The sequence below is a fragment of the Tenrec ecaudatus genome, chromosome 8, assembly GCF_050624435.1.
Source record: "Tenrec ecaudatus isolate mTenEca1 chromosome 8, mTenEca1.hap1, whole genome shotgun sequence".
Taxonomy (NCBI): domain Eukaryota; kingdom Metazoa; phylum Chordata; class Mammalia; order Afrosoricida; family Tenrecidae; genus Tenrec; species Tenrec ecaudatus.
In genome coordinates this window covers 37,492,355-37,636,533 of record NC_134537.1, presented here as the reverse complement: position 1 = coordinate 37,636,533, position 144,179 = coordinate 37,492,355, and the positions used below count along the sequence as shown (strand labels likewise).

Below are 144,179 nucleotides of genomic sequence, written 5' to 3'. Positions count from 1 at the left end.
GGAGAAAGACTTGGCTTTCCACTCCCATAAGCAGTTACAGCCTCGGAATCTCACAGGGTCAGTTCTACCCTCCTATAGGGTTGCTTTAAGTCATCAGTGACTTAATGGCAGTGAATTTGGGTTTGTTTGTTTGTTTTTTGGTATTTACTTGTTTCAAGTATATTAAGATTTTCTGTTTTTCTTGAATCTGTTTTTGTAACTTTGGTTTTTGCTTGTTTTTGTCTAGTTACATAATTTGTTATAAAATTATTCATACTAGTCCTTTATAACCCTCTTTATTTCTCTAATGTTGGTGATGTCCCTTCTCTCACTCCTGATTTTAATAATTTGAGTATTATTTCTTTTTATCTTGATCAATCTAGCAAAGTTATGTCAATTTTGTTGATATTTTCAAAGAACCGTCTTTTGGTTTAGTTGATTTTTCTCTAAAAACAAAACAAAAACTCTCAAACTCGCTGCTATAGACTTGATTATGACCCATAGTGATCATACAAGACGGAAGAATTGTGAGTTTTCAAGACTATGAAGCTTTGCAGGAGCAGGGAACCACATCTTTCTCTCTCAGGGTAGCTGGTGGACTCAAACCACTGACCTTCCAGTTAGCAGCACACTGTGTGAACCATGCTGCCAGCAGCACTCCTTCCCGCTAATGAGTTTTTCTTCTCCATTTCAGCAGTTTCTATTTGAATCTTTAATCTCTCTTGTATATATATTATTAAATATTTATATAATATTCCTTCATATGGATATGCTATACAGTAGACTCTAATATTTCTGCATCTCTACAGAGCTTTAGGTTTTATCCCCTTCCATTTTTTCTGCATTAAAAATGGCATTGCTGTGTAGGCAGCATTTTCTGTGTTTGAGACCATTGTATAATGTAGTCATTAGGAGAGATGACTTTGGAGGGCCACTTCAGCTCTCTGTTATACCAAAATATGCAATTTGGGACAAGTTCCTCACAGTTAGGCTTTATTATCTGCAAAGTAGACATAATAATCCCATCCCTTAATTTCCCAGTACTCCCTGCAGACCTAGGAGCCATTCTTGAAACCAGGAGTTTGACGGAAGCAATATTTAATTATTTTTCTGCCCTCGGCATCTGCTGGGCGTAGGCTAGTACTGACCTGTCTGGCCACCGTTGGCTGCCCGGGATCTACAATAATTTCACGGAGATTGCTTTGATCCCAGAGACACGAAGCAAAACCAAACCAAAATGTTATGTTTTGAAAGCAGCAGTCATTTTCTATGCACTTCAGGAAACAAACAAACAAAATAACTCAATCAGAATACGTACAGCTGTGGACCTGGAGGAGGTCTTGGATGAGGAGAAGGCTTTGGATCCTTCCAGGAGGGAGTTTAGGGTGATGATCTCCAGCTACTTTAAGCAATTGGAGGGGTGCTGGAAACAATGGATATCCACATGTAGAAAGTTGAAACAAGACGTCTACCTCACCCCATGCACAAGAATACACTCAAGGTGGATCACAGATCTAGAAGTCAAACCCCAAACCATCAGGACCATTAAGGAGGGAATCGGGACTAATCTCAGAGCACTGGCCCAGGGAGCACATAGGCTCACTGCAACAGGGAAGGGGACACACACAGGTGATCTGGAAATCGACAAATGGGATCTAATAAGAATAAAACACCTGTGCACCTCGAAGGACTTTGCCAAGAGGGTGACAAGGCAACCCACAGACTGGGAGAAGATTTTTAGTAATGACACGTCAGACAAAGGGCTCATTACTAAAATCTACAACACCATCATGACCTGCAAAAAGAGGAAAACAGTTAACCCCCTAAGGAAGTGGGCAAAAGAAATGAGAAGAACTTTCACTAGAGAGGAGATCAATATGGCCAATAAATATATGAGAAAGTGCTCGAAGTCCCTTGCCATAAGAGAAATGCAAATCAAAACAACCATGAGATACCACCTAACACCCCTCAGGCTAGCTCAGATCAGTAAATCAGAGAGCAACAAGTGTTGGAGGGGCTGTGGTGAAATAGGAACCCTCCTCCACTGCTGGTGGTCGTGCAGATTTGTACAGACACTGTGGAAAGCAATCTGGCGATACCTAAAGAAAATGGAAATTGATCTACCTTACGACCCAGCCATCCCTCTACTGGGCATATACCCGGTTGAAGCAGCAAATAAAACACGACCAGTCATATGCGCTCCAATGTTTATTGCGGCACAATTCACAATAGCAAAGACTTGGAAACAGCCTAAGTTTCCATCGATAGACGAGTGGATTAGCAAACTTTGGCACATACACACAATGGAGTATTATGCAGCACTAAAAAGCACCGATGAGCACATGAAACACGTTATTTCATGGGAAGAGCTGGAAGGAATTATGTTAAGCGAGGTAAGCCAGACCCAAAGGGACAGGTACAACATGAGTCCCCTGAGGTAAGTACAATCAGCATGACAGAAATGGGGCATTAATCCACCCAAGGGGAGGGTATGGTTTATATCTCCACAGGGAAAGTGGGACCAGACTTCAACCCAGTGTCGCAAGGTGTGAATGCAATATCCCGGCGTGGAGGACGGAACCGGTGGAGAGGTCTGGGAGGCTGGCCCCAGCACCATAAATTAAGTGGATTCCTGCCCCTCCCCCGAAAAGAACTTGTTCCAAAGGACGACATTGACCCTGCAGCTATGGGAGATGGACATATTTGATCAGAGCACACGGGAGCAGATGAAGGGGCAGGAGGAGAGAGTGGAGCACAGCCTGGCCCACCAGGCCGTGATGATGATGTTCCTGAGTAGAGCAGCCAGTCCACAGAGAGAACAACATGGCTGGCCCCACTATGAGACATGATGCCCCTCAGTGACTAAGGGCGATACAGGGGACAGCACCGGAGACACAGTGTGGGAATTGCACCTGACCTGATCCCACCACACCGAGGCAAATCACTGGGGGAGTGCAGCGGAACAGCAAGGGAATGGAGTGGCAAGGTCCCCAGGAAATGCTGAAAGTGGACTTTGGGGCCAGGGCGTGGTGCCCCAACAGACTGGACTGGAAAACGCTCCTAAGGGCCAGCAAAGATCCCTGAACTAACTACAAGCTTTTCTCTTGTGAACTGTTTTGTTCTGTTCTTTTTCAGTGGTTTGTTTTGGTTGTTTTGTTGTCTGGTTGTATACTGTTGCTTTGTGTTCCTCTGTCTAGTTTTCGTGCATGTTAGTGACTCCACAGGTCTGTCTGAATAGGACAGGCTGGATGAACTATCTGGATGAAAAACAACGGGACCGACAGTTCTGGGGGGACTTGGGGTGGGGGGTAGGGGGGGTAAGGAAGTGGTGTTAACAAACCCAGGGACAAGGGAAAAACATGGGACCCCAAAGGGTAGAGAAGGGGGAGTGGCAGGCCTGATGGGAAATGATCAAGGGTAAGGTTGCTTAGAGAAGAGGTATACTCTAGCCCAGGTGGCGATGAAGCATGGTAGTAGGGCAGGAGGAAGGTCAAGGGAGATGGAGGAAAGAGCTAGGAGTCAAAGGGCATTCATGGAGGTCTAGACAAAGACATGTACATGCAAATATATATAGGAGGTTGGGGAAATAGATCTTTGTGTCGATATTTATAGGTCAAGTATTAAGGTGGCGGAAGGACCTTGGACCTCTACTCAAACACTCCCTCTATGCATGAATACCTTCTTTTATTAAATTGGAACTCTATGATGCTCACTCTCCCGACACAACGGCTGGAGCCAAAGTGGGTGAACAAGTAAATGTGGTGAAGAAAGCTGATGGTGCCCGGCTATCAAAAGAGATAGTGACTGGGGTCTTAAAGGCTTGAAGATAAACAAGCGGCCATCTAGCTCAGAAGCAACAAAGTCCACATGGAAGAACACACCAGCCTGAGTGATCGAGTGGTCCCAAAGGGATCAGTTACCAGGCATCAAAGAACAAAAAATCATATCATAGACTACACACCTCCATGATAGGATCGCTGAAGACAAATGGGTGCACAAGCAAATGTGGTGAAGAAAGCTGATGGTGCCCGGCTATCAAAAGAGATAGTGTCTGGGGTCTTAAAGGCTTGAAGGTGAACAAGCGGCCATCTCGCTCAGAAACAAATAAGCCCACATGGAAGAAGCACACCGGCCAGTGCGATCACGAGGTGCCCAAGGGACCAGATATAAGGCATCATGCAAAAAAAAAAAAAGATATAAGTGTGTGTATGTATGTGTATATATGTGTATATGTATATATGTATGTGTATATATATATTATATTAAATGAAGGGGGAAGTGCAGAGTGGAGACCCAAGGCCCAAGTGTCGGCCAATGGAGATCCCCTCATAGAGGGGCTTAGGAGAGGAGATGGGTTAACTAGGGTGTGAGGTAGTATCGATGAAGAACACAGCTTTCCCCCAGATCCTGGATGCTTCCTCCCCCCAACTACCATGATCCGAATTCTACCTTGCAGGGCTGGATAGGACAGAGGCTGTACACTGGTACACATGAGGGTTGGAGGTACAGGGAATCCAGGGTGGAGGATACCTTCAGGACCAAGGGCGTGAGGGACGATGCTGGGAGAGTGGAGGGTGAGTGGGTTGGAAAGGGGGAACTGATTACAAGGAGCCACATGTGACCTCTTCCCTGGGAGAGGGACAGCAGAGAAGGGGGGAAGGGAGACCCCGAATAGGGCAAGATATGACAAAATAACGATGTATAAATTACCAAGGGCATATGAGGGAGGGGGGAAAGGGGAGGGAGGGGGGAAAAAAAAGAGGACCTGATGCAAGGGGCTTAAGTGGAGAGCAAATGCCTTGAGAATGATTGGGGCAGGGAATGTATGGATGTGCTTTATACAATTGATGTATGTATATGTATGGATTGTGGTAAGAGTTGTTGGAGTCCCTAATAAAATGTAAAAGAAGAAAAGAGAAAAAAATGATTAGGGCAAAGACTGTACAGATGTGCTTTATACAATTGATGTATGTATATGTATGAACTGTGAAAAGAATTGTATCAGCCCCAATAAATTGTTAAAAAAAAAAAAGCAATTGGAGGAATGTGGTAGTTGCATAATCTCCTGTCAACTTGTGAAGGGGTGGAGTCTAGCCTGTCAATCAGGTCACAGCTTGATAACCTCATTTGAAGGCTCCCAGGAGATAAATAGCTCACTGGAGGCTAGACACACTGACTCTGTTTGTCTTCCTGCTGACAAGCCACCTGGAGACCCCTGATAGAAACAGAGCCCTGGGGCGGAGGAGCCACATGGAGACCCACACCAGTGCTCAGATGCTTCCACCACGACTGCATCCACAAGGTTTTCCTGGGATCTTCCTGCATTCGACATCATTGCATGTGTTGCTTGAGTCCAAAGAGGAAATTATAGACTGCTATCGGACATATGGCTAATATCAGACTTATGGACTCAATCTGGACTGGGCTGAGATGTTTTCTTAGTATACACTTACTCTTTGATATAAAGTTCTCTCTTACATATATGTGAGTCTCCCAGGAGTTGCTTCTCTAGTCAACTCAGAATAACACCAGGAAGAATTTGATAGAAATACAGAAAAAACACAACACAGGGCCTCAGGAAAGCACTACAAGACCAATCCAGTAAAATAACCTAAAAATTATAAATAATTCAACTCCAAATAGAAACCCAAAAGGTAAACACTAAAAGATTAGAGCTGGCTAACAGTGACTTCCCAGACAACCCCCTCGAGACTCAAACACAAGATGATCAAGCTATAAAAAAGACCAAAATGATAAGGGCAATGAATGTACAAATGTGCTTTACCCAGTTGATGTATGTATAGATTGTGATAAGAGTTGGAGGAGCCCTAATAAAATGATTTTTAAAATTAAAACTAAATAAATAAAAGACCAAAAAGCTGAAGAAAACCTAAGAATTCTATGAAACATTAACAAATGGAACAACTCACCTTTGATAAACATCCCAGAATAGAAAGAAGAAATATTAACTACAGAGAAAATAGTTGAAGAAGTATTAAAGGAAAATTTCCCCGATATTATGACAGCACATAAAGTAGCCATTTAAGAAGCCCAAAGAAATCCAAATAGAATTGATTCCAAAAGAAATCCACCACAATACATTATAATCAAACTTTCTAATGTCAAAGAAAATGTAACAAACCTGAGAGCCACATGGGAGCGTGGGGATGAGGGAAAATCACACATAAAAGACAGCCAAGCAGGATAAATTCTTATTTTTCTATTAAAACCACTCAGGGAAGAAGATAATGAATTGATATATTTTTAAAAATTGAAAGGAAAAAAAACCCTGCCCACCATAAATACTATATCTAGCAAAATTACTCTTCAAATAAGAGGGCGAAATAAAATCATTTTCAGATAAGGGAAAATTCAAGGAATTTTTAAAAACAAGAAAGCCTTTACAAAAAATGTTAAAGGAGTTCTTTGGACAGAGAATCAATAGCAACAACCGACTTAGCTTACAAGCCATTATTATTGAGAAAATATCCTTCTCAGTTACACACAGAGTGAAACAGAGCTACAGGAAACAAAACGAGGAATCCCAGAGAACATCTCCACAATGAAGATAATAACAGCAACAACCAGTAACAGAGAGTACAGAGCAGGTAATTAATAACTGAACAACCATAATATTGAGTCATTCTCAAAAAACAAAACTGTTTTGAATTTCAAAAGAAAACTACAAAAATAATGATCCTGGAAAAAAAGTTAAAACCTCAACAACAAAAAGGAAAATCATATAATCATGTTAAACAGAAAGACAAAAGGAGGAAAGAAATTATTGATGAGAAAACTATAAACAGAAGGAATACAGCACACACAACAATTCACGAACATTGAAACCAATATCCCCTTTAAAAATATAACAAAATGATAGCAATAAAACCATACTCATCAATAACAACACTGAAAGTAAATGAACACCAATAAATATGATGACACATTGCAGAGGGCAGATAGGTTGGGAAAGACATCTTTAAAGTGTTAAGAAGAAGCAGAGGCATCGCTTTGAGGGAGGGGGTGTGCCTGGCACACACCATGGCAGCTTCAATGGCCTCAGTTGCATTGCAGGCCAGGTGATGAATAAGGACGACTGAGGCCTCCTTCAGGACTTCAAATTGTGATGCTGGGAAATAATACCAAATAGACCGGGAACTGTCAGCAGAACAAGCAACTCTATTTAAAAAAAAAAAAATAAAGCAAGAATACCACTTAGAAGACTCCATCTCATGTGCTTTGTGTATGTGATCAGGCAGGGCCAATCCTGGAAATGACGGGTAAAATAAGGGCTCATTATAAAAGAGGAAGTCTCTCAAAAACATGGATTGACCAGGTGATTGCAGCAGTGAGCTCAAACATAGCAAAACTTGTGACAATGGTGTGAAATAAAATTTTTGTTGCAAACAGTGAAAAAAAAAGAGAAAGTAAATGAAGTCGTCATTTGAGAGACAAAGACTAACAGAATGAATGAGACAACAGGAGCCTTTAATATGCTGCTTAGAAGAAACACACCTGAGATACAAAGACAAACATAGACTAGAAATCAAAAGATTAAAAATATATATAAAGTTAATAGCAGTCAAAAGAAAGCAGGAGTAGTAAGATTAACCTCTGACAAAGTAGACATCAAAGTAAAAGTCATAATGAGATGCAAAAGGTCATTATATATTTTAAAAAGCTCCAATGGAACAAGAAATTATAATCATAATTAATATCTATGCACTAAATGAAGGACCTTCAAGATGCATTAGTTAAGCTATTATAGAAGTGAAGAAACAAACAGACCATAAACCAACACTGCTAGGAGACTTCAACACATCACTTTCAAGCAAAGATTATCATGAAAGAAAGTCAATAAAAATAGAGATGAACTGAATAACACAATTAATCAACTTGCTTTCTTAGGCATAAACAGAACACATCACCCAACAAAAACACATTATACAATTTTTTTCTAGTGCATGTGAGACCTAATCTAGAGTAGATGGCATTTAGGCCATAAAGAAAACATCAATAAATTTTAAAACATCAAAATATTACAAACCATTGTTTTCAGATCACAATGCTAAAATTACAAATCAACTATAGTGCGATCATCCCCCAAATAAAATACATGAAAATTTAACAACAGTCTACTTTAAAAACATTGGATTAATTGAAAAATAAAGGACACACACACACACACAAAATCCTTGAGACAAATGAGCATGAAAATAGAACATGCCAAAATATCTGGGACATGGCAAAAGCAGTAATCAGCAGTTAATCGAAAATAGTGCACATCATCAAATAAGGAGACACAATGACAATCAGCTGCTTAACACATCAACTACAACTGGAACAAAGCAAGCAAACAAGCCCTCAGACACTAGAAGAAAAGAAATACCAAAGATTAGAGCAGAAATAAATGTATGAAAATCACTGAAATATAGAAAAAATCCACAAGATAAGAAACTGGTTTGGTCAAACACCTTAAGACACAAACACAATTAGAGAGCATGGTGCTCAGCAAAGTCAGTCAGTCTCATTAGGATTAATATTTTATGACACCATTGTTATAAAGGAAGACAAAAAGAGGAAAAAATGATTTTACACCAAAGGATAAGATTTTAAAGACTACAGGGAGGCCAGGACTGAGCTGGGGTGAGGGGAAGAGAGGAGGGCCCAGAAAGTATGGAGGAAGAGAGGGTGCAGGGAGGGAAAGAAGAAGAAAACGAACCACACACGCTGAGGGCTCAGTGGGGACTGTTACTGGTTGGGTGTGAAGAGAGGGGGTGTACAACCTCGGAGAGTATGTTTCTATTATCAGTGTTCTATTCCATGAGCAAAAGGGACACACACACGTTACAATTTATTAAAGAGAGAGAGGGGTCACAGTCTTAGAAACCCTCTCGATTCCTCACTCATCTATCTGATCTTGACTTTGGTCTGAGCGGCTATTAAAGGAGAAGTAAAACTGAAACTGACTTGTTCCCTTTTGGTGACCTACAGGTTGGTTGCAAACAAGCAAATATAGACCAATCATGACCCCTCCTCGACACCTCAGTGACATTATCATTAGAACACCCCACTGCCACCAAGTTCATTTCCACTCACGGAACCCCTAGAGGACAGAGGAGAAAGACCCCTGTGGGTTTCCCAGATTATAAATCTCCATAGGAGCAGAAAGCCTCATCTTTCTCCCATGGGTCAACTGGTGGATTTGAACTGCTGACCTTGATAACCCACTACACCACCGGGACTTCTCACTATCTGAGTAATTTTTTTATAATTGAAATATTTAGGGAAAAGGAAGAGACTGTTTTAAAAAAAAACCTTAATACTTAAAGGAGTACTTTCTATTTGTCCTTCTTGTACAAAATGGAAGAAAGAAATAAGTATATATATCGAAGGAGTTACGTCCAAAGTTTCAAGACAGCTACTTGAGGGATGTAAAGGTCTGTTTATACATCAATAGGACTAGGTTCCAGCCCTCAGTTATTCAATTACATACTACACTAGATGCTGTGGTGAAGGCATTTTGTAACTCGGATCAAATCACATAATCAGTTGCCTTTAAATGCATGAGGTTTTCTAGGCGATTGCTTCATGAAGTTGAAAGGCCTCAGAGGAATGGCCTGTGGTGCAGTGGAGAAGCACTCATGGGCTAACCGGAAGGCTGGTGATTAGAAGCCACCAGCAGTTCCATAGGAACGGATGTGGTAGTCTGCTTTAAGAAAGATTTTCATTCTTAGACCATAAAGACAATGTTCTGTATCCTACTTTTATCAGCTGCAACTGCAGTCTTAAAAAAGCTTGTGACTATTCACCTACGATGGAACTATTGGGTCTTTCCCCATCTGGAGCAAAGAAGAGTGAAGAAAATTCAAAAAACAAAACACTCAAGTAAATAATCAGTCCAAAGGATTAATAACTATGTGAACCACAACCTCCACTACCCTGAGACCAGAAGTCCTGATGCTGCCCTAATACTGCTACTGACCACTCTGAGCAAGATCACAGTAGAAGGTCCTGAACAGAATTGGAGAGAGAGAAAAAAGATAGGGCCAAATTCAAGATCCTAAAAAATGACCGGATTGACTCATCTCATGGAGACAATAGTCCTTTGTCACTCTTCAAGTCTGGAATTGAATCCATTCCAGGAACCAGCTTTCAGTCCAACCATAGACAGACTATGAAGTGAACGATGACCCCAGGTGAAATGGACTCCTGAGAACAATCAGCTCACTATATGAACCCAAAGGACCGTGCTTGCCCAACAGCACCTCTCAGAAGGCCGCAAGCAGCAGGACAGAGGGGCCAAAGGAAATGGGCAACTTGGGGGAGAAGTATGAAGGGTTTTCTTACGTTGAAGAGATTACAGCCAATGTCACAAAACAAAATGTGTATAAATTGCTGAGTGGAAAACTAATGCTCTGTAAATTTTCACCTAAACCCTAAGACAAGACTTTTAAAAAAAGATAGATAGATAAAAGATAGATAGATAGATAGATAGAGAGAGAGAGAGAGAGAGAGAGAGAGAGAGAGGGAGGGAGGGAGGGAGGGAGGGAGGGAGGGAGGGAGGGAGAGAGAGAGAGAGAGAGAGAGAGAGAGAGAGAGAGAGAGAGAGAGAGAGAGAGAGAGAGAGAGAGAGAGAACAAAGATTTATAGCCTTGGAAACCCTATGGGACAGTTCAACTCTGGCAGTGGATTTAATTTTTTTAAAAAATAGAGTTGAAATTCCTTGAAGACCTGCCCTAAGACTTGCCTAGCCAGTCCCACAATTGTCTCAGCCAACTCCTCACAACAAATCTCTTACTGGTTCTGCTGTACTGGATGAGCCTTCAGAGATACAAGGACTCAATTGTCTGAGAAAAAAATGTAAAGTATGCTAAACTGCCTTCTCCTACATTTATTGAAGCAATAGATTCATCTATTTAATATTCATTGAGTGACTCTAGCTATAGGACCACGGCCCCAGTTGTTGGGTTGTAGGATGGAGCAAAATGAAGCTGCTAATTTTATGCAGCTGTGTAGTGACAATAGCATGTACCCACTGTGTGTACCCAGTACTGACCACCCACTGTGTGCAAGGCTCTGCAGCTCCACACTGTGGCAGAGTAAAAGTCCAATTCCCCCTTCTTTCTGAGAGCCAGTCTATGAATATCTGCATTGGGATGGAGGAGAGTGGTAGTGAGCATGAGGTTGATTTGCACAAACACTTAAATTCTAAAGAGAGAAAAATCTTATTCCAGGGGCTGAATAAAGGGATCAGGTACCACAGGAAGAGGTGGTTCCTAACCCACTGACATCAAGACAGTTCCGCGTTTCAGTGACCCTACAGAGGATTTCTGAGGCTGAAGTCTTTAAAGAAACAAACTGCCACCAAGTTGATTCCAACTCACAGAGACCCTATAGGGCAGAGCAGAACTGCCCGTGTTGGGTTTCCGAGACAGTCACTCTTAATTTTTTCTATAAGAAAGAGCTTTATCCCCACCAAAAAAGAAAAAGAAAAAGAGCTTTATATAGTCATTTTACATTAAGAAAACATCCCAGTCCAGTCCAAATCAAGCCCTTATGTCTGATACCAATCTATAAAGTCTTCTTCAAACTCACACAAAACATTCAATGACACTGAATGCAGGAAGATCACAGACCTGTGGGTGGAAAGTCTTGTGGATCCAGTGGCAGTGTAAGCATCTCAGCGCTGGCAGAGTCTCCACATGGCTCCTCCAGCTCCAGGGCTCTAGTGTAGCTCCATATGTCTTGTCAGGTGCAATGTCCCCCAGGGAGTGAGCCTGAATCCTGCCTCCAGCGAGCTATTTATATCCTTCATGCCTCCAAATCAAGCTACTACCTGACTGACAAGCTAAAATCCACCCCTTCACTCTTTAAAAAAAAAATCATTTTATTGGGGGCTCGTACAATTCTTATCAGACAGTAACTCTTTATAGAAGTAGAAAGTCTCATTTTTCGCCCATAGAGCAGCCAGTAGATTTGAACTGTTTACCTTGTGGTTAATATCCTGTAGCCTCATCTTTCTCCTGCAGAGGGGCTCATTGGGTCTGAACTGCCAGTTAGCAGATCAACGCTTACCTGATAGCATCACGGGACTCCTTTTAAGGTTCCTCTCTAGCCCCTGCCATCGAGTCAGTGTCAAACTGCCCCTGTGGTTTCCTAGCCCCCTCCCCTCCTTCCCCACCCCCCATCTTCGTGGGAGCACAGTCTGGTGTCTCCCTCGGGGCAGCTGAGGGCTTCCAGCTGCAGCCCATCCCAGATCTCCCTACGCCACTAGGGTTCCTCTTCGTCTTTCAATGGATGTGTGTTTGCAAAATGAAAGTGTCATACACTTATTGAAAGGTATCCTGAAGAAACCAAGCTGGCTTTCAAAAGAAAAAAGGAACTTTCAGTAAAGCCTCAGCGGCTTGTCTTTGCTGGTACAGTTAGGCCCTTAAGGAGGACTGTGACGCAGCTTAGCCGGGGACGGTGGAGGGGTTCTGTTATTCCTGCCTCGCAGCCTCCTCCTTCTCTTCCCTCGCTGCAGCTGCGGTGCCGTTCTTTCGCAGGACCTGGACCTGGGGCTGTTCGGACTCTGATTCTTGGACGGGATAAGGTTATGGGCAACCTCATGGTGGAGGCGTGTTTTGGATCAGCTTCCTTTTGAAATGTTGATGGAAGAACTTCTTTGACCAGGGACTTCCACCTAGGTGACAACAGCATTTTCTTAACTTAGCAATTCTGTTGAGACATCTTTGCTCTGAGAAAGCAAAGCCCCAAAAGCACAAATTCCTTTTTTTTTTTTTTTTTTTAATAAAACCCACAAGGAATCAAATATCCTGAGCACAAAGGAGACAGTGAACGGCTGCTGCGGACACGGAGCTGGGTCTCCTGGTTTGCATGCAATGACAGTGCAGGGACGGTCAGGTTGTAGGCTGCTGTACATTTTCTCACCGAGGAGTCCAGAGGGAATCCAGTCAACAACCTGTAGTGTAGCCTGTATGCTCGGGGAGCCAGAACGGCCAGCTCTGAAAATAGGTCACAAGTGACTGGCAGTCTCCGAGAGACGGCAGGAAGTAGCTGCAAAGGGCAGGGGAAGTTTTCAACGGCTCTCTATAGGCTGGTGAATGACAGGCTTTGAGGAGCTTCGCTGCTTAGCATCCGAGTCAGGCATTTGAAGCACTGCCTTGGAGACAAGATGACAGGTGCAGAGATGAGAATCCAGTGCCCGAGTCCCAGGAAAGTGTTGACTTTCCTCTGCTGCCCAAGATGCTCACCTCACTGTAGGGCAAGCATTTTCCAGTGGACATGGAAGAATCACTTAGAATTGCTGTTGTTCTTTTTCTCAGATGCCCTTGGATGGGTTTTGACTCTGAGCGACCCTGTGTCTAACAGAAGGAAACACCGCCTGGTCCTGTGTCATCCTCACAATTGTTCTTATGCCTGAGCATCTTTGTCCATGCACTGCTGCAACCATTGTTGGATGATCTTCAGGAAAATTTTACTTGCGTGTGATGTAAATGATATTGTTCTATATAATTTGTGAATTCTGTTGGATCTCCTTTCTTTGAAATATGTACACATATGGTTCTCTTTCAGTCAGTTGGTCAAGTAGCTGTCTTCTAAATTTCTTGGCATAGAACATTTCAATTGATATTCCATCAATTCCTAGAGCCTTGTTTTTGCTAATGCCTTAAGTATATCTTGGACTTCTTCCTTCAGTACCATTGGTTCTTGCTTATATGTTACCTCTTGAAATGGTTGAACGTTGACTAGCTCTGTTTGATATGGTGACTCTGTATTCTTTCCATTTTCTTTTAGTGTTTCCTGCACCATTCAATATTTTGCCCATCTCACACTCACTTTTTGCTATTGAGTCGATTCCAACTCATACTGACCTTGTAGGACAAGGTAGAACTGCCCTTGTGAATTTCTGAGACTGTCACTGCTGACACAAGTAGAAAGCCTCATCTTTCTCCCAGGGAGCAGCAGGTGGCTTCAAACTGCTGACTTGCAGACAGCAGCCCAACTCCTAACCACTGTGCCACCAGGGGGTCTCTTAAAATCTTTCAGTGTTGTAACTCGAGGCTTGAACTTTTTCTTTAGTTCTTTATCTGTCCACTGACAATAGTACTTTACCCTTTGTTGTTCTAAAGATTGAGTTGATGTTTGGAATGTTACAAATGATATTTGTTACTCGACAGCTCCTGGCAGATAAGTGCTACATATGTATTTCTTAATCAACCTTTCTTGTGAAGTGAGTATTATTTTTCTCATTAAAATTGAGATCCAAAAAAATAAAAATAAATAAATAGATAAATAAAATTGAGATCCGAAGATATATAAGAGGGCAAGTCAAAAGACATTGCTACAAAATCATAGATGCCTTTGTTAAATGAAGATATCTAAATGTGAAGGCATTATGTCTCTGTATAGCCTCTATGTAGGCCTGAGAGTAACTGAAAAAGGACTGCAGCAGGGAGCCGCCAGAGGCTCAGGTCAGATTCAGAAGAGGACCTGGGACAAGAGATGTCATTGCTGCTGTCAGATGCATCTTGGCTGGAAGCAGAGAATAGAAGAAAAATATTTACAAAAAAAGAAGAAGAAGAAGAAAAATATTTACTTGTATTTTATTGTCTGCGCAAAGGCATGCGAGTGTGTGGTTTATAATAAACTATGAGTAAGGTTGAGAAGAATGGGAATTGCAAAATACTTCTCCTTACTTCCTCCAAACATGGAACCTGAACATTGACCAAGAGGCAGTCATTGAAACAGAACTACAAGGGAATATGGAAAGGTCTAACGTCAGGAAAGGTGTGCATCAGGATGACATCTTCTCACTATGCCTCATATTCTGAATGCTGTGCATGGAACCCGAGAAGCCGGACCACACGAAGAAGCATGTAGCATCAAGGTTAGAGGAAGGCTTATTAACAACCTGCACTATACAGGTGACACATCCTTGTTTGTTGAAGTACTTTCTGATGAAGACCAAGAAGATTGGTACAAAGAAAACAAAAATCCTCACTACTGGACCAATAGACCACATCATGATAAATGGAGAAAAGATTAAAGTTGTCAAGGATTTCATCTCGCTTGTATCCACAATCAGTGCTGGAAGCACCAGTCAAGAAATCAGATGACATGTTAAATTGGACAAATATAACGACACCATGGCTGCTCCAGCAGACTCTAACATAACCGTGGTAAGGATAGCGCAGGACTGGGCATGGTCTGCTGTAAACTTCTGGTATCACCAAGGGACCCAAATTGTGCACCTTCTAAATGTTGCTTGAGTTTGGGGAACAAAAAGAACCTGGAGGGGCAAGATCAGGGCTATGAGGTGGACGGCGTACGGTTTCTCTAAGACATTCTGGTCGGCTAGCCCTTGCTACCCTTGCAGATCGAAGGGTGTAGGGTCCTGATGGCAAACAATTTCTTGGCACACTGTCCCGGCTTTTTCCTCACTAACACAGCTTTCTAATTTCTTAAAACTTCTTCCTGATGAGCCCCAAGACCACCCTGTGTCCTTCAAGAAAACCTGCTGCACAACAACACCTCTCTAAAGTGTTGAAGAGCAGGGGGGTCACTTTGAGGTCTATGGTGCACTTGACCCAAGCCGTGGTCTTTTCAGTAGCCGCACATGCATGTGAAAGCTGGACAATGAATCAAGATTAGAGATGAACAGATGCATTTTAAACTGTGTCATTGGCAAAGAATATTAAAAGTTTCATACATTGCCAGAATGAACAAATCTGTCTCAGAGGAAGTAGAGCCAGAATGCTCCTTAGAATCTAGGATGGAGAGACTTCATCTCATGACCTTTGGATATGTTTTCAGCAGGGACTAATCCCTGAAGAAAGGCATCATGTGTGCTAGAGAGTCAGTGAAAAAGAGAAAGACCCATTCGGAGATGAACCGACATCATGGCTACAATGGGTTCAACCTGGGTGCCCTCACACGTGACTTACAGGGAAAAGGCCAAGATTTGCACTCCATCCCCCTATGTGTAATACAATTGATCTTTTCTCAGTGGTCAAACCATTTTGTCAAAGTACTAAGTGGTTTCCTTACAAGGCCTATGGAGCAGGCCTTCCCCACAAGGAGTTGCTACAAGCAACTGCTCAAGCCAGTATGTGTCAGCTTGCTGAAGCAGATTGCTAATTTCCAGGAATTTTGTGAGCCAGTTGCTAAACTGTCAGGAGCTTGAAGTTGGCAGTGGTGGGGGCGTATTTACACCACAAAACGGTCACAAGGTAGCGTCAGGGCTGTTTCTCTCAGCGGGTCAGTTAGCCAGCACATGACTGGTTAGACCCAGCAGTGAGCTGGCCTCCAGCAGGGGCCTCACACCCTAAATGGCCATTTGGTAAACACTGCTCAGTGTCATGTGACCCACCACACCCCAGGGCATCATGCCCTAAAAGCAGGATAGGTCTATGGCTTTGTTTTGTGGCAAAGGCAATAAAGATTACATGCTTCCTGTAGTAACAGAAAGGAGTCAGGGGTGGACCCTGGACTCTATGATATCTGACATTGCTTTAGTCCCTGTCCTAACACCACAGACACACACACACACACACACACACACACACACACACACACACAGAGAGAGAGAGAGAGAGAGAGAGAGAGAGAGAGAGAGAGAGAGAGAGAGAGAGAGAGAGAGAGGTGGTCCAAGCCAAATAGGGGCAGAATGACTTAAGAGAAGCGAATGAAAGAAAATCTAGCTTCAGATGCCAATATCATTATCAAAGAAATTTTACTGAACAGCCTTGTTTTCAGAAAAGGTAGTGACTCCTGCCTTTGTTTCCTAGTGCTTCTGAAACAGAAATGGGAACCTGCTTTCTCACCATCTGCATTCAGGGAAGGCTCTCTGTGCGGTGATCCTTTTCTCTCCCAGCATGCTTTGTTTCCCTGGCCATCTTCACAGGGTCTCTGTCTCCCCCCACTTCTTGTTTCCTGGTCTCTGGGTCTCTACTGCTCTTTATAGCTCAGAAGTGGCTTTATTGACACCACAAAGAAAACCCTATTCACACATAGGATGACCCTCCCAGGTTTAGGAGTTCAGATTTTGGGGACAAGGAACACAGAATAAGTACTAGGATACTGTGTAGGCAATTCCTTCCGCATAGGCTTCCTAAGACAAGCTGTGTCTTCTTCCCTGACATGACGGCAGCAGAGAGCTGGACTTGGGCATATGGACTCTAAGCCACGTCCCTTGCTCTTGTGGAATGTGAATGTCATTTTTCTCGGGCATGATTCGACCATGGGAACTGGAGGCAGTCCTGTGCCAGTCTGATGTGTTGTGGCTGCTGTTTGCTGTTGAGCGACTGCTCGTGCAACTTTCTGGACAACAGCATCAAACAATGCCTGGTTCTGTGTTATCTTCACAAGCTCAGGTGTGTTAAGTCCATTGTTGCAGCTTTTGTGCCCAACCATCTCTCCGAGGGGTTTCCTCCCCCGGTGAACTCCCTATTGTACCCACACAATATCACCCACCAGAGGTTGCTCTTCCCTGATGCTGTGTCCAAAGTAACCAATTCAGACCATGCTTGTGACCTGTCCTGTTTTCATTGACAAATTTTCAGAAGTAAATCACCAGGCCTTTCTTCCTAGTCAGTCTTAGTCTGTATGCTCCATGGAGAGCCTTCTAATATATGAAATAGCAGCGGCATAACTCTCAGCATTGTAGCAGCATGCAAATAACCACAACACACCAAGCTGATAGATGGGAAGCAGAGTCTGGCACAGTGAAAATCAATTGTAATTTTTTATTCACTTAGTACCCTTCCTACCAAGTGCCATTCGTTATTTGACAGATCCTCTGCTGGGTGAAGAAAGCCGTTGCTCATGAGGAAGACAGAGCCTGGGTGCTTCAGCAGACAAGTCTATTTAAGAGTTGAACTTGTGCAAGAGGTAGTCAGGTGAAGCCAAAGGGAAGCGAGAGAGCACATTGTGCAAATGTCCTGCAGCATGGTGGCATTCGAAGAACAGCTGCCAAAGGCTGGCTGTGGTAGAATGAGGTCAGCAAAGAGCAGGGGAAGTGGGGGAGATAGAGGGAGAAGAGGAGTAACGGGCAGGCAGCACCCTGCCTTGGATCTTGTAGCTAGCTTGTCATGGATTGAACTTTGTCGTCTCCCCCACGCCCCCCCAAATATGTCAACTTGACTGGGCTATGCTTCTCAGTGGTTTAGCTGTTATGATAATGATATAATCTTGTATTTATGCAATGTTGAGATTATCCCCCCCATGGGGTGATCTGATAGGATCAGCCACTCAGTTGTAGGGGGATTTGGGTGGGATGCAATTCATTCTCTTCCTCAGCTGAGTCCTGATTCAATGTAAGGCGGATTTCCCTTTCAAAAGGTAAAAGGAGAGAGAGGGGAGCAGAGGAGGGAGCTCCAATCAGAAGGAAGAGCTGGGACAGAAGTGAGGGACATCCAGTCTCAGGGGAAATTTGATGTCAAAGAACCCCCCCCACCCCCGGAGCTGCAAGCTTCCTCCAATAGCTGGCTCCCCGAATCTACACTTGTTGCCTCCTAACCTGTGAAAGAATAAGTTTCTCCTTGCTACAGCCATCCTCTTGTGGTATTTCTTTCACAGTAGCACTAGATAATTAAGACAAAACCCAAAGCCAAACTCACTGCCATTGATTCTGACTCATAGTGACCCTATAGGACAGGGTAGAAATTCTCCTGTGGATTTACTCTTAACCAAAGTAGAAAGCCTCATCGTTCTTTTTTAGAGAGGCTGGGAGTTTCGAGCTACTAACCTCGTGGTTAGTAGCCCAATGTGTAACCACAGCTCCTCAAGCAAGACAAAGAAGAAGAAATTCATTGTAAGCTAGTCAAATGAAGGTCAGAGAAGAAACTCGCATTTTGTTCTTGGTGAAAGAAGAAACCCTTGAACTCCCCGGGAGCTATGCTCCATGTCACAGACCTTGGACATGACTTTGGCCGCTGTGGGAGCATGGATTGGGCTAATGGAGTCATCACACGCGAGGCGTGGAGGTGGCTGTGGAGATGGAGAGATGCGCATGGACTTGAAAGAGACTTCGTGTTAGATTGTACATGGATGGAGAAGGAGAGGGAGCGGTCATGAACAACTCCAGATTTCTGGCTTGAGCAGCTTCATGGGGTAATCGTGTCTTTTGCTAAGGCTGGGAGAAGAGCAGGTTTGCGGATGAAGGGCAAGAGTTGGATTTTAGATACATGAAATGATGAGATGCCAGCAGGACATGGCATGAAGGTGTTGGGGAGGTGTGGCTCAGGGCCTCGGAAGAGAGCCCTGGGCTGCAAGCGTGAGGTTGAGGGTCACCGATGACAGTTACAGCCTTGCTGCATGAGCTCACCAGGTGAGAGCACGTGGGTCAGTGTGCTCATCCTCTTGCTTCTCAGTCCCAGGCGTCTTTGGGAAGTGAGGAGAGCTAGCCTTTTTTCTTGTAAAATATTTGCATTCAAGCTTTAGGGGTTTACGGACTCCCTGAAGAAGAAATGCTGACTCTTTTAAGACCCATAGAACTCTCTCTCTGTCTCTCCCACACACACATGGAGAAAGCGAAGTGGCCTTGGGCAACAGCACCATATGGGGTTCAATCGAGGAAGCCCCCACAAGGACTAGAGAAAGAGTAGACAAAGAAGGAGGAACAATTCTCAAGGAAAGTCTGTTATCACACGAAGGGGAACCCGTTCTAAGAAAGCGAGTGAAGCGTTGCTCAGAGGGCTAGAGAAGATAAGAGCTAGAAAGAAAAGTGTCGGTTGGTGTTGGCAACAGTGGCGGTTTTGGGGAGGCCTACGGGGTTCTGGTGGCTCCCTGGTTATGTAATGGGCTGCTAACCGCAAGGTCAGCAGTTTGAAATCAGCAGCTGCTCAGAGGGAGAAACATTGGGCCTTCTACTCCAGCAACGAGTTTGTCTCAGAAACTCACAGGGGCAGTTCTACTCTGTCCTATACGGCTGTTATGAGTTGGCATTGACTTGATGGCAGTGAGTTGTTGAAGAAGGAGCCCTGGTGGTGTTGCAGGTTCCTTGTTGGGCTGCTAACTGCAAGGTCAGCAGTTCAAACCCACCAGTAGATCCATGGGGAAAAGATGAAGCTTTCTGCTCCCACGCAGACACTCTCAGAAACCTTAAGAAGCACAGGGGACACTATCCATTGGAATTGACTGTTGACAGTGAGTTTGGGGTTTTAGTACTGCACCTGTGAAGACCTACCTCTGCAATGAAGGAGCATCGCGGAGGGTGGGGCAGGGGTATGCACGGAGACATTGGGTGGAGATGGGGGAGATCCCTCCTGATGGTCTGCATTTCCTCAGGGAAATAGGAAGTCAGAGGAGGAAGGCAAGGCTGGGTGTTTTGAGGCTAGTGAAGAGAAATATTTGTGGACAGTGACATTAAAGCTTTCTAGTGGGAGCCCGGGGAGCCCTGGCGGTGTAACGGTTGGTTATGCATTGGGCTGCGATCTGCAAGGTTTGCAGTTCGAAAACACCAGCTGCTCCTTAGGAAACAGATGCCAAAAAGGCTTTCTACTCCCAGGAACAGTAATAGTTTCAGTGCTGTCCTGCCCACAGGGGCCGCTATGAGTCGGCATTGATTCAATGTAGCAAGTTTGGTTTGAGTGGGGCTGTTGTCTATTTGGGGTGGAGTACAATCATTGGTTGGGTCTTAAAGACTGAGCAGGGGGAGGGGAAGTGAAAATAAGGAAAACTGAGTCCAGGAACCCAAGTGGAAGGCGAATTTTGAGAATGACGAGGGCAACGAATGTATAAGGGTGCTTTACTCAATTGATGTATGTATGGATTGTGATAAGAGTTGTATGAGCCCCAATAAAAAGATTTTTTAAATTAAAAAAAAAAAAAGACTGAGCGGAAGCAGGAAAGGAGGCTGGATCAGTTTCCACGAAGGCCAGCCTCTGAAGCATCATAAGCCGAGAAAAGGTCCTTCATGAGGGGCTAAAAAGAAGTCTCAAGCTTCGATTCCAATCCCCGTCTTTTCCCTGTCTTGTGCATCTCCTCTTTTTCTGGTTCCTTCCTTCCTCAGCCTGTATAACACACTCAAGCTTTCCCAGTGACCCAACATCCCTCCCAAGTCCGTGTTCAAATGCTTTTCTCACCAGGTCCCCAAATGCCTCTGGCAAGAAGATTTCGGAGATAGTGAACAGCTCTTTCTCATCCTAGTTTCCCCAGCCAGGCTGGGTGTCGCTATTTGGAGCACTTGGGCTGCATCCTGAAATGTGAGATTTGGTGGTCTCTAAAGAGCCCGAATGCAGTGACGGGTTTGTGCGGGGTGTCTTGTAGGTATACACTGTAGCCAGAGCCAAAGGGGGAAATCCTGGCAACATTCAAAACCAAGGTGCATTTTAAATAGTTCCCTCTGGAGTCGGGGTTTACTGGCAGGAGACAGTGAGGAAGTTTCTGCGACTCTGTAGAGCGGGAAGGAAGGGCTTGGGGGTGTACAGGGGATGAAACAGATAGGGCTTGGTGATTGGGTAAAACGGAAGGCGGGGTTGGCTAAATCAAGAATGACTCATTCTCAACTTTCACATGTGGATGTCAGTGCCAGTAGCTGAGGCAGGGAACGTGTGAAGGCTGAGGATACGCTCCATTTGGGGAGGGGTGTATGATACAAGTGTTAGTCTGGGTACATTTGAGAAACAAATCTACAGAAACTCATGTATAAGGGAGAGTTTTATATAAAGGTTAAGTGCACATCAAGAAAACATCCCAACCCAGTGCTGCCCAAGCCCACAAGTCCAACATTAACCCATATGTGCAACACTAATCCACAAAGTCCTCCCCCATCTCACAAAACAGATGCCGTGATGCCAAGTGCAGGAGGAAAGCTGAATCAGTGAATGTGTAAACATCTCAGCACTGGCAGGGGTCTCCACATGGCTGTTCCAACACCCAGGGTTGCATCGGGGTAGGTCCATGTGGCTTCTCCTCAGGGATGTCTTGCAGGAAGTGAGCCTTGCCAGCTAGAGCAGGGAACTGGCTAAAGCAGTGGCACCCTCGTCCGACCATCACAAAGCAAGAGACCTGAGAACTAGAAAGGCAAGGTTCACTGAGCCACGTATCCCTCCGCCCTTCAATTAACTCCACATGTGTTTATTGGCCAGGTTGGCACAATAAACTTTAACTACCTCAATACCTCAACAGGGTTGTCTGGCAGGCAGCTAGATATTGAGGTCTAGAATTTGTGGAAGAGGTCTGAGCATAGATACTCTGGGAGTTGAAACCAGGAGGAGGGTGGACAAGACCTCTTCCTCCCCTCGCCCCCACTCCTCATTCCTGCCCTCAAGGAAGAGCTATGGGATCCAAAAGAGCTGTGGGCTTAGATTTTTTAAAAAAAGTATTCTTATTTGGGAGTTAATACATCAGAATTGTACAATTGCTACCATTGTCGGTTTCCAAACATTCTTTTTCTTCCTGGACTCAATGGAACTCACTGTCATTGAGTCTAGTCTTGACTCATAGAAACTCTGTAACAAAGCCCACCTGGAAGAAGCCTACCAGCATATGCGATCATGAGGTGTTGAAGGGATCAGGTATCAGGCATCATCAGAACAAAAATCTTACTATAGTGAATGGGGGGGGGGAAAGTGCGGATTGGGGGACCCAAAGACCATTTGCAGGTCACTGGAGATCCCCTTGCAGAGGGGTCTCAGGGAGGAGATAAGCCAGACAGGGTGTGATGTAGCAACGATGGAAAATACAACGTTCCTCTAGTTCCTAAATGTTTCATCCCCCTATTATGATTCCAATTCTACCTGACGCCAGGGGCTTAAGTGGAGAGCAAATGTTTTGAAAATGATGAGGACAATGAATGTACACATGTGCTTTACACAACTGATGTATGTATGGACTGTGAAAAGAGTTGTATGAGCCCCTAATGAAACTACCTAAATAAATACAAAGAAACCCTGCATAGGGTTTATAGTTAGAACAGCTCCTGGGCTTGAACCCCAGACCATGTGGTTAGGAGCTCAGTGCCTACACCACAGCACTACCAAGGCTCCTTAGCACTTAGATTGTAATCTGGCCTTTAAGGTCCAAACTCAATTGGTGGGATTTAAGGATGCCACCAAAGGAAGCAGAAGCCTTTGTTTTTTAAGGAACAAGATGAATTGAGCGAGTGTACGCTTCTGTCAGTGCCTGGCATGAAACAGGAGGCCAGTAAACACTGGCGTGTCTGCGCCTGACGCTAGAGTGGCTAGATTCCAGAAGGTGGGAACTAAAACTGAAGTCACTGCCATCATCAAGTAGATTTTGCCTCATAGCCTCCCTAAAAGACAGAGTAGAACTACCCCTGTGGGTTTGTTTCCAAGGCTGTACACCTTTACAGGAGCAGAAAGCCCCCCTTTCTCCTGAGGCGTGGCACCCCCGGGGCTCCTTGATGTCAGTGTCAAGTATAGTACCACAATCCCCAAAGATTTATCCTGGTTAGCTGCCAACGAGTGGATTCCCACTCACGCCTATCGGATCTGGCAAAATGAAGGTCATGGGAACTTTGGACTGAGGCAGGCTGGGAGGTAGGGGGAGGAGAAGCCAGACTTTGTGGAGCTGAGAAATGAGGAAGTGGGAACAGCCTTTAGAGTCTGTGAGAGGAGAGAAGCACTGGGAAGCTAACTGGACAGGGACTTGAATGGAGGCTTGGCTTTGTCTTTGGCAGGACTGGAAAGACCTGAGACCGCTTAAAGGCCGAGGGAAAGCAGCCAGGAGCCAGCGGCTTTAAGAGCTCAATGGAACCTGACCACGTCCCAGTGCCCACACCTGCACCCTGTTATCTCGTTTAATAGTTTCAAAGGGCGGTGAGGTTTGAAACAAATGACTAAAGAGAGGGAGGGGCAGTTGGGCAGGGACCGCAGAGGACCCCTTGCAATAGTGTTGTCCAGAGACCACTGTGCAGAAATGGGGAGCAACTGCTCAGTCCTATCATAACCCAGGTCACAGACTCAGGCCGTGTCCTGTCCCAGATTAAGTGTTACCAGAGCTGGAATGCACCCAGGGGGTTGATAAGGTGTTCCCATGTCCCTTGTACCTAGGATGGCACACTGCCCTTGGTGTGGTTCTACTCACAGTGGTCCTACATGTACACACCACCTGGTCCTGCGCCATCCTCTCAATTGCTCTCATGTTTGAGCCCATTGTCGTGGCCACCAGGTCAATCCATCTTGCTGAAGGCCTTTCACCTTTTTGCTGGCACTGTACTTTACCAAGCATGCTGTCTCTCCCAACAACATGTCTGAAATAATTAAGCAGAAAGTCTTGCCATCCTTGCCTCGAAGGAGCAAATCTGTACTTCTCCCAAGCGTTTGTTTCAGCCCATAGCTGTCGATATCCTTTGCCAGCACCAGCACCTTCATTCCAATGTGTGCCCACAGTAGATCTCCGGCCACGTGTCGCTTCTATTCTCAGAGGATCAAGGCGTTTGCAGCATGGCAGAATCGGGATACTACTGATGGCGGAGCCCCATGAGCTCTGGCGGTCAAGAGATGGCCGGAGTCCGGCCACAGCAGGTGGCTGAGCGCACACCCTGTGCGCGCGTTGCTGAGCCGGGCGCAGTGCAAACACGGGCCGGGGATTTAGATATCCGGCCGGATCTGGGCCCTGAGATAAATCTTCGGAGGAGGGAAGTATTTAATTTGCCTCCAGCACTGACGGAAGAAGCTCCTTGACGCCTGAGATTTAGTGTACGTGTGGGAGCTTTCTCTAGACTTCCACCTCCCAGCAATCCTCCTGAAGCCAGGCGCGGAGCCGCTAGCGGACGGCATTTCTGTTTGCAGGCGTAGGAGACTTGGGCCGGGAGCGAGGCTCTGGCGCCCCTTCTTTCTAGCACACACTGCCTCTGTGACCGGGCAAACGGAGAAGTCGACTTGAGGCCCTTCACTACTTTAGTACTCTGGTCATAAAATGGGGTTTGGGACTGTAATCTCGGGCACTGAAGAGCAAGACAAATTCTACCTTTTCTCGCCCCAAACAGCCAGCGGCCCACCCTGGGCACCGACACCTCGACCTTTCACAGGACCTTGCTTTGCAGTTCTCGCGCTCCTCGGGGGTGCGGGGAGCGCTAACCCCCAGAGGTGGGCGGGGCCTGCGTAACAGCAGCCCCGCCTACCCTCGGCCCCCAGCTCCTCCTGGCGTCCGCCACGCCCCCGGCGCGGAGATGAGGCAATCACGTGATCTCACATCCGGCGCGGGATTCCCGAGTTCTGGGCGCGCGCGCGCGCGCGCGTTCCCCCGCCCGCCTGCCGGCTCTCCCCGCAGCGTGATTCGGACGGCGCCGCCGCGGGGAGGGGGGTTCCCTACGTCGCCGGCGACGAGAGGCCGTTTCGAAGTGCAGACCGCCCCCCTCCCAGCCCTCCTCACGCTGCCGCCCTCCCTTGTTCTCGCCGTGCCCGGCTTGCACGCCGCCGCCGCGGGCGCCGGGGCGGAGAGCGCGGTCGCCCCTGCGCCTGGCCCGGCCCGGGCCTCGCCGCGGCGCCTCCCTCCCCTCACCCCGAGCCGCAGCGCGCGGCGGCGGCGGCGGTGCCTCGAGCCCGAGCGACCCGCGGCCGCCGGCGCCGGCCGAGGGCGATGGGGCTGGGCTGAGGCGCGGCGAGGCGAGGCGGCGGCGACCACAGCGGCGGCCCGGGCCCCCCGCGGCCTTTGGGCTGCTTCGGCCGGGAGGCCGCCGAGGAGACCGCGGGCGGCGGCGGTAGCGGCTGGTGAGTGTGGCCCTGCTTTCCGGGGCTCCGGAGGGTCGGGGTTGTGGGACGTGGAGCGGGGGTGGTGGTGATGGGGAAGGCTGGAGAGGGCAAACGGTATTTCTTGCCCCAGGTTCTGTGTACCGGGGGAGTTTGTGCTCTTCTTGGGGTGGACGTCACATCTCGTGGAAGGTGGGGTGTGTGCGCGCGTGTGTGTGTGTGAGAGTGAGTGATGCGGCCTCGGGGACACCGAGACCTCGAGTGGCCAGGACAGGTGAGGCGAGAAAGCGGCTCCACGTTGTGAGTGGGAGACCTGACTGATTGGGGCACAGCGCCCACAGGATTGGAGCTGGTGCCGTGGAGCGGGATGGGCGTCCCGAGATCAGGTTCATGTTTAAAGTCGGGGAGGTGGTGCAGTCGCAAGGCAGGAGTATTAGAGTCCTTGATGGACCGTGGGGTGCCCAGTGACTGGAATCTGGAGCACATTCTTAGTCACAGCGGAGGAGCTTTTCCGCAGTCACCGAGATTTACAGTTAATGTGGCCTGGAGGGGCGCAGGGTGTGTGTGGTGACTCTGCCTTAGCCGCCTGAGGCACCTTCTGTGAGTTGGCTGCTGTCAGGAAGGAGGAAAACCCATCCCACCAGGGGCGCATTCCTCCAGTACTTTCTGGTCGCCTTCTGCACGGCCTTCCCTCCTGCATGTTCCTTTCACAAAGTTAGGCCCTGGGATGTGTGACCCCCGGTTTTGTGTTCAGATGGGTAGTGGGTTGAGGATGGGGACAGTTAGTTGGGGCTTCCCTATGTGGACAGTTCTTGTGACAGGTGGCTACCGTGTCATTGTATAGATTTGCAAGAAACATTCTTGGGTCTTGGTGTCTGGACATAGGTATGAATCACTCACATAATTCACTCCTTCTAATCACCAGTGTCTGAGAGCTATATTTAGTGGTTATATTAGTACAAAATGAACGGGTGAACCCACTCGTAAACCTTGAAAGAGAAACCTGTGTTCCTCTCGACACGTGCTCATGAACAGAGTCAGTAAAATGTTATTTGTGTAATGGCTGCTATGGATCTACATGACGGGAAGTTAGAATTGTAAAAATCGAAGAGGTGCTGGGACGTTCACAGTAAAGACTCCCCCAGTGAAAAGAGCTCTGCTGTGAGGTAGAGGCTATTTATCACGGCATGTGCTGTATCCACACACCCCCACCCCTCACCCCGACTCTAAAGAGTGTACAAAAAGTTGATGGAAAATTCCCTTGTCTTTTAATTCCATCAATTTTTGAAATACTCTTGGTTTCAGGATTGTTGCTTTGCTGAGTGGGCTACGGTTGCTAAACCAAATGTGTGTGAGTACCCCCTCCTAGTTTAGGACCCCTCTCTTAAGGCACATTGGTTCCTGAAAGTTGTTCGAAACTGTAAGTCCAATATTAATGATTGTGGAAGTTTATTTGTGCTAGTTTCCTTTTTTGTGTTTTATTCACCATGTAGTTCAGGCTTAGGGTGATACTGTTAAAAAAGATGTTTGAATTGTCAGGGTAACAAAGCCTTTTTTGGTCAGGAGATTGGGGAGCCAAAGTGATGACATGGTTTGGTTGCTTCACTTTATAAATAGCACCAACCAAACCAAAACTACTGCCTTGGAGCCCATTCTGACTCATAGTGACCCTATGGGATAGAGGAGAACCTGCCCCATTGGGTTTCCAAGTCTGTAAACCTTTGTGGCAGAAAGTTACTATGTCTTTCTCCTAGTGGGCTCAAACTGCTGACCAAAAGATTAGCAGATGCATGCTTTAACCACTGTGTCACCAGAGCTCTTTATATATAGCACAATTATTAAGTAAAAACAATGGGTAATGATTAATTTTGAAAATAAGGTTGGCAAGCTTCAATATGATTCACTGTTCAAATTATGCAGTCATTTGCTATTCAAGTCTGCTCCGGAAACGTCTGACCACATATATGCCTTTGGTCCCAGAAAGTTCTGATAGAGCTCAGAAATCTTCAATGGCTGTAGAGTCATGTCTGAATTATACAATGTGCTTGCACTGCAGGATGTGTAATGGAACTGTGTATGAAAGGGCTGGAAATTTCATTAGCTTTTGGTTTTATTGTTCCATGAACTTTGTGAAGCCTTGCGTATAGCTTGTAATAAATACTCCTTGGTAGTCATAATAAACACCCATGTTACTGGCTTATGCAGGGACTATACTTTGTATCAGTATTTCAATGAGAACGTTCCTTCTCACACATCAGAAGTTTACTGTGTAGCAGTGTATACTTCAGCTTATAGCCGACAGCATCCAACCTTGTATATCCTGTCTCATGAATGTTGCAGAGCTCTCGATTTTCTCCTGAAAATAGTACTGTGGAGTGCATCCTAGTTTCCAGACTCAGCAAAACCAGGGTTAGTGATGGCAGCTGCAGGAGGCAAAGGGGTTCGAACAGCATCGAAGGTGAAGCCACAGGTTTTCAAACAACAGAGATGGAAAAGCAGTGAATATGATTGTTCATGATTTAGGCCTCTTTGCTCAGTATACGGTAGGATGTTGACACAATGTCCAAATCACATTATCATCCCGTTTCATAGGACATGCAGCCACTTTCATTGACACATCCCTGCACTGCAGTAAGAGGGCATAGTTCTTTGTTTGGGGGACTTTTGGTGATTTATAACTGATTTGAGATAAACAGGATAAATTCCTACAGAGATAGGAAACTACTTTCATAGTAATTAGAACCAGCTCTGTAAGTCTGCAGGCCTGCACAGTATCTTCTGGTGAGTTTCCTACTTCGTGCTTTCTGTTGATGAGATCCAAACCAACCAGCTACTGCTCTCACGTCGATTGTGGCCTGCTGAGCTGGCCTTGCCATTGAGCCCATTGACTGAGGAACCCTGTGTGTCAGAGTAGAGAACTGTGTCATAAGAGTGTGCAGTAGTGACTTAGTGGCAGTAGATAGCAGATTTGTCTTTTAGGTGTCTCTAGGTGGACTTAAAATTCCAGCCTTTCACTTGTTAGTTTCCAAGTGTGTTAATGTTTGTCCCCATGTCTGTTAGTTTAGTTAGTCTTTAATGGATACTTCATTTGGGTAATAAAAATCCATACTTAGTGGATGTAATAAGTGTGGATTGTCAGCGAAAAGACACTGTAGTGGAAAGAGCTTGAATTTGAGAATCCAACCTGAGTTCAAATTCTGACATTTTAAAACTAGTTGTTGATTTTTGAACGAAATGAATAGTTACTGAGCATGCTTATTGTATACTTAGCCTTGGGTTAAACACCTGACCTGAGTGATCTTCAACCCCTTTTTACTGATGAAACTTAGGTTGAGAGATGTTAAGTTGCCTAGAATCACAGACAGCTGACATTGTCAACCTAGAAATTGAAGTCTGTGTCACATGGAGTCATCTAGAGCTAAGATTCCGACAGACTTGGAAGCCTTTAGTACTGTTACTTTATTTCTCTGCCCCATCTCCCTGTCTTTTAAAAAAAATTAGTGAATGAGAGTAGTGATACTTCAAAAAGTTGCAAGGATTAGCTGAGAACATATGTAACAAAAGGAGCATTCTTCCTGTACATACTAGTTCCTTTACCCCTTCCGTTTTGTATACTGGTGGTTTATGAATAGAATGTTTTAAAATATGAATATACTTTACTTCTGAGAGTAGTAACCCTAGGAAGTAGGTAGGCTTTGGATCCTGTGTAGGAGGGAGTAACCCACCCCCCCAAAAAAACAGAATTTTTTTGAAAGTTATGTATTTAAATTTTTTTACAAAACCATCTTATCACCTTCAAAATACTTGACATTACACTTAATATATTGTCAAATCTGTGATTCCATTCTTCGAAACATTTTCAAACTCATCTGTTTGGGTGGCAAGACAGTGCCTCCCTCATTTCTTTCTTTTTCTTTTAAAAATCATTTTATTGGGGGCTCATACAACCCTTAATCATAATTCATACATATATCAATTGTATAAAACACATTGTACATTCATTATCCTTATCATTCTCAAAACATTTGCTTTCTACTTGAGCCCTTGGTATCAGTGCCTCATTTTTAACCCCTCCCTCCCCGCTCCTGCCTCCCTCATGAACCCTTGATAATTTATAAATTATTATTTTGCCATATCTTACACTGTCTGGCGTCTCCCTTCACCCACTGTCGGGTGGTGTGTGTAGGAAAGAGGTTGTATGTAGATTGGTTCTCCCTCTCTACCCCACCTTCCCTCTACCTTCCTGGTATCGCCATTCTCTCACCACTGCTCCTGAACGGATCATCCATCCTGGGATTCCCTGGGTTCCCAGTTCATATCTGTATCCAGTGTACATCATCTGGTCTAGCCAGATTTGTAAGGTAGAATTGGGATCATGATAGTGGGAGGGGAGGGAACATTTAGGAACTAGAGGAAAGTTGTATGTTTCGTCGTTGCTATACTGCACCCTGACTGGCTTGTCTCTTCCCCTCGACCCTTCCGTAAGGGGATGTCTAGTTGTCTACAGATGGGCTTTGGGTCCCCCCTCCGCACTTCCCCTCATTTACAATGATATGATTTTTTTATCTTTGATGCCTGATACCTGATCCCATTGACACCTCGTGATCACGCAGGCTGGTGTGCTTCTTTCATATGGGCTTTGTTGTTTCTGAGCTAGATGGCCACTTGTTTACCTGCAAGCCTTTAAGATTCCAGATGCTGTATCTTTTGATAGCCAGGAACCATCAGCTTTCTTTGCCACATTTGTTTATGCACCCATTTGTCTTCAGCGATCATATTGGGGAGGTGAGCACACAATGATAAGATTTTTTTGTTCTTTGATTCCTGATAACTGATCCTTTCGGCACCTCGTAATCACATAGGCTGGTGTGCTTCTTCTATGTGGTCTTTGCTGCTTCTGAGCTAGATGGCTGCTTGTTTACCTTCAAGTCTTTTAAGAAAAATATTGTTTTATTAGGGGCTCATACAACTCTTATCGCAATCCATACATACATCAGTTGTGTAAAGCACATTTGTGCATTCATTGCCCTCATCATTCTCAAAACATTTGCTCTTCACTTAAGCCCCTGACATCGGCTCCTCATTTTTTTCCCTGCCCTCTTTGCTCCCCCCTCCCTCATGAACCTTTGATAATTTATAAATTATTATTTGGTCATATCTTGCCTTGTCTGACATCTCTCCTCACCCACCTCTCTGCTGTCAGTCCCCCCAGGAAGGAGGTCACATGTAAATCCCCGTAATCGGTTCCCCCTTCCAACCCACCCTTCTTCTACCCTCCCAGTATCGCCACTCACACCACTGGTCCTGAAAGGATCATCCGCCCTGGATTTCTTGTTTCCAGTTCCTATCTGTACCAGTGTACATCCTCTGGTCTAGCCAGACTTGCAAGGTAGAATTGGGATCATGATAGTTGGGTGTGTGTGTAGGGGGGGAGGGGAGGGAAGCATTTAGGAACAAGAGGAAAGTTGTATGTTTCATTGTTGCTACATCGCACCCTGATTGGCTTGTCTCCTCCGGAAACCCTTCTGTAAGGCGATGTCCAGTGGCCTACAAGTGGGCGTTGAGTCTCCGCTCCGCACCCCCCCCCCATTCACTATGTAAGATTTTTTGTTCTGATGATGCCTGATACCTGATCCCTTCGACACCTCGTGTTCACACCGGCTGGTGTGCTTCCATGTGTCTCCCTCATTTTCTTTCTTCACCTCTTCTACATCTTCAATTCACTTTCATATCCGTCTGCGTTCATGGGAACAAAAAGAAGTTACATGGCGTGTGGTCAGGTAAGTAAGGTACATGGGGCAAGAGAGGCATGCAGTTTTTTTGTTTTTTGTTTGCTAAAACTGGCGCACCGAGATGGCTATGTGAGCAGGTGTATTGTCGTCGTGACAGCAAAACCAGTCCCGTCTGCCACAAATCAGGCCTTTTTTTGTTGTGCACAGTTAAGTAATCTTTATAGAACCTCTAAATAGAAAGCCTGATTAACAGTCTGGCGTGGTGGAACAAACTCCAAATGCATTACGTAGGTAGGAGTGGACATTTTCATATCTTTGGAAGTTGATGGATGTACAGGATGAAGTTTGTCACCAATTGACATTTTTACATTTTTTGAAACGCGAAAAGCACTCATACACTTAAGTTTTCCCCATATTCCTTATAATATATGTTCAACATCACAGTTTCTGTGGCATTTCCCCCCTGAGCAGGACAAAATTTCACAGCTGGATGCTGTTCTCTTAAATCGGCCATCACAGAAAACGAGATTTGAGCGAAACTGCTTTTCTGAAAAAAAAAAAAAAATTCCTTGTGACTAGACAGAACCTTCCCAGGCAACGTCGCTGGGTGCACTAACTGGGAGTGAGCTTCTCTGAGTTGCTTGAGCTTGCCTAGGGAAAAACATGTATTCAAGGGAAAGCTCTGGTGCCCAGTGAAATTCTGGGTTTTTTGGGTACCCCCTTCATATGCTTTAGAGTTAAAACTTGTCAATTTGATCTCAAAGGTAATTTTTCAAAATAATGTACTGTTTAAGGCTGACTTTTTAAAAAAAATCTTTTAAAATGGTTTATTTCCTCAAACTCACTGTAGGGAAAACTCAGTATTATCCCCAAAGGACCAGCCCCTTTCCTATCACTGTATTTTGCTTTATGCTGTATTAGTCTGGGTTTTTTAAAAAAGCAAAATGAGTGACACATATGTATAAGAAAGAAATTTAATAAAATGATCTTAAAAATTTTATATCAAGAGAGAGCGGCCTACACAGCCACAGAAGCAGGCCATGGGTCAGTTGTGAAGTTGGAGGCCCTTCCCCGGCTGGGTCCAACAGACTAGGAAGAAGGAAGATGAACCAGGAAGCACTGGTGGAGACAGAGTTGAATGAGTTCAAGGTCAGCAGGTAACATGGCAGGTTGCTTACAGTTCCCAGAGTTGGCAGGCAACATGTAAACTGCTGGCCCAAGAGGCCGACATTCTTTATTTACTGAACTAAACTGTTAGTTTGCTAACGTCCAGATCAGCAGTTCAAAGCACCCAGCAAAAAGATAGGCTTTTGGCTCCCATAATGATTTACAGTCTCAGATCCACAGTGGCAGCTCTACTCTGCCCTATAAGCTCCTTATGAATCAGAATCAACTCCATGTAGTGAGTTTGGTTACAGGGGACAGTATACTCTACCCTACATAGTCAGTTATCAAGAGTCAGAATTGGTGACTGCAGTGAGTGCATTTTCATAGGATAATTTCAGTTCCAAATATAAAGACTTATTTAAAAGATAGATTTGAGATTCTGCCAGTCTCACTTGATCCGTCTAGTAAGTCTGGTTTCCACAAGAACAAGAACTTAACATTTTGTCCAACATCTTTTCTCCTTTATTCATGATCTAACCTGTTGATTCTTTGATCAAAAAACTTAGTAATGGTTGCTGGGCCCCAACTACTTATTCTGGTCTCATGGTGAAGGAGGAAGCAGTAGCTCATAGATGCAATTAGACCTTCAGCCATTTCCTTCTCTAGTTCCTGCATTCATTCCTTATGCTCAAGGTGTAGTGCGACCAATTGTATTTTGGGTGACTGCTTGCACAGTTTAAAGACCCCAAGCATTACTCACTGAAGTTGGAGGCTTAACAGAAATTCAGAAAACAGCCGTAGGCTAATTGACTAGATAATTGATGAAACCATGACCCCAAACTTTCATACCAATAAATTTAATCCCATGAGGTCTTTAGTTATATCCCAGTAGCATCAGCAAGTGCACCCTTTTTTTGTCTGCTATTAGTGTCATTCCACCTTGTTTCCTGGAGGAAATCAATTACTTTAGTCAAGTTATATAACTATTACCCTTCCAACCCAAACCAAACTCACTGTTATCTAGTCGATGCCAACTCATAGCGACCTTACAACTATTAGCCTTAGTCATCCCCAATTTTCCCCACCACCGTAGATAAAATTATTTCTGCGAGAATGATTCCCCTTTGTTTCCATCCTCCTGCCTCTTAACCAGTCATCTCACCATTCTTGTCATTCCTTGTCAATGAAACCATGTGCCCTTTTCTATTGCCTCAGCACAACGTTCTAAAGTGTCATTGATGCTGCAGCATGCTTCAGGATTTCATTTCTCTTTATGGCCAAGTTGTGTCTATGGTATTGCATCTGGGCATCCCTCTGTATTTATACATTCACCTCTTGATGGGCACTTGGATTGTTTCAACCTTTTCGGTATTGTGAATAGTGCTGCGATGAACATAGGTGTGCATTCATTTTGTGTTGACGTTCTCTACGTTTCTGTTTGATCATTGTGTTAAGTCACCTTTCTTTGGAATGAGTACAAATATAAATCTCTTTCAGTCAGTTGGCCAAGTAGTTGCCTTCCAAATTTCTTAACATAAGCGAGTGAGTGCTTCATCAACCTTTTGAAACATTTCAGTTGGTAGTCCATTAATTTCTAGAGTCTTGTTTTTGGCTAATGTTTTCAGTGCAGCTTGGATTTCTTCCTTCAATGACCTTGGTTCTTGCTCATAGGCTACTTCCTGAAATGGTTGAATGTTGACTAGCTGTTTTTGGTACAGTGACTATGTATATTCTTTACATCTTCTTTTGATGTTTCCTGCATCATTCAATATTGTGCCAATAAAATCAGTGTTGCAACTTAAGATTTGATTTTGTTTTCAGTTTCAAATATGCTGAATGTGTTCTCCATGTTGGTTTCCTAACTCGATGTCTTTGCACATTTCATTATAATATTTTGTTATGCCTCTGGAACTGCCCTTTGAAATTTTCTATTCAGCTCTTTGACTTCATTTCTTCCATTTGCCTAAGCTACTTTTTGATGAAGAGCAAGTTTAAGAGTCTTCCGATACACACTTTGATCTTTTCTTTCTTTCCTGTCTTTTTAATGATTTTTTGCTTTCTTCGTGTATGATGTTTTTGATGTCATCGCACAGTTCATCACGTCGTCTGTCATTAGTGTTTAATGCATCAAATCTGTCCTTGAGATAGTCTTGAAATTCAGGTTGGGTATATTCAAGACCGTGTTTTGGCTCTGCTGGACATGCTTTCCTTTTCTTCAGTTTCAATCTGAATGTATATATGAGCCACTGGTTTTAGTTGATGATTAGGAGCTTCTCCATCTCTTCCCACAGACGTAGTCAGTTTGATTTCTGTGTATTCCATCTGGAGGAGTCTCTGCATATAGTTGCCTTTTGTGTTGTGTTGAAAAATGTATTTGCCTTGAATAAGTTGTTGGTCTTGCTTTACTCTATCTGCTTTATTATGGTTGAGTGTACTTTGAAAAGGTACCTCTTCTTCAGCCATTTTTGAGTGCTTCTGGAACTGAAGGGCTCATCTCCTGTCACTATCTCTGATAATGTTCTACTTCTACTCATGAGGTTCTCAGTAACTGTGTTTCTGTGCTGTCTGTAGGGCTTTCAGTGGCTAATTCCTCCGAAGTAGATACCCTATTACATCCTCGTAGTCTTGTAAGCTCTGCTGAAACCTGTTCGCTTTGGGTGACCCTGCTGGCATGTGAAATACCATTGACATAGCCTCCAGTATCACAGCAACGTACAAACTCCCACAGTAGGACACACTGATAAACAAGTGATACCTTAGTGCCTTGCCTATATAACCCCCCAGATATTCCCAATCTATAGAGAATCCTCTTCACTTTGTTATTAAAGTGAACAAAAGTTTTTAATTTTGATCAAGTTCAGTTTATTTTGTTATTGAAAAAGTTCCATTCTCTCCCTCTTTAAAAACATTGTTATTTTTATTTTTTTCGATTAATAACTTCTTTATTCTGTAAAAGCAAATGAAAGTCATATTCATATAAACACTGACATTACAAAGTACAGGGAGAGGCCTGGAGAGAAGGAAACAAAAACCTCTACACATCCTGCTAATACTGTCTCCCCAACAAGACCGGAACGCTTTGTCCCACATCCACTCACTTAGATAACAGACCACAAATAAAATCTCTGGAAGATACGCTGCTCTTCTTTGAGACGGCAGGGAAGAGGGACTGAAAGGTGGGGTAGGAGACTTTATTCTTTTGGCAGATCCTCTCAGTCATTATAGATATTGCTGCACTGTTAATAAAAAATATATGCTTCTCTGTAAAGCATTTAAAAAAAATTCCATGGATGAGATGGCTGAGGCCTCAGCTCAAGTATCTCCAAATCACTGTCGTCAGTCCCTGACTCTTCCGTGGTTATTTCTTGGTTGTTTTCCGGATCAGCGCCAGTATGTTTGTGAGCTTCTGTGGTGCACGCTTTCTTGTAGGGTCGGATTTCTTCAGCGTCAAATCCTGGGATCCACATGTTCCACTGGCGCTCTAGATGCAGCTGGACATCTTTCACCTCCAGGCTGCTGGACTTGCGATGCCTGGCAAGCTGGCAGGCTGCTGTCACCACACTCTCAATAAAATCGTCAGCAATCTGCAGCAGCATCTCCTCTACATCTTCATCCAACTGCTCATTAGGATCCACTTCTCTTACTAAGTCTTGCAATTTCTTCTTCGTCAATACCTGATTGTTTTCAGGGCTGAGCCGCCCTCCAGCACCAGGAGTGCCCAGTATCTTTACCACTGTCGTGCTATTGGCCATGGAGCCTTGCGGAGGGGTGCTGGCTGGTTCCGGTTTGATGGACGAGAAATTGGAGAGGTTGATTAGGGCTGAGGGGCCAAACTGGTTCATAATCTGTCGAGCTTTGGACTTCAGCTCATAGGGCTTATCAAGATCCTGCTTCTTTTTAGTGCTGTTAGGACCAAGGCCAATCAAAGGCAGCAGTGGCTTTCTCCACATGATATGCAGAGAGCGCCCCAGTGAAACGTTCGTCTCAGCAGCCGGTCCGACTGCGCGGCCCTCCCCCAAAAACATTTTTATTTTTTGTGAAGGAGTTGGCGAGGTTTACATTTTAGATAATCAAGTGTGCATTCAACAATTCAAACCACTCATCAGCTCTCACCCCGATTCTATCCCCCCTCATCCCCCTCCAATCTCTTCTCCCTCTTTGGGCCCCCTCACTTGTACCTGTTACCCTTTTAGTCTGCTGCTCCATCTCCTCACGCGCGCTCTCCTTCCCTGAGAACCTCCAAAGTCCATTTCTTTTAGTATGTAAGTCTCTGTCTTGGTTTTTACCCTTATAGGAGCCGTCTCATATAATATTTACCCTTTTATGACTGACTGACCTCACTCAGCATTAATATTCTCCAGGTCCAGTCATGTCGTGAGGTGCTTCATGGCTTCATCATTAGAATAATTTCTTTTAGAAGTAATACCCAAAAGTCCAAAGGAGTGGGAGATTAAAAATGACCCAGTTGTTCAACTCTTTAAAGATGCTGTTCTGTTCCCTCCCCCAAGCCCCTACTCTTCCTTTGAATATATTTCTGCATCCCTGGGTTCTGCGATTCACTACCATATCCCACAGAAAGTCATACAACTTGGAGGAAATGTCACACATGATGGTGGGTACTTTTCAATCCAAAATCTGAAGGTCAGCTACAGGTGAGCCAAATGCATGATCCAGAGCCAGAAACCAGAAATACCCATAAGTCACAGCAGGTCTTGCTTTTACCAAAGCTGTCGGGAAATAGAGATCTGGCTTTCTAGGTGAGGTGATGTGTGTTAGAAATGTACAGTGGTACCTACCACAGGATGGTGGCTTAACTCACTTTATCTACTAACATAGTGTTACGATGCGCCCAAGGAAAGAAAAGGTTTGGCTAGGTTCATATCCTCTCCTAAGGCGGAACAGGACAGTGATAGCAGTGTATATGTCCTGGAAGACCTTCAACAAGATGGATTGATACAGCACCTGCAACTATGGGCTCAAGCAGGACAATTGTGAGGATGGTGAATGACTAGTTTGTGTTTCGTTCTGTTTACACAGGGTTCCTATAAATGGGAACTGACCCAGTGGCACCTAACAACAACTAAGGTCGAGTCTTAAAGATGTCTCCAAGAAAACAAAGGGTGTAGCTCCGTTCACACTCTCTGCTAAGGGTAGGTCTTAATCCCACCCTAATTTTATCCATTAGTATGGTAGAGAATGCCTTCCAAAAATGAGACTATAGCCACAGGTGTATAGAGCCCGGGATTACATCACAGGAATTATGACTAGAAGGGTCATATTAATTTACTATAACTCAATTGTATTTTAATGATGCATAGTATTCCATTGTGTGTATGTAATATTCTTCTACTGATGACTATTTGGGCTGTTTCCAACTTTTTGCTTTTGTCAATCATGCTGTGATGAATGTGGGAATGTATATGTCTGTCTGTGTTATGTCTCTTCTTTAGGATGTATATCCAGCAGAGTTATTAGTGGATTGCGTGGGTTTTCTCTTCCCAGTTGTTTCAGGTAGTGCCATTATCACTTTCCACAATGATTATACATATTTATAGACCCCCCAGCATTATGTGAGAGTTCTAGGCTCTCTGCACTTTCACCAGCATTTGTTGTTTTCTGCTTTTATAAAAATTGTGCTGTCGTTGGTATAAGGCAATGACTTTCAACCTGCCTTGACCGTTTAATACAGTTCCTCATGTTGTGGTGGACCCCCCAATCATAAAATTATTTTGGTTGCTACTTCATAACTGTCATTTTGTTACTGCTATGGATCACCCAACCCCTGTGAAAGGGTTGTTTGACCCCCAAAGGAGTTGGGACCTGTAGGTTGAGAACCACTGGTATAAGGTAGTTTTAATTTGCATCTTCTAGATGGCTAATGACCAGGAGCATTTTTTAATGTTTGTTAGCCATTTGAATGTCATTTTTGGTGAATTATCTGTTTATGTCCTTTACCCACTTTTTAATTGAATTATTTATTTTGTTTTGGTTTGTTTTTTGTCCTCATGGAAGAATTGTAGTTTTTTGTTTTAAATGGGATTTAGAGGTTAGTCTCTTGTCTGGTGTGCCATTTCTGAAGATTTTTCCCCAGTCCATGGGAAAAAATTGGTTCTCCTTTTACTTTTGATGAATTATTTTGATGTACTTGTATGTCTTAATTTTAGTAGGTCCCAGTAACCTATTTTGTCTTCTATTATGTGTTCTTCTTCTGTTCTGGTTAATAATAGTATATCTATGCCCTGAAATAGGGCCCTTGAGTTTGCCCCTGTTTTCTCATTGATAATCTTTATAGCTCTGGGGTTTACATTCAGATGTTTTGATCTATCCTGAGTTTGTTTTTGTGCTCGGGGTGAGATCCTGTTTATTTTGCAGATGGAGATCCAGTTTTGCTAGCACCATTAGTTGAAGAGGCTATGTCTATCCCAACTGCAACTTGGTCAGAGATTTATAGGTGTTGTTTTCTATTTTGTTCCACTGGTCTATGTCCCTGTCATCGTACCAATACTAGGCTGTTTTGACTACTGTGGGTGTGTTGAGGTTAGGTAGTGAGAAGCCTCCTATTTTGTTCTTAAGTAATCACTTGCTTATCCAGGGTCTCTTCCCTCTCCATATAAAGTTAGTAATTAGATTTTCCAGTTCTTTTAAAAAGTGAAGTTGGGATCTGGATTGGAATTGTGTTGTATTTATGGGTTGCTTTGGGTAGTGGGTATGTATTGGGCTACTAACCACAACAAAATCAGCAGCTTGAAACACTAGCCACTCTGCTGTAGAAAGACGAGACTTTGTATTCTTGTAACGAGTTACAGTCTTGGAAAACCCAGAAGAGGCAACTCTACTCTGTCCAAAAGGGTCTCTATGAGTTAGAATCTACTTGATGGCAGTAAGGTTTTTTTGGGGGGTGGGAGTGGGATAGGGACGGTGGGAGGGTGGTGGTATTGACATTTATATAATCTTTACTATCCATGAACATGCAATATTCTTCCATGTTTATATAAGTACTCATATATTTTTATATTTATATAAATAAATATTTTAAAAAGAAAACCAATCAATTAACAATAATTGATAAATACATTAATGTAAACATTATTTAGGTATTATATAGAAAATAATATTTTATTTATATATTATATATACATATTGTATGTTTATACTTATAATTTATATAAGTATCATTGGTTTCTTGTAATTGTTTCTGTATTGTTAATTGGTGTGTGTGCGTGTGTGCAAGTCTTGTTTCTCAGGTTACCATAGATACTCATATATAAGCTGAGTTTTTCGGCTTATACACGGGTCAGTGTTAGTATTAGTAATGCTATAGATGGCAGTGAAGACTGCGCTTTGTATGAAAATGACAACAGTGATGGTGATGACGGCGATCTCAGTGAGGACAGCGTCTATGATGACCTCACACCAGCTGAAGCTCTGCCTTGGAATACGGATGAGGATGAGGAATCTAGTTTTGAAGGATTTTTACTCTTTACATTTTAGCTTGGTTGCTGATGGAGCTCAGGGTTGAGTACTCTTAAGGTATCATTGTTGATACCTTATTGTTTTTGTTGAACCTATTTTCCACTTACTGTGCTGGTTTACTAATGTTAAATGACTTGTCTTTTTATTTATGTTTTTTATTTAAAATAAATATTTAAATACATTACCTCACTGATGTCTCAATTTTTAGTAATTTTATTTTCATTTGTTTTGATTATTGAAACTCACCAATAGCTTCTGCATGTTCCACCCTAGGCTTATACTCGAGTCAATCAGTTTTTCTGCTTTCCCAGGTAATAATTAGGTACCTCGGCTTATACTCAGGTTGGCTTTTATTTGAGTATATACGGTAGGTTTATTCCTTAAGTATCTCATCCTTTGCACGGCTAGTTTAAATGGTATTGTTTTCTTGGTGTGTTTTTCAGAGCTCTTCTCATTAGTATACAGTAACCGATTACTTTTTTTTCTTTTTCTTTTTTGATTACTTTTTTTTATGTTAAGTTAGCAACCCTTCCATATGCCAAATCTTTTGATAATTCCTAGAAATTTTTCTTTTTTAAGTTTTGGGGTTTTTTCCATATAAAATTTTATCTCCAAATAGTGAGTTTCACTTCTTTGACCATTTGGAGACCTCTGATTTCTTTTTGCTGTTTATCTAATTTTTTCTTTTGTTGCTTGTGCTTTTGTGGTCATAGCTAATAATCCATTATTGAAAACCCAAAGCTGGGGAGGGAGGGGGATGGAAAAAAAAGAGGACATGATACAAAGGGCTTAAGTGGAGAGCAAATGCTTTGAAAATGATTAGGGCAAAGAACGTACAGATGTGCTTTATATAATTGATGTATGTATATGTATGGATTGTGGTAAGAGTTGTATGAGCCCCTAATAAAATGTTTAAAACAACAAACAATAAAAACCCCAAAGCATTACCCCTATCTTTTTGTTCTAAGAATTTTATATTTATGGTTTTAGTGAGTACATTTAGATCCTTAATCCATTTTGTTATATATTTTTAATACTGTAAGTATGGGCCAACTTAATTTATTTTGATTTTTGTGAAAATTCAGCTGACCCAACACCATTTATTAAAGAGACTTCTTTCCCCAGTGAGTGGATTTAGCATCTTGCCCCAAATCCATAGATTTGGGTTTATTTCTGGGCTTTGAAATTTATTTCATTGCTCGGTGTGTCTTAACTGTCTACACCAGTTTCAGACTGTTCTGATTACTGTGGTCCAAAGTATTTTAGAATGTTTCCCCCTGAATTCTTTCTCATCTCTGAGAGTGAATGGTTTTTCTTCATGTTCTCTTACAAGTAGTGTTAATTACCAGTTGTTATAATGGAAAGGAGTTGAGATTTTATAGGCAGTAAGGAAAAAGGCTTGCCTAGGGCCTTTTGGCTGTCTACTTAGGATTGTGTTGCCACATGTAACCAACTATTTAACAAATATTTTTTAGTTCCTGTGTGTGCTGTGCATAGGACTAGATGTTATGTGTACATTGGTGAATGAGTTCTGTTGTCTTGGAGATAAACAATCTAGCTAGTAAACACTGGGCCGCTGTGTTACACAAGTCCACAGGGCCCAGGGAACATTATATTCTTTGATCCGGTGCCCCCCATGACATGGCCTTGGGTCTTTTTGTTGAAAAAAAGTTTAAAAATTGTTTGAAATTCTTACTTCCTCATTGTCTTCAAGATGAAATCCTTTCATGTCACACAGGAACTTGATTATAATTTGATCCTACTCCATCAAAAAGAATTAACACATACAATTCTGTTACCAGCCATTTCCTAGAGGCTACCCTGTGCTCTGCCCACCTTAGGTTCACAGTGCAAGTGCATCAGTTACAGGTAAAGGTTTACAGAGCAGTTCATCAGTTGTACATTCAGCAATTCATACACGTTTTGATTCAATTAAACCGTTGCACTCCCCTCAGTCATACTGCCACATAGCCCACTTCTTCTGGGTGTTTTCTTTCCATTCCACTTACTTTCCTAACCCTCTGAACTTTGATCTTGGGCCAGTGCTTCCCTATTGATCTTACATGGTTGATTATTCTTCATCTACCTCACCAATGTTACTGTTCTCCTTACAGACCAGTTCTCTGTTTGGTGGAAATTTGAGCCACTTGAGTTTCCTTCCAGATCTGAATGGTAATTAAGGAGCTTCCACTAGTTTTTCCTGACCACTAAGGCAGACTGGTCTTGTTTATGATTTTGACTACTTGTGAAATTCAAAGTGGTAATAAGCCAATAAGGATTCTTGATGGAATGTTGATTTATGGCTTACAGAGTTACTTGGAATATTAGGATACTTGGGCAACATATTGGTCTTTTCAATTAATTTACATTTTACTGAATCGAATGGCCTGGGGTTAGTGTTCCAAGAGACCACTTGGTGTGAAGCAAAGCGCTGCGGTGCTTTAGCTTAATTGGCTACCATTTGTTGAGATTTTCTGAATAGTGAAAAAAAAAATGACCACAATTGATCTCCACAAGAACAAATAAAACTAGGAAAGAATGCGTAATAGATCCATTAGACTGCCTGTCATTTCCTTGTCTCTGTCATCTACTGCTGAGTAGATGAAGTGAAGTGGGGGCCCTTCAGAGAAGCTCATGGGCTGTGCCCAGGCCCCACATCTCTTTTACTCTTCTGCTCTTATTTTTTCACTTAGCAACTCTTCTTAGGTTTATAAGCCTTGAGAAACTGTCACTAAACTGCTAGATCAAATAATTGTTGGGGAAAGTAGTAGTTGATACTAAGGAACATAGCAGTGTGGTGCAGATGGGGACTCTGTTGGGTTATATGAGGTCACTGAAGGGCCCTGCGGGGAGCCCTAGTGGCATAGTGGTTATGCATTCAGCTGCAAACAACAAAGCCAGCAGTTTGAAACCACCAGCGACAGCTTGAGAGAAAGAAGAGACTTTCTACTTCTGTGAACAGTTACAGTCTTAGAAACCCACAGGGAAGAGTTCTGCACTGTCCTGTAGTTACTGTGAGTCGGAATCAACTTAATGGCAGTGAGTTTCGTTTTGGAAAAGGGGGCCTAGTAATGCTATATGAGAGCACGCCTAAGCTAAAACTTAAATTGTTACTTAGTAAGAGTGCCTGTATGCCCGCTCCTGTTATCCAGCCCATTCATTCAGCTGTACTCATGGGAGCTACCCTGGTGTCCCACCTTTAAGACTTTAGTTTGTAATTTAAGCATCATGAGAAAAGCATTCTGATGCATGCAGGATACGGAGGTGGGAGGAGTCCTGTTTTACAATGTAATCAATTAAAACTTAGAATATACTTGAACTGGGTCGTAAAGAAAAATAAGAACTCTCCTGGCCAGACTAAGTTAAACCCCCAGACCCACTTCCAGCAAGTCAATTCTATATAGGACAGTAAGAAACCAGCAACACTGTAATTGTTAGAGAAGCATACAGCCTCCCATGGGAGCGGCTGGTGGGTTTGAACGTGACTGGCTTTTCAGTTAGTAGTGGAGCTTAATCACTGTGCCACTGGGGCTTTAACAGACTAAGGTAAAAAACAAACGAACAGACCAAACCATTGCCATGGAGTCTTTTCTGACTCTGGATGGCGACTGTGACTCTGGATAGGGTTTCTGAGGCTGCACTACTTTATGGGGAGCAGACAGTTTTATTTTTCTTCTGCTTAGCGCTGGGTAGTTTGTACTGCTGTTTTAGCAACCCAGTCTCCATTTCTCCTATTTTAAAGTACACGTTGGACAGGAACCGACTTTCAAGTGAATTTTTGAAAGTAGCCCCTCAGGAACTACAGACCCTCCTGCTGCCCATCTGTCTGTTGCTCCTTAATAAAGCCTTTTGATGGAAAATAGCCTGTGCTTGACTTCTTAAATAAAGGAAAAGGAAAAATGCATATTGTGCTTAAGTGGAGACCTTCTGACCTCACTTTGGAAAAAAACAACATTCACTGAAAACTGGTAGCTCACAGCATTGAGTTGATGCTGCCTAATGGAGCCCTGGTGGTGTATAGTGGTTACGTTGACCTGTGATCCACAGGATCATCAATTCAAAATTAGCAGCAGCTTCCTGGGAGAAAAACCAAGCTTTCTACTCTTGTAAACAGTTGCAGTGTGGGAAATCCACAGGGGGTTGCTGTGAGTCAGCCTTGACTCTATGGCAGTGAGAATAGTGACCTGATAGGACAGGGTAGAACTGGCCCTGTGGCTTTCCGAGACTGTAATCATTTATAGGAGTAGAAAGCCCTGTCTTTCTCCCTTGGAGTGACGGGGGGGTGGGGGGGTGGGGGGTGTTTCAAACTGCTCACCTTGTGGTTAGTAACCCAACTTGTAACCACTACTCTCAAGGGAAAAAACTTGTAAAGATATAGGTAATGCTGTGAGTGTTTTTTAAGCGGCAAGTCCCTGTTTGAATGTTACGTACTTTTATTGTGGTTGGTGTAGTTTCAAATACATGTACTAAGGGGACTTCAAAGAGTTTGAGGAAAATTCCATTCCCTTTTAATTCAATTTTTGAAGACCCCTGTGTGTGTATGGAAAGTTTATGGAAAATGGAATTAAAAGATAATGGAAAACGTCCATGAAATTTTAAATACATACGTACATTCTTGGTTTTGTTTTCATATACTTTTCATTCATTTCCCCCCTTAAATCCTGAGTAGTGGAACACAGGCTAACCCTAGGAAGCTAGAAAGTTGGGATTTCTGTGATGTTCATGGCAATGCACACTACAGTATTTTGAAACATATTAAAGGCTTTCTTAGTTCTGCCTTTCCTGTGCTGAGTCAACATGGGTAGGTTTCAAATTGGTAAAAAGGAATGAGGTAGAAAAACACAAATACAGGTCATTTTAGAAAGGTGACCCAAGTGTACCTATTGTTACTCTTCTAAATTTGCAGAGATGATATGTGTTTATTTTTTTATTTTTTATTTTTGATGATATGTGTTTTACAGAATAGTTCCCTAGTGACTTTTGTATTCTTTGTGGTTGAGTCTTCAAATAATACTGTCTAGAACAATGAAGTGTAAACCATTCTGTAGTGTAGATCATATAATATCGATCTTGAGGGAAAACTTCAGTAAAATGCGAACAGTGATCCTGAAGTGAATAATACTGGGGTAATCCTTTGATTTGCTGCTAATAAGGACAAAGTATACATCTAGGGTTTATGCTCATATTAATTTCCTTAACATGTTGAAGACTTTCTCTGAACATTTTTACTTTTCTGTTTTCTTTTTTGCTTAACTACATCTACCCATTTCATTTTCCATTCCTTCTTAGGTTTGTCATCTCTCAGTCGTGTGTGGATCCACGTATGTGTGTGTGTGTCCCAATTATTGACTGCTGGACTTAATGGCAGTGGTGTGTGTGTGCTGGTTTTTTATCTAGTTCATAGACTTGGTATGAAACTTTATGGAACAAAAGAAAGTTTTTGCATTTCTTTGAGCCTAATATGCCAGTCAATTGTAAGACCTACTATAGTTTGTGGGATATCACAAAAGAGAAAAAAGCAGGATATAATATTTTCTCTCCTAAGATTTCACATTCAGTACTTACTGAAATGTAATATTTATGCTTCATAATTTTTGCAGTTTTCTGCATTAATAAAAAGAAAAGTAAATAGAAGCAAAATATATTGGTTGAGACATTCTTTAATCTACTTTATGTTCAAAATTCCATTTTGCTGAATCACTTATGCTCTCTGCTCTTTTCGGAGACCTTTGGTGCATGCCACTACCTTTTGTTTCAACGTGCAGCTGCACAAAACTACAATACCAAACCCCACAAACCGTTGTCAGTAGATTGACTCCAGTTTGTTACCGAGTATAGTTGCTCCATGGGGTTTTCTTGGTTGTAGTCCTCACTGAAGCAGATTGCCAGCCCTTCTGCTGGAAGGGTTGAACCTACCCAACCTTTAGCTATGCATAAACTATGCCACCCAGCATAATCTTGTTTTGAAGATTTAATTGGCAATTTAAACTCAGTGTTGTATTGTCAACAATGCATATTACTCAATTGAAGGTTGAGTACAAGCTAACTTTCAGGGTGTGCATTCTGTCACTCTTTCATTCATCCTCCACGACACCAGAAAATAAGTTTAGGACAATTTGAAATTCTATTCTGCAAATTTTAATACCAAAAAACCCCACCTCAACAAAACCCCCCAAACAAAAAACAACTCACTGCCACTGAATCCGTGCTGACTCATAGTGACCCTACCTGGGTTTGTTTCCGAGACTGTAACTGTTTACAGGAGTAGAAAGCCCAGTCCTTCTCCTGAGGAGCTGCTGGTGGTTTTTGAACTGCTGACTATGTGGATCCCAGCCCATTGCTTACTCACTATGCCACTAGGGCTCCTACAAATTTATTATTTGCTGTCAAATGATTTTCACAAGTGGTAGTATCAATTAGTACTTAACAGTGATGAATAGGATTGCTCTGTGTCTGTATTTTGTCAGTTTAATGGGCAAGAAATGGTTTACCACTTTGTGCTTTATGATACGCCCCTTGTTCTGTTTCTGTTATCCCTCGGTTCTATCCTGGTAAGACCTCTAAGTTCTAGTTGCAGTACAGTTGTAAATCTGAAAAGACTCTGCCTACCTCCTCTTCCCTGTTGTTATGTATGTTTATTGCCTACTCATTGTATCTGCCAGATACATGCTGCCAGGGCCTCTGTTACGTAGGCGGCTTATACTTTCCCCTAGCAAGATCTCCAGGGACATTAAGGGTGCTTCAAAATGTTTCATTTTTAATTTCATTTTCTACAGACTTTTTGAAGCTCACTCATGTAGCCTGAAGGTGCCTTGGTAGCACAGTGAATAAAGTGTTGGGCTGAGACACACAGGTCAGAAGCTTCAGCCCACCAGCTGCTCTGGGAGAAAGGAGGCTGCCGGCTCCTGTGAAAATGGACCGGCTAGGAAGCCTTAGGGAGAACTCCTGTGCCCTCTAGACCGCTATGAGTCAGAATTGACTCAGTGTTAGCAGATTTGGTTTGGGCATATATGATGGTGCTTCCAAAAGTTAGTGGGAAAATTCCATTCCATTCCCCCCCCCAACTTTGTGTGGCTTCCTGTATAATTTTTTTACCTTTGTCAGTCTGGATAATTTTGGATAACTACATCTGCTGTATACTTATTAAGGCTTGTGAAAAATGGCCTGTTTTCCATTACTGTCTGCGTCCATAAAGATTTCCAGCTTTGAAAACTGTGGAGCAGCAATCTGCACCGGACTGTTAAGGCCTGTGCAAGACTTTGAGCCTCACTAACTGGGAGACAGGGTTTGAATTTGCTTACCTATGTTGGAGTGGCACCTAGTGGTCACAGAGTGCTACAGTAGCTTGTTTGTGTAAGTCAAAAATTCATGGTCGGAATGGATCATGGAGATTCTTTTTCCAGCTGCCTAATTTTTGTGGGGAAGAAACAGATCAAGAGGGGGGAAAATTCGAAGAATATTTTTCATAGTGAGATAATTGTTCTTTAAGGGCAATTTAAAACAGGTCTTTGTTTTCATTTTTCCCTCAGTTTGTGTTTTTAGGGGAAGTTACAGTGTCCCTTTTAGCTTCTGATACAGGAATGAACGCAGCATACATGCTCAGTTAATGTATAGATGAATTAGTTTATTAAATAACTTACAATTTTTGTTATGTATCACAGCTAATATAACTATGTGTAGTATTATAAAACTAAAAACTCACCGCCATTATTTAATTCTGGCTCATGGTAACTTTATTATAGATCTGTACTGATAGAGGAGCTTTCAAAAAGAATTACTTTATCTTGTCTGGAGTGCAAATAACTTAGGAGTGCCATTATGTATGCAAAATGGCATAAGTTATAAGGCTAAGTTATAACTTCTAATGTTTTTTATATTAACCTTAGTTCAGGTAATAATGTTATCATTACTCCTAATTATAACTTGTTATGGCTATCACATTGTTTTGTAACAAAAAAGTACGATTATACAAAGACTGCACTTTATAAATGTAAATACAGTCTTGGTTTGCTGTATATTGGATACAATGGTCTTCCTTAAGCCTAAACACAGAAACAAAAGCATGTATTATAAGAGAAAGTCCAAGATGGGAAGTGATAAAATGGGTATTGAGTAGAGCTTTGTTTGTAGAAGCTGGTATACTTGTAAAATTTCCATGTATTCATTAAATTATATTATGTCATTCTTTTTGTTAGGAGCAGACTTGAAGCGTTAAGTTTTGTCCTCCTAAAGAGCTGTCATAATTAGTAGCTTGAAGGTTCAGCTTTATTTCCATTTCATAAACATGAATATTTGTATAAATTTAAAAATTGAGTTCTGGAATAGAGTTAGGATTTTATATGTGTTGGGACACATTTCCAGTGTGAAAGGTAGAGCTACTTTTGAATTGCAAAGGGCTATCTTAGTTGCTACAATGTGAAAATGATATTGTACTTTGATTACTGACTGTGCTGTTTATATTTGAGATCTTTAAAGTACCTTTTGCTGAGTGGTCCTTAACGACTGATTTCTCAAACCTCTTTAACATTAAGTAGAAAGGTTCTCAGAAAACAATCTAGACCGAGGGAAACCCATTAGTGCGGTCATTCAGCAATTCCGAGGGAAGGCTCCAGAATATTTCTGCCACAGAAACAAGTACCAAAATAATTCCAAATTATTTGTTCCTTTCATATTTATGTAGCTTAATGGACTTTGAATAATCTAGTTTTCTTTGTAGTTTTTTTTTTACTTCAGCCCCTGTGAAGTTGGCAGATATTAACTAAAGTAAAAAATTACAATGATAAATCTATTCCAAGTTTACAAATCATAGTATAAAATAACATTTAATAACTGTAATTTCAAATGATGTATTTTATAAATTTGCAGAATCTATACTTCTGGAGTTATTAAAGTTTAAAACCGCCTCTGGGGAAATCCTGTATTTCGTGAAGGCATAAATGCTACTTGGTACATTGGTACACAAGGCAGACTCTTGGAGTTTATTCTACCATCTTCCTTATAACACGGTAAGGAAGATGCTAAAAATAAATGACTAGGAAGCCTTAGCTTTACCATAGAATTGCCTTTGATTCAGTAAATATCAAGGGAAAATAAAGCATATTCAGCTCAAAACAGCCCTGGTGGCATAGCAGTTACAAGTTTGGACTGCTATACTCAAAGTCAGCTGTTCAAAACCACCGGCCACTCTGCTGTAAAAAGACAGTTTTGTACTTCTGTAAAGACTTAAGTCTCAGAAACTCACACAGACAATTCTATTCTGTCTCACAGGATTGCTATCAGTTGGCATCGATTCCATGGCAGTGAGTCTTTTGGTCCCTAAATTACCTTGTAAAATTCCTAGACACATTCATAGACAGACTATCCTTATAAACATGCCCTTGTAACAGCCTGTAAAGAGCTCAGTATTGAAAGATGGCTTAGAGCAACAGTTCTCAACCTGTGGGTTGCGACCCCTTTGGGGGTCAAACGACCCTTTCACAGGGGTCGCCTGATTCATAACAGTAGCAAAGTGACAGTTTTGAAGTAGCAATGAAAATAATTTTATGGTGGGGGGGGGGTGTCACCACAACATGAGGAACTGTATGTATTAAAGGGTCGTGGCATTAGGAAGGTTGAGAAGCACTGATTTAGAGGTTTGGGTTTCTATGCCTGACCAGGCCAACCTAAAATCAAAATCACTGCCATCAAGTCAATTCTGACTCTTAACAGCCCTATAGGTCAGAGCAGAACTGTCCCTGTGGTTTTCTCAGACTGTAATTCATTATGGGAGTAGAAAGCCAAGTTGTTCTTCCAAGGAGCCACTGGTGGGTTGCAGCTACTTAATGTGTGGTAAGATAAGATCTGAGTCAGCCTAAAAAGTATTAATTATTTCAATGGTTATTAGTAAGTTGTGGGGTGAGGAGGGCAGCAAACTTTAAAAGTTAGCTTTATGTTTTGTGCATTTACTTCTCATAGCTTTGCCTTCCCTGCTTCTTTTACTCAACAGCACACCAAGTTCATTGTAAATGCTAGGAAGGGTTTGGTCAAGCACAATAGCCTATAAGGGCTCTGCTTTTTAGATACTATCAAGGTCCAGGCATCCGTGGGCTTGGGAGTTCAGTGAGCTAGCTAGATAGCACTGAGCAGTCCCAGCAGGAGTCAGATGTCAGAGGGTGTACCTGCGGAAAACCCACTTAAAATGAAAATTTAGAATTCCTCGATTTTAATGAATTTGAAGGCAGCTTGAAAGTACCTGCACAGATTTTGGCAGAAAGTTTTCATTTGGATGGGATTTTTTTTTTTGATGGGATTTTTTTTTTGATGGGATTTTTAAACTTAGTTTTTATTTTACTTTAATTAATAAGGGCCAGCTCTCGAAGGCCCTGCTAATTCCAGCAATTTGGGAGGAATGGTGCTATAGGTAAGCAAAAAAAAAAAAAAAAAAAAGTCTTTTTGTATTCTGATTGACAAACTGATTTGAAATAAAAAAACAAAACTCCAGCAAACCACAAAGGTTATATATACCTTTGTGTGAGTTGAATGGATTTTCAGAAATTTGATATTAATACTTCCAACTGTATTTTAACTAATAGTATGTAACATTTTCATCTGGAGTAAACTTAATATTTTAAAATGTTTAGTGATGCCATTTTTTATTCTTGTCTTTAAAGTGAATAATAACTGGAGGTTTTTAGAACAGCATTTTATGTAAATTATTTTTAATATTTGGCTGCTGGTAAAAGCTATTACAACAAGAATTTTGCCCTAATATTAAGCTAAATTAGCTTATAAAAAGAGTAATGAGATAATATGGTCAAGAAAAGTATGAAAATAGGTTGGTACAGCCTGTGGACTATCTAATGACTCATTTAAAAATAATTGGTGTATTTCTTGCTATTGTTAGTTTTCAGCTGTACAGGATAAGGATGCAGCTTGTGCTGGACTGATGAAATCTACAAGAGATGTTTATGATAAAGTTATGAAAATCAACTAAAAGTAACAAATATATTCGCTTAATGAAATAATTGCAATGGGAATTCCTTTTTCTAAGATTATAAAAGGCTTGATTATTCATGGACTGATATAGTCTACATGAAAACACTAAGATTTATAAACTGGGGAAGTAATAGCTATATTTATTTGTAGGATGGATACACAAACAAATTGTTAAAATCAAAACTCTAAAGTAAAAGTTAGGTGAACATATTTTAAGAGTTGTAAATAATACCTGGTACATAATAGATAGCAACTTTGGGACTCTGAGAGGCAGATTGTCCACGATTTATTGTCTTTAGTACCAGGAAAGACTGTCTTCTGAAATTTTTTCCTTTGAACTAAAATCTTCAAATAGCTGACTTCTATTCATTTTAAAAACTTCACTATGAACTGTTGTAATATGTTAGAAAGAAAAAAGATTATTATAATGAACCTCTTATGTATCTGTCTTTCACCCAGCTTTAATAGTTTTTAATTTATGGCCAACCCCTAACTAATTAGGATGGGTTAAAAATTTTTTTTATTGGGAAATAAAATCAAATGTATAGCAGTATGAATATATTGATTTATAAGATAACTTGATTGTTCTCTTATAAAATAATATCTGTAAACTGTAGTAATGCTTTAGTAATGCTTTCTCTCTTGTTCCTGATATTGATAATTTGTATTTTTTCATTTTCTTCTTTTTTCCCCCCTGATGAATCTGGCTAGACATGATCGGTTTTATAGATCTCAAAAAACCACACTAGGCTTTGTTTTGTTGTCATATATGTTGTCCCCATAGTGATCATTTTTACTATTCTTTATGGAGATATATGTTTCTGTTGCAAGGTTTTTGAAGGACTAAGGGCTTTATTGTTTTTTGTAATGTAAGTTTTTTAATCATGCCCCTCCCCCACCCAGCTTTTTGTGTTTGAAAGTCTTATAGGGAAACACATCTTGACAGTTTCTTTCAGCACTTCAGAGATAGTGCCTTAGAGTCTTTTCCCCTGCATTGTTTTTGTTGAGAAATTTGATGTCATTTTTAATCTATCTGTATGTTCTTCTTTTCCCTAGTTGCAGCTAAAGTTTTGCTTTTTCATTTCTTTCTCCTTTATTTTAGATCACTGGTTTTAAGCAATTTACTTAAACACACCTGTGTGTGGGTTTTTTTTTAAATAAATAATTTTATTGGGGGCTTGTACAACTCTTATCACAATCTATACATCCATTGTGTCAAGCACATTTGTACATTGGTTGCCATCATTCTCAAAACTTTTGCTTTCTACTTGAGCCCTTGGTATCAGCTCCTCATTTCCCCACCCCCTTGATAATTTATAAATTATTATTTTTTCATGTCTTACACTGTCCAATGTCTCCCTCATCCACTTTTCTGTTGTCCATCCCCCAGGGAGGGGGTTATATATAGATCATTGTGATCAGCTCCCCCTTTCTCCCCCACCTTTCCCTTACCCTCTTGGGATTGCTACTCGCATTATTGGCCCTGAGGGGTTTATCGTTCCTGGATTCCCTGTGTTTCCAGCTCTTAAGCTGTACCAGTGTATATCCTCTGGTCTAGACGGATTTGTAAGGTAGAATTGGGATCATGATAGTTGGGGGGAGGAAGCATTAAAGAATTAGAGGAGAGTTGTATGTTTCATCCCTGCTATACTGCACAATGACAGGCTTGTCTCCTCCCTGTGACCCTTCTGTGAGGGGATGTTTAGTTGCCTGTAGATGGGCTTTGGGTCCCCAATCTGCATTCCCCCTCATTCACAATGATAAGATTATTTTCTTCTTTGATGTCAGGTACCCAATCCTGTCGGCATCTCATGATCACACAGGCTGGTGTGCTTCTTCCATTTGGGCTTTGTGGCTTCTCAGCAAGATGGCTGCTTGTTTATCATAAAGCCTTTAAGACCCCAAATGCTCTATCTTTTGATAACCAGACTCCATTAGCTTTCTTCACCACATTTGCTTATGCAGCCGCTTTGTCTTCAGCGATTATGTTGGGAGGGTGAGCATCATGGAATGCCAGTTTAATAGAACAAAGCAAGTGTTCTTGCATTGAGGGAGTACTTGAGTGGAGGCCCACTGTCCATCTGCTACTTTAATACTAAACCAAAAAATATATGCACTTACATCTATTTCTCTATCATCATATATAAATATAATTACATATATACATGCCTGTATTTAGACCTTTATAAATGCCCTTTACTCCTAGTTTCTTCCTCTAGTTCCTTTTACTTTCCTCTTGTCCCATTATCATGTTCAGCCTTCATTTGGTTTCAGTGATTCCTGTCAGTTACCTTGCCTTTGATCAAGCCTTACCAGGCCTCCTACGCCCTCCTTGTCATCGATTTTAGATCACTTGTTGTTCCCTTGTCCCTGGGTTTTTTAACACCCACTTCCTTTCCCCCTTTTCCCCTCTCCCATGTCCCGCCAGAACCAGAACCATTGTTTCCCCCAGATTGTTTATCCTGCCTATCTTATCTAGATAGACCTGCAGAGATAATAATATGCACAAAAACAAGACAGAGCAAAACAAAGCAACAGAAGAAAACAAAACAACATCAACAAAACCCAAGGACAAAATGTCTGTTTGTTGAACTTTAGAGTCTGATGCAGTGCGCACCCTTGCCCCCCGAAGTCTATTTTTATTATTCCCTGGGGACTTTGTTGCTCTGCTCCCCTTGCTGCTCTGTTGCACATCCTTAGTGTTTCGCATCAGTGTGGTGGGGTCAGATTGGGCGCAGTTCCTGGACCGTGTCTCCACTTTTGTCTGTCGTAGCACTGTGGGTCAGCGAGGGATACGAGTCTTGTAGTGGGGCCAGCCCTATGGTCCTTTCTGTGCTTTGGCTGCTCAAGGCTTGGTGCAGGCCAGGTTGTGTTCCACTTTTTCTTCCTTTTCCTTCACTTGTTCCTGTGTGCTCTTTCAGAAATGTCCCTTTCCCGGAGCTGTTAGCTTCAGTGCTGCCCTCTGAAGTGAATTCTTCTGTGGGTAGGGGGTGCTGCCCATGTAGTTGGGATTGGGGCCGGCCCCTCAGACCTTTCTATTGGTTCGCTGCTTCATGCCAGTATGTTGCTTTCACTTGAAGTCTGGTCCCTCTTTTCCTGTGATATCAATAATACCCGCCCCTTGGGTGGGTTTCTTATGTTTCTTTTTGAGAGTAATTGAACATCTTGGATCTGTGGGTTTGTGCTTTTCATCTAGTTAGAAAAAACTTTGACCATTAAGTCTTCATGTGTTTTGTCTGCACCCTCTTATGCGTTATTTGGCTTAAAGATGTCCTACAGGTTTACTCCTTTTGGACCTTCTCTGTTTCAGTTGTTTTAGTATATATACCTAAGAAAAGAATTGCTGGTCACAAGAGTATATTTTACTTTTTGGAGGATTGCCATATTTTTCTCCACTGTGGTAATACCAGTTTATCTTCTCATCATCGAATTTCCAATTTCTATACATCCTCACTACCATTTGTTGTTGTTTTTCATCCTTACCTTCCTAGTGGGCTTGCAGTGGTATCTCATTTGTGCATTGAAATTCCATTTCTCTAATGACCTCTAGCGTCTTTCCTTGTAGTTATTGACCATTTATGTATTTTCTTTGGTGAACTCTGTATCAAGTACTTCGCATGTTTGTTGTTGGTCCTTTAGTTAAGCTGTAGGAGCTCTTAATATAATCTGGATGTTAAACTTCATCTCATCTCATACATGGTTCCCACATATTTCCCCCCGATCTGTAGGTTTGTTCTTACATTGTAGAGTGCTGTGACAAACATTTCGGCACCTACAGCTGACCTTTCCTATTGGGAAAGAGGTTGTGCTTGCTCATTTTCCTCACAGACTAAAGCAGCAAGAGCAACCCTTGAAAATGACTGCCATCTTGGGCTGTATTGATCTGATGGATCATTGTTACCATGGCGGACAGATTGTAACATGGGGCTAGAACAAAGACCAAGAAGATAAATTCTGGAAGAATTAAAAAGAAATTGGTACTGAATTGTTCAAAGGGTTTGGTATGGCAGTGAAGCCCCCTGAACCTTTTTAGTGGTCATTTTCTTGCTGGCATAGCATCAAGAGATTTCAGTAGTTTTGCACAGGGATTAGTTTTAAGTTCCTGCAGTTGTTTTTCTTTGGGCTACTAATTTGTCATGAAAACATTAAGTAACTATTAGTATCTTAGCAGACATCCTTTGTCATTCATTCAGCAGATATTTTCTACTTGTGTGCCATGTGTCAAGCGTCTGCTACACACTGGATGGAGAGCAGGTATATGGAACCTGGAATGAGAGAATAGTTCCCTAACAGTTACTTCCTTTTTCTCCCTCAAAGTTTTTCTCAACTATTCTGAAGCACAAAACATTGCATACCACGGTAGATATGGACAAAGAAGAAAGGAAGACTATCAACCAAGGTCAAGAAGATGAAATGGTAACCAACTTTTACAGTTTCTTGGTGAAATGTAAAGAAGAATTTGTCACTATTTTGCATGTCCTCATGTCAAGTCTGACTCATAGCAACACTATATGGCAGAGTAGAACTAACTTTTGGGACTCCCTGGCTGTAATCCTTCTGAGAGCAGACCACCATGTTTTTTCTCCTGAAGAGTCCCACTGATGGGTTTGAACCACTCATCTTTGGTCAGCAGCCAAGAGCTTAACACTTGCGCCACCAGGGCTCCTTATTCTAGTGAGAAGAGTTCAGTTTCAAAAGCAACAGCCAAATCATCATTATTGGGATCTTTGAATCTTTAAAAGGTATCATTTTAATTTATTTTATTAAAAGATCATTTTATTAGGGGTTCTTACAACTCTTATAACAATCATACATCAATTTGTATCAGGCATATTTGTGCATATGTTGCCATCATTCTTTTTTAGACATTTACTTCCTGTTGAGCCCTTGGTATTAGCTGTCCCCAAAGAGTCTCTTGAGCTTATTCTGACGGTGTGTTTTTGCACTGGGCTTCAGTAACAGCTTTGCTGTTGGTTGTTGGATAATTTGTTTTTCAAGTCATTTTCCTTTCATTTGATGATTTAAAGTTCTTCTAGAGAACTTTATATATAATCCTGAATACACGATTTCCAACTTTATAAAATTAAAAATTCACGTAATAGAAAATTGAAGCAAAAAAGAAACGTTATCAATTGTTTTAGGGGTGGGGGAAGAAAAGAGGTTGAGGTTGTCAGGCAAAACACACAAAAAATGCTCTTATTAAGTTTGAAATTCAGATTGCAAAGAATAAGTTTAAGTATGTTCCAAATAGTGCTTGAAACACACTTAGGCTAAACAATGATTTGTTTTGTAAATTAAAATTTGATTAGCCATCTTGTGTTTTTACTTGGTAAATCAGGCAGTCTTGGTAGGGATCAACAGGTGAAGCTAATTAAATAATAAATAATTTGAGTTAGTAGATCAAATTGAGGAGCCCTGGTGGTTTAGTGGTTACTTGTTGAACTGGTTGCAAGGTAAGCAGTTTGAAACCACCAGCCACTCCAAGGGAGAAAGACAAGGCTTCTCCTCCTTTAAGGCTTAGAAACTCACAGTAGCACTTCCCTTTCCTGTAGGGTCGCTTTGAGTTGATATCGACTCAGTGGCAGTGAGTTTGGAACAAATTGACCAGTCACAGTAGTGTTTGGATAAATAGTTTAACATTTGGGGGGAAAATCACGTTAAACCCTGTTTATCTAGATTCCTGGTGTAGCCTGGATTTTATCCTGGAGAGAGTCTTAGTTACTGGACCAGTGTTACTTGCTTTTGACAGGTGTGTTATCTCAGGTGTTGACATTAGGGGAAACTATGGAAAGAGTCCAGAGCTCTGGTGGGTATTTGAACCTGTTAACCTTTCCCAGGGAGAAGGATGAGGCCGTCTACCGCTGTGAAGATTTCGAGCGTCAGAAACCCTCCGTGGTAGTTCACTTCTGACTTGTAGGGCTGCTATGGGTCTGAATTTACTTGATGGCAATGAGTTTTGAGTTTAAGGGAAAGGTATTGACACTTATCTTTGTGAGCTTTAGGCTAACTTCTCAAAAGTGGGCCACTTACAACTGGAAAAGTTCTGAATTAAGAAAATATATTTAAAAGTTCAAGGAAAGTCCATGCGGAATATAATTATCTTTTGTTAGTAGAAAAGAACTTAATTAGTATCACGTATGAAACCATAAAGTATAAATGTCATTAAATTGGACTGCCTAAAAATATAAGTAAATATGGCATCACATTTACCAGAAATGAAATTTACACTTAAATTATAGACTGGGAAGATTCTTGCAGTTTCTGGAGCAAAATAAAAAAGGGCCATTTAAATTGATAGCTGCTTGGGAAACAAATTATTTTGGAATGTCTCTGTCTGCTCTACATTTGATGTGTGATCATGTGCCTCTGTGTCTCCATCCAGGAAGTCTTTGGCTATAATCTGAGTCGCTGGAAGCTTGCGTTAGTTTCTCTAGGAGTGGTCTGCACTGGGGGCTTCCTCCTCCTCCTCCTCTATTGGATGCCGGAGTGGCGGGTGAAAGCGACTTGTATTCGGGCTGCAGTGAAGGACTGTGAAGTGGTGCTGCTGAGGACTACTGTAAGTCTGCACTGACTTTGAGCCGCTTACTTGAGTAAAACACTGTGCCTTTGGATATTTGTTCAAAAGAGCTCTGCAGGGGATATAATGAGGTGATGAGAGTGTAACCAGCCATCGTGATTGTAACATTTCCTGAAGCAGCTGTTTGGCAACTGAGTCTGAGTTCCTTTCCTTTCCAGGCTTTACTTCCCCCTCCGAGAGTTTTGACTGTTTGAAGTGTCATTGGAGTTATTGATTAGATTCACCACCTCTTGTAGCCCAGCCTGTTCATTTTTTTTTCTCAGCATCATGGAATTTAATTGAAAATGATTGAAAATTTTGCTAGTTTTCCAGTAATATGAGCCAAACATGACACTTTAGAAAGATGAGAGACTGCTGAAGACCTCCAGAGTCTCCCAAGAGACTCTAAATCTTTCCTCCAGAATAGAGTTGAATTTCACAATAAATCCATTTCTAAAGTATATTCCACTTATAAAATGCCCAATCGTACTATGCTGTAATGTTATTGTTGTTTTGTTTTGTTTTTTTAAAAACAATTTATTAGGGGCTCATACAACTCTTATCACAGGCCATACATATACACACATCAGTTGTATAAAGCACATCTGTACATTCTTTGCCCTAATCATTTTCTTTTTTCCCCCTTTTCTTTTTTTACATTTTATTAGGGGCTCATACAACTTTTATCACAATCCATACATATACATGCATCAGTTGTATAAAGCACATCCACACATTCCCTGCCGCAATCATTCTCAAAGCCAGCCTGTTCATTTAATATACCATTGCCTTTCTAGTGTGTGATCCCAGTTTTTGGTTTTTAATCCTAAATAAAAGCATGTGATAGCACGTTTAAATATCTGTTATCAACATGTGGATAGCTTAATTAAGGGATGGTTCATGGAATGTTACTGTGTCATTGAAGTATGCCCTAGAGTGGTGAGTAGTGGAAAGTGTTTCATGTTTGAATTCATGCATTTCTTCAAGTGCTTATCTACCTAAATAGTAAAAAGTGATGCTTTCAAATTAAAAACGACTAAATAGTATAATGTAAAAAAAGATTACATAAAAATACAGGAAACCATGTAATACATAACTGACTTTATCATTTTCCCTTTCTCTTACCTCTTAAGGATGAGTTCAGAATGTGGTTTTGTGCAAAAATTCGCTTTCTTTCTCCGGATACTCATTCACTGTTAAGTCCAAAATCTCTAGCTAATAAGGTTTCCAATGGCCACTTGATTGAGAATCCAGCTGAAGAGATCCACCACGAGATGAGCAAACACTCACAGATTCATTCACAACAGGTATTGTGTTCTTAGTGTCAGGAGTTTATTTAAAAACCAAAATGCATAGCCTAGAATTGTGCGCTTGCATGTACTATAGTTAGGGACATGCCGTATATCTCACAGTTTTAGATGTTACCAGACGAAACATATATGTAGTCATTATAGCTTTACCATGTCACTATATGGTAGCTTTGTGTTTGTAAACAATAAGCAGTGGTATGCATTTTTGACGTAACTTTTATTTATGCTCTACAGATTCGTTATTTCAGCCACCATAGTATAAAGTATTTCTGGAATGATACCCTGCACAATTTTGATTTCTTAAAGTAAGTATTATTCTCTTTGGATTAGATTATGAGCTTATTAAATATTTAAGATAGAAAACAATTCTTTCTAGTATGACTTGAAATTGAATAGGCTTTTGCCGTTGTAGGCTTTATTCAGTTACTGTTATCAGTTCCCTTCAAGACTTAGCAACCATTTAAAAAATAAATCCCAGTAGCAATGTTTACTTATGCATATATTTACATAAAACTTTGAGCACAATCCCAAAATTACGTTATATCCGTGTAATCTGAGCCTAAGATCTTCTTTGCTTGAGGTGTCACCCCAGATGGGATTTGAGTACACCTTATAGTCTATATTTGAAGTCAGGGTATCTGAATTGTTACCTCCAAATTTGTTGACAGTTCCATCCAATTTACTTGAGGCTAGAGCGATCAACACACAAATATTTTACTATGTAGATAAAGATGGGGCATTGTTGATCACAAGTCTTTTGTTAGAACAAATTGAAGTAATTCCTTAAAATTAGTTTTTGGAGAGGCCACGATTTTTATGCACTAAATTATTTAGGATTCATGTTATTGCTATTGTTGAAGTAATTAAGCAGCCCTTCATTAAAATACTATTGCTTTTGAATGACAAAAGTGTTTTTTACACTGCTAGTAAAAACAATCACCGATGAACATTTAAATGATCATTGGCTGGGTTTTGCCTCAGACAAACTAAAGAATTGAACTGTCCTGTATTGGAGCCATGCATTTCCACATGTGAAATCTGAAAACCATTCCGCTTTAAGAAAACGGCCAAAGCGCTGTCGTTTATTTTGGAAACCACTCTGGGCCAATTTCTGATAGATTCTTGGAGAAGTCAGGGAAAAATACATTGCTGCAAGGTTTTCGCCAACCATGAAAGCATGTAGAATTTCTTGTTTTCTGGGTTAATCAAATTATCCGATTATTTACAGAGTTTAGCTTTCCTAACGGGGTAGGACAAGATGGATTAGTATGATATATAAGGTTCTCTGTGCTCTCGAGTTCTGTAGATAGCTAGTAGTATCCCAGTTAACATAAACGTAAGACTTTGGGTAACAGCGACTATGTTACATAGTGAATCTCTCTTAGAATTGTTAGATTTTAGACATTGTGACTCATGAAAGTTGGTGCTTTTGACCTAGATATGATCTTTGTGTTAGATGAGGGTAGGATTTGCATAGATGGAAGAAAAAAGCATAAAAATTGTTTCTTAGTTTGAGACTCACAAAATACATGAAATAGTCTTTTTTCTCTTTGATTTTGGAATTCTCAAGTTAATGTGTCATTTTAAATTGTATTAGTTATTAAAGCTTTAACAAAACTTTGAGAGGCTAATATTACTGTATAAATTGGGGTGTTCGCAGCTGGTTTATCATGGGATAGATGGATTGTTTGAGCGTTAAATTTTTCATTGTAACTCATTTTATTGGGGCTCATACAACTCTTATCACAATCCATACATACATACATACATACATCAATTGAGTAAAGCACCCTTATACATTCGTTGCCCTCATCATTCTCAAAATTAGATATTTGAGATTTTAAATTAAAAATTTCAAATTCTCATCTCTAAATTTTGTTAAGGGTTTCTACTTATAAAGAAATTACACTTAAATCAAGCATATAGAAAAAAGGCATTAAGTATTTTGGATATTTTAAACTTTGTTTAAAGTAAAACTTTGGATTTATTTAGGGGACTGGATGAAGGTGTTTCTTGTACGTCAATTTATGAAAAGCATAGTGCAGGACTGACAAAGGGGATGCATGCCTACAGGTAATTTTTAATCCAACTAAAGTTAGATCTGTTAGAGTTCTTAAATACTATAGTATATATAATGCACCCTCTTATCTTGTAGTTGTATATGTTAATGGGTATTTTAATACTATAGACCTAGTAGTTGAGAACTTGTTAATATTTTGGGTATTAATAATTTGGGTAAGACTGTCTTTCAGTTTAAGAGTTATAAAAATGTAGCTGATGTTTTGAAGTTGATGTCCTTAAAATGATAAGCTAATCAATTATAACATGTATATTTCCTCAGTTTTAACATCTCTGAAATTGGAATGTGTCAAATAGTTGAGGGTGTCATCCTTTAATTGACAGTGTTAATCTTTCTAGGTGGTATAAAAAAGTCTTATAATTGATAGCATCATAAGGGTTTCTTAAATATGGAATTTTAAGCATAAGCTGCAATTTATCATAATGAAAATTTGTAAATTGGGAAACTTACCTCTTTTTAGTGTTATATTTTGCTAAAGAGTAAAACTATGCTAGTATATTGCTCATTTTGAAGGTAAATATAATTTTCAAATTAAATCTGTGATTTCCTTTTACTTCTATAGCAAGTTCCTTCAGAAAATTCAATCAGTTGAGACTTAGAGTTCATAAGAGACAATAATTATTATATAGACACGAGGAATTAAAAATTAGAACTTAAGCAACTTTTTAAAAGCAGTTTTTAAAAAATAGGCACAATGTTTTGATATATAAATGCTCTTTTATTTTAATACAGTGTTATTGTTAGAAAAGTAGTGTGTGACCTCTCAAATTTATTTAACCTCTTGAAATTGTATTTTAATTTCAAAATTGTTTAGAACGCTTGTGTCCCAGTATGGGGGAAAAATATGTTGCCTATAAGGCTTTTGTAGTTGTGTAATGCACAAAAAGTCAGGTGCCAGAATGAAATAAAACAGCAGTACAATGATATGTTCCAGTATTAGTATCTCTTTGTAAATACTGCAAGTATAGAGAATTTAAATTGTAGAAAACAAGTATTTAGAAACATGACTGCTTAAATTTCAGATATTAAAAACAGTTTGTGGTTTGAACTACTAACTACAGTGCCTTTCCTAAGAATACTGTTATTATGTAGTGTGCTATAACACTACTTTTTTTCTGTTATAGAAAATTGCTTTATGGAGTAAATGAAATTACTGTGAAAGTGCCTTCTGTTTTTAAGCTTCTAATTAAGGAGGTGAGACTGTTATATATATAATTCAATCTGTCAATTTAGAAAGAGCCGTGATTTAAATAATGAGAAGATGGCCTTGTTTTTTGTTTCCTAGCTTATCTTTATTACTTGGAGGGAGGGAGGGAGGGAGGGGAGAGGTAGCAACTGTGGTTTGAGGCGAGGGAGGGAGGGAGGGGAGAGGTAGCAACTGTGGTTTGAGGCATGAATTACTTTTTTTGTTTGTTTTGCATTTATTAATATACAAAATGCCTCAAAATTTTGGGCTAAAACAATGAGCGGATAATGGATTTGCCATGAACTTTTTGAAGTCCCCTTGTCTGTGTATTCTATATAAGAAGTTGAATATCTATTTTTCTGTCTCATAATATACGTCTCTTTTTTTTTTGTCTTCACATGTTTTGTGTTAAAAACTAGATATTGTACTAAAGCTTTGGAATATAAAAATGACACATTGGTAGACTTTTTTTGGGGGTATCTTAGTTATTTCGTGCCGTTTTAACAGAAATACCATAAGTAGATAGCTTTAGCAAACAAATTCATGTCCTCACAGTTTAGGAAAAAGGACCTTTGAAGCCTAGGGGTCTCCAATTCCTTGTTCTTTTCAACAGTTCTGCTTCCGACAGAACTTTCCTTTTCTCTGGAGTACTCCCTTGAGCTGTTCCCTGCCCATCGAATTCCAAGAGGAAGACATTTTGTCTTTCTTCCTTTTACTGCCAAGCTGTTGAGTGTTCAGCTCTGTTAGATTAGATTCATCAAGCACAAACTATAGATCACTTTCACCAAAATGGTGTAGTCATGTCCTTGATGAATATTCTAGGGCGTGTGTCCTTAGTGCACACAACAGACTTTTCCAGATCCTTAAGTTCTGTTTTCATTTGAACTCCATCTCTTTGTTCTTGAATTTTACAATAGACAGCAAGGAGAAACCATGAGGCCCCTTTAAGATCTTCCTTAGCGATCACAGCCAGATATCAAAGTTCATTTTCCCATCAGACATTTGAAGATAATTCAGACAAATTCTTTGCCTCTTCATAAAAAGCATCCACCTTCCTCTACTGTTCAATCAGATGCTTACCATTTTCTTTTAAAACCGGAATTAAATGCTCACATTTGGTTGCTGGTGCCGTATGTGTTCTCTAAGATGGTAGGGACTTGAGCCCTCATCAAATTGCCTGTGCTCCCCACCAATCTAATAGTCTCTTTAAGGCAACATAGGCCTTTATCAGGCACTTTAAAACCTTTGAGTTTCTATCCATTTCCCAATTCCAAAATTACTTTCACTTAGGTATCTGTTGGAGCAACAAGATGCAAGGGTGGTTTAGTGGGTTAAGTGGCTGCTGACTAAAAGTCTGCCAGTTCCACTTCACCAGCTGCTCCTAGGGAAAAAGATGGGGCAGTGTGCTTCTGTGAAGATTTACCGCCTTAGAAGCCCAATGGGACAGTTCTTTGGCCCAAAGGGTTGCTAGGTGTTAAAGTTGACTTGGCAGTGGGTTAGAGCAATACTCCATTTCCAGTACCAAATTATCTCTGCTGCTGTAACAACCACCACAAGAGGATGGATGGCTTTGACAAACACACTTATTTTATCAAAGTTAGGCTGCTAGAAGTTCAAATTCAGGGTTGCCTGTTGGAGGAAAAGGCTTTTTCATGGTGGCTCTGGAGAAAGGCCTCTGTCTCTTAAAATTTTGCTTCCTGTTTTCTAGGACATGTTCATGTGTCCTGGCACCTAGCACACTCCTCTGTTCACTCTTTTAATCTCTTTGAAGAATCCCCAAAGAGGCTAACTCAAGATAGGTTCATAGTAACCCTGCCTTATTAACTTAGCAAACACCCTGTTTCCAAATGGATCATATCCACAGGTATTGAGGGTAGGATTTGCAACACATACTTTTAGGGGGACATAATTTAATTCATATCTATCTATAAAGTTAGAATCACTCTTTGCTAATGATGTAATTTGTTCCTAAGGTAAAATATGAGTGTGTATATCTTAAAAGTGCTTTGAAAAATAATGCAGCATCTATTTTAAGGCATTGGGGCTATTAATAAAATTGGCAAAAGACTACAGATTTGGGTCAACGGAGTGTGCTGCTAGGACTATATCTAGTCTCTTTGTTCAAGGTCTAATCTTTATGTACTTTTCTTAGGAAGGCAAAACACTGTAGCCCATTAGCTATATTTCTCTCTTTTAGATTCCAGTGTGCCACTAAAAATGTGTTGTATTCTATTAAGAGTTTCATAGCTTAGAGTGCTTAATTATGGGGACTAAATATGTTTCATGCAGAACTGCTAACTTGATATGATTTAGCTGTTTCTTGCCAATCTGAAACAATGCAAATACTTTAAATTGGGCTTGCTTGTTCAGCCATATTCGGAGAGTCTGGGGACAAAGTCCTATGCTAACACCCTGCTTTACTCTCTGGGATAGTGCTTAACTGCACTTTAAAACTGATAGGGTACTGTCGAGCTTACACTTAAAAAAAAAAGCATTTTATTAGGGGCTCATACAACTCATCACAATCCATACATACATCAATTGTGTAAAGCACATCTATACATTCGTTACCCTCATTTTCAAAACATTTGCTGTCCACTTAAGCCCCTGGCATCAGCTCCTCATTTCCTCCCTCCTCTGCTTCCCCCTCCCCCATGATCCCTTGATAATTTATAAATTATTATTTTTTCATGTCTTACACTGTCCAACGTCTTCCTTCACCCACTCTTCTGTTGTCCGTCCCCTAGGGAGGAGGTTATATGTAGATCCCTGTAATCGGTTGAGCTTACACTCTTAACCCTTGTTTTTCTCTCTTCTTAATTGAAAAGATGGAGGGAATCTACATGGTGTAGATATCTCACTCATTTTGACTTGTATTTCTTTGTCTTTTAGGTTCTCAACCCATTTTATGTTTTCCAGCTGTTCAGTGTTATTCTGTGGTGCACTGATGAATACTATTACTATGCTTTAGCTATTGTGATTATGTCTGTAGTGTCAATTGTGAGCTCGCTGTATTCTATCAGAAAGGTAAGTTCCATTTATTATGGGTTTCCCCAATATGTTTAAAATTGTATGTGCATTTTGAAATGCAGGTAAGGCATGTAGAATTAGTATTTGGTACAAGCACTTTACTCCGACTCTCTGTCTACTCACTTGTTCAATCTCTGTAAAAAATTTTTTCAAAAGAGGTTGATTCAAGATACCCTCTACAGTAATCCTACCTCATTAACATAATAAAGACAGCCCATTTCCAAATGGATTATATCCATAGGTGTTGGGGTTTAAGATTTACAACACATACTTTTTGGGGGACATAATTTAATTCATAACAAGAAGCTTGCACTTTTATTCTGGGAGGGAAACATGTTCAGTTGTAATTGTAAATATAACATAACTGCAAATACAGTGTAATTGTAAATCATTCCATTGGAAATAAATGTCAGCCACTCACTTGTCTACACTTCACTCCTGCCACCTTTGCATTTTTCTCTTTTGAGGCTCAGGCAGGCAGTTGTGTTTCAGTGTCAGAACACCTCGTGGCGTCTATGGTGTTCATCTCTGGTTGGACTGGTTCTGCTATTTTCAGAGTTGTCTCCATAAGTGCTTCTTATTTTATCTTGAGCTTTGTTGAAATATTGACTCTAGATTTTATAAAGGGAGAGCGCTGTGCATTCATTTTATTAACTTCCCTTATCTTAAGGCACCCTTGCTTTGTTTGTTGGTATCTGCTAAGTGTGAGTTCATATTTGCTAGGTTTTGTTTTCCTCTTTCAGCAATATGTTACGTTGCACGATATGGTGGCAGCTCACAGCACTGTGAGAGTTTCAGTTTGCAGAGTAAATGGAGGTAAGTGCTTTAGGCTGCTGCTGCAAGAAGAAATCAAAAAGGATTAAGTTCTAATGTTTGAAATGATTCTAATTAATTATATACATTCGATTTATTTTTCATAGCATTTTTTATTGTAGGACAATACGTATAACACAGTATTTGCCATTTTAACCATTTTATGTGTACAATTCCACAAAATTCATGTTGTTTTTTAAGAATTAGAAATACGTTTCGATTTATATTCTTAGCTTGTACCATATTATTCATTTATATAATAATTCTATTTTCCTATAATGTGAGCAGGTATGATCAGCTTTGAGAATGTTGTGGTTTTCAAGACTGTCATAACCCTGTGCCTTATTTGAACTTCAGTCTCATTGGAAAGAGGCGGTAAATAGAAAGTAACAGTAAAGTGTTGGAAATGCTGTGGCAGGGAAAGGTCAGAGCACAGACACGGCTTTCCCTGCCATGGACATCTAGAAACTTCTAAGTAGTGACAACTCAGCCAGATAAGAATTAGGTGAGAGATTGAAAGATGGACTGAGGGTAGGGGGAACAGTGCTTTGCATGCTCAGAGCCTGGAAATCAGAGCACTTGGGATAACCGAAGGAAATCCATTGTGGTGGATACAGTAGCCATGTCATGGAAGGCCTAATGAGCATGTTCAGGAATGGGGACTCAGCTCAGAGGCAGTGGGAAGCCCTTGAAAGATTATAAGCAGGGGAATAATATCCTGTCCACCTGCTTATGGGGATCATTCTGGTTGCCATGTTCAGATTCCTGTGGGCATGGCTTGGATCAAGGTGGGGGTTGTGGAGATGGGGAAAACTGAGGTGGGTTTGAAAGATACATCAATGTTGGTAGTGAGAGGACTTGGCGATTGGTTGGATGTGAGGTGTCAGGCCGGAATGATGTGAGGGAGGGGACATTGTTACTCAGTAAGCACGGGGGAGAAGCCCACTTGTGGAGAAGGTCAGTGTTTTGGAAATGTTCGCCTGTGTGGGTAGATGTTCAAGTAGAAAACAAAGGGAAAGGGGGAAGAAGAATGAGGGAGCATGGCCTCTTAGGGCAGTAGTCACTGTGACTTATTAGAATGCCTCACATTGGTATTTATTGGAATACCAAACGAGCCTCTATTTGTTTGGCTTTTTTTAGAGTACATTCAGGTGTAAATACAATTGGTCCTAGCATAGTGTGCCTCCGTCTCAGTGCCTCCTTGTCACTTGCATTCAAGCTGTGAGTCTCCGCCACCCTGGCCCCAGTGTTAGGTGTGCAGCTTATTATTGATACTCCCTTTCTTTGCCAGTCTCTGCTGCTGCAGATCCAGGGGTGCTAGAAAGGCATTTCCTTCAACTTGTATTGTCCTGATCTCCTTTGGATAATCTAGCATGGCATTGGGGTGAAGAGAAAGTGATAGAACTTGCCCAGATGGCTAAGATGGTTGACAGCTAAAGTTGTAATGTAAAAAGGAAGACTAGCAGTTGTAAATGAGGGAAGTGCACCTGACTGTTTGGTCAGGGGGAGACTTGGCATCATCTGTGCTCATGTGGAGTCCCGTTAGGAGACAAACTAGCCCCTATAAATAAGCACCATGCCCTATCAACCTAAGGAAGAGTAATCTCCCACGTGCGAACATTTCATTTATGGATGTTTTTATTTATAACTTCATTATTATTATTAAATCATTGTTATGATCAAATGTCCTTTAGATAGCTCTTTTGTTAACATTCTTTTCATGTATATATAAATATTTATTTCCTCCCCTATTTTCTTTAATAGAAATAGAAGAGACCTTTTCGACAGAGCTTGTGCCGGGAGACATCATTTTGATTCCACTGAACGGGACAGTCATGCCATGTGATGCGGTACTTGTTAGTGGTACTTGCATCGTAAACGAAAGCATGTTAACAGGTACACTAAACGAAATGCAAAAGTACCACATGAGTTGTTTATAATGATTGTAGGATTACATCATTCCTGATTTAGCTACTGTAACCTTTATATTAGTTAACTCACTGAATGTAAAAGACAGTGAAGGTGTTTTTTTTTTTTTAATTACTCTGAGGAAACAATTCTGTGCTATGCTCAGCTCTGATCCTAAGTCACCAGGCTGGTGTTGGAAGGAAAGAGAAGAAGCCCCTTGCCTGCAGATAAGCTAGCTGTTACTGTTGACATAAGAAAAGGAGCAGTAGACTTTAGAATGCGTTCTCTGTGGAGTTCAGAGTAGAGTTAGAGCTTTATATCCTTTTTATCACATTAGTTTCACAGGATACATTTTTTTCAGTTGACTTAGACCCAAACTCATGCACATTACATATTTGCCTTCTTTGAAGCACAAGTTATCAGTATTTCTGAGGTTTACATTTAAATTCGCAAGAAAAGTGTCGCACTTTTTTAAACCAGTACTTTCTAAATTAGTTCTTAGGGATAATAGAACAGGTCTCTGGCAGCCGCCTGCTCTTCGTTGATATTATTTGAAACAAAAGCATTCAAATGTACATAAGTATTACCTTTGCGTGACAGATCATGGTCTGAAATTAACGTGGAAGGTCATATTTGATATTTCTGTTTGAGGAACTAGGCAGATAAAATTGAATTGCTAATGTGTGCTGTCAACATACAAGGGGCTATGAAAGGTTTGAGGGAAATCCATTCCCAATTTCATGTCTCCCTGGACTTCTTTAAGTCCTCTCATGCGAGGGCTTCTAATACTGTTTTAAATAGTATAGTGCATTTGAAATAGAATAGAAACTTTAGTTTTAAAAACTGAAGTATTTGCTGAGCTAGCAAGTTAAGATTCTTCATGTTTGAGAATTATTTTCTTTGCCTTAGGAGAAAGTGTTCCAGTGACAAAGACCAATTTGCCAAACCCTTCAGTGGACATAAAAGCGGTGGAAAACGAGGTATATAGACCCGAGACCCATAAACGACACACTCTGTTTTGTGGGACTACTGTCATCCAGACTCGTTTCTACACTGGAGAGCTCGTCAAGGCCATAGTCGTTCGAACAGGTACAAACCTCTTCTAGAGAACCTGACCTTGCATGCTTCCATCTATTTGATGGCAGTGTTTAAAAGGGATCCTGCCATGGGAGAGCCTTGTCGTTTCCTCATGAAGATACGGTCTCTCCCCCTTCATTGTTTTAAAGGATTTAGCACTTCCAAAGGACAGCTTGTTCGCTCCATACTGTATCCCAAGCCAACCGACTTTAAACTCTACCGAGATGCCTACCTGTTTCTGCTGTGTCTTGTGGCGGTGGCTGGCATTGGATTTATCTACACCATTATCAATAGCATTTTAAAGCAGGTATGGACGTGAGACTCTTCAAACCATTTGAACCTGAATGATTCAGCACATGTGTGAACTGTGGCCAGTGTGACAGGAACAACCTTTTGAGTTAAATTTAAGAGTAGCTGCTTTAAGTGTGAAAATCCCTTATCTGGCTGTCATGTTAGTGCACTGAAATAACATTTCAAGTCATTGTAGAATGTTTGTTTGGGCAGCTCTGATTTAGAGTCTTACTAGGAAGAAGAAAATGATGAGCCACCTGCTGCTACCTTACCTGCTGCAGTCCTTACCTGCATTTCTCTTTGCAATCTCTGTAGTATTAAAATGATTTGTGATGATTTAGCTCATTTTCCCAAAGTGGATGATACTCACCCCTGGAGGGTACTGGAGTGATCGGGGGGGGGGGGGGACGGGGGACCTGGAGAAGCATATACTTTATCCTGGGTTATGACTCGTTTTTGTTTTCTGAGAAGGGGTGACAGGCCAAATAAGTTTGGGACCATACGATTTAACTGAAGGCACCTTTTAGAGGCCTTGCCATCGTTCTTCCTGTTCTCTATGGAAACTCAATTGTGAACTTACTTTGAAGTGTGAATGTGTAAAATATATGAACATAAGAAGTTTCTTTTAACAATAACTCATTGCATAATCTACTGGCAGTTGGTTGAAAGCTTTCTGTTTAGCAGAATCTCTGAAGGGAAAAAAAAAGACAAATGGCTAATGGACATGTGAATGTGAAATTACTTCTAGATTCTTTTATGAAGAAATGCAATTGGTAAATATTTAATTTGGGGAGTTTGACTTTTTTCTTTTTTTAAAAAAATCTTAACTATAGGTAGAAGTTGGTAAGATAATTATCGAGTCTCTTGATATCATTACAATTACTGTGCCCCCTGCACTCCCTGCGGCAATGACTGCTGGTATTGTGTATGCCCAAAGAAGATTGAAAAAAATTGGTATTTTCTGTATCAGTCCCCAAAGGATAAATATCTGTGGACAGCTGAATCTTATTTGCTTTGACAAGGTTGGTTCTGTTTTATACCATTTTTATAGTTACTTTATGGCTTTTAAATATTTAATGTTTTTGTATTACTTGACATGCATTCTTTTAATCTTATTTTTTATCAAATTACTTGGCATATGTCAACTCTGTGTATTTCTTCTCATTTTTTTTTCAATTTTGAATACTTTGGAATTTTTTTACTTGCTCGAATCAGTAATTGATTATTCACTCATATCCAGAATCAAGTCTTGTAATAGTAGTAGTAAAACTGACATGCTCTTTCATGTTTTTAATATTATTCATATATGGCAGAATACACATGAGTTTCCTCCACTTAATTACTTTCTAGTGTATATGAAGGGGCTTCAAAAAGTTCATGAAAAAATGGGATTAAAATATAATGGAAAAATTTCACAGACTTTTTGAAACTCTTGTATGTTTCATGTTTGCTGTCAGATTTTATTGGTATGGGTTTTGAATTTTAATATCCAGTTCATATTTCCATTTTTCTGGCTGCCCCCAAATCTCAAAATCTTCCAGTTTGTTTTTTCAGTCCAAATCCAAATCAGGATTAAGTTGATTAAAACTGATCTGTAACAGTTGTCTTTTCTCACCTCTCACCCAAGTCTTTGGTTGAACAAACCACATGATGCTCATCTTGTCTTTGACCGGCTAATACCTATTTTTTCTTCCTCATCTCTCTCCAGAAACAAGCTATCATTCAATTAAGGATGCCTATAACTTACATACATACATATATTACATATACAACATACATAAACATACACATAAATATTTTGTCTCCCAAGTACTGCTTTGTTCTTCTTTCATCTTTTAACTGAAAACATCTGAAAATTATTCTTTTCCATTGTAAAGAAATTCTGTTCATTTTCTAAAATAGGTAGGTATATAATAATTGGGTATATGCAGAATAGTTTCTAAAGATAAAAATTGTTTTATTTATTTATTTTTGAGGTATTACATCTTTTGTGTATGTTTCACTTTTTAGACTGGAACTCTTACTGAAGATGGTTTAGATCTTTGGGGCGTTCAACGAGTGGAAAATACACAGTAAGTATTAACTTGGCTTGATGCTTTATTATTTTCACTTAAATCTTAAAAAGAACACCCATTTTTCTGAAGTTAATGAAGACGGCATTGACATGGTTAAATTCTTGACCTTGATGGAGTTTATGCTGAGAAATAAAGTTTATATTTGTTAATTCAATCTTTTTATAAAAAAATCATTTTATTGGGGGCTCGTACAATTCCTATCACAATCCATACATCCATCCATTGTGTCAAAAACATGTACATTTGTTGCCATCATCATTCGCAAAACATTTGCCTTCTACTGAGCCCTTAATATCTGCTGCTCATTTCCCCCCTCCCTTCCCACTCCCCCCCACCTCATGAATCCTTCATCATTCATATATTATTATTATTTTGTCATATATTACACTGTCTGACGTCTCCCCCTGCCCTCTTCTCTTCTGTCCCTCCCCCAGGGATGAGGCTATGTGTAGATTCCTGAAATCAATTCCCCCTTTCCACCCCACATTCTCTGTACCCTCCAGGCATCGCCGCTCTCATTACTGTTTCTGGAGGAGTCATCTGTCCTGGATTCCCTGTGTTTCCAGTTGCTATCTGTACCAATTAAATTAATTAAAATTAATTAAAATTTTCCATGAAATTTTTGAAATACCCTTATACATGCAAAAATGCAAACCTTTATTTCCAGTTTTTAAAATTTGAATCTGAAATGGCCTATTGGAATTTCCCCTCACTCTTGGGATTTGTGTTATACTGTGAGTCTAATTCAGTGCGTTTTCATTTTAGTTTTCTTTTGCCTGAAGAAAATGTGTGTAACGAGATGTTGGTGAAATCCCAGTTCGTTGCTTGTATGGCTACCTGTCACTCACTTACAAAAATTGAAGGAGTGCTTTCTGGTGATCCACTTGATTTGAAAATGTTTGAAGCCATTGGTTGGGTAAGTTCTCTCTTTTAAAGTACAAGTAGTGGATCCAGAGCGAGGAAGTCCCCAGGGAATACCAAAAATAGATTTTGGGGCCAGGGCATGGCACTGTATCAGATTTGAGTGGAAAATACTCCTAAAGGTCAACAAACAGACCTTGAACTACTTACAGGCTGTTTTTGTTTGTTGTTGTTTTTTTGTCATTGGTTTGTCTTTGTTGTTTTCTTTTGCTTTGTTTTGCCCTGTCTTGTTTTTTGTGTATATTATTATCTCTGCAGGTCTATCTAGATAAGATAAGTGAGATAAATAATATGGAGGAGAAAGCAATGGACCAATCATTCCCAGGGAGCATGGGAGAGGGGCAGGTGGGGGGAGTGGGTGTTAACAAACCCAGGGATAAGGGAACAATACGTGGTCCAAAATTGATGGAGAGGAGGGTGTGTAGGAAGCCTGGTAGGGCTTCATCAAGGGCAATGTAACCAAGAGGAATAACTCAAACCCAAATGAAGGCTGAACATGATAGTGGGACTAGAGGAAAGAACTAGGAGGTAAAGGGCATTAAAAGAAGTCTAAATACAGGCATGTACATATTTAAGTATATATGTCATATATATATGATAGGAAATGGATGTTATGTGCATTTATATATATATAGGTTTAGTATTAAGGTAGCAGATGGACATTGGACCTCCACTCAAGTACTCCCTCAATGCAAGAACACTTTGTTCTGTTAACCTGGCATTCCATGATGCTCATCATCCCAACACAATCACTGAGGACAAAGCGGGTATATAAGCAAATGTGAAGAAAGCTAATGGTGCCAGCTATCAAAAGATAAGAGCGTCTGGGGTCTTAAAGGCTTGAAGATAAACAAGCTTTGGAGATCCAAAGCCCATCTGTAGGCAACTTTACACAAGGGTCATGGGGAGAAGACGAGCCAGTCAGGGTGCAGTGTAGCAATGATGAAACATACAACTTTAGTTCTTTAATGCTTTCCCCACCACTGTCATTCCAGTTCTGCCTTCCAGATCCAGCTAGACCAGAGGATGTACACTGGTAAAGATACGAACTGGAAACACAGGGAATCCAGGACAGATAAGCTCCTCAGGACCAGTAATGAGAGTTACGATACAGGAGGGTAAGGGAAAAGGGGGAACCGGTCTAAGAATCTACATATAATCCCCTCCCTGGGGGATGGACAACAGAAATGTGGATGACATTGGACTGTGTAAGACATGACAAAATCATTTATAAATTATTAGGGGTTCATGAGAGAGGGGGGTGTGGGGAAGAAGGTGAAAAATGAGCTGATACCAAGGACTCAAGTAAAAAGAAAATGTTTTGAGAATGATGACAGCAAATGTATAAATGTACTCTACACGATAGATGTATGGATTGTAATAAGAGTTGTACAAGCCCCCAATAAAATGATTAAAAAAATACAAGTGGATTCTGCCTCCATTGCCCCTCTACCCCCCTCCCCCCCCACACACATATCAGCAGTCTATCTTATATCATGTTTTTGGTGGTGGCAGTTGCTGTTCACGACCACTCACGGTGACAGCAATCCTGAGTCAAGACCTCAGTCTTGTACCAGGAGAAAAGCTAATTAGATACTTTCTAAGAATATTTATAATTGTGCAAAAGTATCTTTTAAAAATCATTTTATTGGGGGCTTGTACAACTCTTATCACAATCCATATATACATCCATGTGTCAAACACATTTGTACATTTGTTGCCATCATCATTCTCAAAACATTTGCTTTCTGCTTGAGCACTTGGTATCAGCTCCTCTTCACCCCACTCCCTCATGAACCCTGATAATTTATTAAAAATTTTTTCATGTCTTACACGGTCCCACATCTCCCTTCACCCACTTTTCTGTTGTCCATCCCCCAGGGAGGAGGTTAATGTAGATCCTTGGATCGGTTCCCCTCCCTCTATATTCCTGGTATTGCCACTCTCAGCACTGGTCCTGAAGGGATCATCTGCCCTGGATTCCCTGTGTTTCCAGTTCCTATCTGTACCAGTATGTACATCTGGTCTAGCCAGATTTGTAAGGTAGAATTGGAATCATGATAGTGGCGGGGAGGAAGCATTTAGGAACTAGAGGAAAGTTGTATGTTTCATCGTTGCTACGCTGCACCCTGACTGGTTCGTCTCCTCCCCTCAACCCTTGTGTGTCCAGTTGCCTTCAGATGTGTCTTGGGTCCCCAATCTGCACTCCCCCCTCATTCACAATGATAGGATTTTTTTGTTCTTTGATGCCTGATACCTCATCCCTTCTACACCTCATGATCACACAGGCTTCTTACATGTGGGTTTTGTTGTTTCTGAGCTAGATGGCTGCTTGTTTACCTTCAAGCCTTTAAGACCCCAGACACTCTATCGTTTGATAGCTGGGCACGATCAGCTTTCTCTAGTACATTTGCTTATGCACCCGCTTTGTCTTCAGTGATTGTGTCGGGAAGGTGAGCATCATGGAATGCCAGGTTAATAGAAAAAGTGTTCATGCATTGAGGGAATCTTGAGCGGAATGTCAATGTGCATCTGCTACGTTAATACTAAACCTATAAATATATGCACATAGATCTATTTCCCCATCATCATATATAAGTATATTTACAGATGTTTCCTTTTACTTTCCTCTTATCCCACTATTATGCTCAGCCTTCATTTGGGTTTCAGTCATTCTTGAAATTACATGACCTTTGATCAAGCCCTGCCAGGCCTCCTACACCCTCCTCACCACCAATTTGGATCACTTGTCCCATGTTCCTGAGTTAGTTAACCCCCCAAAAATTTAAAGCTAAATTTACTTATAAAATAGAGGATGACTTGCTAAGAAAAACAGTTGCCGGGACCCTGTCTGATCTCCTTTGACTACACAAAGTAGTAGCAGAATCCATCTCACACCAGCCCAAGGGCTTTTGCCACAAGGCAGCAGTCTGACAGCCACCTTCCATCCTTCTGTTCCCACATTCTGACACTGACCATTCCTCCCACGGTATTCTCTTTTCCTGCTAGCTTCCATAATTCATGGCAATGGCCACACACAACTCACACTTGTCGTTGAATGAATGCCAGCAAGCCGATTCTGACTCACAATACAACAAAACAGCTCCCGGTCCTGTAGCACCATCACAATTACTGTTTGAAGCTGTTTTTTCAGCCACTGTGTCAGTTCATCTCGTCATGGGCCTTCCTTTTTGGTGCTGCCCTTCTTTCTACCAAGCATCTTAGAATCCTCGACGGACCGGTCTCCCCTGATAACATGTCCAAAGTACATGAGACTAAGTCTTGCCGTCCTTGCCTGTGAGGAGCATTCTGGCCTTATTTCTTCCAAGACAGATTTCTTGTTCAGTTGAAAATCTATGTGCTTCGAATTTTCTTCACCCTCACCACAATTCTAATTCATTGATTATATTCTTCAGTCTTCCTTATTCAACGTCCAACTTTCACATGCATACGAGAGTTCACAGTTATGGAAATTTTTTAGGGATGTTAGCAAGTCAGGATCATAAAACATTAAGGATAAAGTCTTTGATCCACATCAGGACCCTTCCTCAGCGAGCAGCCATCTCTCTCTCTCTCTCTCTCTCTCTCTCTCTCTCTCTCTCTCTCTCTCTCTCTCTCTCTCTGTCGTCCTCAACCGCTCTGCCAAGTAGTTCATTGACTTCTGCCTATGTGGGCCAGCAAGGCCCCTTTGCTGCTCCACCTTACTGTGTCACAGTCTCAGATGTCAGGCACAGCCCCTCTGCTCTCTCCCATGGTTTCCATGCCACAGCCTCTGGTCTTAGCTTCTACCACCACTTCAGACAGGGATTTCAGACGCTGTTAGTTCTTCTTCCTTGATGGTCATGGATTCTCTGCTTCCAAGATGGCTCTGATATACAGAGTCATGGCTTTGATAGAGGTGTGGTTTTTGTCTTTCGGCAACCAAACCCTCAAGGAAACAGGTGGTGGCTTCATCATCCACATCCTCTGGTGGTGTGGTGTAGGTTATGGGTTGGGCTGCAGTTAGAAACCAGCAACTCTAATGTGGGAGAATGACGTGGCTTTCTACTCTCATAAAGAGTTACAGTCTTAGAAAACCACAGGTGCACTTCTACTCTTTCCTGTGGGTCACTGTGAGTTGAACTTGTTGGCAGTGAGTTGAGTGTGATGTAGTAAAGTGGGAACTGAGAATATACCCACCTTAATCCTGTCCATTGGCATAACATAGAACTCCCTCCAAAATAGAATTGTAACAACTGGCATAGAGGCTAGAATTTACAGTGTATCACAAAAAGGATTATGAATAGAAGAACCAAATTAAGAAATTTCACGTTACAGCACTTGCCTAGGCCCCTGCCCTAAATTAAAAAGGCAAATCAGGTATCAGATACCTAGCTTACTTGTGGCAGTAGGCCAGAAATTAAGATACTCCTCAGTGACACAATTTATTGGTTGTGGCAAAAAGTGTCTTGAGAATTTTTTTCTACCATCTTCCAGGTTTCTCTCTCTCTCTGTTCTCTCAGGCTGGTTTTGTTTGCTTTTGCCACACTTGGTTCCTTCGTCTATCTTGATGGTTCTTTCCTAGTTAAGACTCAGAGTCTGATGTGGACATTCAGAGCGCATCCATACATACCATCTGTTTTCCTCTCCTGACTGGGAAGCTGAGTTGTAGAGCTCCATGTGTGGGCAGTTTGAAGTCTCACGATCCCGCCTTCTTGTTTCAGTGAGATGCTGTGGGATCAGCCTCGAGGAGGTGATTCTTTATCCCACCTCTCCGGGGAACGCACAAGCTGGGTTTTGCAATGCGCGGACGGCTTTTATATTAGCTGCTCTTATTGCTGTCAGTAGGGGAGGACTTTTGTCTGTTTCTTTTTTTTGCCTTGCCAACTGTTCTATTAAAAAAATATCTCTTTTGCGCATTTAAACAAATACAAATTATCTTGGGCTTCTGTTTCCATCATATTTGAAATCTCCCTTTTCTTCCTTTCTGTTTACTTTCACTAATGCTTGCTTTTACTTGTAACGATTTCTTCCTTTTTTGGGGGGCGGGGGGTGTCTTTTGTTATTTTGAAAGGGAGTAGAGGGTGAGAAAAGACCCTGGGTGGCTTAGTGATGACATGTTGGGCTGTGCTCTGCAAAGCCGGTAGTTTGAAACTACCAGTGGCTTCCTAGGAGCAAGACGAGGCTTTCTTCTCCTGTAAAGAGAAACTCACAGGGGCAGTCTACTTTGTCCTGTAGGATCACTCTGAGTCAGAACTGACTCGATAGGCAGTGGATTTTGTTTTTGGAGAGGGTGAGTGGGGAAAGGTTCAACCAGACACCGGTTTCCGAGCTCTTAAAAGCACTTGTCAAGCATAATTCCCCACAGGGGTCCTAGTTCTTTACAGAGAGAAAAGAAAAATAATGCTACTTCATTTTGGCTCATCTCAAAAGTTTTTCTCCTAACTGCATAGATTTTTAATAGATTTAGTGTTTTATATTTGTAGTTTCCCCCCTTTTTAAAACAAATTATGCAAGTTAATTTGTAGAACAGTGTGTATTACTGACTGAGATTGTATAATCAGGCACAATTGCTGTTTGCTATGATTCTAACATGCTCTAGGATGCACCTTAATTTCAGAGACGTTAAAGTGTGAAAAAAAAAAGTGCCTTTGAATTGTATATGATTGGCTAATTGGTTGTAGTTCCTCACTCCATCATTTTCCCATTGATTAATTCTTAAATTTATAGAGTCAAACTATAAATGTTTTGTGTTTGAATTTATTTAGCCAAAAAAATGTTTTTGTTAAAACATATTTCAAAGGGTTGTGGGTAGTATCTTAATTAGGAGACTTGTTTAAGTTAAATCTCTAAATTCACATCTTTGTTTCTCAGTTTGTCCTTGACCCAAGTGGTTCTGCTAAGGGTATCTGAACTCTGCTTTTGACTTCCCTTCTGTTAGCAGAAAAGAATCCCTGGATGAGAGAAAATTCTGGAACCACAAGGACCTCCTTTTTGCTGCACAACTAGTTTCTGTACTCAGTAGGTCGTAGAAGCCAAGTCAGGGACTCTTCCACCGCCTCCTCTCTGTGGTTGGCGAGGCGATGAACTGTCATTGCTTATATTTTATTTTAGTTCGATTAGTGATCCTGGTGCTCAGTTGTTCCTTGGACACTGACTTTTTGTCCTTTGTAGTTCATTGAACATAGCCGCGATGTATCACTTGAAAACAGAAGCAGTGAACTGATGAAGCGGTGTATTGGATTTCTCTCCCCTTCCAGATTCTGGAAGAAGCCACTGAAGAGGAAACAGCACTTCATAATCGAATTATGCCCACGGTGGTCCGTCCTCCCAAACAACTGCTTCCTGAACCCGCACCTGCAGCTGACCAAGATATGGTATGAAGTCGTGGAAAATGCGGTTGGTCTTCCCACTGGAGGGTCATTTAATACGATTTACAGAGTAGGGAGGCGCATGGCCCCTTTTAGACATGTATTCAACTGCATTTATCAGAACCTACACGTCTAGTGTGGTATTGGTATTCTTTGTAAAACAATCAGATTTTATTCTCATTCCATCACTGTTTCTTTCTTACTGAGCAGCTTCGTGCCTTATGATTTCTAGACGGGGCTACTCTTTTAAACTGCTTTTGCACATTCACAATTTAATAAAAACAGTATGTGTAAGCATTTATTTTTAGGTGAATTCTTTTATGTTTTTCTTTAATATTTTACCAGATAGTTGGAAATATTCAAGAACATACTTTTTCAGAAAGGGAGGTACTAGAGAGGGAGTCTTGAATCCTGTCTTTGAAACAACCCAGTTTCCTTGCTGTCCGCCAGGTCATATTTGTGAATGTTTATTCATAAACTTTTTTCTTTTAACTAAAGTATATATATTTAACAAACTTAGTTTTTGCTGTTTATTCTTTTGTTTTTTAGGAGCTGTTTGAACTTCCAGTAAGTGAAGAATATTTCCCTCTTCTCTACGTAGGTATGCTTTTATTCCTAAGGAATAATAAACACTGTACATCTTTTGAAATTATTTAGGCCATTTATGAGATAGGAATTGTTCGCCAGTTCCCGTTCTCTTCTGCTCTGCAACGCATGAGTGTGGTCGCAAGGCTGCTGGGGGACAAGAGGATGGATGCCTACATGAAAGGAGCACCTGAGGTCATTGCCAGTCTCTGTAAACCTGAAACAGGTCAGGAGACACTGAGGCGGGGATAAAATTGTGACATGGGCGTAAGCATTCATTGTCAATTCTAACGACCAGCTATCTTCTTTCCTTTTAAAAAGTTCCTGTTGATTTTGAAAAAGTTTTAGAAGATTACACCAAACAGGGCTTCCGTGTGATTGCTCTCGCTCACAGAAAATTGGAGTCAAAGTTGACATGGCATAAAGTACAGAACGTTAGCAGGTAAGGTTGACGAACAAGTTTTACATGATCTTTTATTATTGTTTCATTTTTGTTGTGCACATTAAGGATGCACAATGATTTAGTAGATATTTATTGAATGAGTGCAAGTATACTGGATGCTTTCGGTAACAAAATGCAGTTTCCATTTTCAAATTTCCTTTCATCCTGTATTGACTGTTTGCCTGTTTGCTTACACTAAGGTAACATTGTGTTTTCTCCCAGTAACTCTTTGGAACTAGTTTCAATTTATTTGTTGAATATTTATCAGCTGAGTACTGTGTGCCAGGCATATTCTGAGAACTGTAAGCATACTTCTTCAGGTCTCATATTTCTTCAGAGGGTCTACTTGCATTTAGCCCACTGGTTAGAAGTACTGATCTGGTCAGAGTGTCTTGAGTTACTTTACTCCCCACTCTGTCTCCCGTTTAGCTCTTCTCTACTCCCCTCAAGTCAAGTGGCATTACTAGGGTCACACACTTCTGAAAAGATTGTCACTTTTATTGTAACTGATAGACCTTTGAGGATAGCATTTTTGTTTAGGAATCTTTCATGGTGAATAAATACATTTCGCAAGCATTCAGAAATAATATTGCTGTCCTGTTAATTCAGCTGAGAGTTTTCTTTTATTCCACTCCTGCTACCATTGTCTCTAAAATTCAACTTTCTCCAGTCTTGCCTATTTTAAAATCTAGGCTCAACAATGCCTCAAGAGAGAATTTTGAAGTTCATATCTGATATCAGATACCTAAACAGAATTCTTTGCTTAAACTTTATTGTGAGCTGGGTGAAGATTTACAAAGCAGATCAACTTTTCCTTCAAGAGTTTCTAAACATTTTGTTTCATGTCATTGCATCACAATTCCCACAATGTACCATCACCTCCTGTGTTCCCTTTTTCTTTTCTAACCCTCTGAACTTTGTCATTGGGTCAATGTTGATTATCCTAAAATGTGAGTACCTCCCTAGTGTTACTGTTCCTTTCATAAACCTGTTGATTGTTTGACTGAATAGCGAGCCACAAGGGTTAGTTCAATTTCAGACCAAGAGGGTGACTCAGGGCCGTAGGATCAGCGGTTCCACCACTCACTCTTGTCTGACCAGCCACCTAGTCTTTTTTGTGCCTTTAGGTTTTGTTCCAAAAGTTTCTCCCACTCGTCCAAGACCTCCTAGTGTGATCCCTTTCTGAGAAGTTGATGGTGGTCGTCAGGTACCATCTAGTTCTTCTGGTCCTGGGCCTTGGAGACTTGCGTTCAGAAGGTCTGTTAGCTCATTGGCTTCGTTGTTTCCATGTGCTTTTATTTCCCTCATACTCCTTTCCTCTGGATAGAGAGTCCAGTAGTTGCCGCCCCCGCCTGCGCAGATGGCTACTCACAAGCTTTAAGACCCCAGTTGATAGTCGCCAAAGTAGGCAATCAGTAACATTATCTGTGTGGACTATGCAATGTCCACTGATCTTGGTGTCTTCTGAGACTATGGTCCTGAGTCCTAGGCCCAGCAGCTCATTTCTTCAAGTTGTTTGGTTGTATCTAAGAAGTTTTCATAACTTTACCCCTTATATGCTCCACTACATTCATGGATATATCTGAAGCAAAGGTAAATAAATGCCCACGTCCAAATAACCCTCTGCCAAATGTATACATTTGTGGGTATTATCCCACACCGTTACAGCCTGTGTGTCTAACCAAGTGTCTATCCTTAGATCACCTCTATTGCAAGATTTGTATATTACAGTACTTGCCTTTGTTGCCTTTAACTCTTGCAAACCTCCCAGTGTCTTCTCCTGCCTCCCTTGTTTTTAGCCTACTCCCTCTTACTGTTTACTGCCTTCTCTCTCCTTCACCCAAGTTAACATGTGTCTACCCTCTAGCCCAGCAGTTTACTCTTGTCTTTTCCCACCCCTGATAACCATGAAAGAATGTTTCTTTTTCCTGTAGTGGTCTCATACAGTATTTGTACTTTTGTGAGTGACCGGTTCACTCAGCATAAGACCCTCCAAGTTGATTTATGTTGAGTTGTTTTGTGTGGTTATTCTTTACTGTTGTCTAGTATTCTGTCCAGTGTATGTACCATAGTTTATCAGTTCTTCCATTGATAGGCATGAACATAGGTATGCTTATTTGTGTTGTATCGCTTCTGTTGTGATACATACTGAGGAGGGGGATTGCTGGTTGGATCATATGGTATTTATGCAGTCCCACCAGCATTGTATGATGGTTCCGGTCTTGTGTGCACCCATGCCAGCATTTGTTTTTTGATCTTTGCTGTGAATGCTGAGGTGAGATGATACCTTGCTGTTGTGATGGTTAGCACCCTACTATGTAGCCCCTTCACCACTGGAGCTTCTGTCATTGTTGCGCTGATTTGCATCTCCCCTATGAACAGCTCATGATCATGCAAGCACTTCATACATTTGTTGGCTACCTGAATATCTTCTTTGGTGTCTGTTCATGCCCTGTGTGTCCATTTTCTAATTGATTTGTCTTTGTCTTATTGCTGTATAAGGTCTTCTCTAAATTTTAGGAATTATTCTTTTATCTGATAGTCATTGCCAAGCTTTCCCCCCCTCGTTCGTGGTTTCTTTTTACTCTCTGAGTTGTTGCACACAAGTGCTTCATTTGAAGGAGGCCTTGGTCTCCCATTTTGTGTGTTTTTTATTATGTCTATTTATGCTATGGGTTAGGGCTCCCTCCAATGGAAACCGAAGTGGCGTAGTGGGCTATGCGTTGAGCTGCTAACAACGAGGTCAGTGCTTCGAACCTACCAGCTTATCCTCAGGAGAAAAGTTTTGGTTGGAAGTTTTTCTCTATTTTTTAATTGATAATCTTTATAGTTCTAGGTTTTGCATTTAGGTCTTTAGCCCATCTTGAGTTTGTTTTTCTATATGGTGTGAGATGGATCATGGTCCATATTTGTGCAAATGGAAATCTAGTTTGGTCAGAGCCATTCGTTAGACTGACTGTCTCGTCTCCATTGACTCCGATTTGCCCCTTTCTCAAAGATGGGAGACCGCGGTTACTGCTGGGCTCTCCAGTTGGTGCCCATAGTCTGTGGCTGTTGTCCCAGGGCCAGGCTGTTCTGACGGCCGTGACTACGTGACGAGACTGGGGGTTGAGAGGCCTCCTTCTTTATTCTTTAGTAATGCTTTTCTTATCTGGAGTGTCTTTCCTTTCCATATGAAATTGGTGATTTGGTTCTTCTGTCCCTTTAAAAAATGATGCTAGACTGGGATTGTGTTAATATCTGTAGGCTGCTTTGTCTATCCAGAATATACTTACTGTATCTACTCGTGTATAAGCCGAGTGTTTCAGCACATTTTTAATGAAGTTTTTGTGGTAAAATTAGGCGCCTCGGCTGATACTCGGGTTGGCTATACGTGAGTATCTACACGGTACTTTGGGGCAGGCTGCATAACAGCAGCAGCGGATACACTTACTTTTGTAAAAAGGATAAATGATGTAGCCCACAGCAGTATCAAGAGAACACATCCAGACAGCTCTCCTCGCAATGTGACACTTCGGGTCTCACACGATGAGATCCAATTACAGCACTTCTTTCTTGGAACATAGGCAGACTTGGAACAATTGACATTAGCTAGTGTGAGCAGATATTTTGGAACATTTTAGCAACATACAGCAAACTGATCCTCTTGTAAATTCATAAAGCTTTGCCTGGGAAACAGATGGGTAATAATTATCAAAAATTTAAATTGCATATACAGTACCCACCAGGGTAGCTCAAGGAATCCAGTCTGAGAAAGATTGTATGTTTGTGTAAGATTCATGTTTAAACAGTGTAAATAGCATAGTAATCAGGAGGACAGCAGTAAAATTAATGGAGTATTCTACATCTGTTAAATACTGTGGGCACAATGTTTTGAATTTTTTAACGTTTTATTAGGGACTCATACAACTCTATCACAATCCATACATACATCAGTTGTGTAAAGCACATCTGTGCATTCTTTGCCCTCATCATTTTCAAAGCATTTGCTCTCCACTTAAGCCCTTTGCATCAGGTCCTCTTTCTCCCCCCCCTCCCTCCCCGTTGCCCCCCTCCCTCATGAGCCCTTGATAATTTATACATTATTATTTTGTCATATCTTTCCCTGTCCGATGTCTCCATTCACCCCTTTTTCTGTTGTCTGTCCCCCAGGGAGGAGGTCACATATAGATCCTTGTAATCGGTTCCCTCTTTCCAAGCCACTCACCCTCTACCCTCCCAGTATCACCCCTCACTCCCCTGGTCCTGAAGGGATCATCCGCCCTGGATTCCCTGAGGCACAATGTTTATAGTCCAATTCTGTCTTTCTGAATGAGAACTAGAGGAGATAGATGGATGTGTGTAACTAAATAAGAGAAACAAATTACATTAGTTCTCCCCAAGACCTAGAAAAGCAGAATATTGGGGAGGTGGTGAAAAGCATGACATAGTCCATCCTTTTTATTCACAAGTTCTGCACTTGGGGATTTGCCTACTCTAAAATTTGGAACCTCAAAATGTATGCCCGTGGTGCTTTCATGGTGCCGAGGGGAAACGGTAAAAAGTGTTACTGGATGAGGCAGTTCAAAACCACCAGCCGCTCCAAGGGAGCAACACGAGGCTTTCTACACCTGTAAAGAATTAAATGGTCTCAGAAATACACAGGGGCAGTTTTGGTCCGGCCATCCTGAGTGAGGTGAGGGTCAACATTCCCAGCTGAGGTCAGATGCCTTTGCTTTAGCTCTCTTACTCTAAATAGCCGTCCTTCATACGGTCTACTGAGTGGCACACCTGATATTTTGTGCTTAAAAAATAATATGTAATTTAATATTAATTGGGAGCTAATATATCATTCCATAGTTCTGTCAAGCAGAATTGTACAATTGCTACTACAGTCAGTTTGCAAACATTCTTTTGCTTCCTGAACTCCTTGATATCGTCTCCCTTTACCCCGACTTCCCCCTACACATTGTGCTTTTCGTTGGCAATTTCACCATTGGAAATGGCCACAAAGCATTGCCTAGCGTTCCTCAATGTAAGAGGGCACTGATGAACCTTAAGATTCCTTCAGGCATGGCTTAGGGTGCTACTGACCTTCGTTTATTGTTAATGAAGCAACATGTTAAATAAGGTATCTAAACAAAGACACAAAATATAATATATAGCCTACATTATATAGCCCTGTGTTGTTTCAGTATCCACTAGGGCAGTGTTCGTGGTGAACTTATAGCACATAATCAACATGAATAACAAGGATTTTCTGACTTAACAAAATCACTACCAGGTGATGTGTCATGTCACATACATGATACTGCTGGTATATAAAACTGAACATTCATGCTTACCTAGGGCCCATTTGGCTGCTCTCATTTCAACTTAGCTTTTTGCCATTTCCCTCCTTGAGTTCCCCTGTAGCTGCTGAGCCTGCCCTACCCAGACTTTCAGAACAGAGCAGTCATTGGTCTTTGTCTATCCTGATGGCCCTTCCCCTCCCCTGTCTCCTTCTCTATTCCTCTTCTTCCTCACTCACTCAGGTGTCCTCCAGACCTTTTTTCTGTTTCCAGTCTGCATTTCTGTTACAGCATGAACCTTTCTTTATTTTTAATAAAACATTTTATTGGGGGCTCTTAAAACTTTTATCACAATCCATCCATCCATCCATCCATCCATCCATCCATCCATCCATTGGGTCAAGCACTTTTATACATTTGTTGCCATCATCATACTCAAAACATTTTTTTCTACTTGAGTCTTTGGTATCAGCTCCTCATTTTTCCCCCTCCCTCCTTCACCCTCTCTCCCACACAAATCCTTGATAATTTATAAATTATTATTATTTTTCATTACTTAAAGCTGTCTGGTCTCCCTTCACCTACTTTTCTGTTGTTTGTCCCGCAAAGAAGGGGTTATATGATCAGTTCCCGCTTTCTCCCCCACCTTTCCCTGACCCTCCTGGTATGGCTACTCTCATTGGTCCTGAGGGGATCGTCTGTCCTGGACTCCCTGTGTTTCCAGCTCCTATCTGTACCAGTGTACATCCTCTGGTCTAGCCAGATTTGTCAGGTAGAATTGGGATCATGATAGTGTGAGGAAGAAGCATTAAAGAACTAGAGGAGAGTTGTATGTTTCATTGGTGCTACACTGCTCCCTGACTGGCTCCTCTCCTCCCTGTGACCCTTGTGTAAGGGGATGTCCAGTTGCCTACAGATGGGCTTTGGGTCTCCACTCCGCGCACACACACACCCATTCACAATAATATGATTTTTTGTTCTTTGATGCCTGATACCTGATCCCATCGACACTTTGTGATCACAAAGGCTGATGTGCTTCTTCCATGTGGGCTTTGTTGCTTCTCAGCTAGGTGGCCACTTGTTTATCTTCAAGCTTTTAAGACACCAGATCCTTTTTTTTTTTTTTTGGATAGCCAGGCACCATCAGCTTTCTTTACAACATTTGCTTATGGACCCGCTTGTCTTCAGTGATCGTGTCCGGAAGGTGAGCATCTCAGAGGGCCAGATTATTAGAACAAACTGTTCTTGTGTTAAGGGAGTACTTGAGTAGTCCCAATGGCCATCTGCTTCCTTAATACTAAACCTATAAATGTATGTACATAGATCTATTTCCCCATTGTCTAATGTTAATATATTTACATACCTTTCTGTCTTGAATGAAATCTTGCATTGCTCATTAAGCAAAGGACAAGATTTCCCTATCGTGTCATTCACAGGAGTGGTAGGAAATTAGTTGCCTCCAGAAACTTGTGCTCGTAGGAAATGGCAGCATCACTTCAACCCAGCAGGTTCAGAATTTAAGGGCTTGAAATTAACTTTCAGATCACAAGGCTTAATTCTATCTACCAAGTCGCTTAATCTTTACCATTTTTTGAAAGTAGTTTTTATTGACACATAATTCTCATCAATCATATTAAGAAGAGTTATACAATCATTACCACAGTCAGTTTCAGAACATTTTCTTTTTTCTTGAACTTGTTGTTATTCCCCATTTCTCCCCAACCTTCCCTGCCCCACCCCTAGGCAATTATCTATTTATTTTTCATTATTTATTTATCTACTTATCTTTTCTTCAAAAATTTATTTATTTATTTATTTAAACAATTTATTGGGGCTGATACAATTCTTTTCACAGTTCATACATATACATACATCAATTGTATAAAGCACATCCATACATTCCCTGCCCCAATCATTCTCAAGGCATTTGCTCTCCACTTAAGCCCCTTGCATCAGGTCTTCTTTTTTTTCCCCCTTCCCTCCCCATTCCCCCCTCCCTCATGTGCCCTTGGTAATTTATACATCGTTATTTTGTCATATCTTGCCCTATCCGGAGTCTCCCTTCCCCCCTTCTCGGCTGTCCCTCTCCCAGGGAAGAGGTCACATGTGGATCCTTGTAATCAGTTCCCCCTTTCCAACCCACTCACCCTCCACTCTCCCAGCATCGTCCCTCACACCCTTGGTCCTGAAGGTATCATCCACCCTGGATTCCCTGTACCTCCAACCCTCATATGTACCAGTGTACAGCCTCTGTCCTATCCAGCCCTGCAAGGTAGAATTCGGATCATGGTAGTTGGGGGGAGGAAGCATCCAGGATCTGGGGGAAAGCTGTGTTCTTCATCGATACTACCTCACACCCTAATTAACCCATCTCCTCTCCTAAACCCCTCTATGAGGGGATCTCCATTGGCCGACACTTGGGCCTTGGGTCTCCACTCTGCACTTCCCCCTTCATTTGATATGATATATATATATATACATATACATATATACACATACATATATACATATACACATACATACACACACTTATATCTTTTTTTTTTTTTTGCATGATGCCTTATACCTGGTCCCTTGGGCACCTCGTGATCGCACTGGCCGGTGTGCTTCTTCCATGTGGGCTTATTTGCTTCTGAGCTAGATGGCCGCTTGTTCACCTTCAAGCCTTTAAGACCCCAGACGCTATCTCTTTTGATAGCCGGGCACCATCAGCTTTCTTCACCACATTTACTTGTTCACCCACTTTGGCTCCAGCCGTTGTGTCGGGAGAGTGAGCATCGTAGAGTTCCAATTTAATAAAAGAAGGTATTCATGCATTGAGGGAGTGTTTGAGTAGAGGCCCAAGGTCCTTCTGCCACCTTAATACTTGACCTATAAATATAGACACATAGATCTAGTTCCCCATCCTCCTATATATATTTGCATGTACATGTCTTTGTCTAGACCTCCATGAATGCCGTTTGACTCCTAGCTCTTTCCTCCATCTCCCTTGACTTTCCTCCTGCCCTACTACCATGCTTCATCGCCACCTGGGCTAGAGTATACCTCTTCTCTAAGCAACCCCTAGGCAATTATTAATCCAGTTTCTCTCTTACGGATTTACCTATCCTGGGTATCATACACAGAAAATCATACAAACAAAAACAAGAAAGAAACCAAAAACCAACGACAATGACAAGACAAAACAGAAAAACCCCAGTAGAAAAGAAAGCACAAAATATTAGAAACTGAAACCATTTAAAAATGGGTCAAAAGGGAGAACAACTGATAGTATTACGTTTAATTCAACTACATCTGCCGTAATCAACTTTAGAGTGCTGTCCAATAGCAGAGCTATCACATCCCTCAAGTACGATCAGAGGGGGTTCACCAGAGTTAATCCTTGTGGGGACCCTGCAAATGGATTTTGAGTTTTCGCTATCCATTCCCTTCTGCAAACTGGGTATTTAGAATTTAAGCCCTGATTCCTTTCCCTCTACCGAATTTGAATTTTATTATTTGCAATCATTGGCCTTCTCAGGCTGGTGTGCTTCTTCCATTTGACACCTTAGGTAGATGGCTGTTTGAAGACAAGCCTTTAAGACCCCAGACACTGTTCTTTCTGAGAGCCAGGCACCATCTGATTTCTTCACTACACTTTGCTATAGCACTTGTAGCTTCAGTGATCTCTTCAGGAAGGTGAGGATTGAGTCGGGCCATGTCATAAGAATTAATTGTTCTTAGGTTAGGGCTACATTTAAGTGTTAGCCTAAAATCCATTCATGTCTGGCTTGTATATGTCTCTAGTTCACTGTAGAGACATTATAAATCATCCGCCAGGAGGCATAAGGTGATTCTGAGTCACTAAGAGTTTGGATAGAAACTATGTCAAAAGTGTCCAATGAGGAACACTTGGATTTATTCTCCCCTTTCCTCATATGTGAAGCCCTGGTAGTATAGTGTAGTGGTTACATGTTGAATTGCGATCTGCAAGGTTGGCAGTTTGAAATCACCAGCCGATCGGGGAAAGATAGGCCATTTTGGAAAAGAGTTAGACTGGGAAACTCATATGGGCATGCCTAACTGTCCTAAAGGGCCTCTATTGAGTCGGCATCAACTGATGGCAGTGAGTTTGGTTTTGGTTTTAGGTTCTCTAATTATTGCTAAGTGTGGGTTGTTTGTTGTCCCCGCCCCACGGCAGGTTGCCTTACTCTCCTAGCCATGCTTTAATATTTTCCCCATGACTCATCGCTGTAAATCGCGAGCATGTCAAAACGCTTATGGAAAATGGATTTAGAAGATCATAGTATTTTTCCTTGAACATCTCGAAAGCCCCTCGTATTTTAGATATAATTAGATTTCATAACTATAAACTTCAAACTTTATTGTTGAATTTCTGTGTAGGAGAATTACTTGATTGTAGCAAATCTAAAACTCTAGACCCTAGCCTCAACCCCCCTTTCCCTCTTTGAAGATGATGTTAGCAATACAACTATCATTGCTCATGCTTTATTCTAGTACGGGGGCACATAGACTGTTACATGCGTCCATACTGTAGGTTTCTTTTCCCAAGAAAGCATCTTGAAAGTAAAAATCCTTCCTTTTCATCTTTGACCAGCCAGTGAAATATTTGTATATATATATTTGAAAAAAATTTATTGTGAATTGGGTGAAGAACAGAGCACAATTTTGCATTGAACAATTTATGTACATTATTGCAATCTCCTCAAGGGACTATTGTTTATCCTACTTCCTCCCTATTTTCTGTTTTTATTCCCCCTTTTCTAATCCTCTGGACTTTGTTCTTGGGTAAATGCTTCCCTTTTGACCTTAAATTATTCAACTGTTGAGATGAGTTTAATTCCAGACCTGAAAGATAATAAATGACCATAGTTTTGGGAGCCTCACAAGGCTTTTCCAACCAGTCAGCCTCTTTTATGACTTTGAGTTCTGCTCCACATAATTCTACCACTCTATCTAAAGCTATCTAATTTCATCTGCTTTTCAGAGCAGTTGACAGAGGTGGTGGGCACCATCTAGTTCTTCCGGTCTCTGGGTTGTGGAGAACGGGTTGGGGTCCAGTCATCTTTTGTATTAATTGTTTCCATGTGTTCTTTCAATTTTCATCACTGTTCTTTCCTCTGCCTGGGAAAAGACCAATAGTTGCCCTTTAGATGGCTACGTATAAGTTTTTAGACCTTGGTCACTACTCACCAAATCATAGTGGAGGACATTGTCTTTGTGAACTTAAGTTATGTTATTGGACTATGGTGTCCCCAGAACTGTAGTCCTCATCCCCTAGACCTGCTGTTGCTTTTAGTTTCCCATTGTTCGAATGACAGTTGTATAGTTTGATCAAAGAAAGAATAGTGAAGCCACTGTTACCCTATTGAATATGTTCGTGGTACATGTTTTTCCTTTTCCCTTGGCTATAAAGTCAAGAACAAGTATATTTGAGGTTATTAATTTATATATGCTGCAAAAAGAATATACCTTAGAACTAGAAGTATCTTACAAAAAGATTATTTTCTAAGTGTATTTATCTAGTCTTCAAATTACAACATTTAATTTCAACACTGCATTTCATGGGCAATTTTTTTGTTCAGATTTAAAATTTTTAATACTGAATTCTTAAATGTATACGATTGGTTTTTATTCTCTGTTGGGTTTTTTAAATTACTTTTATAAAACTAGTTCTGTTGACTAAACTAATATGTTAAAACTTTTTCTACAGAGATACCATTGAAAACAACATGGATTTTATGGGATTAATAATAATGCAGAACAAATTAAAGCAAGAAACCCCTGCAGTACTTGAAGACTTGCGTAAAGCCAACATTCGTACTGTCATGGTCACAGGTTAGACTTTTTAAAAAGAACACAGAGTAACACTGTCTTAGAGATTAAATTGTTTGATATGAGTAATAGTTATGAAAACATTTTATATAATGGCTTCATTTTACATTTGCTGTATTTCAGCTTTGTCTTTGAGCAATACAATAGCTTTGTGGTACTTTACTCTCTGTGGTCTCTCAAGAATCACTTATGGTAAATAGTGATACATAGTTTGTGCTTTTGTTTCCTCTCTCGTGTCTTGCTTATAGCACTGATACATCACTTTGTTTCATTTTATGTACAGATTTTTCTAGTAGAATACAATATTCTTCTTTTGTTTTTTTAAAGATTATTTTCTGGGGGCTCTTACAGCTCTTATAACATTCCATACATCAATTGTATCAAGCATATGTACAAATAGGCTGCCATCATTGTTTTCTCAACATTTACTTTCTATTTGAACTCTTGGTGTCAGCTCCTCTTTTTAACCTCCCTATCCCCTCCCACCATAATGACTCTGATAGATTATAAATTATTACTGTTTTCATATCTTACACTGCTATCTCCCTTCACCCTTTCTATTGTTTGTCCCTGGAGGGAGGGTTCCCCACCTTCCCCCTACCCTCTTGGTATTGCTACTCCCATTTCTGTTCCTGAGCAGTTTTATCTAACCTGGATTCTGTGTGTCATGAGCTCTTATCTGTACCAGTGTGCATGTGCTGGTCTAGTCCATAGTGAAAGGCAGGACTGGGGTCATGATAGTGGGGAGTGAAGAAGCCTCAGAACCAGAGGAATACTGTGTGTTTCATCAATGCTCTACTATGTCCTGGTTGACTCATCCCTTCCTTGTGACCCTTCTGTGAGGGGCTGCCCTGTTGTCTACAGATGACTTTGGGTTTCTGCTCTGACTCCCCTCGTTCTCAAGGATATATTTGTTTGCTTGTTTTGGGTCTTTAGGCGCCTGCTACCTGCTACCAGATTTCTGTCGACACCTCATGATCACAAAGGCTGGTGTGCTTCTTCCATGTGGGCTTGTTGCTTCTCTGCCAGATAGCCGCTTGTTTAAGTTCAAGCATTCAAGACCCCAGACTATATATTTTGCTACCTGCTTACCATCAGCTTTCTTCACCACATTTGCTTATGCACCATTTTGTCTTTAGCGATTGTGTTGGGAATGTGAGCATCACAGCATTGCCAGGTTGTTAGAACCAAGTGTTCTTGTGTTGAGTGAGGGCTTGAGCAGAGGCCCAAAGTCCATCCACTTTCTTAATGTATTGCCATATAACTATATGTACATAGGCCAATACCTCTTTTTATGGAGTAACATATTTACATAAGTGCACACCTATGTTTATACCTCTATCCATAACTTTGCTTCCTAGATCTTTCCTCTGTTTCATTTTACATTCTTCCTGCCCCACCAGCATGCTTGCCCTTCTGCCCTTTTGGAATTCCTCTCAGCTCGATGACTGCTGCTCCAACACACTGGAATCTTTATGGCCTCCTTGGTGTTGCTTTTAATTCCCTAGTTGTTTCCCTGTTTATGGTGGTGTTTGCTCACCACTCCTTTCTTCCACCTTCTCCTCCCCCCAGGTCCTTCTGGAACCATTGGTCCTGTTGCTTTCTCCTCAGCCATGCTTCCCATGCTTATCTTATATAGGTAGACAAAACAGCAATAACAGAGACCAAACAAAAAGATGGAATAAAACAAGAAAAAGCAACAAAACTAGCAAAAAAACAAAATGAAACTGTACTGGGAACTTCCCCTCCTAGCCTGAAGTCTATTTGGGGGGCTCCTCTGGGGTTTTGTGGCTTTGCTTTGCTCCTGGTACTGATTGGTTATGTTCCCTTCTTGGTTCACCCCATTGTTGGGGTGGTCAGACGACTCTTTCCCTGTGCCATGTAACCCCAGTATTGTCTTCTGTTGCAGTATGCTCCAGCAACGGGGCAGCATGTCTTCATGTGGGCTGTTTGCTCTACAGTCCTCTCTGGGCCTTAGCAACTCTGTTCAGGGATGTCATCCTCAGGGCTTGGTGTGCCAGAATGGGGTCTAGTCCCCGTCTCTCTCTTTTTCCTTGGTTTGCTTCTGTATGGGTGTGGCTGGCCATCACCTCTACTCAACCTGTAGTTTTAGTGTTGTTCTCTGTAGCACATACTTCAAGGAGGGAGGGGGCCAGTTTGGCTCTGATTGGGGTTGGCCTTGTAGAACTCTCTGTTCACGAGTTGTTCCATGTGGTTACATTACCCTCAAAGTTTGGCGCACCATGGTGGGGTCTGCACTCATGGCCCATTTCTGTGGAGACATAAACAATACCCTACCCACTGGGTAGATTAGTACCCTTCTACTCCGGTTCCATCATCTCCCCACCCCCACTTTCTCCTTTGTGTTGGAATGAAATATACATCCTTGGGTTTGGCCTGTCCCCTGCCTGATTGCCTTTACCTCAGCCCATCAAGTGTGAGATAGTAGCTTTTCGTCTATACCTACTCTGCTGGTTATACTTAACTTCAGTGGGCTCAGTACTTTTGTCCTCTTGTGATTGGCCAACTTTGCTTAGCATAATTTCATCCAACTCTTCCCATGAGATGATGTGCTTCCTGCGATCATCGGTGTTTTTTAATGATGCATAGTACTCCAATGTGTGTATGGGCCAGAGTTCTTTCTAATCCACTTAACAATGGAAATTTGCGCCACAATAAATAATCGGAGTACAGACGACTGATCTTGTTCTGTTTCTTACTTCTTCTGGGTATATGCCCAGTAGAGGGATTGTTGGATCATAAGGTACCTCTAGGCAGATGGCTTTCCACAGTGGCTGCACATATTTATGAGACCACCAGCAGTGGAGGAGAGTTCCTATCTTGCCACATTCCCTCCAACATTTGTTGCTCTCTGATTTTCTGATTTGGGTTATCCTCAAGGGGTTATCCACGAAGTTGGATAATTTAACTATCATGTGCCTTGATGACTTCTTCCTGGTTTAGTCTATTTGCTATCCTCTCTGTTTACTGTAAGATGTCTGATTCTCATTCATTAATATAGGGGAGTTTGCTTCCAGGAATTCCCTCGCTAATTTAGCTGTAGACATCTTCATTGTGTCTTGTTGTGGAAGACCAATTATTTGAATATTATTCCTCTCTATAGCATGTCAGTGATCTCAGGTTTTCACCTCTTTGATTATCTTGTTTGACTGCCCCATTTATTGAAGTCTGCCTGATTGTCCTTGAGATTGTTGGTACGATTCTCTGCCTCTTCTAGTCCATTGGTGAGGTCTGTTACCTTGTGTTTTGCTCCTGTTACCTCATCTATTAGTTTTTGTTTTTCTCTTTGGTGTGTGAACTTGAAGTGTTGCTTCCCTTATATCCTGTATTATTCTAAGCAGCAGTGTGATGATTTCTTTTGTGGCAAGCCAAAGTCTGATTCCTCTGTGAGCATCATTATGTTTATGACTCCCTCTGCTGTTGCATTCTGTTTTTCTTGGGTTTTTCTTGTTGTTGAGGGTGTTGAGGTCTTTTGCTGTCTGTATGTACCATTTTGGAAGAACTGGGTGCCATGTTCCTAGGAGACCAAGGGGACCTGAGCTCTTTCTCTGTGAGACTGGTAAGTGTTTTGGAGGACTACCCTGTGGCCTACTATGGTGGTGTGTCAGATTGCTATGTAGGTGGGGAGAGAGGCAGAAAGGGGATGGCCAATGTAGTCACTCTGTTTCTGTCTGGGGAGGGAGGATACAAAGCCCCAGAATGAAAGAGCTGGGTGGGTAAGCAGAGTGAGGAAGACCAGTATGAGGTCTTGTGGCTAGTTCTTGGAGGCTCTCAGAGAGCTGGGGATTATGACCACCTGGGTTAGTCTGGGTTGACTAGAGAAACAAATTCATAGACTCTTGTATATAAGAAAAAGCTTTATATAAAGAGTAATTGTACACCCCAGTCCAGTCCAGATCAAATCCATAAATCTAATATTAGCCCATATGTCCGATACCAGTCTATAAATTCTTCTTCAGACTTATGCAACACATGCAATGGCACCAAATGCAGGAAGACCACAGACCCGTGGTTAGAAAGTCTTGTGGATTCAGTGGTGGTGAAAGCATCTCAGTGCTTGCATGGATCTCTACCTGGCTCCTCCAGCTCTAGGTATCTGGCTCTATCAGTGTGTCTTCTTATGGCTTGTCATCAGTAATATTTCACAGGGAGGGTGTGTGTCCTGCCTCCATGGAGGAAGACAGGAGCTCCCAGAATAAATCTGGAGAAGGCCATGTCCTCATTGGCTATGATCTGATTGACAGGCTAGACTCCACCCCTTCCTTCAAGTTGACAGTAGATTATGTAACTGCCATACCACTTTAGACAGCAGCTTGGGGATATGTGAGTCTCGTATCTGGGGCATAGAAAGGGGTGGTGGATGCTGTCCTGCTGGATCTGGTAGGGAATTAGTAGAGACTATGGGCAGACAAGTGGATTTAGAGTGTTTCAGCGAGTTCTTGAATCGCTCTGTGGATGAAAATCATAGGGGGAGGTCTGAACTAGACCCTAGGACACTGAATCTATTTTTAGCACTCAGCCTTCCAATATTGGACTCTTTACCTCTTAATTTTCTGATCTGAAAACTGGAGCGCTGGACAGGTGAGCCTACCTGGACACCATCTTGACTCAGGAATCTAGAATACAAGATTCTTGAGGTTAAGATTATATTTTACTCCTTTCTCCCTTCTCTACATTTTTTTAGAACTGTGCCCAATCTCTGGAAATGATTAGTAGATACTTGCTGTATTTAAAGCATTTATAAGACTATGTTGTCATCATAGTCGAATTTATAATGGTGAAAGTAGTCTGGACTTTGTGGTTTACTTGTTATTTTGACTACATTCTTAGGAAATTAAATTGCATTGTCCCAAAATATGTCAACTGGACCGGACCATGATTCTCAGTGGTTTGGCTGGCGGTTATGTAATGATGTAACTTGCCAATTATCTATTGTCTGTCTTGGTGTGATCCAAGGTAATCATAAGGGGGGGTTAGAGTTAGATGCAACCCCTGGTCTGATGAGGGGAGAATTTCCCTGTAGTGTGGCCTGTACCATCTTTTATCTTACAAGTGAGTAAAGGAGAAAGAAAGAGGCAAGCATAGAAGTCGATTGGGCAAGTAACTATCTTCCAAATTACTTGTCATCGATGGGTGAGTGTTTCTAGAATTGCATCTTTTTAAAAAGTTTCAATTAGTCTTCTGTGTCTTTATTTTTCCCCACAACCTTCAGTGTAGTTTGAACTTCTTTCTTCAATATTATAGGTTCTTGGTCATATGCTAACTCCTGAAATGGTTGAATGTTGACCAGTTCTTTTCAGTACAGTGACTCTGATTTCATTCCATCTTTTTGTTTTGTTTTGCCTTAAAATTTAAATATGCTGAATTGTGGCATGAGGTGTTTTTATTTCCTTTTGTTAGTCTTAAAACCATCTTAGTACATATTTGTAAGGCAAATGATTACCATGTCTCAAGCTCTGTGCCCACTGGTAAATTGCCACCTGCCTGCCTTCCAGTCATAGTGCCCCAAATTCTGCTCATTTCTGACCCGGACAGGTCTCCCTGCTGTCAGGTAGAGTACACAAAAGGGCTGTGTGCACTTGGCCTCTTCTTTCTCTAGGTTGTGTTGAGACTTGCCTTGAGTCATGCCCAAATAGACCCCCCCCCCCCATCACCGGAGAGAATGGGCAAATGTTTTCCAACTAGTGGGCCAAGCACATTGAAAACAAAATTCTCTGCCGTTCAACAGTCAAGGTTGTGTGATGTCACACTGTCCATACCCCATGCCTCCGGGGACTGGGGAGGGGCTAGGGGGTGGGGTGATGTGTGTAAAAAGAATGTCGATTTGTAACGACAGGCATGAAGGATACCATTATACATGTGCACGTTCAGACTCCTTTCATCTTCTTTTGATGCTTTCTATACCTCTGATATTTTCCCCATGGAATCCGTCAATATTTCAACTTGAGGGTTGAGTTTTCCCTTCAGTTCTTTCAGCTTGAGAAATTCTCAGTGTGTTCTTCTCTTTTAGCTTTCGATTCCAGGTCTTTGCACATTTCCTTAGCCTACTTACTTTGATTTCCAGGCTACCTTTTAAACATTTCTATTCCTCTTTATTTCATCATTTCTTCTGTTTGCTGTAGCTGCCCCTATATTCAAAGCAAGTTTCAGAGTCTCCCTCACACGTTCATTTTGGTCTTTTCTCCCTTTCCTATATTTTTAATGACTTTTTGCTTCCTTCATATACGACGTCCTTGCTGTGATTTCACAACTCGTCTGGTTTTTGGTCATATGTGTTCATTGAGTAGGATCTGTTCTTGATTTGTCATTCAGATTCAGGCAGGATGTACTCAAGGTTGTATTTTGATATTCATGGACTTCAAGATTCTGGGCTTTAAGGGTTTTACTGAAGAAGCATATATAAAGGTGTATGCACATCTGTATGATTTAGAATGAGATCCATACAATCGCATCCTCGTTATTTTATATCCCAAAATCTCGCATCCTAACATCCTTAGTCCTTCCAGACATTTCCATGTGTATCTCCTCTCCCACGTTCCATCTTTATCTCTTCCCCCTTTTCTACTGCCATGAACAGAATATGAGCTTATGTCCCAAGGAGATAAGGTCATAGGAAGATGCCTTTGAAAACAGTGTGTGTGAACGAGGGGAAGAAAAAGTTGGCATTTTATACTTGCTACACTGGGGTCACTGCTTCTCTGTAGTTCTTTCCTCCTCATGATAATGGATCTATTCTGCATACCTTGCTGACCTCTTTGTTTTATGTACCTTTGCTTTTATAATCCACTTGGTCATGCTGTACGCACTACCAGACACTCCTGGGTTAATCTAACAAGTGATGGCTGAGTTCTGTGTGTAGCACTGTGCCAGGCATTTTATAAGTTCAAATAGTGCTTGGCTGGAGATTAGGAATTTTATTTAGCTTTAAGGGGTGAGTGAAAATGCCTTGTGTATTAGAGGTTTCCTCTGATCAATATGCCCTTCTTTTGTTACATCTCAGCTCCCAAGTGTGAGGACCATACATCACCATTCTACCTAGTCCAGTCCTGGATGCTGCTGTAGAGTTTCAAGAACTATTTGTTGTCTTCTACTTGTACATTCATGTTGCCTATTTTAACAGATTTAAAATATTCTGATAATTAGGTGACAACATGTTGACTGCTGTTTCTGTGGCCAGAGACTGTGGAATGATTCTACCTCAGGATAAAGTTATTATTGCTGAAGGATTACCTCCAAAGGATGGGAAAGTTGCCAAGATAAATTGGCATTATGCAGATGCGCTAACACAGTGCAGTAATTCATCAGCAATTGACTCAGAGGTAATGGCAGGATGAATTTTCTCTTTGGAAGCATACTCATTTTTAAATTTAGCCTGAAAAAATAAAAGATGCTTTAAAACAAAATTTAAAAACCACGCCAAGACCGTTAAATCACAATCTTCTTAGAGATTGTGTTTCACTGGCAATAGGGTAGAAGCAGGAATCTCAGTTTTTAAATGTTGATATTATATTTAGTCAGAGTTGAGAGCCACTGCTCTAAAAACACAATTATATTTTTAGAACATTTACTGATAAATAATGCAAGAGATCTATAATGTTTAATTCATTCATCATTTTAAAGGGAAGTATATTTAGATTCTGTAAGCTATTTGTTTTTCTCTTTTCCTTAAAATTTTTTATTTCCCCTTTACTTTAAATTTAAGCATTCTAATATAAAATATCAAAGGAAAAATTCAGTTTGGGAACAAACAGTTTTAAATCCGATGTTTTACTTTGGCCACCTAAATATGTTTCTCAATGCCATTTTCATAGGCTATTCCAATTAAATTGGCCCACGATAGTTTAGAGGACCTCCAGGTGACTCGCTACCATTTTGCAATGGATGGGAAATCATTTTCAGTGATACTGGAGCATTTTCAAGATCTGGTTCCTAAGGTTAGTGATTTAGCTTTTTGTATGTATTCACATGAATATACTGTGAGTCGTATTTATAAGAAATTAATTCTTTTTCTAGCTGATGTTACATGGCACCGTGTTTGCTCGTATGGCACCCGATCAGAAGACACAGCTGGTGGAAGCATTACAGAATGTAGAGTCAGTATTGGTTTTCTTTTTTAAATGAATTAGTTCATTTTCAAACTCCCCAAAATAGTATTTCATGTCACTGTGATTTGTTACCTATAAAGTAGCTGAGAATTTTTAACACTTGTTTGATGGAACACGTTATTTTGACATGTTTTTTATTTCCTCAGTGAAAATTTCAGAAACCATTTACAATTACCTCCTACCACTTATGCTGACTTTTATCCATTGAGGCATGCATTTATCTAAATTAATTTTCTTCTAATCTCAAAATTCTTTGTGGTATACTTATCACTATGGATACTCATCAATTTTATGTGAATGTGAGTTGAGTATTAATCCCAGCAAGTTGGTTTCATTCATGAACGCATTACTTCAGTAATACATATAGACACAGTCAAAACGTTCTAGGAAACACACGTCAAGACAGACAGTTCCGTGGGAATTGTCATGCCAACCACCGCAAGCAATCCTTAGGATGCATGGAACCCTGTATTTCAGCTATTGCGCAATGCTAAATATTACACACTTCATCTCAATGTGTAGTTTCACAGTTTCAGTTATAAGTTAATAGTGTAGCGTTACATTGTTTTTTAATGAAATGTGCAGTTTTATTCCCATGTCAATTTGATGCATTTTCGTAGAGATAGATATATGAGAACAGTCTGTAAACCTAGTGTTAAATACTCTTTTGAAATGCTTGCTAGCCATTGATAATACTGTATTGGAGAAGTCTTAAATGAAATTTTGTATGTTTTTAAAAAATTAATTACAATCTTAAATTTTCTGTTTGCTTCATAGTTACTATGTAGGGATGTGCGGTGATGGTGCAAATGATTGTGGTGTAAGTGTAATTTTCAAAATTTACTTTTATAGCTCTTATTCTAGTCTGAATGCTATTCACAGAACATCCCATTTTCTTCTTGAAATCATTAGGCTTTGAAGAGGGCGCACGGAGGCATCTCCCTATCTGAGCTTGAGGCTTCAGTGGCATCTCCATTTACCTCTAGGACTCCTAGTATTTCCTGTGTGCCAAACCTAATCAGGTAACACAATTGGATATTTCTCTCATTAGGTTTTTGTTTCTTACTCAGATGATACATACGGGAAAAACCCAACTCAATAGCCACCGAGTCTATGCCTGCTCGTAGCAGGCCAGGCTAGAACTGCCCCTGTGAGTTCCCGAGGCTCTTTCTGTGAGTAGATAGCCCTCTGTTTATGGGAGTAGAAAGCCATCTTCCAGGAGTGGCTGGTGGTTTCAAACCGCTGACCTTGCAATTAGCAGCTCAATGCATAACCACTACACCACCAATGTTCCTCTCTGATGATATAGAGGGAAAAGTTATCAGAGAAAGCCACATGGATTTATTTTATTGACATCTTAGCATAGTCGATGTGTGTATTTGGCTGACTTCTTAGAGGAGTAAAATCAGTGGTATATATGAAGAAATTTGTATAAAGAAAGTGGTTCACATGGTTGTAGAATTAGGTAAGTCCAGTCCAGTTTAAGTCTGGAAGTCAGTTGTTAAGGTAAAGGCATTTCCTAACTCACTTGACTCCCACAGCTGATAAACCAGGAGAAAGGAAGACCATAGGATGGTGAAGGTAGAGGTGGATGAATCCAAGAGGTCAGGCTTGTGGCTGCGGAGTGAAATGAATCTAAGGTTGGTTTGGTATACGGCAGGCCACTGATAGCTCCCAGGATGATCAGGCAGTATGGTGGACTGTTGTCTTAACCCCTACAGAGCCACAAGTTAATGAAACAGATACAGGTTTGAGACAGGCCAGCAAGAAGCTTTCCCACCCAGTCTGCTTAAATAGAGTAGGTTACACTCCTATTTCCACTTTAATAGCACCAGGCTCTAACTACCATTTCAGGAGGTAGCACATAAACAATAACCAAAGGTGCTGACGGAAGAAGTTCAAGCTTCCCTGAAAGCATTAGCCAAAAAGAAAAAGGGGAAAAAAAGGCTCTAGGAATTGATGGAATACCAATTGAAATGTTTCAACAAACTGATGAAGCACTGGAAGCACTTACTCATCTATGCCAGGAGATTGGAAGACAGCTACTTGACCAGCTGACTGGAAGAGGTCCATATTTATTCCCACTCCAAAAGTGACCCAACAGAATGCTTAAATTACGGACAATAGCTTTGATTTTATATGCAAGTACAATTTTCCTGAAGGTCACTGAACAGTGGTTGCAGCAGTACATTGACAAGGAGTTGCCAGAAATTCAGGCTAGATTCAGAAGAGAACGTGGAGAAGGGGAATCTTGGCCCTGCCAAGTTGACATAAAACTTATCTATACACTGTGTGATTGATTAGTATTGGATTAATTGATACTCCTAATGTCTTCAACCCCTGCTTTGGTTTAGGTCTTTTTGTAGAAAAACACTTGTTGTAACTTTTGATTGGTGAGTGATGTTCATGTAAGGATAAAATTGTAATTTTGGAGTTAGAATTCACTTGCTAATACTTGTTTTCACAGGGAAGGTCGGGCTGCTTTAATGACTTCCTTCTGTGTATTTAAATTCATGGCATTGTACAGCATTATCCAGTACTTCAGTGTTACTCTCCTGTATTCGGTGAGTACTAATGTTGCCTATAGGGGCGGAATTTAGTATTAAGGCATTTAAATTAAGGCATTAAATGTATAAGCGTACATGTTGGAATCTAAATAAGTAGCCACTGCAAACTAACCTTTAGTTTACCATATTTTGAGTAACAGATTAAGATACTAATTTGTAATAGCATTTTCCTTAAGGCTAACACCTGTGGCTGAAACTGTCTTTAGCATAAATTAGACATCTTTTAAAAAAATTCTTGAAAATACCAAACTCTTGACATACGTGAGAATTGTAGTTATCTGTACAGGAACAAACCAGAATAGAAGAGATGCTTCGTCAGTAGTGTGTAGAACTGTTAACTATGGCAAGAGAAGGTGCAGTGGTACCTGTGGGTGTACTCGATGGGATTTTGTAGATGGGGCAAGCTCTTGTTTATTTCTCTCTACTTGAGCATTGAGGACATTTCAAGGACTCTCTGTGAAACTGCCTCCTTTTGGGCCACTAGTAGACAGTATCTGAAGGGATGCAGTTCAGTCTTAAGGAAGCATCAAGATAGCAGTTTTCCAGGATGTCGAATATTATGAGCAAAAATATGTTTTCCTTTCGTTAAAACCTAAAAACTGTTTATAGTGAATTTCAAGGAGATACCCTCTTTTACTAATACATTAAATTGAATGTTAATTATGTAGCATTATGTTTGATGAATTTCAAAGATTGAAGAACTTAATTTTTTAAGCAGGGCCACTGCTCCTTTAAAGTTGCTTACTATTTGAAGAATAAAAAAACAAACTAAAGCCAGGGAAAATGAGGAACCCTTATAAAAGTGGTCACTGAAAACTGATTGTGTTTTAAAATTACTTTTGTCTGTAGATATTAAGTAACCTAGGAGACTTCCAGTTTCTCTTCATTGATCTGGCAATCATTCTGGTGGTAGTTTTCACAAGTGAGTATTTTACTTGACTTTGATTTCAAAGCATGCTAAATTCTGAGTCAGTTTCCTTGGTAAGTTTACATCAGTTGTGACACAGCTTGTACCGCTCTAGTTCCATGTGGATGAGCTTATTGGTAATGTTTTATATTTCGTCCCACTTCATTTATTTTTCCCTAAAGTATTGGAGAATAAGTTGGAGACATGTCCTTTGTCCGTGAATATTTTGGTGTGTATTTACTAAAAGCAAAGTCCTTTTAGGTGATTAATTATAGTTAATTAAGATGAGGAGATTTTAAGTATTGTCATTATTCCCAATAATGTCTTTCATACATAATTTTGCCCCGAGTTAGTCCACAACTTACACTTAGTTGTCTATTTAGTCTTTAATCTTTATCTAGAGCACTTGCTCAGCCTTTTTTTGACTTCTTGATGTAGACATTTAGAGTAATAGAGGCCTGCTAAGATGGGTTCATCTGATGTAGTCTCATAAAATGCAAGCTGTGAATTTTTGACAGGAATATCAAATATGCATTAAATAAGGTGTGCTCCACTTTGACCCATCTTCAGTTGAATAAAATAAAAGCCTATGAGTTCATACTGAAAAGAGTGATGCTAGAGTGAGTGATGGGAAAGGAAGTGAAGAAGAATGAATCATCGGGAGACATGGGGAAGCACTTTCTTAGAGTAGAACACTAACTGATTTGTAGGATTGCTGGAGTTGGATCAGGGTTTTTTAATTGGTGACATTGGTAATTGGGGTCAGATAAATTGTCATCATTGTGGTTGCATGGCTAGTGGCATTTCTGACTTTGCCCATTGGGGTCCATAGCATCCCTTGAGCTGTGACAGCCCAACTAATCTCTAGACATGGTCACACCTTCTCTGGTGAATAAAAATGCACGTACTTGGAACTCCTGCATTAGGCAATATTCTAAACAGATGCTAAATCTAGTAATGCTAAAATTAGTGTGTCCCAGGGTAGTACTACAGTCTCTGAGGATCTCTTTATGGTCACATAGTAATGACAAAGGGAGAGCAGAAACATGCCAGGGATGAAGTTCAGTGGACACTACATTAATACATGACCAAAGCATCCTCTCTTATTGAATGTTACTGCTGCTTATACTGCTTTAAGCTTGTATTCATCTCTGCTAAAGAGGGAGGGAACTAAATCAATTAGAGTGTCTGTTAGTGATTTAGTGTTGCTATAACAGAAGTGCCACATGAGTGGCTTTGACACATGCCCTCGTCCTCTCCCCGTTCAGGAATCTAGAAGTACAAATTCAGGGTGCCAGCGCTAGAGGCGTCATTCTGTAGATTTCAACTCCTAGGTCATCTTCATGCATCTTGGCTTTTCTCTTCCTCTTCAAAACCCACCCCCTCAAACCTGGTCTCATAAGCATCACAGAGATGACCACCCATCCACAAATGGGATTATAACCATGGGTATAACCCAGCCCTATGGGACAGAGTAGAACTGTTCCTTAGATTTATGAGACGATCCATCTTTATGAGCAAGGTTAGGAATTATAGCACTTATTTTGACACCTATAAAGATTCGAAAAATAATGAACCCTCAGTTAAATATATGGAACTGTGGTAATTAATCTTATAATTTACCTGTTTATATTTAACATTCTTTGCATTCTTAATAGTGTTGGTTTTGAATATTAATAGACCAGTGTGAAAATTATCCCAGAAACATGTTTGGAAAACCTAAATAGTTTATTTTGAAAGATTGTTTAAATAGGTAAGACATCTGGCTTGTTTTGCACACATTTTTCCCCAAAGATTTGTTAGACACATTGTTGAATTTCTTAAATGAATTGATAGTTTTTAATAGTGACAAAGTAGTTATGAACCTTTCTTCTTTTTTCTCTCAATATAGTGAGTTTAAATCCAGCCTGGAAAGAACTGGTAGCACAGAAACCACCTTCTGGTCTCATATCTGGGACCCTTCTCTTATCAGTTTTGTCTCAAATCATTATCTGCATTGGATTTCAATCCTTGGGGTTCTTTTGGGTCAAGCAGCAACGGTGGTATGAAGCGTGGCGTCCACAGTCAGAGTAAGTTGGTCAGTTGGTGTAAAAGTCTGTGTAAGATGTGTGCAATATATGTGCATGTAAAAATAAGTAATATTTATGTAGAATTTTCATGCTACTTGACTGAACACTTAAATAAGTTGGCTTTACTTGTCTTTAACCAAACACAATGTTCTTGAGTTGATTTTGACTCACAGGGGCATTGTAGGACAGAGAAGAACTCCCCCATTGGGTTACCAAGGCCATGAGTGTTTCTGGAAGCAGACTGCTTTATCTGTTGGTGGGCCTTTTTCATCACCAGGCCTCCTTAAGGTCCTAATAATCTCTAATAAATGGTGCCCCTGGATCAGTTTATTAATCTGTTGCTGTTTATGAGCAGAGTACTTACAGATCACAAATGATAACACTTAATTGATTGAACACTTTAATTAATTACAGGGGTAATTTTGTGGAATTCCGTTTTCAGGTGCAAATATTTCTAATTTGATTAAAATTTGTCTTTGATTATTGTAGAAAATCGCACCACTGCTTGCACACTGCAGCTGGAAAAGAATGGGGGGGGGGGCTGTTTGTAAGAGTCCTTCCAGAGGTTGGTTGTAGGAGGTAAACATTTCATTAGCACCTGTTGGTTGGTGCGCCTGATAGTTAACATCTTTCATGATACAGCCTCTCACACCAGTTGCCACTGAGTTGGTTCTGCCTCCTGGAGACCTTGTGCTTGTCACAGTGGTTCTGTGCTCTGTTGGGTTGTCAGTGGCCGGTTTTTCTGAAGTAGATTGCTATGCCGTTCTTCTGAAACTACCAATGTTTGTGGCTAATAGCCAAGCCATAGCACATGCTTTTGAGACTCTTGTCCACCTGGAATAGCTTGAGCTAGAGATTATTGAAGCCCCACTTAGTGGCCGGGCTTTGTTAACATTTACCCAAATCTTTTCACTCAGTCTCCTCAGAACCCTGTGATGGAGCAGATGATACCTGCATTTATAGGAGAGCAAACAGCGTCAAAGAGATTAAAGAGCATCTTGTTCTGCCTGCTCTTTATATCTTATTTCTGGGTATTACTTGTTATTTGCTGTAAATGGCACCTTATTCTATGTATGCAGTAGTGACTCAAGGCAGGTAAGGTAAATTTGGTTTCTTTGGGGGATTGGGATTATGTTTAGTAATGCAACTTTTTTTTATGTGTTCTAGTGCCTGTAACACATCAAGAACTCTGTATTGGAACTCCTCACATTTATACAATGAAACTAAACCTGATGAACATAATATACAAAATTATGAAAATACCACAGTGTTTTTTATCTCCAGTTTTCAATACCTCATAGTGGCTATTTCCTTTTCAAAAGGAAAACCCTTCAGACAACCTTGCTACAAGAATTGTAAGTTGAGCGTTGCTTTGATTTCCCCCCCGCCCCCCCATCCTCCCTCCTTTAAATAATGTAGAAGAATCTAGCCGTAATAAAATCAGTCTTTCTGAAGGGAATGCACTAATGACCACGGTGTTTATAGTGCCGTTCTGTCCTCCTGTAATTCAGAAGGTATTAGTAGTGCTTTTCACATCCTGTTCCTCCTGGCTCCAACTTTGATTTTTACAGGGACAGGGCTGCTCATGTCCTCTCTCGCGCGCATGCACACACCTCATTGTGCATTTCAGCTGTGTGATCTTCTCTATCCCTACTGGCCATCTTTCCTTCATTTCTTGACTATTACTGTTGGTATCACCCCTGGAAACCTTCATTTCTGTCACTGTTTTGGGGTGCCTTAGAGGGACAAGTAGAGGAGACGAGCCAGTTAGGGTGCAGTGTAGCAACGGTGAAGCATACAACTTTCTCTAGTTCCTAAGTGCTTCTTTCGACCCACTATCATGATCCTAGTTCTACCTTACAAATGTGGCTGAACCAGAGGATGTACACTGGTACAGATAGGAACTGGAAACACAGGGAATCCAGGGTGGATGATCCCTTGAGGACCAGTGCTTGGAGTGGCGATACCGGGAGGGCCGAGGAGGGGGCGGGTGGAAAGGGGAGCTGATGTCAGGGGCTTAAGTGAAGAACAAATGTTTTGAGAATGATGAGGGCAGTGAATGTACAAATTTGCTTTACAAAATTGATATTAGTGTAGAAAGTTTGAAAAATTAAGGCTATACTAATATCAATATATGGAAACTATTACTTTATTCATATGAGACTCCACATTTTTGCAGTATCTTGGATTGAATAGTAGCTATTCTTTGGATTGTAAGGCAGTGTCACTGTTTGGTTAGTAAAATGCTAGGTCACAGATTTTGGTATCTGCTATATGAGTCTTAACTAGTAGCACCTCTGGCTCATGTGTGAGTTTATAAAGCATTTTGAGATATACTCTGCAGTTTGTACAAGTAATTTTTATTACTTTATATCTTAATGGGTAACAACTGTCCAAATACAAGTATCTACATAATTTAAATTTTAAAAAACTGGTAAATTTTTTTTAAAAGAACTATTTATTTCTGAGCAAATAGAGACTGTGTTCATGAGGACCATATTAGAATCATGCTGTGCCTTTCATGTTAGGTCAATCACTGCAGTTTTAAAACTTATATGGTGAACTTAAAGCCGACATATTTGTTTTATTTCATTTATTGAACATAGTCAAAGGTAGTTTAAAACATCTCTCAAAAGACAATGCTTTCTTTAGATAAAGAAAACTAACATTCAGACTAGTGCATAAGAAAGACAGCCACGTCATGCCAGGAAAGTTAATTTTAGAAACATAAGGAAATCTACTCTGTCCACACTTTCTCAATTAAAAATTTTTTTTTAATAGACAAAATATTAGCTGCCCATTTCCTAAATTCTTTTATATTTTCTGTAATACTTAACATATTTTTGAACACTTGTAATATTTTGTATTTCCACTTCGTTTTTGATCAGATTGAATAAGCATTTGATTGTTCACCCTTATTTTTAATGTGTCTTATGAAATATCATTTCTTAAAAAGTACATTGAAATAGCTTGACATTACGTGGTTTAGTCTTCTATGTATGAATTCTAAAATGGGTATTAACTGGGAAAAACAAATATCTGTAAAGGCCTGTATATTACAACTGTTGGTTATTTCCTTAATTAGTTTAAAGGTCAAAGCTAATGGATTTTCAGTAATACTTGACATGTGTACATCTTTGCAGTGCGGCCAGGAGGACTGAATAACATCCTATATTCCAGGAAATAGTATAAAGCTCATGCTTCCTCTATCTCATCAATCTAAGTAGAAGTATTCTTAGGGCAACCAATTGTGTATATTTGTTGATGATGATACCATTTTGCTTATGCAATCAAATTAATACGCTGAATTGTTTTCTTTTTCAGATTTTTTTGTTGTGTCTGTGATTGTTTTGTATGTTTTCATCCTATTCATTATGTTGCATCCAGTTGCCTCAGTTGACCAAGTTCTTCAGGTAAGCTTGAAGCCCCTACTTTGGTTTTGGGTTAGTGATAATGCACAACATGGGCTCGTAGTACTTAGACAGTAAGAGAGAAAGTAAAATTGGTATTACATGAACCTCAAGCGGCCACATAAAAGAGTGTTTAATGGAACTTAATATCTAGGCCTCAACTCAGTCTTCTGTTCCCTTCTGAGGGAGAATTTTTTTCAATCGTTTTATTAGGGGCTCATACAGCTTTTATCACAATTCATACATATGTCAATTGTGTAGAGCACATTTGTACATTCATTGCCCTCATCATTCTCAAAACATTTGCTCTTCATTTAAGCCCCTGGCATCAGCTCCTCATTTTCCCCTCCCTCACCTCTCCCCCCTCCCTCATGAACCCTTGATAATTTATAAATTACTATTTTGTCATATCTTTCCCTGTCTGACATCTCCGTTTACCCACTTTTCTGTTGTCCATCCCCCAGTGAGGAGGTCACATGTAGAACCTTGCAATCAGTTGCCCCTTTCCAACCCACCCTCCCACCACCCTCTCAGTATCGCCACTCTCCCTATTGGTCCTGAAGAGATCATCTACCCTGGATTCCCTGTGTTTCCAGTTCCTATCTGTACCCATGTACATCCTCTGGTCTAGCCATATTTGTAAGGTAAAATTGGGATCATGATAGTGGGGGAGGAGGAAGCATTTAGGAACTAGAGGAAAGTTATATGTTTCATCTTAGCTATACTGCACCCTGATTCGCTCGTCTCCTCCCCGAGACCCTTCTGTAAGGGAATGTCCAGTGGCCTACAAATGGGCTTTGGGTCTCCACTCTGCACTCCCCACCTCATTCACTATGATAAGATTTTTTGTTCTGATGATGCCTGATACCTGATCCCCTCGACACCTTGTGATCACACAGGCTGGTGTGCTTCTTCTATGTGGGCTTTGTTGCTTCTGAGATAGATGGCTGCTTGTTTACCTTCAAACCTTTAAGACCCCAGACACTATCTCTCTTGATAGCCAAGCACCATCAGCTTTCTTAGCCACATTTGCTTATGCACCTATTTGTCTTCAGCAATTGTATCAGGGAGGTGAGCACACAACGATAGGATTTTTTGTTTTTTGATGCCTGATAACTGATCCCTTCAGCACCTTGTGGTCACATAGGCTGGTATGCTTCTTCCATGTGAACTTTGTTGCTTCTGAGCTAGGTGGCCGCTTGTTTACCTTCAAGTCTTTAAGACCCCAGACGCTGTGTTGGATTGGGGAAAGGAACGCGAGCTCACCTTGGGCGCATGGAAGAATTACGACCAGTTGAGATGCAAACACGGCAAAAGGAGTTTATTTATATTCTAGCTCAAGCTAGGGCTTTTCTCCCTTCACTGCCCAGCGCAGCGGGGACCCAGCATCCAAAGGGGATCAGCCCTGAGTTCTTTGTTCCCTGGGCTTTTATGGGGCTAGGGACTGGGGGCAGTCCAGTGTTGCTGTTCTTAAACTTATTGGAGAAAACTTCTGGCATCAGCGTTGTCCAGTGGTGGTTGGCGAGTAGTTCCGCGTGTATTCTCTTGACTGGTCAATTGGGAATGGTGGTCGCTGCTCCCTACTGGTCAGTCTGAGACAGGTGATGCCTTCTCTGACAGAATTACCTCAGTGTCCAGGAATCTGAAATTAGAGCTTAAGCCTGCCCCAGACTTTGGTTTTATACGGCCTGTCATGGTGCTGGTGCCAGCAGTTGTAAACCAGGACCCCACAGCTGTATCTTTTGATAGCCGGGCATCATCAGCTTTCTTTGCCACAGTTGCCTATGCACCCATTTGTCTTCAGCGATCATATCAGGGAGGTGAGCACACAATGATAAGACTTTTTGTTCTTTGATGCCTGATAACTGATCCCTTCGACACCTCATGATCACACAGGCTGGTGTGCTTCTTCCATGTGGGCTTTGTTGCTTCTGAACTAGGTGGCCGCTTGTTTACCTTCATGCTTTTAAGACCTCAGGCGCCATATCTTTTTGATAGCTGGGCACCATCAGCTTTCTTTACCCCATTTGCTTATTTACCTGTTTTGTTTTCAGTGGTTGTGCAGGGAAGGCGAGCATCATAGAGTGCCAATTTAATAGAAGAAAGTATTGTTGCATTGAGGGAGTACTTGAGTGGAGGCCCAATGTCTTTCTGCTACCTTAATACTAAACCTATAAATATATGCACATAGATCTGTTTATGTATTTATATATGTACATGCCATTATTTAGACCTCTAAATGCCCTTTGTCTCCTAGCTCCTTCCTCTATTTCCTTTTGACTTTCCTCTTGTTGCACTATCATGCTCAGTCTTCATTTGGGTTTCAGTAATTCCTCTTGTTTACATTACCCTTGATCACGCCCTACCAGGCCTCCTACACCCCCCTCACCACTGATTTGGATCACTTGTTGTTCCCTTGTCCCTCGGTTTGTTAATGCCACTACCTTTCCCTCCACCTCCCCCACTCCCATGTCCCCCCAGAACTGTCGGTCCCATTGTTTTCTCCTTCAGTTGTTCATCCAACCTATCTTATTTAGACAGACCTGCAGAGATAATAACATGCACAAAAACAAGACAGAGCAAAACCAAGCAACAATATACAACAAAACAACAACAACGAACCAATGACAAAAAACAAAACACAACAAGAAAGAAAAGCTTGTAGTTTGTTCAAGGACTGTTTGTTGGCCTTTAGGAGTGTTTTCCAATCCAGTATGTTGGGGCACCATGCCCTAGTCCCAGAGTCTTTCAGCATTACCTGGGGACCTTGCTGCTCTGTTCCCTTGCTGTTCTGTTGCATCCTCTTAGTGTTTGCCTCTTAGTGTTTTGCCTCAGTGTGGCGGGATCAGATCAGGCGCAATTCCCACACTGTGTCTCCGTTGCTGTCCCCTATAGGGACGTCGTGTCAGGCCATGTGGTCCTCTCTCTGGACTGGCTGCTCTAATTGGGAACATCGTCCTCAGGGCCTGGTGGGCCAGGATATGCTCCACTCTCTCCTCCTCTCCCTTCATCTGCTTTTGTGTGCTCCGATCAGATATGTCCCTCTCCAGGAGCTGCAGATTCAGTACCAGCCTTAGAAATAAATTCTTATGTGGGGAGGGGCAGGTGTCCACGTAATAGTTCGGGTTGGGGCAGCACCCCTGAAGGAGAATTTAAATGGTCCACATTCCTTCTCCTAGGCCCTGTTCTTCATAAATTTTTTTTTCGTTCTCTAAATTTTCTTAAGGCGCCAGTTAAACTAACTGCTACCAACCAATCCCTCCCCCAAAGAAACCAACCAGACAGACTAGTTGTCATGAGTGGGCAACCCCGTGTGTGTCAGAATGCACTGCTCTCTAGAGCAGAGGCCCCCAAACCTTTCATTTATTTATTTATTTACTTTTGGAAAATAAAATCAAAGATGACTTTTATTGATGCTCCAATTTGGAAGGTATGGTAACGCTCAGACAACAGACATCGTCAGGGTAAGTTAGAAAAACAACGAAGATCTCTGAAATGACTTTACACGAAAAGGAGCCAGAATAAGTGAAGGGACCAGCGGCCTCCACTGGCAGCGTCTACTTCATGTTCTTCACAAACTCCTCCCCTTTCTTGATGGAGGCTTTCAGCTCGGGGATGGCATTGGCGATCATCTCCTCGAACGAGGACACCTTGCTGATGCCCAGGTTCTTCTCTAGCCCATTTTCCCAGCAGCAACGGTGTGGAGAAGTAGGTGCAGTCCGTCTCCTGGGACTTCACAAAGAAGCACCCGAGTCCCTCCTTGCCGTTCAATACGTCCACGATGGAGAAGACGAAGCGGGCACCCGCGTAGGCCATGGACAAGGTGGCAGAGCCTGCCCCCGCTTTTGCCTTGACCACCTCCATGCCGGCCTCCTGGATGCGCCCATGAGGGCCGTCAGCAGGTCTTGGGGGAAGTTCACGTTGGGCGTACATTGGGAGATCAGGGGATGATGGTCTTCCCAGCGAGGCCACCGATGATGGGGACGTTGACTCTAGCCGGGTCCAAACCCTTCAGCTCCGCCACAAAAGTGTTGGCCCTGACGATGTCCAGGGTGGTCACACCGAAGATCTTCTTGGGGTTGTGTACACGCCGTGCTTCTCGAACACCTCTGCGGTGATGGGGATGGTGGAGCTGACAGGATTGGCGATGATGCGGATCATGGCTTCGGGGCAATGCTGGCCACAGGCGGCCGCCAGGGTGGCCATGATTGTGGCGTTGGTGTTGAACAGGTCGTCCCGCGTCATGCCTGGCTTTCTTGGGACTCCCGCTGGGATGACCACCACGTTGCAACCTTTCAAGCAGTTGGGCAACTGCTTGGGTCCGAGGTACCCTTTCACGTGGGCTCCGGTCTCGATGTGACTCAGGTCGGCGACTACTCCAGGGGTATGAGCGATATCGTAGAGGGTCAGGCGGCTCACCAAAGGACTGTTCTTCAGGAGGAGTGAGAGGGACTGCCCGATTCCTCCAGAAGCGCCCAGCAGGCTACTTTAGCATGGTTCTGGGCCGAGGTGCTGAAGCTGTGGCCGAGAGCAGCAGCCACTTGCCAGGCGAGGACGGAGAGCATGGCTGGGCAGGAGGGGCACAGGCCGGGTCGCAAAGGAGCTGGCAGCGAGCAAGTCCAAACTTTTTAAACGGGGCCAGTTCACTGTCCCTCAGACCTGTTGGAGGGCCGGACTATAGTTTGAAAAAAAACTATGAACAAATTCCTGTGCACACTGCATATCTGATTTTGAAGTAAAACAAACGGGACAAAAACACCCGGCGGGCTGGATAAGTGTCCTTGGCTGGCCGCAATTTGAGGACCCCTGTGCTAGAGCATTTTCAGTAGTTGAAGTAGGTCTCCAGGCCTTTCCTGTGAGGCCCCTCTCTGGTTCACTTCATCGAAGCTCCCAATTTTGGGGTTAGCAGCTGAGCAAGCACCATAACCACTTGCATTCCAGAGGGACATGTTAATCAAAGATGCCCCAAACAGAGTCTTCAATATAATTAAAATGGCCACTTGTATTTGTTAGATTTGTTACTTTAACCTTTTTTTTCTTTCTTCTGGTTCTGTTCCACTTTGTGTACAAATTAAATGTCTTGGTCTTTAAAAACAAAGTAATTTTCATCCAGATAATGCTTTTCTGTCCTTTACCAAACTATTGAGTGGTTTATATTCGATGCCTCTTATTTCACTTACCCACTTATTTCATTAAACAATTTCTGAGTAACAAAGTATATTTCATTACAAAAGAATTTGCACACCTACTTAGTTTATTAAGCATAATAATAATAGGAACACTCCTCAGTCCATCCAAACGAAAAGGAGCATTGTCAGGTCCATCAATAATCCACTGTCAGCACACCACCCTCTCCCTACTCCTAAGGTCCTTTGAGAGCACATACCAATATTTCTCGTTCTCTTGCTTTTCATGATTTGTTTTGCAATATATATATATATATATATATATATATATATATATATAAAGCCTTAAAATACATTCTCTTAGTTGCTTTTGAACTTTGTAAAAATGATCTCTTTCTATCTATAATTTTTTGTGGCTACTTCCCCCCCTCTCAGCATGTTTCTCAGTTGTAGTTTTTATTCCCTTTCCATTACTGTACTATGCTGTACTTACTTTCTTCATTCTGTAAACAGTTGGGTGGTTGTGCTGTTTTGCTGCGCCCGTGAGCATTCTTTTCATCCCTCTCTTAGTGGATGGGCGGCAGCAGCGGCATAGTAGAGGAGTGGGACTGGAAGTCCTGTTCCTTGAGCACAACAGTAAGAGGTACATTTAGGAAAACAATTTTAAATAATATTATCGTCCTAGAAACGTCAGTGATAAGTCACTCCCGCCCATCCTACTCATGATTTACTACTGGAGGCAAAATCTCCTCTAGTATGTCCTAGTATAATTTCAAGCTTGTATAAGGTATGAAAGTTGTTTTCCAAAGTCATTGTACTTGCTTTACGTTAATACTGAGGTTGAGTGTTTTTCATAGCCTTGTTCATTTTTATTTCCTCTGAATTGTTGACTCATCTTTTGTATTCTTTTTTTTTTGGTGGGGGGAAGGGGGTTCTAGGATGTTACCTTTCCTTTAAAAGTTCATAATGACTTGATCTATACCCATTCACTGCCATTGAGTCAATTCTGACGCATAGTGAGCCTGTAGGATGGGGTACAACTGCTCCTTGGGGTTTTAAGACTGGCTCTTTATAGGAGTAGAAAGCTGCATCTTTCTTCTGTGGAGCAGCTGGTGGTTTCAAACTGCTGATCTGGCAGTTAGCAGCCCAGCACAAGTAACCACTAAGCTACCTTGGCTTCTCCTTTCTTCAAGTAGTGGCTTCTCTTTTTAATGTGCTTAGGATATTTTTAAAAAACAAATGTATAGTTTTACAGTAATAAGATTAAACTTATTTATGTTTAGTGCCTTATTTGTCTTAGTGTATCATACTTCTCATCTTCGTCTCCCTCATTTACTTGTTAAACCAGTGGCAGTGATGAGTCAGTTAACATTCACAATAGGTTCTGTGAGATAGGTAATATGTATATTTTACTAATACCATATCATATACAGACAGCCCTTAGCTGATGAGTAAGTTTCAGCCTAAGTCTCTTTCTATGTAGAATGTGTACATTGAAGCAGTCAGGTGTGGTTCATATCTAATGGCAGTCAGTGGTTTGTCTCAGTATGTAGTGCCCATTTCGTAGAGGGACACTTCCAGAAATATCTTTAACAGTCTCATAAAATTCTTTTAATGTGTTGGTGCATGTTGCAAAGTAGTTTCCATTGGTATGAGTCATTGTATACTTACAGTTTTGAATAGACTAGGCTTTACAGGAGATGGAATCACAGAAGAATGTATGATCAGTTATTGCTCAAACGGACACTTTTATTTTTCTTCTCTGAAGTGGACACTTATGTGGCATTTGACTACATTTTTACATACAGCTTTGTTTTCTTTCTAATAGTTTTATTGGCATATAGTTGACATCATACAATTCAAGAGTGTACCATTATCACTACTGTTTTAGAACATTTTCTTCATTCTTGCACTTTACTCATTATTAGCTTTATTGTGTTTATGTTATTTTTGTTATGAATACTCATTTGTTATAGAATAGAGCATATTAGTGAATAGAGCACATTTCCCACTGATCTTGAATGATACTCCTGTCTTATATCAACTTTCCAGATAAGTGTATGTTAGCTTGTTTGGGGTCTTTAATTCTGTCTTTCTCTGTGCCAGTACCACACTGGTCAGAATACTGTGACTTCATTTAGTAAATGTGTAATATAGTTGGGTAGGGCTCCACCTTCCACATGACCTGTTGTTCATAAACTTGTTCACCGTTCTCCTCTTGGGATTTTAATTAGAATTACACTGAGTTTATAAATCATTATTGGGAAGATTCAATTTAGTCTCCCTTTCCATGAATGGTAAACTCTATTTCTCTAGCTCTTCTGTAATAACTCTCAAAAGAGTTTGTGACAATTTTCTTCCTGAAGGTTTTTGCTCATTTTTTCTTAAGATTTCTTCTTAGGAGCCTTTGAGGTTTTTCCCTCAAATTTTTATATCAGTGTCTTAACTCTTTTGTGCTTGTTAGTATATATTGATGTGATTATTTTGATATTCATCTCATATCTAACTGCTTTATCAAACGTTATTCTTACAATTTGTAGATTTCTAGAGTTTTTATATAAACACGTGATTTATAAATCATTGGCCCTTCATGATCACACATGTTGGTGTGCTGCTTCCATGTGGGCTTTGTTGCTTCTGGGCTAGATGGCCGCTTGTTTTTTTTCAAGCCTTTTTAAGTCCCCAGACACTATATCTCTCAATAGCTGGGCACCAACAGCCTTCTTCACCACACTTACTTATGCACACATTCATCTTCAGTGTTTATGTGGGGAAGGTGATCACACAATGATGGTTTCTGTTCTTTGGTGTCTGCTACCTGATCCCTTCAGCACCTCATGGTCACTTAGGCTTGTGTGTGGGCTTTGTTGCTTCCAAGCTAGATGGCTGCTTGTTTGCCTTCAAGCCTTTAAGACCCCAGACGCTATATCTTTTGATAGCTGGGCACCATCAGCTTTCTCCACATTTGCTTATGCACACGTCTGTCTTCAGCAATCATGTTGGGAAAGTGGGTATCATGAAATTACCGTTTAGCTGAGCAAGGTGCTCTTGTATTGAGGGAATGTGTGCGAGGAGGCCCAATGTCCACCTGTTACCCTACTACTAAACCTATAAATATATGCACATAGGTCTATTTCCCCCATGATCATAAATATATTTACATATGTATATGTCTGTATTTAGGCTTCTAAGTATGCCCTTTGCCTCCTACTCCTTTCCTCTATTTCCTTACGCTTGTTCAGCCTTCATTCTGGTTTCAGTAATTCCTCTCAGTTACCTTGTCCTTGGTCACTCACTACCAGCCCTCCCCTCCCCTCCCCTCCCTCCACTTGTTTTGAACCACTCGTTGTTCCCTTGTCCCTGGGTTAGCCAACACCTCCTCCCTTCCTCTGCCTCCCACACTTTCATGGTCCCTCCAGGACCATTGGTCCCGTTATTTTCTTCTCACATTGTTTGCCCCGCCTCTCTTATCTAGGTGGACCTGCAGATATAGTAATATGTGCATGCAGATGCCTTTGAAAGCACCAAAGTGGCACATAGGAACATGGCGTCAACGGCAGCAACACTGACAAGCTAACAAACAAAAATGCCACTGACATACAAAATTTAAAAGAAAAAAAAGCACCAAACAAAAAGCCAGCCCCCCCCCCCCAAAAAAAAGCCTGTTAGTAGTTCAAAGTCTGTTTGTTGACCTTTAGGAGTATTTTCTGGATGAGTCTGATGGGGTGCGATGTCCTGGCCCCAAAGTCCATCCTTTATACTACCTCGGGACCTCCTTGCTCTGCTTCCCCCACTGCTCCATTGCACGCCCCCAGTGTTTTGTCTCAGTGTGGTGGGGTCAGCTCAGTCACACATCCCCCACTGTGTCTCTGGTGCTGTCCTGTATAGGGCCATGGGTCAGTGCAGGATGTCGCATCTTGCCGTGGAGCCGTCTATATGGTCCTCTCTGTACATTGGGCCCTTTGAGCCAGACTATCGTCCTCTGAGCTTGGTGGGCCCAGGGGTGCTCTGCTCTGTTCTTCCTCCTTCCTTTGCTTCAGCTTCCTTCTGGGTGTGGTGTGATAAGTCAGTTCCTTTCCCCACTAGACGATCTAGTTTCATTTTCTGTAGTACTTCCTTTGATGGTGGAGGTCGGGCTAATTCTGGTTGGGGCTGGCATATGGTCCAGTCTCTTTGTGGATTCCTCTGCGTATTACGTTGCCCTCCTGGTTTGGTGTGTCATGGTAGGGTCCGTATGCATGTTCCAGTTCTGTGGGGACACAACCAATACTCTCCCCCTGGATGGGTTAGTGCCCTGTTCCCCCCGTGCCATCCACTTGGTTTCTCCCTACCCCGCTACTCCCTCCACCTGCCCCCCTTCTCCTTTATGTTGGACTCTCATGTACCTCTCTAGGTGTGGCCTGCCCTCCCTCCAACTATATGCTTCCACCCGTTTATTGCGAGATAGGTGTTCATTCTATTCCTGACAGACTGATTGTACTTATCTCGGGGGACTCAGGTTATATCTGTCCTTTTGAATTTGACTTACCTCGCTTAACATGATTCCTTCCAGCTCTTCCCACAAAACGACATGTTTCATATGGTCGTCCATGCTTTTCAGTGCTGCATAGTACTCCATTGTGTGTATGTACCAGAGTTTACTAATCCACTCATATACTGATGGAAACTTAGGCTGTTTCCAAGTCTTTGTGATTGTGACTTGTGCTGCAATAAACATTGGAGCGCAGATGACTGGTCGTGTTTTATTTGTTGCTTCTACCGGCTATATGCCCACTAGAGAGATGGCTGGGTCATAAATAGATCAATTTCCATTTTCTTTAAGTATCGCCAGATTGCTTTCCACAGTGGCTGTACAAAATCTACACTACCACCAGCAGTGGAGGAGGGATCCTACTTCATCACAGCCCCTCCAACACTTGTTGGTCGCTGATTTGGGCTAGCCTTAGGGGTGTTAGGTGGTATCTCATGGTTGTTTTGATTTGCCTTTCTCATATGGCTAATGACCTGGAACACTTTCTCATGTGCTTATTGGCCATATGGGTCTCCCCCCTAGTGAAAGTTCTTTTCAGTTCTTTTGCCCACTTCCTTAGGGGGTTAACGATTTCCCTCTTTTTGCTGGTCATGATAGTGTTGTAGATTTTAGTAATGAACCCTTTGATGTGTCAGTACTAAAAATCTTCTCCCAGTCTGTGGGTTGTCTTGTCACCCTGTTAGTGAAGTCTTTCGAGGTGCACAGGCGCCTTATTCTTATTAAATCCCATTTGTCGATTTCCAATTCACCTGTGTGTGTACCCTTCCCTATTGCAGTTAGCCTATGAGTTCCCTGGGCCAGTGTTCTAAGGTTAGTCCCAATTCCCTCTTTGATGGTCCAGATGGTTTGGGGCTTACGTTCTAGGTCTGTGATCCATCTTGAGTTTATTCCTGTGCATGGGGTGAGGTAAACGTCGTGTTTCATCTTTCTACATGTGGATATCCATTGTTTCCAAAACCACTTGTTTAAAAGGGCATCCTCTTCCCACTTGATGGTTTAGGGACCCTTGTCAAAGATCAGTTGTCTATAAGCTGATGGTTTTATTCTTGGGCTTTCTATTCTTTTCCACTGGTCTGAGTGTCTGTCTTTGTGCCAGTACCACGCTGTTTTGACCACTGTAGCTGTGTAATAGGTATTAAAATTGAGTAAGGTGAGTCCTCCCAACTGTTTCCTTCTTGAGGAGTTCTCTGCTACTTCTGGGTTTCTTCCCTCTCCATATGAAATTGGTGGTCATTTTTTTCCTATTCTTTGAAGAAGGTTGATGGTATTTGAATTGGTATAGCATTGAACTTGTAAAGTACTTTAGGTAGGATTGTCATCTTTACTATGTTGAGCCTTCCAGTCCACGAGCAGGGGATATTCTTCCATTTATGGAGGTCGCTTTTGGTTTCCTGTAGTAGGGTCTTATAGTTTCCCTTGTATAGGTCTTTAGTATTTTTGTTAAATATATTCCTAGGTATTTCAGTTTGTTCTTAGCTACTGTGAAGGGTACTTCCTTCTTAATCCTGTTCCATGGTCCTGTCTGATTTGCATAGAAAACCTACCGATTTCTATTTAATGATTTTGTATCCTGCTACTCTTCCATATTCCTCTGTCGCTGTAAGTACTCCAGCTGTGGAGCTTTTGGGGTTTTCAATATACAGGATCATGTCGTCTGCAAATAGTGATAGTTTCACCTCTTCTCCCATTTGGATTCCTTTAATGTCCTTTCACTGTCTTGTTAGCCAGAACCTCCAAAACAATGTTGAATAGAAGTGGGGATGGGGTATCCTTATCTTGTACCCTTTTTCAGTGGGATTGTTTTTGTTTTTCCTCCATTGACTATGGTGGTGGCCATTGGTCTTTCATAGATAGCTTGTATGAGCTTGAGGAACTTACCTTCCAATCCTATCTCCGTGAGTGTCTTGATTAGGAATGGGTGTTGGATGTCATCAAATGCTTTTTCTGCACTTATGGAAATTATCATATGGTTTTTATCCTTTTTCGTCTCAATGTGGTGTATAGTTTGATGGATTTTCGAATGTTAAACCATCCCTGCAGCCCTGGGATGAATCCTACATGGTCGTGGTGGGTGTTATGTTTTATATACTTTTGTATTCTATTGGCCAATATTGTGTTCAGGATTTTTGCATCTATGTTCATTAGCTATATTGGTCTGTAATTCTCTATTCCTGTGGGGTCTTTGCCCTGTTTGGATATCAAAGTAATGCTGGCTTCATAAAATGAGTTTGGGAGTTCGCCATCCTCTTCTATGTTATGGAATACTTTGTGGAGGATCGGTGTCAACTCTTCCCTGAATGCTTGGTAGAATTCTGCTGTGAAACCATCTGGCCCTGGGGCTTTTTTTGTTGGTAGGTCTTTGATGACCCTCTCTCTTTCTTCTTTCGATAGGGGTTTGTTGAGGTTCTTGATCTCTGTCTGAGATAATCTAGGGAGAGAATGTTTTTCCAAATATTTATCCATGTCTTCCATGTTTCTGAATTCAATAGAATACAGACCTTCATAGCACTTTGTGATTATCCTTTTAATCTCATTGAGGTCTGTTGTTATTGCCCCTGATTCATCCCTCATTTGGGCTATTGATGTTTTTTTTTCCTTTCTATCGTTGGTAAGCTTTGCCAGAGGACTGTCACTTTTGTTAATTCTTTTGTAGAAACAGCTTTTAGCTGCATTTATCTTTTGCATTGTTCTCTTGTCTTCCCACTGGTTTAACTCTACCCTACGTTTTTATTGTTTCTTTTCTCTTGCTATTGGAGAGGTTGTTCTGCTGACTCTCTTCTAGTTGTTGGAGGTTTTGTGTTAACGTTTCTGTCATACGCCTCTCTTCTTTTTTCATATATGCATTTAATGATATCAAGCTACCTCTGATAACTGCCTTCACAGTGTCCCATAAGTTTTGATACATTGTATTCTCATTCTCGTTAGTTTCTAGAAACTTCCTTATATCCTCTCTGATCTGGGCCTGTACCCATTCATGTCGCAGGAGATCATTATTCATTCTCTAATTGGTTTTCCTTGCTTTTCTGGACATCCTCTTATTAATCTCCAGCTTTATGGCATGGTGATCTGAGAAAGATGTCTGGATAATATCTATGTGTTTGAATTTACTCAAGCTGGACTTGTGTCCCAGAATGTGGTCTAGTCTTGAAAAAGATCCCTGTGGATTTGAAAAGAATGTGAAATCCTTTGCATTTGGATGGGAAGCTCTATAGATGTCTATTAGGCCCGGTTGCCTGATTATATTGTTTGCCTCTCTGGCCTATTTGCTGAACTTCTTTCCCAGTGATCAACTTTCTCTGATAGTGGAGTGTTAAAGTTACCTACTTTGATTGTTGAGTCTGTGATTCCTTTTTTCATCTTTTTAATAGTTTGACGAAATTTGCCGCATCATTATTAGCGTAGGTATTCAATGTGCTGAGTGCTTCTTGGTTAACTGAACCTTTGAGCATTATGTAGTGTCTCTCTTTGTCTCATTTTATGGTTTGGATCTTGAGGTCCATTTTGTCGGAGATTAAGATAGCCACCCTACCTTTTTGAGTTACAATTCAATTGGTACACTTTCTGCCAACCCTTTATTCTTAGCATATTCTTGTCGGTGCGCTTAAGATGTGTCTCTTACAGGCAACAGATTGAAGGATTATGTTTTCTGAGCCAGTCCTCCAGCCTTTTTTTTAAAAACATTTTATTAGGGACTCATACAACTCTTATCACAATCCATACATATACTTACATCAATTGTATAAAGCACATCTGTACATTCTTTGCCCTAATCATTTTCAAAGCATTTGCTCTCCACTTAAGCCCTTTGCTTTAGGTCCTCTTTATTCCCCTCCCTCTCCCCCGCTCCCCCCTCCCTCTTGAGCCCTTGATAATTTATAGATTATTATTTTGTCATATCTTGCCCTATAGGGCGTCTCTCTTCACCCCCTTCTCTGTTGTCCGTCACCCAGGGAGGAGGTCACATGTAGATCCTTGTAATCAGTTCCCCCTTTCCAAACCACCCACCCTCTACTCTCCTAGTATCGCCCCTCACCCCCTGGTTCTGAAGGTATCATCCACCCTGGATTTCCTGTGCCTCCAGCTCCTATCTGCACCAGTGTACAACCTCTGCTCTATCCAGACTTGCAAGGTAGAATTTGGATCATGGTAGTTGGGGTGGGGAGGAAGCATCCAGGATCTTGGGGAAAGCTGTATTCTTCATCGGTGCTACATCGCACCCTGACTGACTCATCTCCTCCCCTATACCCCTCTGTGAGGGGGTCTCCAGTGGCCGACAAATGGGCTTTGGGTCTCCACTCTGCACTTTTCCCTTCATTCACTATGGTAAGATTTTTTGGGGGGGGGGCATGATGCCTTATCCCTGATCCCTTTGGCACCTCGTGATCGCACTGGCTGGTGTGCTTCTTCCACGGGGGCTTTATTGCTTCTGATCAAGATGGCCGCTTGTTCACCTTTAAGCCTTTAAGACCCCAGACACTATCTCTTTCAATAGCCGGGCACCATCAGCTTTCTTCGCCACTTTTGCTTATGTGCACCCGTTTGTCCTCAGCAATTGTATCATGGAGGTGTGCACCCAATGATATGAATTTTTGTTCTTTAATGCCTGATAACTGATCCCTTCGGGACCACGTGATCACACAGGCTGGTGTGTTCTTCCATATGGGTTTTCTTGCTTCTGAGCTAGATGGCCGCTTGTTTCAAGCCTTTAAGACCCCAGACACTATCTCTTTTGATAGCCGGGCACCATCAGCTTTCTTCACCACATTTACTTGTTCACCCATTTTGGCTTCAACAGTTGTGTCAGGAGGGTGAGCATCATAGAATGCCAATTTAATAGAAGAAAGTATTCATGCATTGAGGGAGTGCTTGAGTAGAGGCCCAAGGTCCTTCCGCCACCTTAATACTAAACCTATAACTATAGACACATAGATCTATTTCTCCATCCTCATACATATATATTTGCATGTACATGTCTTTGTCTAGACCTATATAAATGCCCTTTGTCTCCTAGCTCTTTTCTCTATTTCCCTTGACTTTCCTCTTGCCCCACTATCATGCTCCGTCCCCACCTGGGTTACAGCTATACCTCTTCTTTACGTAACCTTACCCTTGATCATTCCCTACCAGGCCTGCCACTCCCCCCTCACCACCAATTTGAATTCCATGTTGTTCCCTTGTCCCTGGGTTTGTTAACACCACTTCCTTACCCCCCCAACTCCCTCTATCTCAAGTCCCCCCGGAACTGTTGGTCCCGTTGTTTTTCTTCCAGATATTTCATCCAACCTGTCTTATTTAGACAGACCTGTGGAGATAATAACATGCACAAAAAGAAGACAGAGGAAAGCAAAGCAACACTATACAACCAGACAACAAAACAGCAACAAGAAACCACTGACAAAGAACAAAACAAAACACATCAAGAAAGAAAAGCTTGTAGTTAGTTCACGGATCGTTTGTTGGCCTTTAGGATTGTTTTCCAGTCCAGTCTGTTGGGGCACCACGCCCTGGCCCCAAAGTCCACTTAGAGCATTCCCAGGGGACCTTGCTACTCCATTCCCTTGCTGTTCCGCTGCACTCCCCCAGTGCTTTGCCTCCGTGTGGTGGGATCAGGTCAGGTGCAATTCCCACACTGTGTCTCCGGTGCTGTCCTGTAGCGCCATTGGTCACTGAGGGGCATCATCTCTCGTAGTGGGCCAGCCATGTTGTCCTCTCTGTGGACTGGCTGCTCTACTCAGGAACATCTTCCTCACGGCCTGGTGGGCCAGACTGTGCTCCACTGTCTCCTCCTCCCCCTTCATCTGCTCCCGTCTACTCTGATCAGATATGTCCCTCTCCCGGAGCTGCAAAATCAATGTCGTCCTTTGAAACAAATTCTTCTCGGGGGAGGGGCAGGAATCCTCTTAATGTTTGGTGCTGGGGCCAGCCTCCCAGACCTCTCCACGGGTTCCCTCAGCCTTTTTCTTTTACTGTACAAATTGAGCCCATTGGAATTCAGAGTTATTATCACTATCTGTGGATTCATAGTTGTCGTACCCGGTTTTGTGTTTTGGGTCTTTACCTATCTCACTTCATATCAGTGTGCTGTGTTTGCGTGGAGAGTTTCTATCTTGTCTTCTTTTCCATCTGAGACCCTGTTTTCCTGCTAATTGTTGCTGGCATGTTGGCTTCTAGATGGGCTATATGGTGGTCTCCTATTTGTTCTTGGTGGAGGTTGATCCTCTGACCATAATGAGCCAGCCAGTGTCTTCCGCAGGGTCGGGTGTCTTGTAGCATATTCTTTGAGTCTTTCATTGTCCTGGAAGACCCTTATCTCACCATCTATCTAAATGGATAACTTGGCAGGGTACAGGTTTCTGAGGGAGGCATTTTTTTCTTTCAGCTTTTGAAAGATGTTGCTCCATTCTTGCCTCCTCTTCACAGTGTCTGCTGATAGGTCTCAGCATATTCTTACCTGTGCTCCTTTGTATGTGACTGTCTTTCTTTCCCTTGCTGCTCATAAAATTTTCTCTTTTTCCACTAAGTTGGATATTTTCACTATTGTATGTCTTGGCATGTTCTTCTTGGGGTCTAGTCTAGCTGACGTTCTTTCTGCTTCCAAGATGAGTGCCTGGTTCTCCCTTGTTAGGGTAGGAAAGTTTTCTTCCAGAAATTCCTTTGCTATCTTGGCTGTCGACTTGTGTGTTGTGTTGTGCTCCGGTAGACCGATTATTCGAATGTATTTCTCTTCATAGCATCTGTCACTAATCTCAGGCTATCTTCTTTTTATTTAATTTTCCTATATGACTGTCTTTCTCGCTTGCTTAGGTCTGTTTGGGTGTCCTCGAGATCACTGATACTGTTTTCTGTCTCCTCAAGCCTAATCGTAAAGTCTGTGACCTTGTGTGTGGCTTCTGCTACCACCTCTGTTAACTCCTGCAGTTCCCTTTGGTGGGTGGACTTCATCCCCTCTATTGTGGACTTCATCTCTTTTATCATTTCATCCTTATTCTGGGTTGTTACCCTCAGCTCCTATATTACTGCGAGCAGCCTTATGAGGATTTCCTTCTGTGGCAGATCTGTATCTGTTTCTTCTATGAGAGACGTTAGCTCTGCTACTATGTTTTGTCTCTCTGCTGTTGTTTTTGTTGAGAGTGATGTGGTCTGCTGATTTTTCTTGGATCCTTTCATAGGCCCCATGCTTCTGGGAGGCTAGGGGAACCTTATCTGTGTTACTCTTAAGGATTCTTTCAGGCAACTGCCTGTGACATACTATAAGGATGGGTCAGACTGCTGTGTAGGCAAAGTTCCCTGAAGGCTTAGTGACCCGCAGTGGTGAGATGGTTCAGTAACTGGTGTGGGTTGCTGAAGCCTCAGTGAGTGCCCTCAGGCTGCTTTGACCTGGTTTGTCAGGGTACTCTTAGCAGCCGCTTTTTTCGTTTAATAATAATAAATAAGAATTTAAAAGGTTAAAAATTTTAACAAAATTTTGGGAGGAAAAAAAACTGGAGAGAGAGGAAGAAGGAGCAACTATAAAAGTGGAGAGAAAAGTGATAATAGTGGAAGTGGAAGAAGAAAAAAAGAAAGGAAACCTATAGAAAGGGGGCAGAAGAGAAGTACTAGCTATAATGAAAAAGGAGGAAGGAAGAATGAAAACACAGAAGGTAAAAGGAAGAAGAGAGAAAAACCAGCGTGAGACAAAATATGTATATATGTACATATATAATATAAATAATTCCCCCCCCCCCTTTTTTCCCCTCAAAGTTCTAGTGATGCCTAATAGAAGGCAGAGGTGGGCGAGGCCTTGCTGCCACTGAACGTGGTGCTGATCTGGGTTCCTGAGCCGGGCTATGGGGTGGGGGGTGGGCGGTGGGCGGTGGGCGGGAAGGGGAAATGCTCTTCAGATCATCAAGCCCTCCCAGATCCCCACAGGCCTGTAGAGTTGAGCCTTCGGGCAGAGGCTACACAGGCAGGAGCCAGCCCCCCAGGGGTGGGCCTCGTACACTGGCTGGAAAATGCTGGAGCCGCAAGGGGTGCTGCGAGAGGCACAGGTTGAGGCAGGCTTAGACCCTGGTGCTGGGGACCCCGCAGAGCACTGCAATGGTGAGAGCCGGCTAGAACGCACAGATGTCTGGCGAGGACCCCAAAGCCCCGTCCTAGGCTCCCTAACAGGCGGAACGTTTATCACTTAAGCCTCCGGCCCTGTGAGCGACGGAGGCTCTTTAGTGACATGGTTCGAGCCTGATTAGACAGCGGCGACTGCGGAGGCTCTGGCGGGAAACAGCGGGCGATGGCTCTTGTCCTCCGCCTTGGAAGGAATGTGTCATGGCAGGTTCATAGCTTGGAGTGGCCGGCTGCTGGAATCCCCGCAGCACACCAGGGAGGGCTACGCCACTCCGGCAGGAGTGCAAAGCCCTGTCGCTTGCGCTTCTAGTGGGCAGGGGCTCCCACTCTTGCACCTGGCGCGGTCCGTGTTGGATGGGTGCCCCGTGCCAGGCAGGTCTAGAGCCCCGGGCTGCGGGCACAGAGCTCCGCAGTCGCGCAGGCCAGCCTGAAGTGGCTCCATTGGAAACACAGTGTCGGGGTAGAAGCGGGATGGGGCTCTGGCTGTAGGCGGCGCAAGTGGGAAGTGCTCAGCGCAGGTTCCCAGCCAGGGAGTGGAGCGGGCGCTATGCTGGCAGGCTGGGTGACCGGGCAAGCAGCGTGTGGGTGGAGAGGTCCCAGGCAGCAATGGAGGTGAATGGTCCTCCATGGAGGTCTCCCAGGCAACCCCCGTAGCTTGCATGTCAGTTACTGGGCCCTAGATGAATGGAGGGAGGGACACGGGCCCAAGGGCAGATCGCTGCCTCGTGGGGAGAGGGACCACGGCAAAGGGAAGCTTCTCTCCTAGTGGGGTCCCGCGATTGGGCAGCTGCTGTAGGGGAACCTGCTACCGCTGCTCAGTCCGGTCTGGGGATGGAGTGGGGCTATAGCTAGTCTCGGCGTAATGGCGGCAGTCTAGTGACCCGAGATGTCCCACAAATCCGGTCCTGTATCACCGAGGCCCCTGCTCAGGACAAATGCGTGGGGTGGGGGTGGAGTGCTATCCTGGGGGGTTATTTCACTCACTAGACTCATAACACTCGGCTACCTGGACACCAAATCTGCTTTGTTCGGGAGAGCTCTCAGAGTATGCAGGTCCCCTGATACGCCATCTTCCCAGAATCCTTCCCTCTCTCCTTTTTAAATTGGGTGAAGGAATCTTTCTTCAGCAATGTTGTTACCAAGAATGGGGATTTAATTACATAATACTTTGGCTACATCTGTTGAAATTATCACACAGGTTTTTACTTTGATCAGTGTGGTGACTTAGTTGACTGCAAACCCTTGTACCCATCACTAAGGAACAAATGTTATTTCTACAGGGTAAATATCTGGAAGCAGAATTTTCCAAAAGTTAAGTTTCTATATAAAAATTATAAAATGCAATTGTCCTTAGGTATTAATACAATTGAATATTACCAGTGCGCAGGCTCACCTGGCACTGTATGAGTGTGCTTGTCTTCCCACAGGATACATTGATGGGTTTAAGTCTTGACTTTTAGCTAAAAGAGAAAACAAACAAAACACATTGATAGTTCTCTCTAGTCACATGTTCCTTCTACTTCACAACCGTACCACTTGAAAGAGTTCTGGGCCCCGCTCATCTCTCACACTCTGCAGTTAGCCTGGCGCCTGCATACCCCTGCTATCCCGCTGCACATTGGTCATTTTCTTGTTGCTCCAGTGTAGTGGACTTACCTCCTTAACTCTTTTCTTTCCATTTTACCTTACTCCTCAGCAGTATTTGGCCTAGTTAACCTGCCATCATTCTTTACACTCCCTTTGGGAATTTTGTGTTGCTTTGTTCTTGTCTGATTTTCTATCCCTTGTGGCTCCTCAGTGCCTATTGTGGTTCCCCTTCCTCTGCCTGTTCTGTACATGTCAGTGTGCCTCCTGCCCTGTCCGTGGACCTCTTCTCTCTGTAGACACTGTACAAGGGATCTCATGCCTTCCAACTCCAGGCTAGCATTCACAGACCAGTTCTAAGCCTGCATATCCGTTGATCTCTATTACTTGGGTGGATCACCAACAGTACCTTCAAATTCAGCATCTAAAAACTAAACTCTCCATGTTTTTCTCTCGACCCTGCCTCTTCTGTATCATCCCTTATTCAAATCATTAATAAACATTTATGCATGCATATCTCTGTGCAGATGTGCATCTTTCTTGTCCTTCTCTTTTCATAGCCAGTCAGTTGAAGTTCTTTTCCTTTTTAAATAATGAGTTTGTTTCTGTCGTTTCCCGGAGGAACCCTGGTGGTATCCTGCATCTTCTGGACTGTGAGCCACAGGCCTGTGGCTCAAAACCACCAGCTATTCCAAGATGAGGCTTTCCACTCCCATAAACAGTTATAGCCTCGGGAACTTACAGGGTCAGTTCTACCCTGTCCTATACGGTGACTGAGTGGACATCAACTCGATGGCAGTGCATTTGGCTTATTTGAATTTTGGGGGGTGTTTACCTCAAGACCATTTTCTACCTCCAAAAGTTAAAAACTACTACCCTCTCTTGCTTGGATCATTTATAGCATCTCCCCCTTCCCCTTTGCAGTACTCTTACTGTTCTAAAACATTTTGGATTATATCATCCCCTCCACCTAATAAGTACCTTCCAGGTAATAGATAAATATTTGCTAATTTAACAGATCAGTGCACGAATAGTACTTTTTCCTTTTATTCTTTACGCCTTAGAAATTAATTACAGATTTTAAAGTACTTTACGTTAAAAAAATTGATCCGGCTAGTTCTTTTATGCATTTTCCTTATAATGTAGAATTTTGATTTGCAGTAAAACCTGTGAGAGGCTGAACTTGTTGTGACCACTTTGCTTTTCTAGGTCTCTCCAGTTTTCTGCCTCAGGCAGGCTACAATCCTAACCACTTTTTCATCACTCATATTTGTGGAAAATGTTTGCATTTTTGCTTTACTTTGGTTCCAGCTTTTGTAGATTTTACTTTGTGTCTGTCCCATTAATTAAAGGTGGAGTTTATTTAAGCAGTAGATATGTGTTAGACTCCATGGTCTCACAGAGCTTGAGCTTTGGAGTCTTCAAAGATGGATATGACCCTAAGCTCAGCCACTTTACAGATTTATAGTTAAGCTGTGTTACTCGACTTTCAGTTTTGACATCTGAAAAATAATAGAGTACATACCCTGTGGCATTCTGAAGATTAAATGGCTAATGTGAAAATGTGTAGTACACAAAGCAGGAGTTCAGTCAACTTGGAGATTATGGTATAATGTTACAATGGCAACGACACTATAATACTAAATTTTAACACGAATGTTTTGTCTTGCAGATAGTGTGTGTACCAGATGAGTGGCGTAAAAACATGCTTATCATTGTTCTTGTCAATGCCCTTGTGTCTGTCGTGACAGAGGTAAGCACTGCTAAAATGACTATCTTCTTGCTTTGGAATTTTTAGCAACTTAATGGTAATTGGAGAATAGGACAGGTAATGTTATGGAAACTCCCAAAGTCTCATTTTCATCTTAACCAAATTATTTTAGCTGATAATGGTTATATGAAAAGCCATGGCTTTTTCGTGAACTGGTAGTAGTCCTCTTAAAAAGTGTGACTTAGTTACAGTAGATGTAGACAGGAGACGATGAGCAGTGAGCTTGCAAAGAAATGAGTGATTGTAGGAAAGAAGGACCACGCCCATCAATTGATGAACCGGTGCCTTGAAATCTGAGTGGGGGGTGCACTACCGATGCCTGTGACGGACAGGAAAGCCTCCCAGTTCACCACTTCAAGACTGAATTATATTCTGCTTGAATATTTTGTGGAAACCTTGTGTTTTCAGTAATGGAAATCATTTTGAAGTAATAAGAGATTTTAATAAATTGTGAGATACACATATGGAGATTTCTCCAGATTCATGAAGTTCATATAGGCTCCACCAGATGGCAGCTTGTACTCAAAGTAACTTCCTAATAAACCCAAGAGGCAGAAAGCGTAAGTGGGCACTATATGCCCCATGACTCACAAAAGGGTTAAGGAAGGAATTATTATACATCTGCCACTACTAATTTTAAAAAGTATAATGATTTTTATGGACTTAGCTAGTCTCAGAACTGGTTCCTGGAATCTGCTCTTTGGTATTTACTTGGAAAAACCTCCAGATGTATCAAGTCTCCATTGTGTATTGCTCAGTGAGCCTCACATTAGGTTTACCTTTGAATCAGCTCCCCTAAGTTCTCATATGCTGCTTATTTATAAACTTTCATCTGCTCACAGAACTTGTGTAATGTATTCTTTATCTTAGTAATAGGGAGATAAAGTTACAATTTTAAAGTAAGGGTTCCATGGAGTTTGCTTTTGGCTTAAAATTAAGGTCATGGCAATCGTTTTTGACTTAGAAATTATGCTAGATTTCAGTTATACTTTAAAGATCAACTTGGTGTTTAGATTAGATCCAGTGGGCAGCATGGATGTTATGGTACCATCACCAATGGCCAGGAGAATGGATTTTTGGATATTAGGAAGCATACCTAATGTCATATTATGAATGTTTTCTTTTTCTACATTCTTAAATTTATTTTTCACTCATGTTATTAACAAGATAAAAAACTTTAAGGCTTGAATTTTTAGGCACTTCTTTCATCATTGCTTGGGTTACTCACTTAAGAACAAAAGACTTGCTTATATTACACTCCAATGATTTCATACTTTTTTAATAGTTGCTGGGTATTAACTCAGTGAAAATAATTTAATGCTAAGAAAAGAAGGCATCATTCTAAGCATTGTTTTAAAATGGGAAAGGTCTGAGAATTCTTAAAAAGCCATTGTAGGCTAGAAAGTGTAGAACTCCCATTTGGAGACTTTTACAATTATTTATATTTGTTATAGAGCTCTGTTGCTACGCATAATTCTGCAGTATTAACTGAAGTTCTCTGTATGAAAGTCAAAACCATGTTTCTCACCTATGATGCAGCATTGTGTGAGCTTTTTAAAATGTTCACATTAATAAAAAATGACTTAGTCCTTTTTAATTCTTAACTCACTGGCTGTCTCTCAGAACTTCTTCCTTGACATGGTCCTTTGGAAAGTTGTGTTCAGTCGAGACAAACAAGGAGAATATCGCTTCACCACCACACAGCCACCACAGGTTGGGAATCCGCACTTACTATCAATTCTTCACGTATTTATAGGCTGTTTTAGCTGTTCCTTTTGCCTTATGTAGGGTGGGATTCAGTTATGTGTTGCTTAAACCTTTTCCTCCATTCCTTGCATTTCATTTTTTTTCTTTGAAGAAATCCAACAAGATGCGTGAGCAGCATTTGTCTGCAGGCTTTTCAGGACGTCAGAGCTTTCATAGTCTCTTCCATTCCAATCCTAATCATTTATGTGTGTAAAGATCATAGCTTTACCCTCAAGGGTGAGAGGTAATTTTTCCATTTCTCTCTGCTCTAAATGTGACATTTTCAGTTTTCATGAGTTTCACTCGAAGCTAAATGAGATTCATGAAAACAGAATTTTGAAGTAGGAAGGTTTTTTTTCTTAAGATCAGAGCTCAAAGACACATTTTGAAGAGGTTTCTGATTTATTGATTATTGTGTCTTTTTTTTTTTGGCGCATGGGGGATGGCTGTTTTATTGCGTACCTCAACTTACTTAGGTCTCTCATCAACCAGGAAATCTTCGGAAATCCTGTTTACCATTTACAGACCAGGGCTCATGGCTTTTGACTTTCAGGTTTTTATAGCAAACTATCTAAAAGATAGCATTCACTTTGTGGCTTAAACACGAGGAAGAAAGAGCATGAAAATCCCAGTGTCGGGATGTTGAGGTAGCTCTTGATAAAAAGTGTACGTGTTCATAATAAATGTATTTTGAGAATGCTGCCATTGACTCAGAGATATGAGCCAACTCTTTGGTATAAAGTCTCACCCCCTCATTTTCAGACCCATTGTTTGTTGGTGGGGAGTGGGCTTTTCAAATGTGAGTTTTAAATCTTTTATCCTCAAGCCATAGGGAAGCTTGGGGATTTCAAGAAATCAGATTCCGTGGCACATGTGAGCTGTGTTAATGTGTTTCTTTTTAGCCTTCGCAACTAAAAGCAGCTTCCTGAGTTTTTTTTGATGGTTCACCAGGCTTAATGCCATGCCCCTACATAATATCATAGGATTGCCTTAATAACAGACATTACTTTTCTGTACTGTTTTATAAGGAATGATGATGAGAACAATCCGGAATGTGTTTTCTGCTTCTTTTGTTGTATGTGTGATGGTCTCGGTGTTATTCCCAGAGGTGAGAGTCGCGGTGTGTCAGTCTCAGTTCAGTGTCCAGGAAATATTTAAATGATGGTAATATAGCGTGCTCTTCACAACGCCTGCCATTTAAAAACACCTCCTCAACCAAAACTGCAGCAATGGAAGCTTGTCCTCTTCTACCTAGTGCTCTGACTCAGCCACAACACGAGACACACTGGAGCCTGGCCGATCTCCACCACTCTCAACCTTCACCGTCCCTAAACATGTTAGAGGTCAGACTTGACATGAGACACCCAAATCCTGAAAAATTAGGTCAGCAGTTTGAAACTATTCCCGTAGAGTCATAGCCATGGAAACCCACAGAGGCACTTCTACCCTGTCCTTACAGGGTTGCTATGAGTCAGATTCGACTGGAGGTCAGTGAGGTCTTTGGAGGACATTTTGGGGTGTCCCAACTGGGGGTGGCTACTGGCAAGTGGTTGGGACATGCCAAGGATGCTGCTGAACCTTGCACAATAAAGAATTTTTCCGCTTAAAACGTCAGTAGTGTGAGATTGATAAACTAATCAGTGAGAAAGAAAGTAGTGGTGAGAGTTACTTGCTTGTAGGATTTCAGCTCCTTCCTACCCACCCAAGCCTCTACTACACATCTGCTCACTGTAGTCTTCCACGAAGCCCATGCAAGACCTCTGAACCTGCAGCCTTTTTTAGGGTGCTTCACCACATCTTCCGTCCTTACCATGTAGGTCTGTGGACACTCAGTTGGGCTGAAATTGTGCCAAGGCTTCAGGCCTTATGCAGATGGCTTGGGAAGTCAAGAGCCTTGACTGGGAACCTCTAGAACTTTGTCCAGGATGCCCGGGTCGACCAGGAGCATTCATACCACTGAGCTAGCAGTGACTGGCAAACATAACCTCGCCTTTTCCATTGTAAACCACACTTCAAAAGAGACTTGTTGAAGGGAGAAAATAATGGTAACTGAACTTTGTAATAGCATCGTAATGGTGAGATGTTGTCGTTTCGAGGTCATTTTATGTGGGACACCTCCAGAAGCCTCCAGATCTTAAGATAGTTCTAATCTTGTTTCAGAAAACAATAAAGCAGCAGAGCATGCATTTGGCCTGCCATCTAATGAATGGCAGGGTGAGGACTGAACCCAGAGTTTCTGATCCCGGGGGGGGGGGGGGGTCATCTTTCCGCTTTGCAGCAGTTGTAGGTCACATGTATCATTTACGGGGTCATGGAGGTGTCAAGTCATGTTAGGATCAAGTTCCACCAGGTAGACAGACAATACCTCTTATTTTTCATTACCTCCATGTGGCAGACATCATGCCAGGCATTTGATATTCATTCCCTCTGCTGCTACTACACCGTATGAGAGAAGAATTTTTTTGGTCATGTGTTAGTACAAATGTGCTTGACACAATGGATGGATGGATGTATTGTTATAAAAGTTGTATGAGCCCCCAATAAAATGATTTAAAAAAGAAGAAGAACTGGTTTAAATCTGGGCTTACTAGTCCCATGGCCATCACACTGCACAAGCGCCACCTATTGTTTAAAGACCAAGTTGACTCGTAGGTATCATTCTACTTCACAGTAGACATTTTACACATGTCCTACCTGGGCAGCTGACTGTTCATGTAGCTACCCTATTTAGTTACAGGAAGTATGATTTTTTTTATCAGAGTAATTTGCTTTCCATATTGATGTTTATTCCTGATGTTAGTAGTCTCAATAATTGCCTACCGAATCAGATTGAACCAGCGTAACTTAACTGTTGGCTGATACTAAGAATTAGAGCCTTTATGTTGCAGTATATTTTTCCCATAATTTTTTAGTAACCCCTGATGTTCATACTTTTTCTCAGAATTAAAAACAAACAAAAAAAAGTGCTTAATCGTTCGGATTTTCTTTCCTAAGCAAAGATTTTTTTTTTTAATGTCTTAAACTGCACCTAGACCTAAACCCATTGCTCTTGAAATGACTCCAACACATAGCAACCCTGTAGGACAGAGTAGAACTGCTCCCTAGGGTTTCCGAGACTTCTGTACAGAAGCAGATTTCCTGTCTTTCTTCCCAGGAGCAGATGGTGGGTTCAAACTGCTGACCCTTTTGGTTAGTAGCCAAGTGCTTAACCACTGAGCCACAAGGGCGCCTGTCCTAGACCTACTGAATGACAATCCCCAGGGCGAGGCCCATCACCTTTGGTTTTCTGTGAAATACTCCCTTCACTGGAGACTGTCTGTGCTGTATCCTCTTATTAGGCCTGTCGTGTGTCTAGAGACCATATAGTAGTAGACACCGAAGTACAATGATTCATAGATTTTGATTCTATTCCCAAGCACATGAGTGTAGCACGTCATGATCCTACAGACTATTGTGTAGTTGAATCCCACCTGAGGATTTGTGCCTAATCACATTTTCCTTTTTGGGAAAATGTCCAAGTGTTAACTGTAGTCTTTATTTAAGCGTATTTAGGAGGAATATTAATTACGGTCATAGTTGTTCTTGATCAGGATTGGTTTGGAAGAAGCCTTGTATGAAATCCCAGAGTACCATGACACTACTTTTTTCTCCTCAGAAGCATGGCTTTATATCTTACATGCATCTCATGAGATCTTGTCCTGAAAGACATTGCCAAAAGAAAACTGGCATGGGGTTCTGGAATGAACACCTTGGAACGGTCTGAGGCAGAATAATTTTCTCTCAGTCTTTTTGAAAACTAGTTTCTGTGGTGATCTGTGGCAGGCTCTCTCGTCTGGGGAATACATTTGGTTGTTGAAGCATCTCTTCCAGAAGCAAACTGAAAACTGCCGTCGCTGTCACCTCCATGTTCTCCTGCTTCCAGGCTCTAGTGGCCTAGGGGCTGAGAGGCCCAAGTGTTCCTTCCAACGCTTGTGCTGCCCCACGCTGTTTCCTCTGTGTTCCCCGGGCTCCCCCTTTCTCCCAGGCCTCCATGAGCTCATCTTTGATTTCTCTCCCATTCTAGCATGCCGGTAGCACATTGTCTTTCTCTCTCATAGTGAATGCTGCTGTGTTCGAGGGGGTTCATGGCATGCATGTGCATTCATAAACTAACAAACCTCTATTTGCATTTTGTGTGTATGATATTTGGGGCAGGTGAGGGTTCAGGAATAAAATATTTTTCTAATTATGGTGGAGGGGGGTATACTTAATGTTCTACCTGACTTAAAACATTTCTTTGCTTCGAAATTATGACAAGTGTATATTGCTTTTTTAATAGGGGCATGAGGATTTTTTTAAAAACATGTACATTAGTGTAAAAAGAATACCATTCAGTTATGATTCTAATTGCAATTAAGTTAGTTTTAATATTGTATTGTTTGCCTCACTTTCCACAGGTAGGGAACAATGAATTTAGATATTATAAGCGGGTAAGTCAAAAGGTATTGCTACACGAAGTGATCATGGAAACTAATATGAAACAAAAAATAACAAAATGTGAAGCTTTTGTTTCTGGACACGTGCCTCATCTAGGCCTATGAACTTCTGAAGACAGTATTTCCATCTCTTTCTACATTTGATCTCCGTGTTTCCTGATTTGCACCAAATCGAAATGGCAGCTTTGGCATCCTGGGAACTCAAATAGTGTTCTTCGTACATGTTGTGAGAGTTAGGGAAGTAAGAAGCCTGAAGGGGCAAGATCCAGGCTGCAGGGTGGATGGTGAACTAGGCTCCCCGGTGACATTCTCCTAGGGTCGTGGGTACACTGTCTTGATGGGAAAAAATTCCTTTTACAACTTTCCTGGCCTTTTCCTCACCATTGCAGTTTTCTGTTTTCTTAAAACTAATTCAAAGTAAGTCCCCATGATTGTCCTGTGTCCTTGAAGAATTCTACAAACATAACCCTTCTGTGGCTCCCAAGAACAGTCACTAATCTTTTTGCCTTAAGTTTAACTGTTATGGCAGATCCCCTCTGACGCCACCTCTTTGAGTGGAATTTTTTTAAGGCACCTTACCAAGACTGTGGCAACTGTATTACTGAGAAAACGTGTCTATACTCAATCAGTGATTGCTGAGACATGTGTAAGCATATTTGGTGTAAATTTGCTAATAGGAACTAGAACCCTACTAGCCAGTCTTTCTGACTTAGCGTTCTAGAGGTGTGCGTGACTTTCCAAACTCTCCTAAACTCACTTGCTGCCAGCATTCCTCTTCAGTTGGGCAGTTTCATGGGGACCGACAAAGGTCTGTACAGTCATGTTTCTGGTTTTCTAAATGTCAGCAATCAACATTAGCCTTTTTCTGTGATCTTTCAACGGTGCTACTTGTCACAATGCAAAAAGTGACACATTTCAGATTAATCTAGGAGCAGTGATATTGCTGGCCATTAGATTGAAAAATTTAAGAACACTTTTGGAAAAAGTAAATTTTAAGTGGGAAACTAATATCAGGTTAAGTAGGGTTTTTTGTCTATATGCTGATACTGTAACAGACTTTTTTCCTATGATTTGATTCATTTTAATTAGTCTCTTCTGTATCCTAATGCTAATTTTTTGTGAACGTCATTTAAGATGGTGACATTTTACGTTATGGCAATAAAGAGGGCTACCTAATAAATAATCTTCCAAGTAACTTATATCCCCCTGGAGCTTAATGGTATGACTCAAAATGAAAAGAAACACATGAAACATCTATTAATAATTGGTACATGGAATTTACAAAGCATGAATATAATAGGAAAATTGGAAGTAATCAAAATGAAATGGATAAAGGTACGTATCCTGAGCGTTAGAGAGCTGAAGTGGAGTAGATTAAGCCATTTTGCATCAGTCATGTAGTTTACTATGCCAGGAATGATAAGAATATGGTTGCACTTATCATCAAAAAGAACCTTTCAAGACATATGTTGCAGTACTATGCTGTCTATGATAGAGTAAAATCTATACACGTATAAGGAAGTCCAATTAGTACAACTATTATACTGATTTACACATCAACAACTAAAGCTAGTGATGAAGAAATTGAAAATTTTACCACGTATTAAGCCTAAAATTGATCAAACATATAATCAAGATAATAATTATCAATGGTTGGAATGCAAAAGTTGGAAATAAAGAGGAAGAGAAAGTAGTTGGGAAATATGACCTTGGTGACAGAAATGAAGCCCGAGAGCTCATGGTAGAACTGCGGACCAAATAGACCAGTGACTACTTGATGGCAAATACCTTTCTTTAACACATAAACAGCAACTGTCCACACAGACTTAGGCTTATAGAATACAGAGGATCAAACGGACTACAGCTGTGGGAGAGACAATCGAGGAGTCTGACGTCATCATCCCACAAGGCAGGGGTCAGCTGTGGAACAGACCATCGATTGCTCCTGTCTAAGTTCAGGTTGATCTTGAAAATGAAAACATCCATGAGAGCCAAAAGACGACTGTTAGTATATCCCACCCGAACATCAGATCATCGCAAGAACAGATTGCCACGTGGACACTAATGACAGAAGGCCTGGTCGCTGTGCGATGACATCAAGAACATGATAAATGACAAAAGCAAAAGGTTATTAAAAATACACGAAGAAGAGGCTCTCACAAGAGGCTCTTGAACAGAGCAGCTAAAGCAAATGGAAGAAGCGAAGTGAAAGAAATGAGCAGAATGTTTCAAAAAGCAGCCGGAGAAGACTTCAGGAAAGCAGTACAATGAAATGTGCTGACCTGGAGTTCATGTGCCAAAAACGAAGGCCATGCTGAACACATTGCCAAATAACTGGAGGAGAAATCCAAGCCTTAAGTTGCAATATTGAAGAATTCTATGGGTAAATTATTGGGTGATGCAGGAACCATCAAAAGAAGATGGAAGAAATCAGTCATGGTACGAAAAAGAACCAATCAAATTCATCCACTTCAAGAGGTAGCATATGATCAAGAACCAATGGTGTTGAAGGAAGAAGTTCAAGCTGCACTGAAGGCCTTAGCGGCCAAATACAAGCCTCCAGGAACTGATGGAATGCAAAATGAAATGATTTAACCAGCTGATAAAACCTGTGCCAAGAAATTTGGGAAACTACCTGGCCAAGTGACCGGAAGAGATCCGTGTTTGTTTCCATTCCATAGAAAAGTGACCCAACAGAATGTACAGATCATTTAACAGTATCTTTAATGTCACATGCAAGTAACATGTTGATGATGATCATTCATTAACAGCTGCAGCAGTACCCTGACAGGAAGCTGCCAGAAATTCAAGCTGGATTTAGAAGATGTGGCACGAGAGGATATCATTGCCGATGTCAGTTAAATCCTGGCTGAAGGCAGAGAAAACCAGAAAGATGTGTACTTTTATTTGTGTTTCATTGACTATGCAAAGTTATTTGAATTTGTGGATCATAGCAGACTGTCAGTTACATCGAGAGGAATGGGAATTTCCAACACTTTGAATATACTTTACATGAGGGGTCTGTACATGAGGCAAGAGGGTGTCATGCTAACACAACAAAGGAAAACCGCATGATTTGCAGTCAGGAAAGGGTTGTGTCTATTGATCAAATAATCTAAGATGCTAGATTATGAGAAAGAACATCAGGGTTAGAGGAAGGATTATTAATTGCGATGATGGCCACAGCCTTACTTGCAGAGCATGAAGAGGATTTGAAACACTTGCTGGTGAAGATTAAGAACTATTGCCGTCAGCATGGACTACAACTCAATGTAAAGGAAATCAAGTTCCTAACAACTGAACCAGTAAACAACATAGTGATAAGTGGAGAAAAGACTGACATTGTCAAGGATTTAATTTTGCTTGGATCCACACACAGTCAGTGCGTTGGGAACCACAGACAAGAAATCGGACAACAAACCGTATGGAGCAAATGCACTGCACAAGGCCTCTTTAAAGGTGGAAGAGCAAGGACTCTGCTTTAAAGACTGAAGTGCACCTGGCCCACACCGTGACATTTTCAGTCACCTCATATGCATGTGAAAGCTGGACACTGAATAAGAGACACTGACTATGTGTTTGAATTGTGGTGTTGGCAAAGAATATTGAAAATACATACTGTGGACTATCAGATGAACAAACAAGCTTTTCTTGGAAGAAGTGCAGCCAGAATGCTCCTTAGACGTGAGGATGGTGAGACTCGGTCTCACATACTTTGTACACGTTATCAGGAGAGACCTCATTCCCTAATAAATGGACACCAGGCTTGGTAAAGGCAAAGGTCAGCCAAAAAGAGGAAGACCTTCAAGGAAGGAGATGGATTGAGACTGTGGCTGCAGCCATGGGCCCCAGCATGACGATGGTAGGCATGGTGCACAGGACTTTGCTTCATTTGTTCTGTTTTTATAAGGGCACATTTAATAATAACATCCTGAACAATCAGAAGGATTTCAGTGGCAAAATTGCTTTTAATAATGAAATGATAACTAAGACAGAATTACTTTGAAACTTTCTTTGAACCTCGTTTTCTCATTAATGGAGTACTAAAGGAAACTGACAGTAAAATTATATTTCTGGATTTTTGTATTGGTGAGAATTTGGCTTTTAGGAAGTGATTGCCATTACTAAGCATGGTCCAAATTCAGACTTTGTGTTAGAATTGTTTACTTCAAGCTTAAATTCTCAAAGATGGTAGTAACATTAATAATATCTTTTACACTACTATCTTCTCCAAAAAATGATCAAGTGGTTGAGTGGCTAGGAACAAATAGTGCCCATTGGTAGTTTGGCATAGAATGTGACAAGCATTCAGATATTTGAATATGAAAAATATCCAGATATTTTTTTTTTGTGAGTAGTTATTCTTAATATACTAGACATTTTGTGGTTTCTATACCCCAGAGGGTTTTGGTACATGAGAGGGGACTTCAAAAAAGTACAAAAATAGAAGTAAAAGATGGTAGAAATTTTCCACAAACTTTTTGAAGTGCCCTTGTGCAACTAAGTAGAATGAGGTGAGTTGCATGGATGACAACAACATCTAAGTGAAAATTTAACTCTCCCAGACCTAAGTGAAAGGATTTTCTAAATATGCATTTTTAAAGTTTTTTTGTGTGTGTGTGTGTGTGTGTGTGTGTGTGTGTGTGTGTGTATGGTTCTCAGAGATCATTTCCTCACATTTGTAGTATGTTAAACCTGTTTAAAGAAACCTTCAACCAACTGGTGTTCTTTTTCCTTCTTTTCTTAGGAGTCAGTGGATCGTTGGGGTAAGTGTTGCCTGTCCTGGTTCCTGAGCTGTAAAAAGAAGATACCAAAGGCAAAGTACATGTACTTGGCACAGGAGCTCTTGGTGGACCCAGAATGGCCACCCAAGCCACAGACAACCACAGAAGCTAAGGCTTTCCTGAAGGAGAAGGGGTCGTGTCAGATCACTCTCACGTTGCAGTGACTTGGCCGTGCTCTTTGTGGTGTCCTAAGAGCAGTATAAAGGAAAACAGGCTTCCAGGATCTTGTGTGTCAAGAGTGAAACCTGTCCATTCGATGCCCCTCGTGCTCTTTAGGTTGTAGTTGTTGATTTCAGAGCCTTGTTCATTTGTTTGCTGTAAACAAAGCAAAAGGTACTGGCTTGTCAGTCAATCCATCTGTGAAGTCTCGTGATCTCCGACTTCAAATAGTACGCATTTCCAGATCCTTTCTTGATTGCCGTCTTCAGTGCTTGGTAGGCTTTTCAGGATTGGCTGTCTCCTTTAAATTTACTTTCATAATCCATCTTGGTAGAAAAAGTCATTGTCTATACACAGGCCCTAATTGTGTGGTTAATAAAAAGAAATGAGAGTTATTGAGTCTCTAGTGAAAACAAGTCACAATCTTGCATTCATCTGATTCCAATATTTTTTCCAAGTAATATGTATACATGCACCAGTTCCTTTTGATAGCCCAGAGTTAGGAGAGTGAGATTATATGATATTGCTGATAGAACAACTCAGGTAATTTCCACTTACGCTTTTATATTTTCTGTACAAACTACCTGGGTTTTATTTTTCTAATCAGCAAGGTGCTTCCCTGCCTTCGTGTGATGTCTGTCAGAGCTATTAAACGGATCGTGTGCTATATGTGCTACCAGTTGTTAAAGTCGGTTCAGTTCAATGATGTAGAGCCTTTTCATTAGGTAAAGAAGATTCCCGTCCTTTGCCAGTACATGTAAATCTCTCATTCTAATAGCTTCATATCTGTTTGGGGTTTTTGTTTTGTTTCCCTTCTCTATGCTTTATATTATTTTAAATGTTATTTTCTTTGCTACTTTGACCTTTTTAATTATTTAAAGACATGGGATAATACTTAGGGTCTTGTATTTTAAATTCTTAGCATTTCCTCCAAGATTTTCTAAGTTTGCTTTATGACTTTCCTGAGTAATGGGATTGAAAAGGGGGACAGTGAGCTGGTTTGAGTGACTGCTGATTGTTTTCAGTGCACTGTGTGCTTGGTGGCAATTTGTTTTATGTCATTAGGTGGCGCCAGATGCCAGATCTTACCTATTTGAAATCAGATAATCTATTTACAAACAAACACAGTTGTGGCAATTTTGGAGAAGGAAAAAACAAAAGCATGAAGGAATTTTTAAAATCCAACAATGAGTAAGCATTGAACCAAAAGAAACGTGGCAAAACATTTTTTTTCCACCTTTCTCTGTGTGTGGTCAGTGTTTAAGACAGAAACAAAACTGAAGTATCTTGAAAAGTTTGTTTTCTAGGTAGGTTCCCGCAGTGGGACGAAGCCCTACAGGTGTGATAAACCCAGAGAACTAATACTGCTGCAACATGGATACTAAACCATTGGCTCTTTTGTTCTCCTGTGTGCTTCCTAAACCAGGAGCATACCTGTGCTTCCCACTTCTAGCTGATCATTGCTTCCTTGATGGAAAGAATGATCAGATATCATCCAGAACAGTAGAGCCAAATGGCTTTCCTTTATGCTGCAAAGACTTGGATGATGTTTGGTAACTATAGGAAAATGTAGGTTACACTCAGGATCACTGCTCTTGCTGTTACCAGTGATGATTCTCACAAACTATAATCGAAGTTTCCCATAAAAAGTATATAATACATTAGATGACAGAATAATTTTTCCATGAATGATTCTGTAAAGCTATGCATCTTAGACCTTTTGAGCTGTGAATTAGCACCGTTTTCTAGAGTTACTTAATCTCTTGATAGTTTTATAATTTCCATATTTTTCAGCGTGTCCAAGTGTTCTTGTTTAGCCATTTCCCACAATTGTGCTTTTTTAATCCTTTCTTTTAAATATTGAGGCATAGAGTTAAAGTAATTGCTAAGTAGCAGCTTAAAAATCCAGTTATCAAATTGTGTTTAACGCCTCCAAGAGCATGTTCATAAATAACTATTTTTGAAGTGTTCTTCCCCGCTCCCCTATTTTTAAACATGTAGAGTTTATATGGGTTTTATATTTCAGATGTCCTATTGTTGTCAAAGGAGTGAGGGTTTTTGGTAGTTGAAGAAGCGTTTGTAGGACGTTAGTTTTGAACCTAGCTGAGCGGCGGGTTGCTGACGTGGTGGCTGGCTGTCTGCAGGCTGTCTGGAGGGCAGGTGTGGGTCCTGCGCAGTGCCAGAGGGTGGGGTCTTCTCTGTGTAGGTCTCCAGTACATGGTCATGTTGATTCTGACGGTAACATTAAATTATTTGAGTATATACAGACCTAAATTTTAAAATCTGTACATATGTTATTTTGATGTATTAAGATTAATAAATATTGCGGATTTAAATTTTATTTATGCACATACTTAAGGACAGAAATGTCTGAGGAAGTAATTGTTAAATAATGAAATGTAACTTTTTAAATAAATAAGATTTTTAATGTGTGTCTCCCTCAGGGTTGTTTAAAGTTTTTCTTTTCCCCTCCTCCCTCAAAATCTAAATAGTGGTATTACATGTTTTGTATCTTACGGCACCGACTGCGGTGAAGCAGTGCTGCAGATAATGCTGGAATGAAAGCGGCTAAGCCAACAGCAACAACAAAAGAATCCTTTTTATATTAGTTTTATAATCCTCAAATTTGAAAGCTTTCCAAATCGCACTTGCATTTAAATAGAAGTGCTGCAGCCTGTACTATTTGTTTTGTTTATGCTAATTGAAGTGCTGCACAGTTTCCGAAGCATGATAAATAATATATCAATACATTTATGGACTCTGTTTCAAAAACAGCTATAGTTAAAGTATCCAGAAAAGAGTAAAGTTCAAGCTTAGGAAACATTCTTCCGATTCCATGCATGTAATTTTGACCTATCTGGAAGTAAGTCTTTTGGTTTTTGCTTTGTTTTGTGTATATATATAAATATATATGGGGGAAGTGGTTGGGATTTTTTTTTAATGTATAAGTGGGGTATTAATTTTGTATAGTCTTGTGAGCATTTACACCTATTTTTAATGTATTAAAATTTGGTAATTATGTACACATTAAATGAATAAAACAGATACTTCCTGTTATGATTTGTGAATTCCCTAAGACCTTGGGGTTTTTTAAGTAACTTTATATCAGAAATGATACTGCATCTTTATATTTTTAAAAGTGTATTGCTGCTCAAGAATGGTACCCTATTGTCGAAAAAGGCGCACATTCGGAATTGTACATTCAAAACTGTAAATAACCTTATGAAATCTTTTTTGATTGAAGCTATTCGAAATAAAAATGATAATGAATGAAATAACATTTCCTTTTTCTATGACTATACGTCTGTTTGCTTTTTACATATGAACATTACTCTGGATCTATTTTCTTTTATTCAGGTGTTCCTATTTCCCTCTTAAACTTCAGATTAAAAAATTTTTATTGTAAAATTATCGATAACAAAAGTTGGCTATTTTAAGCAATTTTAAATGCACAATTAAGAGCGTGACATGAATTTCACAATGTTGTAACCGTCACGAGGATACACTTCCAGAAGTTTTCATCACCCCAAACTATCTAGATAGTTCATGTAGAATTATACAATATTTGTCCTTTTGTGACTGGTGTATTTCACTCAGCATAATGCTTTCATTCCATATTGTAGCATAATCAGACCATCTTTTTTTCATGGCCCATTTTGTGTGTGTGTGTGTGTGTGTGTGTGTGTGTGACATTTTGTTTATTGCCCTCTGTTGGTAGACTTGGGTTGCTTCCATCTTTTGGTTATTGTGAACAATGTGAACACTGGCATACAAGTAGTCCTTGTTTTTAATTTCTTTGAGTGTATACCTGCAAATGGAATTATTGGGCCATGTGACACTTCTGTTTTAACTTACTGAGCAAATGCCAAGTTTCTTTCCATGGTAGCTGTACCATTTTACATTACCCCTACTAATGAACAAAGATACCAATTACTCCACATCCTTGTGAACACTTTTTTTCTGTTTTGTTGTTGTTTTTTAATAGCCATTCCAGTGGGTGTGAAATGACTTCTCATATTTTGATTTGCATTTTGCTAACAACTAATGACCATTTAGCATCTTTTCATGTGCTTATTGGCCATTTTTCTATCTTTGGAGAGATGTCTACTCGTGTTATGGCCACTTACAAATTGTTGTTGACTTGAAGGAATTTTTAATACACTCCGGTG

General features: G+C 41.3%; 1 protein-coding gene and 2 pseudogenes across 5 annotated transcripts; 1 reads left to right on the top strand and 2 right to left on the bottom strand.

Moving 5' to 3' along the window:
- The first annotated feature begins 25,166 nt into the window (after nt 1–25,166).
- Nucleotides 25,167–143,279, top strand: ATP13A3 (ATPase 13A3). 5 transcript variants are annotated; one of them, XM_075556228.1, is made up of 35 exons: nt 25,167–25,661; nt 37,517–37,629; nt 55,244–55,342; nt 57,309–57,482; nt 58,616–58,789; nt 59,027–59,097; nt 60,785–60,865; nt 61,997–62,066; nt 64,951–65,085; nt 65,832–65,904; nt 67,666–67,797; nt 68,719–68,898; nt 69,036–69,193; nt 70,011–70,199; nt 71,188–71,249; nt 72,018–72,168; nt 78,413–78,529; nt 79,073–79,090; nt 79,181–79,334; nt 79,430–79,550; nt 90,534–90,658; nt 97,820–97,995; nt 98,488–98,610; nt 98,690–98,769; nt 99,559–99,601; nt 99,694–99,803; nt 101,249–101,345; nt 102,198–102,270; nt 104,147–104,324; nt 105,492–105,679; nt 107,649–107,737; nt 128,748–128,828; nt 130,470–130,559; nt 135,029–135,061; nt 139,815–143,279. In XM_075556228.1, exons 3-35 carry the CDS (start codon nt 55,292–55,294, stop codon nt 140,013–140,015), a joined length of 3,798 nt encoding a protein of 1,265 aa, XP_075412343.1. In that variant the 5' UTR covers nt 25,167–25,661; nt 37,517–37,629; nt 55,244–55,291; the 3' UTR covers nt 140,016–143,279. The 5 variants fall into 5 exon arrangements, with proteins under 5 accessions (XP_075412343.1, XP_075412342.1, XP_075412340.1 ...); XM_075556227.1 differs by lacking the exon at nt 37,517–37,629; XM_075556225.1 differs by lacking the exons at nt 25,167–25,661; nt 37,517–37,629 and adding an exon at nt 48,818–48,957.
- LOC142454265 (transcription initiation factor TFIID subunit 12 pseudogene) lies at nt 35,658–36,462 on the bottom strand (annotated as a pseudogene).
- On the bottom strand, nt 111,292–112,299 carry LOC142454264 (malate dehydrogenase, mitochondrial pseudogene; annotated as a pseudogene).
- Nucleotides 143,280–144,179: the final 900 nt, after the last annotated feature.

Coding starts and splice junctions, on each gene's coding strand:
- ATP13A3 (XM_075556225.1), top strand. CDS start 48,889: ATGCTACTTGGTACATTGGTACACAAGGCAGACTCTTGGAGTTTATTC. Junction 99,804..101,248: donor TGTGTGCCAAACCTAATCAG/GTAACACAATTG, acceptor TTGTTTTCACAG/GGAAGGTCGGGCTGCTTTAA. Junction 104,325..105,491: donor GCGTGGCGTCCACAGTCAGA/GTAAGTTGGTCA, acceptor TATGTGTTCTAG/TGCCTGTAACACATCAAGAA.